This window comes from Juglans microcarpa x Juglans regia, chromosome 5D (genome assembly GCF_004785595.1).
Source record: "Juglans microcarpa x Juglans regia isolate MS1-56 chromosome 5D, Jm3101_v1.0, whole genome shotgun sequence".
Classification (NCBI taxonomy): Eukaryota; Viridiplantae; Streptophyta; class Magnoliopsida; order Fagales; family Juglandaceae; genus Juglans; species Juglans microcarpa x Juglans regia.
In genome coordinates, this window is record NC_054602.1 from 15,100,458 (window position 1) to 15,215,165 (window position 114,708).

Here is a 114,708-nt window from a genome sequence, read left to right on the forward strand (position 1 = left end):
TCCTTAATGGTTATGTATTTAATTTTTTTTATTTTTTACTTTTTACTTAATGATTAGGAAATCATTTTTAATATTTTAGTGTATTTTTTATTTTTTTAAAAATATTTAAATATGTTAAAAAGATATAAAAAGAAAAATAAAAAAATAAAAACACACATTTAACCTAGCGGTTAAATTAAACGGGCTACTCTGAGCATTTAACCGGGCTACTCTGAGCCGTAGAGTAGCCTGACTCATTATGGAAACCTCCATTGCTCTCTTTTAAGATTGAGTTTGAATAGATAGTTCAAATAAGATAAGATGAGATGTTTTGAATAGTAATTGAATAAAATATTATTAGATATAATTTTTTAGTATTATTATTTTTTTTTTATTTGAAAAAATTGAATTATTTTTTATATTTTTTATAAGAATTTGAAAAAATTGTAATAATGAGATAAGGAGATTTGTGTATCCAAACTCAACCAATATATTTATCATCTATTTTTTATCATTCTTGAGTATGCTATTAGATAATAAATTTATAAATAAAATATAATAAATTATTTTTAATTATTTAATATCATATTATAAGATAATGAAATAAAATAATAAAAAAATAATGATAAAAAATTAAAATGATAAATATCATTAATCCTCTCTATCACATCCATAATATAACAGTAATAAAAAAAACCAAAACTTTGAATTGATTTGTATAAAGAATGCCGACTGTTACAACAGTTACGTTTAGAATTCAATAAAAGTACAAACTTTCTGCCAGCTTCTTGGCACTTTTGTAGAAGCACAGGACAAAAGCAAAGATGAAATGAACTTTTCCAATCTGTTTCCAATAAACAACTGTTTTCGTTTCTCTGGGTTTCTCTTATCAGAGATAACCACATCTCACAAGCATCTTCTTTTACTGGATACGTTTCCTGGGTTTTAATCAATCTCACTAGTGAGTTAAATTTGTTGTCTTTGAATCGATTGCATTCCATTGCTACCTTTGTTCTGCCCTCCGAGTCTTGTTCTTTTACTGGTCAGATCTACATGTTAGTAAGATATGTTCTGGAGATTGTTTGATTCAATAAAGACTTGGACATGGGTTTTCTAAATCATTCTTTGTTCAGAGTTCCCACGGTAATGAACGAGGAAATGCAAATACCCAGATGGGTTTGATGAAGGTAACTTGATTTTCTGCTGCACTCTCGAGACACCTAGTTGTTCTATGCATTTTCTTATGCATCCTAGTTGGATTTCAAGGATATGAAGTAGTTATTGTGATTTGGGAACCGCAGTTTTATTCTCTTTGTGTAGATTGTATGTCCTTGAACCTCGGGTGATTGTAGTTATTCCATTAGAATCTTTCCCTCTACCCTGAAAAGAGTATAATATTTTTTAGGAAGAACGGTAATGGAGGTCCGAGTCTTGGGTCTAATGTCTCTGGTAATAATCTGTGTCTTTTTTGCGACTGGAGAAGCTCAATCCAAGTCTGTTCTGATAAATTGTGGCACGAATTCTAGCGTTAATATGGATGGCAGGAGATGGGTTGGTGATTTGGTCCCTGATAGCAACCTCACCCTCAGTTCTCCAGGCATTCCTGCATCCACCGGCAGTTCAACTTTTGGACCACTGTATAGAACTGCTCGGTTTTTCACTGATGGTTTAAATTATACATTTGAAGGAATTCGTGGCAACTATTTTGTTAGGCTCCATTTCTGTCCCTTCTTCTCTGAGACTTATAATGTGAATGAGTCTTCGTTCAGTATCGTGGCAAATGGATTGAAATTGGTGTCAGAATTCAATGTTCCTGGGGAGATATCACACAAGAATTCGTACTTGCAGAGTTCTGGAAGTAATTCAAGTTCGTTCTTTTTTATTAAAGAGTACATATTAGCTATCAATATGGATGTTCTCGTAATAGAGTTCGTTCCAACCAAAGGATCATTCGGGTTCATAAATGCCATTGAGATTGTCCCTGTGGTGAATAAGCTTTTTCCAGACCCAGTCAGTAAAGTGGGTGGAAATGGTGCTAGTCTGAATTTGACTGGAAGGGGCATCCAAACTATGTATAGGTTGAATGTTGGAGGTCCTGAGATTAAATCCAATCAAGACTCAGATCTTTGGAGAACATGGGAAGTGGATTCCAGCTACATGATTACAGCAGATGCTGGTTCAGAGATAGAAAACAGTTCAAGTATCACCTATGCTTCACGGAATGATTCCTCAGTGGCTCCTTTTCTTCTTTATGAAACAGCAAGAATAATGTCCAACACTGAAGTCTTGGAGAAAAGGTTCAATATGTCATGGAAATTTGAAGTCGATCCCGATTTCGATTATTTGATCAGATTTCATTTCTGTGAGCTGATTTATGATTCAGCAAACCAGCGGATGTTCAGAATCTACATAAATAACAGGACTGCGGCAGACAATTTCGATGTTTTTGTGCGAGCAGGAGGGAAGAATAGAGCATATCATCATGATTACATTGATGCTGTGTCATCCAGAACTTATACACTTTGGATTCAACTCGGTCCTGACACAGCAGCTAGTGCTGCAGGAACTGATGCTCTCTTGAACGGGCTGGAGATTTTCAAGCTGAGCCAAAATGAAAATCTTGCTTATGTAGAGTCGTATGATTCTGCTGGGAAGTCAGTGCACAATTCAAAAAATAGAATTCTTTGGGTGGGAATCGGAGCAGGTGGAGCTTCTGTTGTTATTCCTGCAGTGTTAATTGCTTTTGTCTATTATTTCTGCAGAAGCCAGAGAAACAAAATGGCCGATGCCAAAAGCAACTCTCCTGGTTGGCGGCCACTTCATTTGTCTATTTTAAACAGCATTGCTAATGGCAGGGGTTCGGCTGGAAGCCAAAACCCATACGGGTCTATGGCACCTACTAGGGTTGGCAAGAGGTTTACATTAGCAGAGATTCGTGCAGCTACAGATAACTTCGATGAAAATTTAGTAATTGGAGTTGGAGGATTTGGTAAGGTGTACAAAGGAGAGATTGAAGATGGCACCCTTGCAGCAATTAAGCGAGCAAACCCACAATCTGAGCAAGGGCTTGCTGAATTCGAAACGGAGATTGAGATGCTTTCAAAGCTCAGGCATAGGCATTTAGTCTCCATGATTGGGTTTTGTGAAGAACAAAATGAGATGATTTTGGTTTACGAGTATATGTCGAATGGGACACTCAGAAGTCACCTCTTTGGGAGTGACCTCCCAACACTGAGTTGGAAGCAGCGATTAGAAGCATGCATCGGTGCTGCACGGGGACTTCATTACCTTCATACAGGAGCAGAGCGTGGAATAATCCATAGGGATGTTAAGACAACCAACATACTTTTAGATGAAAACTTTGTAGCCAAAATGTCAGATTTCGGGCTGTCAAAAAATGGTCCTGCTTTGGACCACACCCATGTTAGTACTGCAGTCAAAGGAAGCTTTGGATATTTGGACCCTGAGTACTTCAGACGACAGCATTTGACTGAGAAATCGGATGTTTACTCATTTGGAGTAGTATTGTTTGAAGTTGTTTGTGCCCGGGCTGTTATAAATCCAAGCTTGCCTAAAGATCAGATCAATCTCGCTGAGTGGGCAATGAGGTGGCAACGACAGAGATCACTAGAAACCATTATTGACCCACAACTGAATGGAAATTGTTGTCCAGATTCCATGAAGAAGCTTGGGGAGATAGCAGAAAAATGTCTTGCCGATGAGGGAAAGAACCGGCCAACAATGGGGGAAGTTTTATGGCACTTGGAGTACGTCTTGCAACTCCACCAAGCTTGGTTGTCCACCAATAGGGGAGAAAATTCCAGTTCCTTTTCAACTGGTCAGGCTTTGGGGGGTTTAGAAGAGGGAGAAGGAGAAAAGAGGCAAGAACCACCTAGCTCAGATGAAGAAATTGATCTAGACAGCAAAAGGTGAACAAGGAAAAATCTGCAACAAGAGGAATTCTTCCACGACTGGATGTCATAGGGTCTTACAGCCTAAATGATCAGTGAGGACTACATATTTTATTCAATTACATGCTTCATAAGTTCGTTCATATCTATTCCCTTAAATTCAATATGATCTTTATTTCTTCCTGTTATTCATATGTTAGCCTACTAGTGAGGGAGTAAATAAGGAGGGGATCTTCAGTGTTTCAAAAATTGTACACATCTATGCTGCCATGTTGGATTCGGTTTTTTGGTTCATATTTTTGGTATCCTAATTACTTACTTACCCATAAGCAAAACTCTCACTAACATCCTTAGTTGTATTCTCTCAAATCTTAATGATGTTTGTGTTGTGTGCAATTGCTTTGAAAATTTACCATTGAGGGTTGTTCTGTTTTTTTTTTTTTTTTTTTTTATTCTCCTAATATCTGGCTAAGTTGGCTGGTTTCATTGTTTACCCAAAATCATGATTGCATTTATCATGGCAGACGGCATCTCAGATCAGAAAAATTGAGGTGAACATTTTCGTTCATTCTATAACAGAATACTCCAAAATCCAAAATGGCTCTCCCCAACTTGTAGAAAAAAGTATGCATCAGCATTATCATTATGCTATACACAGTTGAGGCACCAAGCTTGTTTAAAAATCATGCAGTCAGTCACGATTAATCCTCGTATAGCTGCACCAAGTTTGTAAATTTACTTTTGTAAGATCTCTTTGTAGACCAAACATTTCTCCGGTTGTGATCTCTCCTAGCTACGCCGAGTTGCTTTGCTTTGTTTGTACATATCTGATTAATCTTGGACAACAGAGACACAAAGCCAGTGATTAAAACAGTGGTTGATTATTGTTCATATTGTCAAACATAATTGCTTATTTTTGAAAAGTCGACGAGATCATTATGTGGTAATCAAAGCATAGATAATAAATTCAAAGCAAGCTTTTTTAATTACAAGAAGCGTGGCCCCCGAGCATCTCCTGGCCAACCTACCTTTGTGACCTACTCGCTAGAAAGAAGAATATGTCATTGCAAGCATTTCTTCTTAAACAATGTGTCCCAGTTCTATATACTCGAACTAATTATTCCTTGGCCTAACCGTTCTATACTAAAAAGTGCCATTGCAAATAACATCTTAAGATTTCGTAGGGATTTTCTTCCCCAAGATTTAGGGTGTAGAGCGGGAGAACATTAGGTACATCGATTACGTTTTATAGCATTTATTATTATTTGCGTGAATTCTTCTCATAATATTACATGAAAAATTTTCTCATCAACTACTATTCACTATGTCACATCTCACACATATAAAAAATACATCCGCACCCTATGAAAAAAAAAAGTTATAGGTGTGGAGTGTAAAAATGAATAATGACTGATACATAAAATTCATCAATATTACGTACTTAAAAAAATGTTGTTACCACTTTATGTCCTCTATCTTTTATTTCAAAATAAAAAATTCGACCAAAACTCAAGAGAATTGGCGTTGGATTGGCTATTCCATTAGTTAGTGGTGGAACCAACAATTTTTCCTGAGGGGAGCCAACTTTTCTATCATGTGATACATTTATATAAAATAAAAAAGAGATTAAAAATTCAGAAAACATAACTATATATAAAACTAGATCTCGATAATTTGATACAAACGCATAAAAATAAAATTCTAAAAATACAACTTAATATACGTTTCAAGTTTATGATTATAATATTTCATAGAATAATATTCATCCATTATTATTTTTGTAATGAAATATTTAGAATTTATTTTTTTCATAAAATCTATCAAGTGATCTTTTAGAAGGCAATCCTTCATTCTAGTGTGTAATCTAGTTTATATTAAGTTTAATCTAGATACTTTCGTGTCACATTAAACATACAATAATATAATTGGGACCTTAAATAAATTTTTTCTTACACAATGAAGTCTAGAGGATGAAACCTCTCAACTATTTTTCATATAGATCATCAATCTCAAATGATTTTTCTTGTATTTTTCCTTTGGATTCCATATTAATGAGTCAAATATTGTATAACAAAAAACTTTGGGATCCATATTAATAGAGAGGCATTACTAGGTATATTGAAATTTTCGAAAATTCTAGAGAATATATGGGGATTATAAATTTGTTGGGGGATCATTCTCTATATTTATAGAATTATAAATGAAATGTAGGGAGATCTTGAAATTTTAAAAAATTTTGAGGGGTCCGCCATGGCCATTAGTCATATTTTGTCTAATATCACACATTTTACTTTTGTTTATTCCACTCAAAACCTAATCTCAAATTGGATTATCTATCTAAACTCTATATAATAATAAAATATTATTCATTTGATATTTTTTTATTTGTTTAATTATTTTTTATATAATTTATTTTTTGTAAATAATGATTTATTTTTTATATAATTTATTTTTTCCAAGAGCAATTAATAGAATAATTGTAGATAGTTGTGAAAATGCCACTTGTGTATTCATTAACAATATGCACTTAACAATTCGTAACGAGTATTTCAAATAAGAATGCACTCAAATTAAAGAGATGAGATGAAAGTTAAAAGTTAAATAAAATATTTTTATAATATAATTTTTATTTTAGAATTTGAAAAAATTAAATTGATTATTGTATTCTATATGAGAGATTGAAAAAATTGTAAAGATTAGATAAAATAAAATGAGATGAGATGAGATGAGATGAGATGAGATGTATAACCAAATGAGATCTAATAAAATAATTTCATTATACATTCACCTTTACTGTTCAAAAGGGCCTCCTTAAGTTTGGAATCCATGGATTCACTTCTTCCACACCCGTCATTCACAACATTGCATCAGTTTTGGATTGACTCAGTTGATGAACCTACGTAGTTACTATTTGAAGAATGAGTTGAGATGAGATAAGTTGAAATAAAAGTTAAAAATTAAATAAAATATTATTATTGTTTTAAAATTCAAAAAAGTTGAATTGTTTATTATATTTTATGTGGAAACTTGATAAAGTTGTAATAATAAGATGAAATGAAATGAAACACTTCTTCTATTCAAAACAGCCTAATGAAAGTAATTAACTTTGGAAAATGATTTACACAACATTTTTTACAACACTTTACACAACTATGTTTTAAATAAGGGTATTTTTGTTAAACATCTTATAAAAGTAACATAATTTTATAAAAATACCCTCATTTTATAATATTATTGTACAATGTATTGTGTGTATATCATTACTCATTAACTTTTTGGCCAAAAAAGGAAAAAAAATCCTAATGTTAATCTTACGGACGAAAGCATCCTGTTGCAAATTCTCTAATGATACACATATAGTATAGTTCCACATGTTGGGTAAATTTGTATTTATTATAACACGTGCAGGTTTGACTGTATTTATGTGTATTTTTAAAGCCACTAAAATTCGATCACATCCATATTTTCATGGTCACAATCCACAATATAATCACAAATAAAACCACAATATAAACACAAATGAAACATGTCCATGACTCCTTCTAGCACAAACAACACAATATTCCAGTAATTAATCAACCATATTCCCGTCCTTCGAGCACTATACAATACAACCCATAACATATTCTAGCATAAACATCTTGTAGCATTTTAAAAAAGAGAAGTATTATAGCCACAAAGAGATCCTGTAAAAATAAACTCACAAACTAACATGATTTCATATGATACATTATATTTATTTACATTAAAAGTAATTTTACAATCTAACGTACCACATTAAATTATACAAATTTGTGAATTTATTATTGTAAGATCTCTTTTGGGTAAAGTATTTCTCTTTCAAAAAATCATATCAACAAACATGCTAGTTCCACAAAACACAGTATTCCACATTTGAAAAACCATATTCCAACCCATAACAAATTCCAACACAATACAATACAGCCCATAACAGATTCCACCACAATACAACATCTCCCAACACTTCGTGACAGTCTCAAAAAAATAAAAATACTGTTTAACAGCCCACGCATCAATTTAGGCCCAACTTTACAGCCCAAAAAAGCAAAAAAACCACAACAAAATGTGAGCAATAGTTGTTGCCCGACCCAAAATATGTCACAATACAACCTAATATTTGTCACATACTTGCTGCCTAACCATATGTATTTCCAGTGGTTGGGTAGCTACTAAAATAAAATTAAAAAAATGTTTTAAATCTATATTAATTTTAATAACAAAAATCTAAAAAAGTGTTAACAAACAACTATACACCTCTAAAAGATTGAGATAGAGATGCAAATGTAGATATAAATGAAGACATATTCTTTGAAGTCTTGAAAATTTCCTTCTAAAGATTTTGAAAATACTCTTGTTGTATTGTATTCATGCTAGCTAAATCTAATTTTATAATCTTCATATCAATCTTCTTTTTCTTAAGTGCAAGTAATTCGCTTCTTTCGTTCTCTGTCTTGCTATTTGCTTGTCTTCTCTCCATCATGCACATGGTTCTGTCACCGGTCATGCGAGTTTAAGGCGTCATTAAATTCAGTCTCTGAGGTTTCTCTGTCTTTCCTCTTTCTCAACCTTCTTGCTTAGAGATCTCTCAACAATGACCTCGACGTTGTCATCCATATTGTTGTCTCCTAGTAGAGTTGAGTCCTCAATAGCTTAACGTTTTCTAGGAGGTTTTCTCCTCGTTTACAACGTCAATATATGTTACTGCCATTTTGATTAGTGTCTCGATAGACACCGGCAATGCTTCATGGTATAGTTGGCCTTCTCGATCTCTTTGTACATGATTTTGGCATTCACAATCTAAAAAGGTCAAGTAAGAATGTAAATATATAAATGATCAGCCCAAACAATTAAAAAATTAAAGAACAAACAAAATTTATACATTGTCTTGCTCCATAGCACCATTTGAATGCAATGATTCTACTTAGACTACAGCAATACAAAACTAATTATTACATTTTTATATTCATTATAATATTAAAAAATTCTCACACATTTGTGTAGATTTTTTATCAGTCTCTCGTATAACATCAATATTAATGTTGACCTAAACATATAAAAGGAGATTGTCCACCTTTATAGTGAAAAACACCACATCAGAATTTCTTAGTGGGTGACCTTTTTTACCTTTGAGCTGTTATGCTTGGAGCACAACATTATCATGTATGTTATCAATTGGAGTTTTGTTAATACATTGTCCACCACTTTGTAAAAGAGGAGTGAAGAATAGATTTTCATCAAATGGTGTGTCCATCCTTGAAGAAAGTATACTTTTAAGGAATCAAACAACTTGAATACCGACCTAACATTACAGCAAAATAGCCATGCAACTTGACAAACAACTTAAATGTACAGACAATCTATTAAATATACAAACAACCAATTAGCATGCACAAACAACCATAACCACAAAGCATTCATATACATATATTAAAAAATTCAGTTACATGCACAACTCAAACTGTCCAGCAAGATATAAAACGTCAAAGATTTAAGGATTCTAGATCAATGTAAAACTATATTATGTTTGAGAAATTGTGACAGATTGTAATATTTTGTTATTATTCTTTGATATTCCATTGGTTGATATAGTTGAAGTGCTTGTAGAAGTTTGCATTCTTATTTTGACTATTTGCCTCCCTTTTTTTTATTTGTATTGTTTCTATTTATGTTTCTAATAAAAGGTATCAAGCATTGTCACCTTCAGCTCTTCAAAAAAATCATGTACTTGTTTGATTTTTAAAGGCATTTGGAAGGTATTGTGTATATTTGTTTGTCCTTATTTTCCTGTCCTTTTTTAAAGTAGGAGGGGGGAATTGAATGTCAAATTTCTTCTATAGGTGCTTTTAGAGACTTGCAAAGACGTGTTTGTGTTATGTCCATGCTATGCAACACTTTCGATTTTTCTTTTTTATGAAGCAAAAGAAAAAACAAATTGTAATGGCGTGCCAAATGGCACACTGTGTAAATAAAGACTTGCAATGTAGATATCAATAATTACTTGTGTGTCACTATAAGTTTATATAACTGGATTCTTTCTAGTATTCATTTGTTCCTTTGGGTTGTAAAACTGGTAGAAGTATAGTTATCCATTGTCAAAGGTGAATCCATCTTGTATTGTTGCTAGCTTCTAGTGCCCAATATACACTTGGATCTAGAGTCAAAGAAAGAAACAGAGGAAGATTTAAGCTTTTGCGGCCTTTTTAGAACTTTGGGTTTGCAAGTAATAGAGTTCATTATGGCCATCCGTGTAGATATTTTCTAGGAATTTTCAACATCTATTTTATTTTATTCTTGGAACTTAACATTTTTAATGAATTCTTTATATTTAAACTTAGCATGGTTTACCATAATAAATACATAATGTCAATTTTCTTATAGTTTAAGTTCTTTTGTAATTTTCTAATTTTTTACATTTGTTGTCATAGACGAGAAAATTGTGGTGACTTCATTCTTATAATGTAACTTGATATAAGAAAAATGAGAAAAGCTTGGGGCCGGATGAGTTTAAAAGAGGTTTTCGCACCAACCAATGGTAATGTGCCACGTAGGCACGCCAAAAAAACACATGTTGAACCCATGTCCACCCGATCTCACGCTTTTCCTCCGAATCTCTCTCCCTCCCCCATCCCCATCATCTGCACGCAAGCTTCTCATTTCTGAAAAAACCCTCTTTCTCTCCACTCGATTATACCCACTGATCAATATCAATTCTTCTGTAAATGGATCGATCAGAGAAACCCAAAACACTAATCATTCTCTTTGTTTATTTATTAGAACTACTGTGGCTTACACCAAACATCCCCATATGGTAGTCAATTCTAAAACAACTAAAGAACAAACAGACAAAACTAAAGCAAATACTAACAATACAAAAAAAAAAAAAAAATACAATCTTGACAACAACTCAATTCGCTTTCAGGATTTGGTCGTCTTTTCCTTGAGAATCTTCTTCTTGTTTTTATTATTCACTTTGTTCCTTCCATTTTCATCTACATACGTGTGTTCTCGAGGTGAACATACAATGTGATGGATGTAAGCAGAAAGTGAAGAAACTCCTTCAAAGAATTGAAGGTGCTACTTTGTTTTCATCTTCTCAGTTTTTTATTACATGTACTTCTCTTCCTCTTAATGTTTACTCAGTGTGTACTGCATTGCCTACTCAATGCACATATATTTTCCTTTTGTGTACAATTCTAGTTTGGTTGTCCAAAAATGATGGACGATAAATTATAAAATTGAATATCATGGGTCTTGAAGCCTTGAAGAATCAGCAGAAATTTCCTGCTTTCAACTCTAAAGAAGATGATGACTATTCTGATGAAGAGGAAGGGGATGATGAAGAGGATGAACTACGCTTTATTAGGGAGAAAGCTAATGAACTTGGTCTTCTCGGGCAACAGGTAATTGATGTAAATAATGCAAAGAAATGTGTTGGAGTTATTGAGGTTGCTTCCAACAATGGGAAAATTGACAATGTTGTAAATGGGATGCTGGAAATGAGAAGCTTGGCTGCAGATGATGAGGGTGGGGGAGGGAGAGAGATTCGGAAGAAAAGAGGGGATCGTGTGGATGCGGGTTCAGGGTATGTTTTCTTAGAGTGCCTACATGGTACATTACCATTGGCTGGTGCAAAAACCTCTTTTAAACCCATCCGGCCCTAAACATTTCTAAAAATGTATATATATATATATATATATATATATATATATATATATATATATATAGGGAAAAAACTAAAGGTCGTGAGCTAGCACTTTGTTTAGAGAGACACTCACAACCACAATCACAAACCACAATAAAAACCACAAACCACATTCTCACAATCACAAACCACAATATAACTACAAAACCGAATTAAACACATCTTAAAGAAACACATTTCAAATTTTATAGAACTAAGCACATCTTGAAGAAACCCTAAAATTCAAAATACCTTGTGATGCCCCCAACCGCCTCTTGGGATGGAACAAAGACTTAGAATGTCAAAATATGTAACACAATGTTACATACCCCTGTTCATGAAAGTTAATATACAATGCATGCTATAAATACATCTAGCATTATACAATAACTGCAGCGAAATAAGGTGACTATATAAAACTTATGCCCGCATAAACTAAAACATCTCACTTTCATTCATAACCATCATTACTTCAAATCATAAGGTAGCATAATCTTAGTACAATATTCTTGTTAAGAAGTTTCCATGGCTAACTCAACTACTTCATGCGTTCTAAAGCATGAAGTGTTAGGGTTATAAACATCAAGATGAGGTCCAATATTTTGTCGAGGTTGGGCTCATCTTCAATCAATCGAATCCACTGGTCCATCTTCATCAAGTCTTGACACAACTTCTATCATTCCGAGTGGAATGATAGTAGGTTCACAAAGGGTAAGATTTACTTGAAATCTCAGTAAGTTAGACAACCAACGTGCACAAGAATAAATTATTTATGATAAATGATAAATATGAAATACATGTGATGAAGAAAAAGAATCAGTATATGTCTTCCATCCAAATTTTTCAATATTTTCATAAAACTGAGATACACATTTTCTTACAAAGAACACTTCAACTGTCAAAAACATAATTTTATCATAACGTTTTATCATTATTAGCAATTTTCATTTAATCATAACATTAATATCATAACGTATGGTATCATCACAGTTCTCCATATACACTGTGAGTATGCGCTGGTGACTATAGTATAACTCATGTTAAAACTACGTTATCTGCAGACTCATTCCCAATGCATTGGTAACATAATATAACATCATAACATGAACAACCACCAGCCTTAAGTGTCATAACATTTGATTTCACTCCAGCGTTCTTTAAAAAAATCCATTCAAAACTCATTGACTGTTCTTCATCAACTCAGGGGTTACCACTCTATTTTTACTCAATCCAGAGTGGATATAGGAGTTTTGCTAGGATAATTCATCATCCTAGCCTTTGGAATCGTGACAAGAATAATTTTTATGCTATGCTTGAAACATATAGTTCATGACATGTGCATATGTAGCAATTTTTCATATAAAAATGACATTTATATGCAATATGCTAAAAATAGTGAAAGTGTCACATGTCATGTAGGCAAATATTTAAGTACTCAATATATCATATAACATGATGTTTCATACTTAAAATGATAATTATAATATGAAAGTGACATTGATAATTATAATATGAAAGTGACATTTATCAATAAATCATAAAAACTTATTAAGGTGTAAGTTAGAGGCTAATTTACAAGCTGCTTGAGTTTGAAAAAATCGTAGCAACTGTAATCAAAGTTGTACTAAGTTAAGATTTGGACTACTACAGAAGATGTTCATAATCAAAATGTTTCAAAAATAGATATTCGCAAAAATACTCCTAAACTTCCAAAAATTATCACTAAGGCCTTAATTTTTCATTATTTGCAAATGAATTCCAAATTTAACCAAACTTCATAGACCTCATATCTTCCATATTCTAAAACCATCTATGCTTTTGGAATTCTAAAAATCAAAGTCAAACTAGTCCAAATATACTCAACCCAAGGCATGCACTCTAGTTGATGCTCTCAACACAAGAACTCTTAACAATCTTCACAAGAACACTCAGTTTCCACTCATTTGCACTCTAAGGGGAGAAGAGCTCTCAAGAATTCAAGATAAGTTTGAAGAAGATGTATGGAGGAAATGAGAGAGTAGAGGCGGTTTTTATAGTGCTCAAGAGGGGAGGGGACGCCAACCATGGTTCATGGTGATTGGGTGGAGTGGGCGGTGGTGAAGGAGTTTGAATTTTCCAACTTGGTTGCATCATCTTGTGCAAGTGAATAGCGATCCAAATCAAATGATGCTCTTCATTTTCAGGTGCTGCCATGCAAGGAAAGGATTCAAGTGCCATCATGGTGCATCATTCGAAGAACAAAAATGAAAAAAAGTTTATGACCTCAAGCATAGTAACCATCGGGTTCAAGGCTAGAATCCTTGGACAATGTTTCATTTTTTTCTTGCATCATCTTTGTTTTATCTCTGTGGCTAATTTGTGTAAGTACCATGACACTTATTGAAGACTTTTTCAGGTGTTAGAAGGTAGATGGTTGGCTGCCATATGATGATGAAGTGGCAGCTCAAAGAAGAGGGTGAAATTGAGGTGGTTGACGAGTAGTGTTTTCCATAAAAAACCAATCGGTTTTGGCTCTATTTGGAGTGGCTTTGAGTCAAAGTTCACCATGATGACTGGAGGGGCTCTTAGGGATTTGAGGAGAAGGGAGGTGGCGTCTGGTGGTGGCTCAGCCATGAGTAGAAGTGCAACCAAAACACAAGTCATATGGTTTCCATCCAACTAGCATTTAGGTGCATTCAGTTTGGGGTTTTTGGTTTGGTTCTTGGAACCAATTTTTTCCACCACTAGGTTTGCCTTGAGAATGGTATTTTAAGGGGTTGAAATACAATAATGCCCTTGAGAAAAAAGGTACAAAAAAGTTTGGGTTAGGGGCTATTTAGTACATTGCACACAGGGGCACATATATGTGCCGATTGGTGTGGATTTAGGGTTTTGACATGTCGTTTCCCTTAATGACATGTGTGGAGATTTATCTAGAGTTCTAATATGATCTAAGAATGATAAAATGAAATAATAAAACAAGAAAATTTCAGACAAAAAAGGTGAGAAATAATTAAAAAGAAAATTAAACTTAAAATATGGTTTAAAGATTACTAATCATGGATAAGTTGATCAATGCTCTTTACCCAAGTTCAAAACTTAATTTTGGGTCCAAAGAATTCCTTTAGGGGCGTGGGGCACAATGTGGGCTTAAGGAAACCAATGGTATGGTGTATGTGGGCTTCAATTAGAAGTGTGAAAATGCAAAACAAGACTTTGGGCCTTGTTGGACTTAAAAATGCCATGAGAGTGAGTTGCATGGTTCATGGGCTTTGGGTGTGGGTTAATGGGAGGTTTTGGGTCCAAATTTTTAAGAGGTCATGAGAAGCCTCAAGATCCACAACAAAAGGGCTTAAAAGGCTTGCCTTAATGTAAATGAGTTTTGGGTCAAAGCTAACACCAAGTTAGGCCCAAAAAACTTTATGTCTTCCTCACACTTGGGCCAAGTTTTTCTAAATCTAACCCACCAAGACTTAAACTTTTGTAAGGCTTCCAAGTCTTGGACCATAACATTCTAAAGGCTTAAGGGCCCTAAGTGAAGCACTAATGAGCTTGCTTACTGAATCGCTCAAGCTTAACTACTAATGACACTAGTGCCATAGTTTAATGGGTAAAATAAACCTAAATAACTATAAAAAAAAAAAGAATAATAATAAAATTATAATAATAATTCTCATGCTAAAAAATATATATAAAGCCTAAAAATATAGTATAGTATTATAAGTTTATTCTAAGAGAGATCAAGGGTTAATCCTAATGGGTAATTAGGTAGGGTGTTGCATCCCTATAATAAACCTACTAATCAAACACTATAATCACTATAGTTTATCAAAATCATCACCAACCACAAGTAAAAACAATTCGCAATAAAAAGAAAATCGGTCCTAGAATTTACCCTTAATTTGTATCCAACAAGAAGTGCAACAATGAGGGTGGTGGCTTGCCATATGAAATAAAAAATTGGTGCAATTGAGGAAACAAAGATAGAGGAAACATAGAGGAAATTGTGTGAAGGAAACGATAGGAACCAAGGGGAGATGGAAAGAAAATTTCACTAGGGGGGAACAGAGAGAAAAAAATCGAGGGAAGAGAAAAAGCCAAGAAACTGAGGGAAAGCCAATATATTGGTGGGAAACAAAGAGAAAATCGAGAGAAGAGAGGCAAAGGGTGTTTGGACAAAAGAGAAAATAATAAACAATATGTTTGGATAATAACTCGCCAAATATGACCCCAGACCCTGAGTTACTATAGTTCAAAGCCAATCTTATGTTAAGTTACCTAATCCAATCATCTACATTTTATGTAATATAAGGAATTTGTAAGTTTTCCTGGTAGTGCTCTAAATTCTCTCAAAATAAATAAAACACCAAACTAGACCATCTCTGTCCAATAATCTTCCTACTTTGCACTTTCTCAAATGCAATACTTACTCCTTTTTAGACTCACAATAATAACTAGACTTCTTCTTTCAAATGATCTCACATATATCATAATGCTGCTTTTAACTATTTGACATAAAGTTGTTAAGACAATTCTCCTCTCATCAACAAGTCAATCATTTAGCAAATTACAATTGAGAGAGGTACATTTCCTATCTCATGATATTTTATTAGATTCAATGTTTCGAATAATAGATTAGCAAATATCATTTTTCAAAATGCAAAGCTTCATATCAAAATATCTTACAAGTAGTTCTGAGAGTTACTTCTTGAAATTCATGGAAGGTCAAGCCCCTACTAAGAAAATGTATCAAAACATCAACATGTTTAACTTCTGAGAGTGCTATTGTCACAAATAGATCATCCAAAAGTAATCCTACAAATTGATGTTGCTTCATCTGATGCGTTAAATCTACTTTAAAATAAAAGTAATTTTATAATCTTATGAATCACAGCGTTAATTTGGGAGATTAGTTTTTTGTAATCCCTTTATGGCAAGAAATATATGTTACAAGCTAATATAAGAGCACTAGTAGTGGACTCAACAAAGTTAAAATTTGACATAAAATTTAACTAGATTGCATAAAAAGAGTTTGTAGTAGACTTAACAAAACTACAGTAATTTTAGCTTTCATCAATTTCACTGGCCAAATCTATTGAGCTCCAGCTGCAGGCCAAAATATTATTTTGGCATAAAAAAATTCCCTCCCCGCATGCTGTTTGTTTCGTGTGTTCCAATCTAAAGCACGATTTCATTTATTCTCAAAAGCAAAAGCACAATTTCATCTTCTTCATAAGCAAAATCATGATTTCATAAACCAATTACATCACACCAAAAATCGTGAAGAACATGAGAGATTGATTTCCAGAAGCACGATTCCATTTTCGCAGAAGCATCACCACCAGCCAAAATCCCAAAAACCCACGCTATCGTCTCAGATCTCATCTTCTGGTAAGCATCTATGCATGTATTTGCTTTTTCCTGCAAATTAATAAAATATAGAGAAGAAAAACAAAAACCCGACCAAATGAACGATAAAACGAAGCAAAAACTTTGAGTGGGAACTGTGTTTGGAAAGGGATTTCTTTAATTGGCATGAGCCGAATCGAGGAATTGTCAATATGCTTGCATGAGATTTGTATTGTCGAAGTGAGGAATGCACAAGATGTTGGTTTCGTAAAAGCTTTCAAAATGGGTGTGGCCTAAAATGGAGAACTTTATGTGAGTTTTTGTGTAATTTGATATTAGGTGTATGTGATCTACTGACAAGTTGATATAGGAAACTGCAAATTGTAAGATGTGAAAATGATGAATTTGTTGATGGTTTGAGTTTGCGTGACTACGAAAATCATTTAAAAAAGAGAACATGTTTTTGAATTAATTTTTAAAAATAAATAAAAAGATCAAAATCAATATTTTATAAGAATAGTGATAGATTTGTTGAATCTATTATTTGGTGTTATTGAAAAGTAGCTAGTTAAAATTGTAAAAGTGAATTTCTTAGTTAAATTTTGGCCAAACTTTTTTGAGTCCATTACTAGTGCTCTAAGCGATCCTTTTTAGGTCCTTGTTAGTACTAACAATAGGCATGCACCTAATGGGTTTTAAGCCACAATTTCAAAGGAAAGAAAAGGGGAAAAACATATATTTTCACCACAATTAGTGATTAGTAAGTTATTTGGGATTCTCTTTTCTTCTAAACCAAAACATAACTTTACAATAACATCAATCATTTTCTCAAAATTCTGGCTATTTTTCTTCGTTAAACACTTCTAAACTAACGAAGGCTTTGTGTGCTAGACAATTTTTTTATTGCCAACTTTGTTAAGTCATTAGCCTTTGGTGTTCTTATTGTTTCTATTAGAAATTCTATATCAGAGTACAATGAAAGCATTTATCCTGAGTGACAAATTATGGATCGAGTACGATTGTTTCACAGACTTTTTAACGAGTGTTGTTTATCCAAAAGCATCCTCCTCGATCGTGGGGTGTGCTACGTGGTAAACTAGAACAACATTCACATATATCATAACCTAAATGCCAGAACTAGAGAAAACCAACACATTTGAGAGAGAGATTCTATTTGTGCCAAAGTCCATAGGATTAGAGAGAACCAACACTTTATGGGGGGAGGGGGATATATAAATAGCTCATTTAAATGTAACTCCTAGCTGACTTTAAAGATTGATGAAATATAAAGTCCTTATAATTACTAGGGCTAAGTGGAGTGAAAAGGGTTTTCTATGATATGGGAAATGAAAATGATTAGCCCTACACTAAATAGGATGTATTGAACTCATAGTTCATTAGATACTTTTTATGAATGTCAACTAAATACCGTAAGTAAATTGCTCATGCTTTTCATTTGATAACCAGAGTCATTCTTTGATAAATGATCACTATGAGTCAAACTCAATAGAATTTGATCAATCATTTATTTTGTCGTTAAAGTGGAGAATTGAACCAAGAATTCTTTCTTTATCATCAGTCAAATCAATGTTCGAGACCCAAGATTCTATTTTATCAGCAATCCAATTACCGTTCAGGTTTTTTCTTTTTTCAATGAATAGATATCTTTACTTGTGTGACTTAGATGTCTCGTATTTTTCAAAAAAGTGATTTGATTGATGGGATTGGGTATGATACTTATGAGATCAATAAGATTGATATTCAAATATTTCTTCTCTATTTGATTTGTTCTCTTTGATTTATCTTCGAAATAGAAGAACCATTTTTTATGTTATGTAATCAGGGTAATGATTCATCAAACTACTAGTTCTTTTTATGAGACACAAACAAAAGAATTTATCCAAGAAGTGAAAGAACTGATAAAGCTACGCGAAACCATTACAAGAGTTTATGTACAAAGAATGGGCAAAACTTTAGGAGTTGTATCTGAAGACATGGAAAGAGGAAGCCCAAGCTCATGGAATTGTTGATCTTGTAGCTTTAGAATAAAAAATAACAGGGGTTTCACCAAATAAAAAATGCAATTCAAAGTTTTATCTTCTTACCTACTGGGGTTTGATATAGTATTATATTAATTAATCTATTAATATATAATTATCTAGTTATATGGCAATATTCTCTCTTCACTTAGAGACTGAAAGAGAACATTTGTAATATATATTCCACTAAAAGTATTAAATTCATATAGTAGAAATCTTAACCGTTTTAGCATCAATTTTAATGGTTGGAGGCCTTATATAAGGTGCGAGATGGTCTACGAAAATTGTCCAAGTTGCTATCATCGGTCCACCCTAATTTATACTTTAAGGCTATGTTTGGGCATTTAGATGATGATCTCATCTTATTTCAAAATTTTTTATAATTTCTTTTTATAATATAAAATATTTTTAAATTTTAAATCTTTAACTTTTTTTTATCTAATACTTAATCATTACAATTTTTTTAAATTTTCAAACAAAACATAAAAAGTAATACAATTTTTTCAAATTTTAAAATAAAAATTATATTAAAAAATTATATTCGAATAATATTTTAAATTTATAATACTTTTATTCAACTTTTTCTATATACTTTTTCAAAATTAGATTATATGGAGTATAAATTAAAGTTTTTGAGAGTTTAGACTGTGAAGTAAAAAAAAGCGATAATTTTTGGGGGAAAAATGCAATTCCAATAAAATAATCGACCAAATAAAAGGTATTGCAAAAAAAAAAAAAAAAAAAAAAAAGAGAGAGAGAATGGAATACGATAGGGTTTAGAGCTAGCCATGCGTTCGGCTGACGCGAGGACTTGACTAGGGTTAGAGTACAAGTGCTGCAGGCATACTCAGGCACCACCTCGCCCGCTGTCGCTTACTACAAAATCCTAGAAATCTCCATTTTTCTCTCTGTGAAACAATGCCGCCCAAAGCTTCGAAGTCTAAGGAAGCACCAGTAGAGAGGCCCATCCTTGGCCGATTCTCATCTCACCTCAAGATTGGAATTGTAAGCTTCTTCTTCTTTTTTTCACGTCTTCTTTCCATTTCGAAATTAATTGTTTAGTTCTCTCTGTTTGGTCTCCTTGAAAACACTGAAAAGGGAGAAAAACAGAAGAAATGAATCTCTTGATTTTAGACTTTCATCCGTACCCTGTTAACTTTCATCCTTGGTCTTTTTAGAACTGGAATTCAGTTGCATTCCACTTCTGCTGGTCTTTGAGCCCTTCATCACATGTTTCTTCGTGTATATCTGCCCCTTCTGGTTTCATATCCGATCATAGTATGCTGAAATGTCCCTGCAAGTTCGCGTTTTTATTGAATTATAGATTTTGTTGGAATGTAAATCATTGCAACTCTGAGTAATCTACAACTTAGAATTTGTTGATGGGGCCTTGAAATTTTGTTTTCTTTTTAGGTTGGATTACCTAATGTTGGAAAATCGACCCTGTTCAACACACTTACAAAGCTCTCAATACCTGCGGAAAACTTCCCTTTCTGTACTATTGAGCCAAATGAGGCGCGGGTATACATCCCGGATGAGCGTTTTGAATGGCTTTGCCAATTGTATAAGCCGAAAAGCGAGGTTTGTGACTTAGCCTCTTGCTCATACTTTATGGAGATGCTCATATGCAACTGTGGGAGACGTCTTTGGTATTTTTTTTATTCCTAATAAAAGCTACAGATACTGCCAGCTCTTTTCATGTAAATAGCAACTGTGGGAGGTGTGTTTTGGTATATTTTTTTTGTTCCTATTGAAAGCTGTATGTACTGCCAGATTTTTCTCCTGGCATAGGAACATCTAGCTTATGCTGTCACGAGTGGCTTTGTGAGGCGTTTTTGCCAAAATCTATTATCTACAACTCCATGAAATTTTTTTAGTATTATGCATCATGTTTAATATATCTGCCTCGAGTTATATTGAGCTTAGCCCCAGTATTTATATATCTGTGTTGGTCTTGTTGATGCTGCATGCTCTTTATTTGAGATTTAAACTCCTATTTCTTGTGACTGTCCTAAATGATGACGATGGTGACAAGAACAGTCCAGAATAAAGAAGCAGTTCTCTTTGCTTTCTCTGAACCCAGGATATATAGATTTCTAATTTGGTGTTTCTCTTTTATATATGCTGTGTACTTAGGCTTGGCGTTTTGCATTCTTCAGTAAATTTTTTTATTAATTATCACAAAAGTAAATACTGCATAGAATGTATTGATGGGAAGAGTACTACAATTACTTAGTGAAGGAACTGAAAACCGTTAGTGAAGAATGTTTGCTGATTTTTTCGATTCCTTGTATGCTATGTAATTCGGTAGTGTGACAAAGGATAGGATGATTTGGAATCCTGGTGGGAGTAATAGGTTTTCGGTGTGATCCTATTACAAGGCTCTCTTGGGATTCTCTAATGATCATTGTTTCCCTTTGAAGGCTATTTGGAAGTGTAAGGTCCCTCCAAAGTTTGCTTTCTTTGTATGGACTGCTTCTCTTGGGAGATTGCTCACTACTCTGATAATTTGAGGAAACGTGGTCTCATCATTATGGATTGGGGTTTCTTGTGTAAGGAAAATGGGGAATCTGTGGATCATCTTTTGTTACATTGGGAGGTGGCTCGGTTCTTGTGGAATGATATATTTAACCGGACTGGTGTGGCTTGGGTTATGCCTAGGAGAGTTAAGGATGTTCTTAGGTGCTGGGAAGGAATTAGGGGAAATGCTCACATTGTTGCTGTGTGGAAAATGATTCCCCTCTGCATTATGTGGTGTTTGTGGATGGAGACAAATAAGAGGTGTTTTGAAGATCAGGAACGTTCCTTGGATGAGCTGAAGAGTTTCTTTTATAATACTTTATTTTCTTGGGCTTCGGTCATTAGTTGTAATCAGGACAGTTTTCATTATCTGTTTATATCGCTCACTAGTGCTGAATGGTACTTAGGCATTTTCTGTGTATACTTCCTGTGTTATCAAGCTATGCCTATTTCTATCAATAAAATTTTACTTTTACTTACAAAAGAAAAAAAGAAACCTGATTCTGGACTATATATATATATATATATATAGATATATATATACTTTTTCGTGCAGTTTTGTCCACAAAAATGGAGCTTGTACTTCTTACGTCTTATTCAAGTTATTTTCATGTTCAGGTTTCAGCATTTTTAGAAATCCACGATATAGCTGGATTGGTGAGAGGTGCTCATGAAGGACAAGGGTTGGGCAATAGTTTCTTATCTCATATACGTGCAGTTGATGGAATCTTCCATGTTTTACGTAAGAAGCTTATATTTTTAGTGGTACATATATGAATGCTGACTCTATTTGTGTGGGCGTGGGTGAGTGTGTGATGAAGTAATTCACTAGCTCAAATGAGAGAAGAAGAACAAGATAATGAATACTATAGATAAGAAATATTCATGGGTTGCAAGCATAGAAATGTGTTTTTACTTGGTATTTAACTTGGCATATAGTTCAGCCTATAGTCTTGCGTGTAGTGTAGTTACCTGATTAGAGCAATTTTCTTTATTGTTCGTACTCCTTTGTGAGATCTATGGTGACAAAAGGGCTTTGCTCAACTAACAAGATTGAGCTCAACAAGTCTAATCCATGCTTGAGTTCAAGCCCAGTCCTGGCACAATTATATAAATATAAATATAAATATTAGAGAAAATCTTTGTTATAATAAAATGATTGCTATTTATATTAAAGCATAGTTAAATAAGTATAAATAGGTTTGTGAGTCTACAAGAAAGCTTATCTAACATTGAGCTTGGCTCGATTAGTAAATGAGTTGAGTTAGTAGTATGGTTGAGGTCAAGAGGTTTGATACATTTTTGTTCTTGGTGAACCTGTATGTTCTGGCCTCATCAGATGGTAAGCGGAGCAAAGTGTAGTCAATAAGTTTTCCTATCTATATTGAGTGGTACCATTGATTTTTTATTTGCATGTTGTTGCAATAATACTGGAATTTAGTTGGAATATCAATTTTGCGAATATGTGTATTTTTTAGCTTTTATATTTTGATTTTCATGTAGCTAGTAACTTATAATTTTTTTTTTTTTTAATTTTTTGATAAGTTAGTAACTTGTAAAAAATATTTCTTGTATATAGTGTAATTGAACAATCAATATTACCTTATCACTTTTTTCTTTTCCCCTAGGTGCCTTTGAAGATCCTGATATTATCCACGTAGATGACTCTATAGATCCTGTGAGGGATCTAGAGGTTATTAGTGCAGAATTGCGGCTAAAGGTATGCTAATATTTTTTGAGGTTTTGACACGTTCTATTAACTTGAGTTTGGTATCTATAGGTGCCACCTCCATAATTCTTGTTAAATGTTTTTGATAAGTGATTGTTGTCAAATGCTTGTAAAGATGTTTCGATTATGGAGGGTTGATTAGAGTCTTATTAATTGTTGCAGCCCATAGCTGATCGTTTTATTATTTGGTCAGCTTTATTATGGTATTATGTAGATATGGCTAATCCCTCCATTGATTGAATTTTCATGATTTGTGTTGCAATGAAAATATGAAAAAAATTCATGGAAGGCTAAAGTTGGTGTCCTCAAGACATTTATATGGTGAGAGAAGGAGAAAGAGACATGGGATGGAAAGGATATGAGTGGGTGATTGGTGTCCTATGAATGCTTAAACAATGGCGTGTTTGAGAGAGAGATGAGACAAAGGGAGAGAGGAACACATTCCAAATCCACTAAATGATTTCCTTTTGTTTCATGCAATTATTTGTTAAAAGAAAATGTCAGAAACTACCCGATTATTCCATATCCCACCGTTATCCCATTCTACTGATGTGATAGTCTCTAGAAGTCCTTCTATTAAGATTGTTAAAAAAAACTATTAAAAATCCAGAGGTTTCTAAACATTGCCATGTTAACAGAGTGAGATTTTCTCTTGCATACTTCCCATATACTTGGGCTATGCCTATTTACCCGATTCAATAAAAATTCTTATTACTTATAAAAAAAATGAATTACACAAGATTAACTATAATATGTGCTTGGTAGATTAACGATAATGGTCATGGGGCAATGGAACAGCATTAGATGGAGCCAGTGACCACACAGACTCCGTCGCCAGGAACAGACGATCTGGTGGGTGGGCCTCTAGTCGACGGCTTGCTGGAGATGACGCCGCCGAAGGAGGTAGAAGCCGAGAATGCTCATTTTGGCTGTGAGAGGGGGTCTCGGGATGAGGAAGAAGACTAGAATGAGCTGGCAACCTTGTCTATCGGAATGGGAAGTCCCATTGTTGATCTATTTGCACGGGAACCTCAAATGGAAAAGGAGACACAGATGAAGGGCAGTTTTGAGACTTGGGGAGCTCAGGACACCCAAACAGAGGAGGGCACCTTGGTAATATTCACACCCAGAGTTTCTGACCATGGTAATAAGGGGGTGGAGGTAGTAGATGGTATCGATATTGAAGTGGAAGATCACTGGGATGAGCCCATCCCCTTGAATTCAATGCTCCCGCTGAAAGACCGGACTCTAGCCTCAGATTGGGTTCTACTTAAAGCCAAGGAGATTCAACGGTGTGTAGGACCACCATGTACTGGTTTTGAAGATCAATTTCTGGCCCTACTTGCTGTGTTGAAACTGGACAGTCAACTCCAGCCATGAAATGCCACTCAGCCAAGAAAAGGGAAAGGGAATTAGAGCGACTTACCTGCTCGGTAAACTACAAAGGAAGTGCAAGTCATGGCGGGACAAAGGGTAGGGCAAAGTCGGTGGTTTTATGAAACTCAAAATAGTCTTGTGGAATGTTAGGGGGCTGAACGAGCTAGAGAAGCGTACCAAAATAAAAAATCAGCTTCGTGGTTGGAAAGTGGATGTATATGTTTACAAGAGACAAAAATGGAACTCATCTCGCTCGCTATAATACGGAGCTTGTGGAATTGTTGTCATGTGGGATGGTCGTATTTGCCATCTAAGGGGGCTTTTAGAGGTATATTGGTGGTGTGGGATAAACGGGTGGTGGAAAAGACAGATGAGTGTGTGGGGGAATATACAGTGGCTATTTCTTTCAAGAATGTGGAAGATAACTTTCAATGGTCTTTTGCCGGTGTTTATGGTCTTAACTCTAATATTGCAAGAAGAGGCTTGTGGGATGAATTGGCAGCTCTTTGTAGCTTATGGAGCCTTCCTTGGTGCATTGGGGGAGATTTTAACGTTACATGCTTCCCAAGCGAATGAGTAGGAGGTCCTAGCTGTAGTTCAATAATGACATATTTTTCTGATTTTATTTACTAGCAAGATCTTCTGGACATCCCTTTAGTTGGTGGAACCTTCACATGGTCCAGTAATAGAGAACATCCAGCTTGGTCAAGACTTGGTAGATTCCTCATTTCGCCCGACTAGGAAGCACACTTTCCGGATCTCATTCAGAAAAAACTTCCAAGGTTATGCTCGGACCACTTTCCCATTCTCATTGACCCTGGAGGTATCCAGGGAGGTAAAAAATATTAAGTTTGAGAACATGTGGTTGAAATCTGAAGGATTTGTTGAGAGAGTTAGACAATGGTGGTCATCCTATCATATACAGGGCAATCCTAGTTACGTGCTGGCATATAAGCTCAAGGCTCTCAAGGAGGACTTGAAGAAGTGGAATGAGCAGATTTTTGGGATTGTGGAACACCGAAAAAGAGCCTCCTCGATGAATTACAGGGTTTGGAGGATGTGGAGGAGGAGAGGGGTCTCTAAGAAGAAGAAAAGACTCACAAAAAGCAAGTGACCTCGAATATTGAAAGCATGGCATTAATGGGAGAGATTTCTTGGAGATAGAAATCGAGGGCTCTCTTGCTAAAAGAAGGGGATAAATGTACCAAGTTCTTCCATCGCATGGCTAATTCACATAGAAGACACAATGACATTGAGTCATTATTAGTAGATGGGTGGATTACTTCGAACTCGTATGAGATTACGGACCATGTTACTAACTTCTATGAACAATTACTATCAGAGTAGATTTCTTGGAGACCATGTCTAGATGGCCTCGTTTTTTAGTCGATTGATCATCAAGAAGCAAGTTAGCTAGAAAGGCCATTTGAGGAGGTGGAGATTTGCAAGGTAGTGCGAAGTATGGCAAGTGATAAAGCTCCAGGCCCGGATGGGTTCACTATGGCTTTTTTTAAGGCATGTTGGGAAGTAGTTAAAGATGACCTCATGAGCTTCTTCCATGAGTTCCATGAACAAGGTAGTTTTGAAAAATGCCTCAATGCTACTTTCATTGCTCTTTTTCCAAATAACTCGAGAGTGGTGGAGCTTAAGGATTTTCGTCCGATAAGCTTGGTGAGCGGATTGTACAAAATCCTTTCGAAAGTATTGGCTAATCGATTAAGTACGGTATTGGAGAAGATCATTTCCAAGCCCCAAAATGCCTTCATACGAGGTCTACAAATTCTTGACTCTGTTCTCATTGTCAATGAATGTTTGGATAGTCGCCTTAAGTCAAGAGCTTCAGGGTACTATGCAAACTTGACATGGAGAAGGCTTATGATCGAGTAAATTGGAATTTTTTGCTACATATGCTTGATAGGTGTGGCCTCGGAGCGAGATGGTGCTCTTGGATCAAATTTTGTATATCCACTGTACGGTTCTCCATTTTGGTGAATGGTACTTCAATGGGCTTTTTCGGTAGCTCAAGGGGACTGAGGCAAGGTGTTCCCCTATCTCTATTATTGTTTGTTTTCATTATGGAAGCTTTTACTAAAATGATCGCAGGTCTCGTAGAAGGTGGATACTTATCTGGCTTTGTAGTAGGGGATGCAAGCTTCGGCACATTGGAGATGACCCACCTCTTATTTGCATATGATACTCTTATATTCTGTGGTGATAATCACAATCATATTCAAGCTTTGTGAGCTTTACTATTTTGCTTTGAAACGGCATCGAGATTGAAAGTGAATCTTGCCAAGTCAGAATTAGTTCCAATTGGTAATGTTCCCAGAGTTTTGAGCTATGCCAATATTATGGGGTGCAAAGTCTCCACCTTGCCAATGAAGTATCTTAGTCCTTCCCTTGGGCGCTTCCTTTAAGTCGCAATCTATCTGGGACGGGGTGTTGGAAAAAATGGAGTGAAAACTGGCAAGTTGGAAGTGGATTTATTTGTCCAAAGGTGGTAGAGTTACGATGATAAAAAGTACTCTTTCCAACTTGCCTACTTATTTTTTATCTCTATTTCCAATACCATGCAAGGTGGCTCATCAGCTAGAGAAGTTGCAACGAGATTTCCTATGGGGGGAATAGATGAGGAATTCAAGTTTCACTTGGTGAATTGGGATACGATTTGTACCCCAATACGTGAAGGCGGGCTGGGAATTCAAAACTTGTTGGTTTTCAATAAAGCTTTATTGGGTAAATGGTTGTGGAGATACCACAATGAAAGAGGAGTGTTGTGGAGAGACATCATTGATTTAAAATATGGTCGATCATGGGGAGGATGGTGCTTGAATGAGGTGACTGAATCACATGGGGTGGGGCTTTGGAAAAACATAAGAAGAGGTTGGACCAACTTTCATCGATATACACGATTTGCAATTGGGGATGGTTCCAAAATTAAATTTTGGAATGACCTTTGGTGTGGAGACCGAAATCTTAAGGAAGCCTACCCAATACGGCATTGCACGACAACAGGAGGCTTCAGTCTTAGAACTCATGGATCTATCTAGTGGTTATCCTCAATGGAATATATCACTTTCATTAGAGCTGCCCAAGATTGGGAAATTGACACATTTACAGATTTCTTCAATCTTGTGTATAACTATAAAGTAAATGGAGGCGTTGATACGATGTTGTGGTCACCGTCCAAGAAGGGGAGATTTACTATTCGAGCATACTATTAAGTCCCTAAGGACACAATCTACAAGAGTATTCCCATGGAAGAACACATGGAAGACTAAGCCTCCTCTAAAAGCTTCTTTTTTTGTATGGACAGCTTCACTAGTGAAGATTCTCACCTGGGATAATCTAAGGAAACTCCGACTCATTGTATTGGATTGATGTTGTATGTGCAAGAAAAGTGGGGAGTCTGTGGATCACTTATTATTGCATTGTGACGTGGCTAGGAATTTGTGGAATGATATCTTTGCTAGAGCAGGGCTCCATTGGGTGATGTCACGAAGGGTTGTTGAATTTTTGGCCAGTTGGCAAGGCCTCTGGGGCACCTCTCAAATTGCAGCTATGTGAAAGATGATACCAATATGTCTATGGTGTTGCATCTGGATAGAGGAATGGTCGCAGCATTGAGGATCATGAAAGGACAATGGACGAGCTTAGAACTTTTTTTCTTCAAACTTTATTCCATTGGTCGATTGTAATAGACTTTAATGGCATGAACATACATGATTTCCTTGTATCTTTAGACACCCATGCATAGGTGTTGCTCTTGTATATGTCCCATATACTTGGCTTCACCTTTTTCAATAAAATTCATATTTACCGATAAAAAAAAATTATTTCAATTATCACACTTACAGGGGACAAGATAACTTAGTCTATGCTTCTCTTGCTAGCTATTTTTTAATCTTTGGGCCCTATCTGATGCATACAAATATAATGGTAATGGTTGGCCATGTTGACTTCTAATTTTTCTGGAGCAGTGGTGGTCTAGGACCTAGGGTACAATCAGATGACTTTTAAATTTTCAATAAGTTTTGCTCTATGTTACTGAATGGTTATAATTTATATCATCGTCAATGATTCTTATACATTTGGACTTATGGGAGGCATTATGACTTTGTTATTTGTAGAATTTAAAAGGTTTATGCAGTCCAAAATCCCTAACTGATTTTTTTTGTTCGTATGGTTAGCACTACAAAATTTATGAATTTTAAGAAAGAATTGCACTCTTAGACGGTGTGTAAGGTACTCAATGGAATCTTTTTTATGGCTGTATGAGTAGAAGGTTCTTACTAGCATATATACCTATAAAAAAGTTCGTTGCTAACATGTACCACATCATGCACAGGTTCAAATATATAAAATCCCTTCTCATCTCTGTACCACTTCAACCAAATTCAAAAGCTATTGTTAGCAACCATCCATACATAAAGGGATTTGTTATAGAGGCTTTTAATTCTATCACCTTCTTCTCGCAGTCTTGAAAATTGTGAGCATTGCTTTCCCACCAGATACACAAGGTTAAGCACAAGAAGGCCATCCTCTAGATTGCTAAATTGCCATGACTTTCCAATGGACTTCTGCAACACTATTCCGTTTGTATGACATGCCTTTCTCTAGGTATCCAAAGTTGAAATCTTCTCCAAGGCTATCAACCATACAAAAATGCTATCCTTGAAAGTATATTAGATCTCCTTATATGCTTCAAAGGAAAAAGAAGGGCCAATGGGGGTGAAACATGTGATATATAGATCTGACCTCGAAAGTCCATCTTTTGGAGAGGATCCAACAAATTTTATCATTGCCACCTTCTTCAGCCCATGGGAATACAATAGAGTAAGGAACAAAGGTGACATTGATTTAGTAAAGCTGACATTCTGCTGTGAAGTGTTATCGGAGGGTTGTAAATGATATGCACACCGAAGCCTCCTTAAGACAAGATATACTAAAATAATTTTTTTTTATAAGTAACAAGATACGCAAAACAACTAGTCAAGAGATACAGCTTTGGGAATGTTGTCTTCAAAGGTTGATCCCACATCATACATCATGCCAAAATTTGATGTTGGACCCATCACCCACCCTGAATCCGACAAAAGGAGAGAAATCCTCCCACTCCTCCTAAAATTTTTCTTATTCATAAAAAAAAATATTTCCGCACCCAAATCTGGACACCCCTTAACGCCATTAGAACACGACCCTGTCCGCATGCTACTATATTTGGCATACACAACCAATCACCACAAGTCCTCCCCCCCTCTCCGTGGCATTACGCCCTAATCATTTCCCAAGAAGATTCTCTTAACATAAGCAAGTTTCTGACAACCAAACATCTTGAAGTCATCAGAATGCAGATCTTGAACTGTTAACCAGATAGAATTTAAATATGATCCCTGCAATTTGCGCTTTATGTTTAATTTCTTATTATGTCAGTGTTCTTGCTCCTAATTATGATTTTTATGTTCAATGGATATCTTTTCTCAATATCCTCGTAGTGTTGCTGTCAGTCTCTTTCTGAATTGTCTGCCATGTTTCTTGATTTGGAATAAAATGTATACATTGAGAGAAATGTCTGAACCTTGCTTCTTTTTCCTGAATTAACCATAGGATCTTGAGTTTATGGAAAAGAGGATAGAAGATCTTGAAAAGAGCATGAAGAGGAGCAATGACAAGCAGTTAAAAATAGAGCATGAGCTCTGTGACAAGGTTTGTGTTTTGATAGATTAAAATAGGTATCAATACTTGAATGTGCAACCTTTCTGTTTGTGTATTAGCAAGTGGTATATCTTGTATGCAAATGTTGAAGTAGCTGAAAAGGTTTCGATAGCACTCAGTCTTGCTTTTAACTCTTATTGGTCAGTGTCATCCACTGCTGTTGATGGTTTCTTTGCAGATTGAGTTCAAATAAATTTTCATGAGTAAGATAAAGGATGGTACCCATAAAGATAAAAGAGGATGATACCCCAGTACACAAGATGTATACATGAATCCAACTTAGATAATTAATTTTGTGTTTATTTATTTTACAGCTAGATGTATTCACTTGTAACCATTTACATTTACACATTTATCTCTCTTTGTAATCATCTATATATAAAATGTGATTGCATTACTTTCCAAAAAAGGTCATGGTTCAACTATGTTGACATGAATGGATAGCATTCTGAAAAGTAAAAAAAAGTGGGTGTGGTCATTTGGAGACTCTCAAGTGCTTGATCACTTGAGACCAAGGGAATTAGAACATTAAATGAACCACTAGTATCTGAGAGGATGCTAATTAAGCTTTCTGTTAAAGCATGAAATTTGATTTCTACGAGCATCTTTTTTTGGAGTAATTATTAGATACTCCCAGATTACAAACACGTGGTACTTCTTCCCTATCATAGGATGCCATGTCAATTAAAATTGATGCTTATATAAAAAAATTTAATTGCATGGCATTTGATGGGATGGGAGTACCACATCATCTCTACCCCTGAAGTACCTAATAATTTCCCCCCTTTTTTAACATTTTTTTGTATTATACTCTTAAGATTTTCTAGAGGCTTTAATTTCTGTAGTAATCAAGCATGCCTGTATTCTCCAAGTTTATTTGCACATAGTTGGTGTTATAGAATCTTGAATTCGTTCTATATGGTGTATGTCACAAAACGGTGGCGTTCATTTCTACAGGTCAAGGCATGGCTCGAGGACGGAAAAGATGTCCGTCTTGGGGACTGGAAAGCTGCTGATATTGAGATTTTAAATACTTTTCAATTGCTTACTGCGAAGCCTGTTGTTTACTTGGTGAGTTGTGATCTTCATAATAATAGGATAATCTTTGATGGTCCTGGGTTAAGTAGCTGTGTTGGTTTCTTAATGTCTCAAAATTTTTTTATTTTTTTGCACCTAGGCCTTGGCTCAGTAAACTTAGGTTCAAGTCTTAGGCCCTCACCCTGCTCTAAAAAAAATCTAGCTGATTTTCCAATGGCTCTTTTGATAATCAGTTTTGCTTAGTTTTGGCTTTGAGGGAAAAATATGACTAGAAAATCATGGACTAGTCATGCGAATAGAAGCCTAAATGATCTCCCTACCCACCATAAACAAGGCATTGAGGGTGAGGCCATGGATTCGATTCCGTTCAGTTGTATGAATTGTATGTATCCATAGAAAAATGTTTAGAGATAAAAAAAATCTTATCCATAGAAAAACAGTTGATATTATTTGAAGTTCTTACATTATTTTTTGGAATAAAGGAAAGCTAGGTGAATATGTGGCATACTTCTTCCCTAGCAGCAGATGAAATAACTCTTTTTTTTAGAAGTAAAAGATGAAATAACTGACGTTCTTGTGCATTTTTTTGTTGTTGGGGGGGGGGGGTTGCCAGGTTCTTGATTCCTTGTACCATCCTCTACACCAATGGCATAAAGCTGCTAGAAACTTAAAATTCTTACTTACTAAAAATTTACTAGAAACTAGAGGCGATACACACCTCAACCCAAATAAAGTAACCTTGGTCCACCACAAGTCTGTCTTTGTGTGCCTATAAAGTTTGTCTAGTAAGTTGATTTTCTTTATATGTTCGAGTCTCTACTTTCAACACAATCTGGGCTCCAGATTCCCTATAATTTTTTTGTGGCTGCAAATTGCTTATATATATATATATATATATATATATATATATATATAGTAATTTCAAACTATGTTCGCTAGCCATCAATTATGTGTTTTTTACAAGGGGCACAGGTGGAACTTAGTCTATTTGCACATTTGTTGTTGAATATGATGGATTGTCTATTCATTAATGATGATCCATATTTGGGAAGGATTTTACAACTTTAAGGAGGCACGTGGTGGGAAAATTCATGTGGTTAATTTCAAATAAAAAGTAAAAGCTTGGATTGAGTGCTAATGAATATCAGGATATAGAAGTAAATTCAATAAGAGATCTTACTGATAAAAAAAAAAAAAATCATTAAGAAATCTCACACCAACTAGATAATTTCTTTTTCAAGTAAAAATATCGCAAATCAATGTTTCATGAATAGAACAGTGGCATTGTTTGCTTTTTAAAACTAAATTAGTAATTTCTCTCTAAATAAGGTTTTCCAAGGTGAAAAGATAGTTGCCTTGTAGCATCTCTTTTATCAGGCCAGCATTTACAATAGAAAAGCACTCTGTATTTTCTTAAGATTTAAAACATAGTAGAGAGATATTGTTGTGTATTATTTGTTGGGAATGAACTGAGCCATATTTAGTTTAGAAAATGAAAATCTTGTGTGATCATAATTATATCCTATTTTCTCTACAGGTTAACATGAATGAGAAAGATTACCAAAGAAAAAAGAACAAATTCTTGCCAAAGATTCATGCTTGGTATGTCCTGTGTTTTTATTAAGTTATATCTTGACTTTTTTAAGCTGATCTTTTTTATGGTCCCCCCCCCCCCCCCCCCCCCCCCCCCCCCCCCCCCCAGAGAGGACCACCTGGTTGTGCACATCTCTTTGTTACCCTTAAGATTTCTCACCAATAACTAGGCAATGTGTTCTCCTTTGTGTTTGTGCATGCACTTGTGGGGGTGTTTTTGCCTGTGTGCTTCTATCTGATACTCTCAAGATGTCTCATCATAACTTAACTTAGGTATTATGTTCTCTTCAAAAGATAAAAGTATGGTGTTTGTCTACTCTAATACTGCTATTTGGTGACATAAGTAACCCATTCAAAACATGGTTGGAATTAACCCAGCAAAATTGGTTAAGATATTCTGAATTAAAAAAATGTTGTAAATGTTGTCCATGGTTCTAATGGAGTTTTCAGCTTTCTTGCCCGCGAGGCATGGTCCTAATGGAGTCTTAAGCTTTAGCTTGCCCATGAAACCCATGTAATGAATGCCTTTTACCTTTTTATGTTCGTTTTCTTCAAGATTTGCTTTTTGTTGCAAGAAATGAGAGTAATAATTGCATTTATTATCAGGGTGCAGGAACACGGAGGTGAACCGATTATTCCTTTCAGCTGTGTGTTAGAGAGAAATCTTGCTGACTTGCCAGCAGATGAAGCAGCAAAATATTGTGAGGAGAACAACCTACAAAGGTTAGTCCAAACCTAGTAAGATGTATATCGATGAGGTACAGATGACTGCTAACATTTGATGTAAATGTTGGGAACAAAAATATGTGGTCTGTGTTTTCAAACTTAACATGAATTTGAGCCAGGTCATGTGCTGACTGACCATTGTAAACCTATTAGCATTTGATTACTTCTGCTATTATGCTGCTTATGTTTTAAAGGGACCCTGTACTTTTCTGCTAACTTCCCCATAAATTATTCAATTCTTTCTATTCCCTCATAACAAAGTTGAAGTAGGGCTATGCCTATTTTTTTCGTACTTAAGTGCATTCTCTTGTATACTTCATGTATACTTGGGCTTTGCTTATTTTCGTATTAATCAAATTTCTTTTACTTAAAAATAAATAATAAATAAATATTTTTTGAATTTGGTACCCGCACTACAACTTTGATTGCAGACTGTAAAGTCGAGTACCAAAGACAAGTCTTACTTTTGTAGTATTTTTTTATTAGTTTTTTTTTTTTTCCTATGAGAAATATAGGGGAGACTTGAGTATGAGAATGAAATTGGGCTCCAATATTAATGATGGTTATTTACAAGTGGAAGAGAAGGGACTCATTATGGTTACGTATTTTGAACTGATGCTTTTGATCTTAGTTTATAAAATCTTGAATTGGAAGTCTTCTCGTTTCCTGAGGTCAGTATCTAATATGCTTCACTGCCCTAAAGAAATCTCGGAATGGGTTTGAAATTATTGCAAGCGGCTGGAGTTTCAAAAATTTTCTCAGTTGTCTAAAACATTCTTGCCATATCAGGTTTTTCCTTCCAATTATTTGCTCATCATGTTTTGTCTTCAACTTTCCTGAAATAGTATTACTGGTCATGCAGCAGAGATAAATAGTAAATGCGTAGTCAACTGTGACAACTATGTTTTACTTTGCTACAGTGCCCTTCCAAAGATCATAAAGACGGGTTTTTCTGCAATCAATCTGATATACTTCTTCACAGCAGGAGCTGATGAGGTAATGTAACTTCCTTAATAAAAACAAAGTAGTTTTATTATCCTTTTCTTTTGTTTGCTGCTGTCTCTCTCCGTCCTCTAACAGTGACTTTATTTGTTGGAGTGTTTATTTCTCATCTGTCTTACTTTCAGTATCTGAAGTTATTGAACCAAAGAGTCTCCACCATCATCACCCATATTTATTGATTTGCACTTATTTGTTGTACTTTGTTTCTCATCATTGCTTCGAAGCATTAATGGTTGAATGTCCAAATAATGACATTTTGTAGGTGAAATGCTGGCAAATTAGACGACAGACAAAGGCTCCTCAAGCTGCAGGGACCATCCATACTGACTTTGAGAGAGGATTCATTTGTGCCGAGGTTGCCCCTTGGTCATATGTATTTATGTTGTCTTTATTTAATTATTGTTGGTTCTTTTCATTCTCTTCCAACAAGCTTCGAAAGTTGCTTTGGCATATTGACCATTGTTAACGCAGCCATGGACACTCTCTTCATTACTTTTCTGCCCCACCATTTGAGCCATCGTAGCTGAATACGATTACCTTGACCTCTTCCTATACTACCACTTTCATACCTCTTTCCGTGCTAAAATCAACATAAGATGTTACCCGACTTTTAGTATAATGTTGATGTTGAAATTTCATCAATCATGGTTTACTTTTACCATGCTATTAATTGCAAAAGGCATTACATGGGTTTCCTAGTTGTCAAAATACCTCTAAAAGCATAACTGGGAACAAAAACTTCTTATCGCTGTCCAAACATTTCCCGTTTTGATACATACTTTATTTTATTGTTCTATTTGTTGTTGATGTGTCTACTAGACCCTTAATATTTACTTGCATATAATGTGATAATATTTAGGTAATGAAATTTGATGATCTAAAGGAGCTTGGTAGCGAGTCAGCTGTGAAGGTATACACTTTAATCTTCAGATGTCAACATATATGGTTACGAATGTTTACATCCGCCTTGCCATTGCTACCCAATTCTACCACGTGGCATCATCGAGGGTGCTACGTGTGAGGTTCATCACTGAATTGCTTTGATCGTTTCGAGTTGGGAAACTAATGCGTACTGCAATTTTTTTATTATTCTTGCAGGCGGCCGGGAAATATAGACAGGAGGGAAAAACTTATGTGGTTCAGGATGCAGACGTAATATTTTTCAAATTCAATGTTTCCGGAGGTGGGAAAAAGTGAAATGATATATTTTTAGTTGGCCGTTAAATTACTCTGGTGAGTTGGATATTTTCTTGAGTTTATATTTATAAACTTTCTATCACCAAGAGGTGATAAAAAGAAGTAGAACTACTACTTGTATTCCTTGTTGCAGCTTGTGGAAGCACGTGTTTGTTAAACTAAAATCTAATGATCTCAATGATCTCAGTCCATAGAGAAATTTTTTCGATATTTATTTGAACCAAGTCGAATGTGTTTGATAATGGTTTTAGAGATATCTAAGGATTTGCATAAACAGATTTTGAGCATACTCTAATTATTAAGTATTTTATTTAAATCTTTGGTGATCTTCATTGCCGGATGCTTTGAACAAATGCTATAGCTGAACTTGAATTGAAGTGCGAGGTCTTCAAATATGAAAAATTAAAGAGTTAATTGCAAAACTAGTCCTTTGAGTTGTTCAATTTTTCTAACTTGTGACCTCAAATTTTCAACTTTTGCGAAATTAATACTCGAGTCTTCATGTTTTTGTAATTCAAGGCCTCCATCAATCTTCTATTTGAAAATTAATGATAAGGTTGCCATATGGTATTGGCATGTTACGTGTTAGTTTTGATATCAATATTTCGTGTTGATTTCGAATCGAAGTACTGATTTTGCAATTAACTAAAAAAAAAATCTCTTTACAAATCTCAAAATGCTTATAAAAATCAATTAATCGATTTATGTTAAAGTTATTCTTGAAATTGGCAGGGGCAGGATAAAGTCTCGTTTGTTTTCAGGAAACATTTTATCTCATATCATATTACCTCATCATTATAATTTTTTTAAATCTTCACTCAAAATAAAATCAACAATTCAATTTTTTTAAATTCTAAAACAAAAATAATATTAAAAAATATATTCTAATAATATTTTATTTAATTTTTTAATTTTAATTTTAACTTATCTCATTTTGAAAACAAACAAACCCTAATTTTTAGAGCCAGCCATGTCTGGCCCTCGACTCATAACACTGAAGAAGTATATAACTGTGTTTGGCATTTGTGATGATCAAAATTCATCTGCGCTCATCATGATGCCTTCCACAAAGTTTCCCTTGTACCATCTTTTCAGAATGAGTGCAGCTAGGCTGCCGCCCGTAGGGACAATTTTCCTTTTTAATTTTTTTAATTTTTTTTATTCATATTTTTTTAGTATTTTTAAATATTTTTTAAAAATATAAAAAAAAATTAATATACTAATAGTCACTTTCTTAATCACTAAATAAAAAAAATATAAAAAAAAATTTAATATATAAACAGTTAAAATGAGACGGCATAGTAGTATTATTATTTCAGAATAGTGATATTAGGGTGCTTAGTCAAAATTTTCCTTTTTAATTTTTTCCATTTTTATTTTTCATAATTTTCATATTCTTATCAGTGTGAATAGTTAAAAGTTACCGCATAATATCAGTACCACCCGTCAAGTTATATATATGTATATCAAAAATATATATATATATATATATATATATATCGATTATATTTTCATATTTATTTTTCATATAATATATAAAAACTATTTAATGGCTATATTATTGACGGCCAAAAATGGATTCCTAGCTACGCCACTTGGACGAATTAACTAGTCTAGAAAATAAATTACGTAGAACAACATCAAAATTTATGCATTCTGTTCATGTGGCTGTCCGTTATGCTCTACCTTAATTTCATAGTCAAGGATATAGAACTGGTTGACTTAATAATCAATTAGTCAATATTATTTTACGTACGTGAAGTATTTGTTAAAAGATATTCAAGATTAAAAAATAAATAAAAATAATTATCAATATATTTGTAATGCCCAGTTGAAAGTCTAAGTCACATGACTTATATACTCTAAAATGATTAGTCAATTATATAATTGGAGGCCTATTAGAGTATTATAAAAAATAATAACTTCTCATTCCTAAGTAATCTACCTATCTTTTATCACTTATAGAAATAGGATATCATAATCTACCTCTCTTATGTTTCTGATGTCCTCATCGGACAAGTTCGTTATAGGTGGCATGACTCAAGTCTCAAGAATGATTGTCTTTCCCTTCCACATTTGTTTGTTGGAAAGAGAAAATTCAAAAATAATATATATATATATATATATATATTGATAGATAGAGACTCAAAGATATATGTAGAAAATTCATGCGTTTATGAGTTATTTACACACACATAATACAAGGGCGCATGTGAATATGTTGGCTTTTAAATCTGGTCAAAGTTTTGAGCTTTAAAAATATTTCTTCTTCTAAGATTTGGAATGAACAATGTTTTAGGAAAATTGTATGACCAGCTTTCTTGTACAGCAAATCCTCGGACCTTACTTCTCTCTCCAGACTCCAGAGAATCGCATATATAGCCAGCCAGCTATAAATCATGGCTACACACATCAAATGTTGATTTATTGATGGGATTAATTATATAGTTCAAAACTCTCTCCCACGCTCTCAAAACTGTGATCACTTGCTCTCTTCCTCCTCTCTCCCAACTACCATCACCGCCACTCGCACTGCCAGCCCATCCAACCACCGCATTTACCACTTTGAGCCATTTAACAACTCATGGTTTTGAATGCTACAATTTCGTTGGCTTGGAGTCGTGCTTAAAACTTATCTCGATGTATGATGACGTGCGTCTTGGTGTGGTCATTTGCACCTAATGGCTGGTCTGAGCATTTAGGGCATAAGTTTTGGCATTTAGTTCGGGTTAGATTTATCTTTTCTTCCTTGTTTTTTCCCTCTCTCTACCTTACCTCCCTATGGTTTTTTAATCTAAGAGTGTGGAGGCGAGAACCTCTGCTAGTATCATGGAAATGCAAAGTACTTGGCCCCATGCGAGCACAATAGAGAGTACTAAATGTGCTCACCACCGAAGTGAGTATGCGTGAGAGAAAAAATGATTGTCAACTCGGCAAGTAACGAGAAAGAGTATGATACTCGACAAGCTTTGTGAAAAGACAAAATGCTTGTCATTCGAGTAAGCACTACATAGAACAAAAGTGCTCGCAAATAAGCAAACACCCTAAGATCAAAAGTGCTTGTCATCTAGGCGAGAACCTCGAAACACGTAAGTGCTAGCCAACATCCAAGCACCACAGAGAGCAGAAGGACTTTCCTAAGCTAACTATTGAAGGAAAAAAACACAAGTTGTCATTGCACGTACAAGCATAATGGATAGCAAAAGTGCTCGCTACCTGAGCGAGCATTGCAAAATGCAAGAGAGCTCACCTTTAAGGGAGCATTGCAAGCACAAGGGCTTTCCTAAACTAACTATTGAAGGAAAACCTACAAGAAAATACAAGTTATCAACGGAAACTGTCTGGACTTTGGTGAGCAACCTAGATGAAGCACAATATTCTTTATCTTGATGAATATTGTCAAGTGCTCATGTCTTGAGAAAACACCACGGAAAATAAAAGTGCTCGCATCCAGACAAGTACCAAGCAAGCAAAAGTGAAGTGAAAATTCTCGTCCCACACGAGCACCAAGGCGAGCAAAAGAGCTCACCCCTAGGTGAGCACCACGGAGAACGCGCGACTGAGCACCAAGGAAAGCAAAAATTATTGTCCTCAAAACAAGCATCCATGCAAGAAAAAGTAGTTAGTACGTATGTAAGTCCGTCCATGGCTTCCTTGTTAGTTATCTTCCAATACGTATGTACATCTGTCCATGGCTGCAATTTTTCACATGCGATTTTTAGAGTTTTTTAATTTTTTGGGTTTCAAATTCGTTAGTTGATTTCTTTGTATGTAAAATGTAATGGAGAATTTTAAGGAAAGGAAAAGAGCTGTTCTTTGTTATAATTTTTGTGAAAAGTGTTTTGTTTCTTCAGCTCCTGCTGTTGTGGCTTTTGTTGGGAGATCATGTTGTAAGATGCTAAAATTTTTGTTTGTGAATGTGTGAATACTATTTCAATGCAGTACAAGATGAGATGCTATTTTCTTTTCTGCTCTTTTTTTTTTTTTTTTTTTTTTTTTGCTTTTCTTCTTTCCTTCAACCTCGATCGGAGTTCCGACCTTCACTTTGATTCCGTGTCAAAGTCGAAATTCAACTTGGCCTCTTACTTTTGGTCGAAGTCAAAAATTGGAGTTAAACTTTTTAACACTATCGGAGAATCCAACCTTAATTTAAAAGGGTCAAAGGAAATGAAGATTTGTATAATTTCTGGGAATGATGCAAGGGAGATTTTACAAGGCTTTGAGAAGAAGTTTTTAAAAATTTACTTTTATAAGATGTTTATAGATTAATGAATATGGTATGTACTTCTAGGCCTATAATTTTCTCTCTCCCTACCAAATGTGTTGCGGTTCTCGTGGACTTTGGTGGTAATATAATGGTGTGTAGAAGTGGTGATTATGAATTTATGATAACCATTTGACAAAAGTAAAAAGAGAAAACAAAATGTCAAAAAGTGATTGATCATGAAGTAGAAAGGAAAACCTAAAAACTTTCTTTAGGATAACTCGTACATGATCACGAGCCCTAAACAGAAATCTACAACGCATGTTGGGGCACCCTCCCTTTTACTATGCAGCATTTTCTCCTCCAAAACTTCGTAGCCCACCAAGGTATGGACTGCAAACTGTGGGATACTAGCACACGTGTCATAAAATAACAGGTTGTTCCCAAATGGGCACCTTACTCCCACATACTATCATTATGCCTCCACCAACTTCACCTCTGTGTATCAGTATCTTATTGGGACTTGGGGGAGAAATGAAATGAAGAGCCCTAGTCAAGGGGGCATATGGGGACCCATGTCCTACTTGTCACTGATCATCACACTTTTCCCCACGCCCTAATACAATTTTTTATTTTTTATTTTTCACTTCTAGAAAAGCGCAAATCTTAAAAGCGGATTTGATAAATCCTTTGACGTCCACAAGGAAAGTGAGAGGGAGATTCTCTCTAATTTTTTATTTATTTATTTGGCGGGTAAATCCCACGCGACCAAAAAGACTTAAAGATTTTCCCGCTTATGTTGTCACTAGCTGACACTTCCAGATCTCTCAAAAAATGAACCAGCATCAGGGTTTTTAGTGGGTTAGTTTTTTTTATCTAATTTTTTATTATTATTTAATATTTTATTATGATATTTTTATTACTTTTTTAACTATTATTTACACAATATCTCCAATCATCTCACCTTAATCATTCTTCTTTTCCCATATTCACACAATGCAAACAAACTAAAATGGGGTTGGTTTGTTTTTGGGGCCCTCACAGTTTCACATGCCTCCTCAACAGAGAATAGTGAAAAGGGACAAAGGCATTTTTTCTTTAAGGGTGGTTTGTTTGTCATCTCCATTAAAGAAAGATTAGGGCTTTGGACTGTTTTAGAGCTTAAAGTACTTTCCAGTAGAACTTTTATGGCCAAAAAATATCTGGGTCCCTTGTCTTTAATGCAGTCTCTTTGTAAATCTACTGGAGACGCATTTCTTGTTTATTCATGGGTTTGGTTTTTGTAGCTGTAATCCATGTGTAAATTGATAGCTTCGTCAGAATGTTCCAAGCTCTGAGCCCTGCAAGGAAGTGTTTTTGTTGCTTCAAATATTGAATCTTTGGAAGAGTTACTTAAGCTACATTGTTCATCAAGCGGGGATATTGGTAAGAAAATCCTGCATTTGCTTTTGTTAGATCTCTGAAAGTGTCTCAGTTTGCGTAGTGCGTTTCAGTCATTCAATGCTTTGGTTGTGCCCTTAAAAATTGTTCTTTGCTAAATCAGTATTGTATTTCTGACCTCCAGGAAAGGATCAATCTTTTGAGGCTATGGTCTCCAAATGTTTACTTGTTTGTGAGCTAAAAGTATACGGTTGGTGAATACGTTTAGGGATTTTTATTCCAATGTTTATCCTAAGTTCTTGGTTTTGCTTACCTAAGTGGAGATTACTCATGCTTCTGAAGAAAGGTTGTTGCATGTCTATTGTCTTTTCCGCAGCTTAGTCGGTTTTTTTTTTTTTTTTTTAACTTGATTCTTTAAGAGCTTAAAAGAGCCATTTTCTTTACTTTCTGTAGGCTGTTTCTCATAATATTGAAGAAAGAGCTGCTGTGTCGTGGGTTCAGTTTTCTTTTTTCAGTAAGTGGTCTGGAAATCAATTGGGTCTGTTTGAAATATGTGAGTTAGTAGCTGAAAAGCTTTCTTATGTTCTTGAGCTTCTCTCCGTACCTAGGTGGAGCCATTGATAGGATTGGCATGAAGCTCATCAAGCTTTTAGTTGCATCCCTGTTTTTTCTCTCTGCCATGGGGCAGCTTCCTTCACAGGACATTTTGGCGCTGCTCGAATTCAAGAAAGGAATCAAGCATGATCCCACTGGTTATGTTCTGAATTCATGGAATGAGGAGTCTATTGATTTTGATGGCTGCCCTACTTCTTGGAACGGAATTGCTTGTAATGGTGGAAATGTTGCTGGGGTTGTTCTTAATAACTTGGGTCTCTCAGCTGATGCGGACTTGAGTGTATTTTCAAATCTCACGAAGCTTGTGAGACTCTCCATGTCAAACAATTCCATGACGGGCATGATTCCGAACAATATTGCAGACTTGAAAAGCCTTGAGTTTCTAGACATATCTAATAATCTGTTTTCCTTGTCTTTGCCAACGGGGATTGGCAGGTTAGCAAGCCTAAGGAACCTCTCATTGGCTGGGAACAACTTCTCTGGCTCAATTCCGGATTCTATATCTGGTCTTACCTCAATCCAGTCTATGGACTTGAGCCGTAATTCCTTTTCTGGTTCACTGCCATCAGCATTTACAAAATTAAATAACCTTGTATCTCTAAATCTATCTTTGAATGGCTTTAACAAGAGAATACCTAAAGGTTTTGAGCTAATTAATAGTCTTGAGCTGCTTGACTTGCATGGAAACATGCTCAATGGTCAGCTGGATGTGGAATTCTTGCTTCTATCAAGTGCAACCCACGTTGATTTCAGTGGTAACATGCTAGTTAGTTCTAGTTCACAGCAGCAAAAATTTTTACCACAAATTTCTGAGACTATCAAGTATTTGAATCTTAGCCACAATCAGCTCAAGGGATCACTGGTGAGTGGAGGTGAGCCACAGGTCTTTGAAAACTTGAAGGTGCTGGATCTGAGCTACAATCAGCTCTCTGGAGAATTGCCTGGATTTAATTTTGTCTATGAACTCCAAGTCCTGAAGCTCAGCAACAACGGATTCTCAGGGTTCATTCCTAATGGTCTGTTGAAAGGAGATTCTTTGGTGTTAACTGAACTGGATTTGAGTGCCAATAATTTGTCAGGTACTTATAACAGCTAATTTGGTTTTCCCAGACTGAAATTCATAATACATTTTATGTTCACTTGAATGGTTCTTGTTGCTACTATGTGATATAAATTATTGAGTCTCTCACAGTCATGTTCATCTTTCAGGGCCGATAAGTATGATCACGTCGACAACCCTGCACTTTCTTAATCTCTCCTCAAATGGGCTCACAGGCGAGCTTCCTTTGCTGACTGGAAGTTGTGCGGTACTTGATCTATCCAATAACAAATTTGAAGGAAATTTAACCAGAATGGTAAAATGGGGGAACATTGAATTCCTTGATCTCAGTCAGAACCAATTAACAGGGCCGATCCCTGAGTTTGCCCCTCAGTTTTTGCGTTTAAATTATCTCAACCTTTCCCATAATTCTCTTGTTAGCTCTCTTCCTACTGTTATCACACATTATCCGAAGCTTAGAGTTCTTGATCTCAGTTCCAACCAGCTAAATGGTCATCTTCTAGCTGATCTGTTGACAATGCCCACTCTGCAGGAGATTCATCTTGAAAATAATTTACTGAGTGGTGATATTAAGTTTTCTCCTCCTTCCCCTGGAGAAAGCAATCTTCAGATTCTTGATCTTTCTCGTAACCAGTTTAGTGGCTATTTTCCCGATCAATTTGGGGCATTGACTGGACTTCAAGTACTCAATATTGCTGGAAATAACTTTTCTGGTTCTCTGCCAACTTCCATGGCTGACATGAGCTCAATAAGCTCATTGGATATATCACAGAACCACTTTACAGGTTCTTTACCAAACAACTTGCCTAACAGCCTCGTAAGCTTTAATGCTTCATATAATGATCTTTCAGGGTTTGTCCCTGAAAACCTGAGAAAGTTCCCAAGTTCTTCTTTCTACCCTGGAAATAATAAGTTAAGTTTTCCTAGAGGTTCTTCTGGAGGAACCAATTATCCAGATGAAAATCACAAGAGGAGATCAATGAACACTATTGTCAAAGTGATAATTATAGTTGCATGTGTGGTTGCTGTTTTCATTCTTATCCTTCTTGTTATCTTCATACGTTACATTCGTATATCAAGGAGACCTCCACCAGAACACAAAATAGATAAAGACATTCGCCGGCGAGCTCAACCAAACCCCTCCGCACTTACTGGAGCAGAGAGTGGTGGTGTTTTGGTAGTTTCAGCTGAGGATCTTGTGGCTTCACGGAAAGGATCGACATCTGGGATAATCAGTCCCGATGAGAAAATGGCTGCTGTAACTGGCTTCTCCCCATCAAAGGCTAGCCACTTCTCTTGGTCACCAGAATCTGGGGATTCGTTCATTGCTGAGCACTTTGCAAGGTTAGATGTGAGGTCACCAGATCGATTGGTTGGTGAGCTTCATTTTCTCGATGATACCATCACACTGACACCTGAGGAGCTGTCTAGGGCCCCGGCAGAAGTATTGGGGAGAAGCAGCCATGGGACTTCTTATAGGGCAACTCTGGATAATGGGGTGTTCTTGACAGTTAAGTGGTTGAGAGAAGGGGTAGCAAAACAGAGAAAGGAGTTTGCTAAGGAGGCTAAAAAATTTGCAAACATCAGGCATCCGAATGTGGTGGGTTTGAGAGGGTACTATTGGGGGCCCACACAACATGAAAAGCTCATTCTTTCAGATTATGTCTCGCCTGGAAGTCTTGCAAGCTTTCTTTATGGTAACATTCTTCTCTTAGTCTGTTTACCGATCAAAAGAAAAACATTTTCTCCTTTACCTTGCTTTGATTCTACTGTTGTCGTGGGATGTATTTAGTCATGGACATTATAATCTGTAAAAGGTGGAGCTATCTTTGCCATGGTTACTATGAGGGGTGTGCACAGAGCCTATGATCTCCTTTTAATCTATATATCTAAACATAGCTTTTGGTACACACATCGGATCACTTTGTAGTGGACCTTGTCTGAGTCCTAAAAATAATCTTGCACATGGTTTCTTGATCTGGTGAAAGAAATAAAGATGAAGTAATTACAAAAATATCAAGTTTGTTAAGTTAGTAAGTATAGATTGAAGCTAGAGATCATGTCCAAAAGCACTTTGTCTGTATCCTTTCTCATCCAAGAATTTTTGGTGGGGTTTTTAAGTATTTAAGGAGATCTGCCTCGAGTGCAGAAGTCTTTTTTACCCTTTTGCAATTACACATCATTATTAAATTAGTGTCAGTAAACTTACACCTAAAACACCTCAAAAGGGAAAACTATGTTAGTCCTGTGCATATGCCTTGGTTTTCTTCTGGGTGGGAAACTTAACTTTACCTGTTGATACAATCTGTACGAGCTCAGTAATATTGCTTGTTTCAAGTGAGATGCGTTCTTAGTTGACTGGCACACTAGCATGATTTCAGCATGGTGCTAAATTTGATTCGTGGTGTGTCATATAGTAGTGTGGCACAACAATTGGCTGGGTATTCTTAAAAGATTGACTAGACTCATCCCATGATTTGTTTCTTACTAATTATGTTCACTGATTTAGCTAATTAATTGTATGTCCTATTGGGCCGAAATAGTTGTTGTTTTCCACTACTTAAAAGACATTCTTAGTGTGGCTGAATGGTATGAATGCTCCTATAAGACCCAAAGCTCGTTAAATTCTTGTATAACCATTGTCCAAAACCATTATATTAGAACATCAGCATTGTTGGTCAATCGATTGCACCTTATAGGTTGTAGCTAAGGTCATATGGCTTGTTCATCAAACTTTCAGGATTCAAGCAATTTTGGCTTTTCACGCATTTTATTTTTCATGCTTATTTAGGTTTTTTTTAAAGATTTCTGATGTATCTTATTTTCAGATCGGCCAGGAAGAAAAGGTCCACCATTAACCTGGGTCCAAAGGCTCAAAATAGCAGTTGATGTTGCACGAGGCCTAAACTATCTCCATTTTGATCGTGCTGTACCACATGGCAACATTAAAGCAACAAACATTCTGTTAGATGGGCCTGATCTGAATGCACGCATTGCTGATTACTGCCTCCACCGCCTAATGACCCAAGCTGGTACCATTGAACAGATTCTTGATGCTGGTGTATTGGGTTATCGTGCACCAGAGTTGGCTGCGTCCAAGAAACCACTGCCCTCCTTCAAGTCTGATGTTTATGCCTTTGGAGTGATACTGTTGGAACTTTTAACAGGAAGGTGTGCTGGTGATGTTATCTCTGGTGAAGAGGGAGGGGTTGATTTGACAGATTGGGTGCAGTTAAGTGTAGCAGAAGGTCGTGGCTCAGATTGTTTTGACCCTGCAATGACTCCAGAAATGGGGAATCCGGCAGCTGAGAAGGGAATGAAGGAGGTTCTTGGAATAGCTTTACGATGTATACGATCAGTTTCGGACAGGCCAGGTATCAAGAACATATATGAAGATCTTTCATCTATTTAGTATGGTGTGGATCCAATGTCTCTGCTCTCTGAGTTTTCCTGGGTATTTAATATCTCATTGGCCTCCCTTTCTGAATCCTTGGTGGTGGCATTTTTGCTTGCTCAGCAAATTGTATTAACCATTGTTGTAAAATTGGAGCATACTTGAATGAATGGGTACAAAATTTTAAAGTTGCCACCATGAGGAGCTATGACCTTTACTTTGTCATATAACTTCCATTCACACTGACAAATCCAGTTGGGAGTAACCCAGAAATATTCTAGAGGAAAATGATCATTGAATGGCTAGCCTATTTCCAATCTCTGCCTTGCATGATTAATGTCTTAACATGTGGAAACCATCTCCGGATAACAAGGATGCCGTTTTAGCTGCTGACAATTCTTGTAGGGGGTTCAGAAGTACTAAGAAACATGTACTGCAAATTTAGGATCTCTTTCTCAACTCTTTGCCAGAGATTACAAACAATAGATATATTTAGATGCCAATGGACATAACGTGCTTTCTCATAAACAGAATAGTCAAAAGGATCCAAAGCTATGTCATCTTCAATCCCTTTACATAAGTCTTCTTTAATTCGAGACTTTAAGCAACTTAAAATGCTCCAATCTGTGTTCTGCTGGGGAAGGGATATCTTTGCCGCTTAATGCTGAAGGAGGAAGATAAACGATTCAATCCAATAAAGCTAAAGAAAAAACAAAACTGCTACGTAAAGTTGTCCTATGTAAGCGGCAAACGGCTTTAAAAAATAATAATAATAATAAATATAAAAGAAAAAAAAAGATCAAAATAAAAATAGAAGAGAAACGCAGAGAGTGAGAAGAAAGGCATCAGCTCTTCGTGTGGATCTTGGCCGTCGTTTGGATCTCTCAAATCTCTCAGAGTTCGTCTCGTCTGAGTCTTCTTGTAGATAAAAAAGGCAGCTCGTATGGGTCTTCTTTGTGCCTGTGCAGGATGAAAAAGACAGATTGTCTCATCTGAGTATGGTAAAGTTATTTTGACTAAGGGGAGATGGAAATTAGAATCCAAGGAGATGGAGAGAGAGAGAGAGAGAGAGAGAGAGAGAGAGAGAAAGCGAGAGAGAGAGAGAGAGAGAGAGTTCTCTGTTTCTCTTGCACACTTCTCATTTGTCTTTATCATACTTTATCTTCTTATTTTCAATGATGAAATAGTGTGAAGTTGCAGAGTATAATGTTAGAACTAATTGCGAAATGGAGAGGGAGAAAGGATCTTAGAGTTACGAAAATGAAATGAAGAGAGATTTCATGAAACACACCGTTTTATTCTTCAAAAAAACACAAATGAAGCACAGTCATTTTATTAAATGACATGGCCACCATGTCAGCATTTGCACGCCAGTTGTGCTTTGGCCGCTTGCATCCAGCGTTTTTCAAGAAAAAAACATTGAGATGTTGCAAAAACGTCATCCCATATACGATATAACTATTATGGCGAAAGTTTCCCAACAGAACATTTGTTGTGAGTTTAATGTAGAGGTGAAGAACAATTTAAGCTCATGGATCATATGATTCCTGTCAGCTACGACCATTTCGTGGTCGTCCTGTGCCTGGTGGGTGGCCCTTTATAATATATATATATATATATATATCTAAAATTAAATTTTTTTTATTTGAGATTTTTAAAAAGTTTTTATTTTCTATTTTTAGCATTTAATTTTAAGTTAAATATATATTTTTGAAAAAAATTATGTTATTATGTTTCTGTTTTGTTTTTAATTTTTTAAGTCAATTTTACACAATTTCTTAAGTCAGGTTGTTGTTATATATTGAATGAATAAAAAATATAAGAAAATTATTCTGTTTAAGGGATCCTAATTCTGGTTTGAATTTCAAGCATATATAAAAGCATTTCTAATGGTTTATCTATATTTTTTTTACTTTTAATTTTAATTTTAATTTCTAAAAGAATGGCCTCGCATACTCTCTTTTTTAAAAAAATGAGTTCTATTAAATAATTTTTTATGTGAATTTTAGATTTATTTATTTTTTCAAAGAGAGTACGTGACTTGCATACCTTAAGATTATAAATATAACTTGTTATCTCTTTAAAAATTAAACAAATGAAAAAAAAAGGTAGAGAGAAAAATAACAAAACAAAAGAAAAAAGATGAAAAGGGGGAGAGAAAGAAACAATTAACAAAAAATTATAAAACAGTTAACAGAAAAAAGAAAGAGAGATGGAGGAAGAGAGAGAAATATATAAAGCTACGTTTAGATTGATATTTAACAAAAAAATTATATTTTACATTTTATTTAGATAATCAATTAGAAGATTTTTTTGAAGATTTTTTTAATTATTTTACTTATAAATGAAAAATGCAAGGGGAATGCTCTGAGGGATATTTGGAAACAGTTTTAATCTTATTTCATCTTATGTAATTTGTTTCTCAAATATGATTCAAATATAAATATTTTCAAACTAATTATTACAATTTTCATAAACTTTTAAATAAAGAACAAAAATAATTCAATATTTTTAAATCTCAAAATAAAAATTATATTCTAATAATATTTTAATTTTATAATATTTTTTATTCAACTTTTTCTCTCTTATTTATCAAAATTCAATAAATACTTAATTCAAATTATCTCACTATTATTCACAAAATATCTTATTAATATTTACAAAATTTTAACACATCTCAAACATAAATGAGTATGATTATATGTACTTATAAGATTCATTTTATTAATTTTTTTTTAAAATTTAAATTTTTAATTTCATAATTTTTAACCTATCAAAATGTCAAAAAATAAATTTTTTGTAAGTGTTTTTTTTAAATACATTTAATATTTTACAACATAAATTGGTACCTTCAAAACTCCGACAGACAATGTGCATTATGCCGTGAAATGGATTGGGTGGATATTCCACTCCCCGAAACAAAAGAAGACAACAGAGTTGGCAGCAAAATAACGAAGAAAACAAATCCTATAATTTTTGTCGTTTTGTTCTCTCCCCTTAACGTGTACCGACAGTCCAATGATCGTGATTAGCTGTTTTCATCGGAACGTACTGAAAGAGATAACCATGGCGATGTGCAGGGCGAGAGCGCTTTTTTCTTTCTCCAAGTGCAAGCCTAAACTCTTCTCCCCTCTCTTTCATTTCTCTCCGATACGCCGTTTTTCCTCATCTCAGTTTGAGGTGAGCTTTTCCTCTTTTTCTTATTGGCCTTTTAACAGCTTTTATATGCTCGTTTCCTTAAAGCCAATAGTTCTGGGTCCTTTAGGCTCCTGGATTCAAATGATCAATTACTTCACTTGTCCTGATTCTCGATTGGTTATGTGAGAAAATTGATGGGCAAATGTTTGTTTTGATGGTTTTTCGTCTGGATATATTTGTGGCGCCTATAGAAAACATGACAATTACTTGTAAAAAAAAAATTAAAACATGACAATTACTTATTAAAAAAAAAAACATGACAATTAAAGCGGGAGAATAAACATGTTCAGTTAGTATATATACATACATAGATACCTACACGTCTACCTAAATACATATGTGTATTCTTTATTCTTGTGAACTAAAAGCTACAGAATCCAGCTGCTTTTTCGCAGTTTCATGTAGTCTTGAGACTTTTTCCCCTTTTCATCTCTTTGGTGGGATTTACTTCTAAGAGTAAAAACAAGCTCCTGGGGCATACTATTATTTAGTATACGTGAATGAAAAGCCAGCTTCTTTGTTGCGAGTGAAACAGTTTTTGTGTTTGAACATGAACTTTGTTACTTCACGGGCTTTGATAATTCAAACTTAGAATGGGATACATGTTTTAAAGGAACAAACCAGGCTCTGAAACTGTTAAGCGTGATTTGGTTTTCCAATTCTGTGTTACTTTGCAATTATTTGCAGATATATGGAGACCCCCTTTGGGGGGTGGGGGAGGGAGGTGGGTTCTATATTGGACTTTAATTAAGTTTAGTGATGCCTCTCAATTGGGCATTTGAAATTGTATGGGCTACCTGATTATTCTTGCTTTTCTAGTATCCAGTTAGCATTGACCACTGTAGATGTTTTTAGCTCTACCCAGCTGAAAATCTGGTGTTTTCCTTTCGGGTTTTTAGATTGTTATGCATTTTGCGGAGTTACTTCAAATTTCTCAAACCATTGATGTATTACAGAGTGTTGGGTTCATAGGGCTGGGAAATATGGGCTCCAGAATGGTGCATAATCTAATAAAGGCAGGATACAAAGTGGCCGTTCATGACATGTAATGTATTTGGTTCTTTTCTTTTATGACTTCTTCATGACTTTTGCCAGGGAAAAAAAAAATTAGTCAGACTTAAATTAATTATTTCATTTGTTTTACATTTCGAAACGAGATGATTCACTCGGTGCAAATTCAAATTCAAATGATTCTGTATGTGTGGAGGCCAATGAACTTGTAGTTCATAGCATTAAAGCCCTTTCAAGTGTGATACTAGTTAACTTGGGATTTTTTATTGTTTTCAGAAACTGTAATGTCTTAAAGAAGTTCTCTGACATGGGAGTCTCTACAAAAGAAACACCTTTTGAAGTTGCAGAAGCAAGTGATGTCGTAATTACAATGTTGCCTTCTTCTTCTCATGTGAGTTTTAATTTATAAATCCATCTCTCTCTCTCTCTCTCTAAAAAATCTATTTCATTGCTTGTTGCTGTGAATATTAGAATGACCATTTTTTTCGAGTTTAATGACTGAATGAAAATACTGAAAATTTATGTAGGTATTTGATGTGTTCACTGGACCAAATGGTTTGCTTCAAGGTGGAAATCTCCTAAGACCATTGTTATTAATAGATTCGTCAACTATTGATCCACAAACATCAAGAAAGCTTTCTGTGACTGTATCTAAATGTATTTTAAAGGAAAAGAAAGGTAAAACTAGTAAATTAAAGTACTAAGCAGACTGTTTTAACTTGACTTGACAGCTAGTCGTTCCGCATTCTTACTTGTCCATTATATATGTTCGTTTATCCTTTTGCCTATCATAATTTACTTTTCTCGTCTATGTGTGCAGATGGCCGTTGGCATAATAGTGCTATAAAGTAGTGTATCCACAGAGTAGGGATGTGGAGCACTCATTAGTTTTTTAATGTCTTCTCCTCTCTCTCTCTCTCTCTCAACTTCGTTCAAGATCGATATGGAAGAACGAAAATAGAAGGAATGATAAACTAATTACATAACGGAAGAGTTACATATGTAACAAGTTAGGAAACACTCTTGGACAACACCAATTTCATAAACTAGAATACAATCCTGTTAAGGGTGCTAGGTCTGAGAATCCATGACTCTTGGGTACTGAGTTCACAACAAAAATTCCTAATCTGAGTTACTTGCTCAAGTGGTAAGCTAATATGATTTATCTAATTCATGAACCATTCAAAATAAATATTACAAGTACCACGCTTATCTATGAGGAAGGCAAGAGATATAAACAAGTATCTGTCAAGTATAGAAATTACGAAACTACAGGGTGGAATGAAAGAGTGCCGCATCCACTGAATAATCTATTATTCATTCATTAGAGCTTTCACGACATGTACCATAAATCTAGACATACTCATCTTAAAAATTAGAATTGTCTTCAAACTACATTTTCATCTTGCTTTGAGTAGTGGATACTTTCCATGAAACTTGCCATGTATTAAATTTGAATCAGAGATCAGTGTGTTTATTTATTTATTTTTTTACATTCTTTATATTGGGGGGAGAGGCTAGAATTTTGATAAATAATGTAATTTTTATCTTTAACCATGTTTAATTGTATGTCTCATTTTTTTTCTATATTTAAAGACTGGCAGATTGTATTATTTGTAGATCATTGGGCGAACCCTGTCATGTTGGATGCTCCTGTGTCTGGAGGTGTTCTTGCTGCAGAAGCTGGGACACTTTCTTTCATGGTATAATTGCACTTTTGACCTTTGATGTCCAGATGTTTAATTCATTCTGATTTAGTTAAAGATCGAAAAATAACGCATCTCCATTGTGGAAACACTTTGGACTTTTTCCCTCAGTGATGTATATATTTCGGGCACCGAAGTTTTGTGTCCTGGTAATAATCAATAGCTTAACAAAGACTAACATTTGTCCAGGTTGGTGGGTCTGAGGAAGCTTACCTGGCTGCAAAACCCTTATTACTTTCAATGGGGAAAAACACAATATATTGTGGGAAAGCAGGAAATGGCTCAGTAAGTTTTCTTCTTTACTGGAAGTCACCACATTCTGGTGTTGTTTCTTTTTTAGTTTTGTTCATATTGAGTATATGTATGTGTCAATAATGATAGAGGAAATTATTTAAGACTCGGTATACACTTTTAAATCAGTTTGTTGTATTTCCCTTCTGAGGCTGATCTTACTTTGCTTTTGCTTGTTTCTGATTAACTTGGACTAATGGAGAATAATATATGTCATTGCACATTGTTGGTATGAGACATTAGGAAACAATATGATATTAGAGAATGAAGATCTCATATTGAAACCATGTGGTTTTTTATTTATTTAACAAAAAATAAATCAATTGTAGGCATTGCCTGTTTCCATTCCTTGAATTCTCATCTTTCTAGGCGGAATTGAATGTTGAATTGAAGCCACTTTAAATGCAGTCACGTAAGAGATGAAATCTAACTTCAACATTGCTCGGGAGTGTCAAAATCACACCCATATACCACGGTAGGTTCCACCAACTGGTTAGACTCAACAACTCATGGCAAATTAGTTGTCTATCATGATCAATATTAGAACCATAAACACCCGCAAAAGCCCATTCAAAGTTGTCATCAACATTTTAAAAACCACATGCTACAGTATTTTCTGCCACACAAACATCAATTTTTCCCACTGCCATTCCATTCCACATGAGCAATATTCCTCCTCATGACCCTCTCGCACCCACATAACACCAATTCATATGTTGACAGCCCCACTAGTTTTACTGTTTATACAGTAGCCCTAGACAATCTCCAATTTAGTCCTTCCAGTTCCCAAGTTATTAATCCTCAATAGTTTGTTCTCTCATTCAGCCCTCATACTTTCCAAGACAATATCTTAGGCTTCATTCTCGAAAAGATGTTTCCCTCTCCATTCTTCTACCTCTACTATAGTTATCGCACTTTTTTATCATAATTAATAGAATGCATCAACCTCTTTAATTGTCAATTTCTTCTATTCAAAGATCTAGAAGAAAACATAGGGATTCTGATTAGACTTTAATGGCAGTAACAAAGCCATCAACTCTTCCTCAAACCCTCACAAGCCATCAACCTTTTACCTTATGCAAAACTCACTCTGATGACTCCTATGACTGTGAAACAACCTCCTCAATGATATCCAGGGGCAGCAATTCAATTAAGTTTTGTTTGGATTCTGGCGCACGATAGCTTCCATTCCTCCAGCTTTTTAGAATTTGTAATGTGTCCATATATAGCCCAAGGATTCACATCCTAGAAAACCAGTGGAGGTGCCCCCAAGCTTATATGCACACGTACCATTTGACTCCTAACCAATGTGGGACCATAACATACCCCCACCCTTCAAGACCAACGCCCACGTTGGTCGAGCACTATGGGAGGCTTTCACCAGGCTAGGGCAACATGGCCTGTCCCACTGGATCCACAGCCGGCCACTCTGCAAGCCCAGCCCGTTAGGCGAGGCAGCATGGGAGCCCACAACCGGCTTTGATACCATTTGTTATGTGTCCATATATGGCCTAAGGATTCACATCCTAGAAAACCGGCTTGCTAGGTGGAGGTGCCCCCAAGCTTATATGCACACATACCATTTGACTCCTAACCAATGTGGGACCATAACATATGCTAGGTGGAGGTGCCCCCAAGCTTATATGCACACATACCATTTGACTCCTAGCCAATGTGGGACAATAACAGAATTCATTGAACTGCGTTCTTTTTTTTTTCATTCCCCGAGTTGGTTGTATCCTATTGTATACCTCTTGTATATTTGGGTTCCACCCCTCTGTGCTTTGAATAAGATTACATTATTTATCAAAAAAGTTAATACAAGCGAGTGAAGCAAATTTTTAATGCATACCAAAGAGCTATTTTAGGTCCTATCAAGCATCTTTTAGTATCAGAACCATTGATGAAGGAAGCCTTATTGCTGTGGCATAAGAATAAATGATTAAGATAATCTCAAGATGTCCGATGGAGAGCTAAAGACTATCACTTGGTAGACTCCAAGAATCAATTAGATTGTTCAGTTGGTTTGTTGCATTAGTATTTTACAGTCTGATTCATGTGGTAATGGAGATTTTGATCACTTGAATTTACTTGGTTCTCTATGCAGTGATTCTGTGGCATAATTTAACATATTCTACCTCTTATTTTCTCATCTGCAATACGACACTGACTGTATATGTATTTTGACACTGAAAGTATTTCTAGCATGCCCACATATACATGTTTGTTTGGATAGGAAGGTATCTGTCATATTATTGTAATGCAGACATGGACATGAGCACAAATAATTCAATCAAATGGATCCAACCCTGGTCAACTCAAGTTTGAATTAAAAACAAATACCTTGATCGTGCTTAAGTTTTCATGTTGCTTGTGTGGTATTTCACCATTCATGAGTGAGATATGGCAAATGTTGTATGCTGAGAAAGGTGGAAACTTTTAAGGTAGGATCAAGTTATATCTGTCTGGGCATTCTCATCAGGTTTCCTTCCCTTGCCCTTATTCGTCACAAGCACACACTTCCCTGCTGCCTGTATAACAGTCAATCAACTGAAGGAAATATGGTTCTCAGCTTGTTCCTGAACTTGTGCTTAATTCTTATGCTATCAGATTTTGCTGCGAGTATTTTATGCTTTGAGCATCGTTGTTGTTTAGGCAGCAAAGATCTGCAATAATTTGGCAATGGCTGTTAGCATGCTTGGTATCTCAGAAGCCCTTGCTCTTGGTCAGTCTCTTGGAATTGCTGCCAGCACTCTGACAAGAGTATTCAACTCTTCAAGTGCTCGCTGTTGGAGTAGGTATTTAATACTTGTCCACTACTCACCTGTTGGTGAGATTCGATACTCTTAAAGTGCTTGCTGTTGGAGTAGGTATTCAATATTTGTCTATGTGAGAGTGAGAGTATCACTACTTTCACTTTGAGCAAGACCACATTGGAAGCACCAGCACTCTAAATCAATGCTGGAGCTTGTGCAAAACGACAATTTTAATGTGACTAGATGCTAAAGGACACGGTGGCACTTCCTTAAAGTACAATTGGTTTGGTAGCACTTCCAAAAAATTAAAGAGAAGGAAAGAAAAAAAAAGGTTCCTTGCAGACACATAACATAGTTTCCCACACTCGTCCTTTTCTTCTTTTCACTTACCTTTGTGGTTTTTTTTAGGATCTGCAACCATTTTCAATCCCAAAAGTTTTCTAAGAAGGCCAAAAATGTATATCACACATCATCAAACAAATAAAAACTCATCAGAAATAGTAGCTTCAGTAAAGCATGAGATGTCGTAGATCAATAGTTGTCTTGAAAGATTTTGTTGATAAGAAGTCTTTAGAGATGTAGAAGATAAGTATAATTGAGTTTCTCTCCCAAATGAGATTTTCCTAGTGGAAGATAAAAAACTATGCAAGCCCAGAGCAGCCTCATTCCTGTATAATAACTATAAAGAAATTGGTGGATGTAGGAACCCATGGTCAACCATATCCTTCAAGTGCATGTTGCTTTATACCACATCAAATGTTAATGTGGCTATTTTAAGAAAATTTAAATCTTATCTAGGTAATTAATATTTAAGACTTTTTAGTACTTACAGAATTTGAATGGCAGTGACAGTTACAATCCAGTTCCTGGAGTGATGGAAGCAGCACCCTCTTCGAGAAATTATGATGGTGGGTTTGCATCTAAGCTAATGGTAAGTGAGTTAACACTATTGCTTTTGAGATTATAATTGTATTAATATTAGTGTACAAGACATGGCCATGTGCTCAAAGATGTCTTGAGCCTTCACCCTCAGTTTCATTTGGTTGCTCAATCATTGGGAGGTGGGCACTTTATCCAGTGTGCCATAACTTAGATGGGATGTGAAAACCCATGCTGTGTTCTGCAAGAAGATATATCTCTTAATTTATTTAATCAAGATCTAAGCTCAGTCAAGCGGTATAGTCTATGCATATTTGACTAGATTGACTTTATAGATATTTCATCTATATTCCTCATTCATAATGTGACACCAGTACTTGCATCACACCTGATTGTATAGAAATGGACACCATTCATATAGTCACGAGAAGTGCATATGTTTGATCTCTAATTTTCCAATGTCCTAAATCTAATGCATATGATGTTAGCTCCTCCCATTAGGGCAAGGGAAGAAAATGGCAAGGACATACTAATATCTAAAGAAACAAGCCAAGCTTCAATCAAAATGACGAAAGAAATAAAGAGAAAAGAAAGGCATGCGTGCACGCACACACGCATGTAGACTAGTTGTAACTTTGAGATCAAATATGGAAAACTCTTCTCTTACATCAATGTGCTCGCACACTATAATCAATGTCTAAATTCATTGTCCTCATCTAGATGTCGTGTAGATGTTAGTTAACCTTCTCTAATTTTGGAAAATTACACTTTACTATCTTAAATTACCGCTCCATTGTTAAATATACCAGCAAATTTTTTTTTTTTATCGGTAATCAAAGTATTTTATTCATAAAAGTAGGCAAAACCTAAGTATACAGGGAGCATACATGAGAAATACCTAACTAGAGTTTACAAACGATAGTAAAAAGTCATGGACACTTAGTCCGTTACAAACAATGGCCCCCCCGCCCATGAAAACAATGTTTTAAAGAAAAAGACTTTCAGCTCCTCCGTTGTCTTCACGCAGTTTTCAAAACTTCTATCGTTTCGTTCCCTCCATATACACCAACATATGCAAATAGGGACCATTTTCCAGATTGTTGCGACTTGTGAATTCCATTGGAGACCTCTCCAACTAGCTAGAAAATCCACCAATCTAAAAGGCATGACCCACGATACACCAAGTCCTGTAAAAAAATAGTCCCACAAGGTCTTTGCCACCTCGCAATGTAGAAATAGATGGTCTACTGATTCACCCTCTTTCTTACACATGTAACACCAGTCCAACAACATTAATTGACGTTTCCTTAAATTAGCGATGGTGAGAATTTTGCCCAATGCTATAACTAGTTTCGTTCCCTCCAGATACCAGCAAACTATAACTAGTCACATTCCACCCTCTAAATCCAAGTTTATATGTTTGCCCTCTATTAGACTTGGGCATGGTTTGGTTTTAGAAACATCTCATCTCATCTCAACATCCAAACACCATTCAAACACAAACATTTTTCAATTTCAAATTTTCAACATTTCAACTTTTTCATCTTATCATTTCAACTTTCCCAAACTTCCAAACAAAAAATAATAATACTAATAATTCAACCTTTTCAAATTCTAAAACAAAAATAATATTTTAACCCTCTTTTAACTATATAATTTTTTTATTCAACATTTTCTCTCTCTTTTCACAAAATCCCATAAAAATCTTAACTCAAATCATTTCACTGCTATTCACAAATTATCTCACTACTATTCACATATTTCTCATCTCAGCTGTATAACCAAACGAGACCTAGTCATTATCTTGAATGGAAAGACATGTGGTGAGAAATGAGCCTAATATGCAAAACTAAAACCAAAACAAAACGGGAATATAGTCACATTCTAGTTATTTCATTTTTTTTCTAGCTAAAATAACAGAAATTTGGATTTGGAGATGACTTGTAATTTTGTAAGTAGTTATAGTTTGGTGGTGTGTTCAAAAATGAGGTGGTACTTTAGAGTTGTAAAGTTTAATTTTCGTTGAAGGTTCTAGTTCTTTGTTGTAACATTAACTTTAAATGTGTTTTCTGGTTCGTTTTAGATGGTCAATTCATGTGCTAGCTTTCGTTAATCATGCATTCTTATCAATTGCTCCTTCATGCCATGGAAGATCATTTGAGACATGCCGGAAAATGGTCTTTAATTTCTCCTCCAATAATCTTTGGATGATTGTACACAGCATGAGTAGTTGAGCATGTATGCTTATGTTCTTCTATGTGATGCAGGCTAAAGACCTAAACCTTGCTGCAGCATCGGCCATTGATGTTGGTCGAAAATGCCCATTGACGTCCCAAGCTCTAGAGATGTAAGTGCTTTTGCCTTTATATACCAACTCCTGATCCTAATAAATATAACCTCAAATGTAATACAATTTCTATTTTCCTGTAAATAATTTGTGTAACATTTTGCCTTTTAATCCTAAACTATTTGTTCAGTTGTATTCTACCCTAAAGTTTCAATTTGAGCAATCAACAACCCCTTGAACGATGAGATCGGTTGCAATATTGCTCCATCATTAAGGTTCTCAAATTTGCAGTATAATTAACCTTAAAGTCATGTGCTTATCACTCCATCACATAAATGGGTATATTCCTTTTAGAGTTACGATAGATACATTACTAGAATATGCAAGTCATGTGCACTACTTCCTTTGAAAAAAGTGAGACTCACTAAGAAAAAATTAGTTTTTTCACGTGAATCTCAGATTTTTTCTACTTTTCAAATTGATTGCATGAGGCTTGTACATTCCGGGACTATATAAATTATTTTCCATTCTTTTTATCTTTTCTTCTATCACATGTTAAGCATATGAAATTAATAAAAAAATATGACTGGAAACCGAGAAAACTTTAATATTTGCTACAGATATACAGAAGTCTGCCAGGATGGCCATGAGGCCAGGGACTTCTCCTGTGTTTTCCGTCATTATTACTCAGGCATGGATGAGTTTTAGTTCAAGCAATAAAGTTTTCTGGAAGAAGAAGCTCAAACTTTGGAAAAGCTCATCCTCTCCTTTTTGTGTCATCATGCTGCCACTTCACGGGCTTCGTGTTTAACTCTACTCCTATTTGATACAGTTGTTCGTTTCTTTACTAATCGAATTCGGTGCTGCTGTCGTTTGTCTAATTGACATAAAGGATGGTTGGAGAAAGCACTAGAAAACCTCTCTCTCTCTCTCTCTCTCTCTCTCTATATATATATATATATATATATATTAACGGTATGGAAAAAGCTTCAATAAATCCTTTTTGGAGCTGATTCCATTGACATCTCCTTGAGGATGTAAATTTTTATGAAATTTCACATCAACTTATTTTTAGGTTATTTTATCTCATTTTTATATCATTATATAAAATATGATACTTTTTTATTATTTTTGGATCAACCTTCATTGTTTTAAAGAAAAACTCTAAAGTTGATAGACAATACGGCCTTATTCTAGTAGGATAGGGCCTAGGGGTGTGATATGTAAAATTACTCTATTTACAACAATTTAAAAAGAGAAATGATATTTGTAAATGTAAGTGCTCTTTTTTAAAAAAGTGAATAAATTTGAGACTCACATGTAATTTTTCTCAAAATGATTACATGGCACTTGTGTATTCTACGACTGTACGTAGTATTATTCATTTAGAAATGTGGTAAATATAGCAAAATAAAATAAGAAAATAGACTTTGAATTAAATGTAATAATCAAATTCATAGGGTGTTTTATCTTTTTTCCTTCATGTATTGCTGCACGAAATACCTTCTAGTGCACATACCATTTTGCAAAATTTATAAGCAAGCCTTTCTTTTACATTTATTTTTTGGCAAGAATAAACACAAAACTTTATCTGAAAATGCTCATGATTTTTTGAGGGGCTTAGGTATGGCTTGTTTGGACACTTAGGGGATGTTTGGGGAATGCTATGATATGAAAATTCTTTGAATAATAATAAAATAGTTTGTGTTAAGATGTTTTATTTGATTTTAAGAAAGAGCATGAAAAAATTGAATAAACATATTATAAATTTAAAATATTATTATAATACAATTTCTTAATATTATTTTTATTTTGAAATTTAAATAAATTGTATTTTTTATATTGTTTTTAGAAATTTGAGAAAGTTATAAATTGTAATGATTAGGTAATACTTAAATAAAAAAGTTGAATATTTAAAATTGAAAAGTATTTATATTTAAGTGATGTTTGGAAAGGAAATTATAAAAAATATTGAGATGAGATGAGATGGTTTGTGTTTCTAAACAAGCGATTTAATTGGATTTTGAAAAATGAGAGAGAAAATATTGAATAAAAATATTATAAAATTAAAATATTATTTTTGTTTGGAAATTTGAAAAAAAATTGTATTTGCTTAAAAATTTGTAAAAGTTGTAATGATTAGATAAAAAATTTGAATATTTGAAATTAAAAAATATTTTGTATTTGAGCAATGTTTAGGAGTAAAATATTTCACAATATTTGAGAATTGAGAATTCCTTATTACACAAAAAAGACATTAGCCTTTGAGCCATCTTGATGGCCAGAAAAATGCAAAGAGTACAAGAATAAAAGGAGCATTTCAAAAAAAAAAAGACTTCATTTCCTCAATTTTGTTTTTTTTTTTTTTGTTGAAAAATGATACAAATTCAATAATTTTTTTTTTATAATTCTTTACACAATTCTGTTTTAAATATTGAGTATTTTTATAAAATAATTTATAAAAATATTATTGTTTTAAAATTTTAAATATAATTATATAAAAAGGATTCTACGTCTTACTCTTTTCTTGATAATCATGTGAACCTTAGCGGCGATGTTTGTGTTGGAAATCAAAGCATTGGCTAAAAGCATTTCCATCACATTGGGTTTGCACTTTGCCCCTCCCTACAATCACGCAAGAATAATGCTACTATCAACTTTATTTTGCTTTCTTATTTTGACCGATCACGCATTTAATTTTTTTATTTATTAATTAAGAAAATAATTATTAATATATTGATATTTTTTATAATAAAAAATTAAAAAAATAAATTTTAACTAGGTGGCACACTCCGTCATTGTTGGGCGGCACCGTGAGAGTACTCATCGTGCAATACATATTACACACACCGTGTGGTATAAAGTGGCTTTTGTTTTCACTTTTCTATTTTTTCAATTATTTTTAATTAAGATTCTGAAAAAAAAAAATTCATCGAAACTCTAGTTGCAAAATTCTAATTTATTTTATAATTGAAGAAACATACAAGCCCCTCAAACTACTGTTAAACTTTTAATTACGCCAAACTTTATATTAAGAAATTGTGACATACCCAATTTAATAATTATTTTTAATAATCATTTTCAAATTAGAAATATAAATCATTAGTAAATCATTATAAAAGAAAAAATTAAAAAAAAAATATAACATGATCTTTTTACAAAATCCATCACCATATTTTTGTTTCATTTTTATTTTATGTTTGTTATTTTTCTCGTGAACAAAAATTGTATTTATTTTTTAAAATATTATTAAGTAATTATTTTTTTATTTTCTTTTATTGATTTTTCTCTAAAAAATTATTTTTTATTTTTGTTTTCTTCAAGTTTTACCTTTTTAATTTTTTAGAATTCGAGAATATTTATATCAAATGTTTTATGAAGAGGTAGTTTATAAATTTTTGGTAGTTTGAAAAAGTGATTGCTATAGTTGATAATTTGGGAGGGTTTGCTTTTTATTTTTATAATCTCTTTGTTTACTCATCAATTATAATATTTCTTTTACTAAAAAAAGTTAGATTTTATTATAAATTCTGGCATTCTAATGACAATGAGCTTTGTTACTAATCATCCCCACACACTACATTTGTTATTCTTTTTTTTTTAATTTGTTTCCTTCTTAAATTTATTGAAGTCTTTAACTTATTATTCATATTCCACATATTTGATAAAAAAAAAAAAAAAAAGTGTGATGTGTGATGTGTAGAAATGATGAATTTCATTAAAAAGTATGAGCAGTCAAGATGACAATTTAAGAGATTTGGATGAAGAGTATAAGCATTATTTTATTGAGGAAACATTAACAGGAAAATACTATATACTACATTTTTGCCCAATTTTCTGTCTCACTATGTTAATGTGCCATCATCCACCAATACTTGAATTTATTATTGAAGCATCTTCCTTTATTACTTAAAAAATTAAAGTTGATATAATACTTGAAGGATAATGCCATATCAACATAGTGTAATGATAGTGAGATATGACATAAGTTATAACATAACATTAATTAGTATAATATTTAATTAGCATAATATGCTATCTCACCATAAGGGACTATTCATTAATTCTTAAATTTGCTATTGTAAAAACAAGAGTTAATCAAATTATTAGCAAAACATATTAGGTCAACATAGAGGTATAATCGGTCCAGTTTGATTAGTTTTTTATCAGGATGATTCTGGACTAGACTGATTCTTTTGGTCCAAAAGATCGGACTGTTAAGGCCTTTGGATTGGACTGGACTGTTATGGTTGGGTTTAGTTGGTCTTATTGGGGTGTTTCGGTCCGGATAACTTTTTCTCTATTTTTTAAAGTTTTCGAGTAAAATACTCGTATAAAATGATTAAAAAAAAGTAATTAAGTGTGATTTTATCTAAATTTTCTAACCAAGTATATGCTTAAATAATTGAGTATTTTAATTAAGTGTAATAAATTAATAATATTAATGGTATATGTATTATTAATAATTAATAGTTAATACACTATCTTAAAATTCTTAATCTTTAATATTTTATAGAATCTAAGCATTAATAATTAGGTTAGCATAAAATTACATAACTACTTATAATTAGTTACAAGAAATTACATGATTACTTGCTTTCAATTTATATAACTACCTAAATAAAGATTATAAAATGCCATATAAAAATCATTTAAAATTTTATATAGTAAATCCGGTCTCTAGTTCGGGGTGAGGATACCCCATTTCAAGACTGAACTGAAAACTTATGCCTCGTTTGTTTTCACAACTCCTCTCAACTTATCTAATTATTATAACTTTTTAAAATTTTCACACAAAATAAAATAAAGAATTTAACTTTTTTAAATCCTAAAATAAAAATAATATTAAAAAATTATATTATAACAATATTTTATTCAACTTTTAATTTTAATCTCAACTTATCTCATTTCATTTCTTAATTTTTTGAATCGAGGCCATTCAATTCCTTAGTCTGACCAATTGATTTTTTTTTATCTAGACCGAAATTCTTACACCCCTAAGTAAACATAATATAGGAGATCTTAAAAAAAAAAAAACGTAATATAGGAGATAAGTAAAGGGTGCCATATAACATAAGCAAAGGATTTATAAAGAGAAGTAAAGAGGAGGATAAAAAGGTTTATGCATGAGTGGCCAATCGAAGGAAAACCCTGAAAAATCCGACTTAAATAGCACGGCTTGCCGGCTTGGCATGCAGAACTTGCTTCCAAAGTTTTGACTATCTATTCTCTGATTGGCAGACCTTTCCCTCCTTTCCCTTAAAAAGACCGTTTGATATTCCAAAATTGCTTTTCCCATAACCCCCACCAAACCCTCCGGCTCCCAAGCTTGAAGCACACACACAACACTAAAAACCCAGAAGCTCAAGAGCCTCTCCCTCTTCCTCTCTATCTGGAACCCATTGCCCATGTATAGGTACACTTTATTCTATGCAATTTACTGTCTTTTTTACTTAGAATGTCGGTTGAATGAAACCCCATCAAGTCTGTCTTTGCTTTTCCCCCTTTTTTCAGCCTACTCTTGTTCCAATTGCTTTAGTACATTGCTTGGTTCCCGAACCCATTAGCCAAATTTATGTTTTCTTTTTTATTCCTGAAATCTTTTTTTTTTTTCGCTTTTTCTTATAAGATCGCCCTGTAAGTTTCTTGGCGACCTTTGAGGCTTATTTCCTTCTGTCAACTCGAAATTGCAAAGAAAATCGAAGCACCGAAAATCACAGCAGATAAAGTTTGGGTTTTTTTTTTTGCTTTTGTTTTTTTGTCTACTTCCTATTGAATTTTATTAACTGTAACGTCTTTGCCTTATTACTCGGTGAATATCTTTTTTAGTGTTTTTATTTTCCCTCTTTTGTATAATCATCATGTAAAATGTTAGCATTGGAATTGGCTATTGCAAGTTCAGTACATTAATTTTCACTCTTTTGTCTATATATTTGATAGGTTTCATTTCTCAATTTGTTTGGGAACATGGGACTTGGGGTGTTAACGCATTGTAATTTTTTTTATGCTGTGTAAGAGGTTTTATTTTGTATTCAAGTCCAAAATTGAATGATCAGAGCCGTATGTAGAATATTAGTTTGAGTTGGGTAACCATGTTTTATGTTTTTTTTTATTTGGGTAATGATTTAATTTCCATATCTTCAGTTTGCTTCTAAATTTGGATTTTCTGAAATGCATTCTTGGATTTTTGTTGCTCTAAGAGTGGGAACTACATTGGACAAGGATTTAAATATAATCTCTTTATTACATCCCTTTCATGTAGATGCAGAACTATGGTAGTAGATTGTCTCAATTGCTACCTTTTTCTTTTCTATGTTGGAATTGGATGTTCAGGATATTGGATTTTGTGATCATATTTGTAATGAGCCTAAAATATGTTAGGGAATTTCACTCACTTATAGGAACAAAGCTCAATGTGATTGATTTTGCATTATTATTGGTTAATATAAGAAATAATCTTATATTAATTACTGCAATCCATGTTACTTATATTTACCTTTGGTGAGATACTTTATACTCCGTACTAACTAGGAGTTCAGATTATATGTAAGTCCCCCTTAATGAGATCTAACTAACCGTCCTTGAGATATTCATTTATGCACGAGATATATGGCATTTTGTGCTAACAGTTTATACATTTAAACCCAGATGATGGAAACTGGAGGATCCTCAGCTGTTGCAGCGAAGAAGGCAACCCTTACACCTAAAGCTATTATATACCAAACGTTTGGTGGCGAGGCTAGCTACAACGTAGAGGAAGTACAAGAACGTGCTGAATATGGATGCCCAGGATTGGCCATCCCACATAAGGGGCCCTCTCTTTACCGATGCAGCTTGCAGCTACCAGGGATTTCTGTTGTCTCAGGAACCTTTAAGAAAAAGAAGGATGCTGAGCAATCTGCTGCTGAGATGGCTATCGAGAAGGTTTTTATTTCTCTTTCCCTACTTTACCACCATTCTTTTTCTTGTTTCATTGGCTGCCAACTGTAGCTTCAGAATCCCTTAACTGTGTGATGTTTGTAAGTACAACAATGGAACTTTTGTTTGAACTAGAGGAATATCCATTATATTCTATTTTCCCTTTCAGCTAAGTTCTAAGGTTTATATCTGTTGCTTAGATGTGACCTGCCTTTCTTTCCATAAACTGTTATAATTATTCAATTACCTTTATATATATATATATATATATATATATATATATATCAAGAATATTCTTGATATTTTTATATGTTAATTCATCAAAAAAATATTCTTGATATTTTTTTTACTTATCAAAAAAAAAAAAAAAAAGAAAAGAAAGAAGTTTCTATTGTTTGCTCCCTATCTTAGAGCCAAAGTCTCTCGGTTAACTTAAGAAGAAAATATGCACTTTATAATGTAGCATGGTGGTGGAACCTATTGTATTTGACTAATATGTCACTCTTCATGATTTGTTTACTAATATATCTATCTCTTTATCCAAGGTTCTTTCTTATATATTTAAATTTGGAACGGCTTTTCACCAGTGAGCTTATAAGCCTCAATTTGATTCTACTGTGATTGAGCGAGCTTACATAGTTGAGAGTGCTATAAATATGAATATACTTTGATATCTATCAAAGCCTATATTTTTGGGAGAAACTAAGGAAACACCTCTTTCAGATGCTGAAAAAAGAAAAACTGGAAATTCTCATCATGTCTAACAAGCCAAATGAGGATGTTTATTGATGGTAATAGGAATGCCGTATTGCTATTATTTCATAATCTTCTATTTATAAGAAGAAAAAACTGTAACATGCATATAAAACTAATAAAAAGGCTCAAAGGCTCTTCAGTGACATTAAATAAACCAGATGGCAGCAGTGCCATGTGAACTGTATTTTCTTTTTCCTGCCTCCAAAATTTTTTTCCAGAATCTCTAAAGCAGGCTACTGCTCGTTATACTTGCCCATGAAACTTTTTGTATTCTGATTTATTGAGCCTGCTCTATTAAGTTGGGCTTTTTTATTCTCTGTGAATGACAAATCATACCCTACTCTTTTTTTGCCTATATTTTCTTATTCTCCCCTTTGTAAAAAGCAGGTATACCAGTTCATTTAATTTAATTTTATTTCCATTTCATGTGTTTGGAAGTCTTGCTTTGTCCTCTAATTGCAATAACTTTAACTTATAGTTGCTTGGTTCTCTAGTCTTTTTATTTTTATTTGTTTTTTTGGGATAAGGATTCTTGTGTGTTTTGTTATTCTTTTGATAGTCAAATACAATTAATGCACCCGGGAGCAGGGGTTTAGTCACTGTTTTTCTGTGCTCTCTCTCTCTCTCTCTCTCTCTCTGTTTTTTTTTATGAGTAAGATGAATTAATTAAAGATAAAAAGAGTAACTATTAGCACACAAGGAGTATACATCAGATACACCTGACTAGAGAAAGAAAAAAGGTCAAAGTGGTTTGGGTGATGGGGGATGTCAAAGTGGTATTCTGTTGGTCATGAGGTGAGGGTTTTTTTGTGTTTTTGTTTTTATTCTTTTGCTTCCTCCTTGCTTTTGACTATAGTAATGTCCACTTGAGAGAAAAAGGAGAGGATTTTCATACGTACAGATCTGTAGGTTTTTTAATCAACAAAAAAGCTACAAAATTGCTTGAAAAGATGGAAATTCCTGTAATGTGTCGAGATATTTTATGATGATGGGTTGATACTTTTTTTTTTTTTTTTTTTTTATGATGGGGGAACTACCCCACGGCAGAGCCCTTGGGACTTACCCATGGAACCTACACCCCCGGGGAGACTAGTACAACAACCCACCGCCATGGCCTCCCACTTAAATCGTAGTTTGATCCTAGGGGGAATCGAACCTGTGACATGTGGCTCATGCACACAAGTTTGCCCTTACCACTTGGGCTACCCACGGGTGGGTGATGATGGGTTGATACTTAGGATATGTTTGATAGATATACACTTTTTCCATTGCATATCTAATAGCAAAAAAACTTTTCTGGCCTACACGATTCAGTATAGAAGACATTTTTCTCTGTTTTGAGTTATACCTCATATTTTTTCCTTGGAAAGTGGTTTTGCTTCGTGATTCCTTGTGTATTAAAACTTCTGTGTCTATAGTAAATCTTTTGCTGCTCCTGTTATTACTCTAGTTTTCTTTACCACTGTCAACTTCATTGTCTGCCTTGTTATCCAGCTTAATTATGCACCAAGTCATTTAGGACTCTAATTAAATCCATCTAATTTGAAACCTGTAACATAAAATAAATCCCATTAGAACAGAAAAGTTGGTCCACTCCTAAGGTTAGCATGAAATGTGAAAGTGGTCCCTGCAATGGAGTGTCAATTATATATTCATGTTACCTATAATCGTATACCACGTGTCCCCTTTTTGGTGGCATGGATCATAGGGGTTTTGGTTTTCATTTGAATGTACATTATGTAATAGAAGACATGCTTCTCTAACATGCATATTAGATTATGAACATTTTCTTATTGTATTCTTCGATGCTATTTTGGTGTTTACTTATAGTCTTTATCTGCTTTTTCATGTGCAAGATTCAATTAATTTGTAATAGTCCATGACTTTCTTGTAACAGTTTCTAGTTCTTAATTTGGTATACTCATATGTATACCCCCGGTGTACATGGGTTATGCCTATCTTTATCAATACAATTACTTCTTACTTATAAAAAAAAAATAAAAAATTAATTTGTAATAGATTGTGATTAGGGGTGACAATATGTGATACGACCCGTTAACCCAACACGAACATGATACGATAAAAGCGGGTTAGGGTTTAGCCTTAATGGGTTCGGGTCAAAACGGGTTGACCCATTAAGACACAATTGCTTAACGGGTTGATAATGGGTCAACCCGTTTTGACCCGTTATAATCCGTTATGACTTTTTAAGAAAGTTAAAATTACAATTATACCCTTATACCTAAAAAATAAAATTGTTGGGATTTTAATTTCGATATTTTTATTGTTTAGATTGTAATTTTGGACTTGCAGTTAGTTTAATATTTTTTATAGATATTGTGATTTTAACATTTATATAAAAATATGCTAAACTTAACTAGATCAAACGGGTTAATTTTGGGTCTGTTTAATCCATTTACATAAACGGGTTAAAACGGGTTGACACGACACGACCCGTTATGTTAAAGGGTTGTGTTAGGGTTTGAGATTTTGACACGATAAGTTTAACGGGTCGGGTTAGGGTTGACCTATATAGTATAATATGCACGTCTTGACACGACACGAACACGACCCGTTAACACGATTTGACACCCCTAATTGTGATATCTACTTTGGTTGGAACCACTTATAAAAAAAATTGTACTTTTGTTGGAACTATGTTGGGTAATAACAATTTTGGTTGTTTCTTTTTTGGTTAAATTCCTTCCACTGCAGCTAGGCATCCAAATTTCCACAAATAGTCTTACTCAGCAGGAAGCCTGGGATAAACTGGTCGCTCGTGTCAAGTATTTATTTTCAAACGAGGTTGGTAGTTTGTATTGATATGAACTATGAAAAGCTTTTTTTTTTTGGTTCTTTCTTTCCTTTTTCTACTACGAGGATATGTAGACTTTATTGATGCTTGGAGGTTGTATAGTATAGAGCATCTAACTTTATTACTGTAGGAATTAGTTTCATATACTTGCTTGGAACCGTATCATTATTCTGTCCTGATGTGTCAGTGTTTGTGCTATTCCATCGCAATTTGTTTTGGCGATCTGAATCTCTGAACTGTGTACAATGCTTTTTTATCTGATTTTAATATGCCTGTGGATTCCATATTTGTTTCAATCAGGGAATCACATTTATATTATTTCTAAACGAAAGCTTATTTTGACCTGATCTTTCTAGTATATCCCTCTTATTAATTTTCTGCAACTCCTCAAAGCCAATGAGTTTAAATTTACATATATGATGACTCAACTCATTGTCGTTTCTGGCTATGGACACAGACCTATGTGTGGATCCTTTGCTTTGTTACTCAATTACTGATGCAGTCATAATTGCCCGTGCATACGACTCAATCATATTTTCCCCCCTTAGCCTTTGTGGAGATAATATGTTAACATTTATCATCTGACTGTGTACTTGGGCTATGCCTAATGATGTGGTTTCAATAAATTTCATACTTATAAAAAAAAAAAAAATTTATCATCTGATATTCAACATGGAGCCCTAGAACTTTCAACTGCCAAAGAATAGCGGACAATTAACTACTACAACACAGTCTTATACTAACAAGTTTTAGATCTAATAAGCACATTCTTCTTATGGTTGAAATCTGAGCATTGAAACTTGGGTCAACATGCTTTTTTTTCCGCTATCATTATCTTTTACATACATACATATGTGCATATGAACTCAGTGCGCCCTTGTATATGTACAGACACATGTATGTATTTTATGATAGCTTTATGCCTTTTGTGGCTGTTGTTATAGCTCATTTATATCCCATGATATGTCACTTTGGAACTGCAATTCAGAGAGAGGATGACTTCTACAGTCTCATTATGTTTTCTATAGAACTTTCATTTTTGTTGTAATAAAAGCACATCCTACGGAGAATTCAACAAAATATTGAAACTTTCAGTTGAAAGTACACTCATTCTATATTATCTTGGGTACATTTATTTGAGTCTGACCTTTTCCATGTTTCTTTTGTGTCATCGGTAAAGTTCCTCTCAATTCTTCATCCCCTGAGTGGTCACCTTAGAGCAGCTTTGCAGAGAGAAGGTGATCTTAATGGTTTGGTTCCTGTTTCTGTTATGGCTTTATACGATTCTAAGCTTAGCAATCTTTGTAAATCCATTAATCCAAAAGTGGAGTCAAATCCATTCTTGGTTATACCATTAATTATGAGGGTGGCAACAAGATTATCTGGCATTCTTGCTACTTCTGAGGGGCAGCTTTGGATTCGGAGGCAAAGCCCATACCCTCCTGAGATAATGGACTCTTCAATTAGCCAACCATCTGGCTCCCCACAAAGCACTTTGATTGAAGCTGTATGTATTCCATGTTCATCGGAGAAGGCTGTTGAAACTGTGACTCTTGATGTTTCCTCCACTGGGTATTACCTGGATGCTATTTCCAAAAAACTCGGTTTAACTGATGCTGCTAATGTTCTGGTCTCCAGGTAGGTGGAAACTATGTATCGGCAGGGTCTAGGAAGATGGAAGTTTCATTATTATGTCACTTTTATGTACGAGTCTGAGTCCCACTGTTGGTACTAATTTGCACTGGTTTCTACCAGGACTGTTGGTAAAACTTCTTCTGAGACAAGATTGTACTTTGTTGCCCATCACTCGTACATGTTGGACCTGTCATCCGATCCTCTAACAGCACAAGTAGCTCTTCATTTTGAAAGACCATTAAATGCAAGGGCAAGTTATTTCTCTGGTCATGATATATATGGTGATGCAATTTTGGCATCCATTGGATACACCTGGAAGTCCAAAGACCTTTACTATGAAGATGTATCTGTGAAATCATATTACAGGTCTGTGTATTTCACTGAGTTGGTTGTCTTACCATATTCAACTTTTTAGGGTCTTCTCCACACTGATACTTGATATTTTTGTTTGAGATACAAACTGATGCGAAATCATAAAGAATCTGCATATGTTTAGTGTTCTTGTGCTACTGCAGAGGTTCAGTAAGTACTGCAAATGATAATTCGAAGATAGTTGGTGCATTGGCTGTATAAAGCTTATGAATTCTTTGTCACTCCCCCATATCAAGCCAAAAAATAATGACAGGTCATGCACTACAAACCATTTGTCTGACGTGTTTGATGTTTCTAATGCTAGTTTGTTTATATCTTACCTCTTTATTAAGTTATTAGCTCTTTCTTTTTGGAGTCACCATTATGTTAATTTTTCTTTGGGTTAGGTATCTAATTTAGCATTATGATAATCCTGATTAATCATTAATTGCTCTTGTTTTTTGTAAATGATTAAAAAGAAGGACAATTTCAAAATTGTAGGTCAGATCATCATTTTCTTGAAACCTTCCTTGTGGTTGGAGTTGTTTTTTAATACTCTATTTTTTTAATTTGCTAATTTTTTATGTTATTGGGTCTTGTCAGAGAGTATGGTGGCAAGTAAGTTTGCATATGCAACTATTGTTCTGCTGTTCAGTATTAGGTAACTGTGCACCGTTGCATAAATTGGTTTTATTTACATTGCCTTCAGGATGCTCATAAGTAAGATACCATGTGGACTTTACAAGTTGTCCAGAGAGGCAGTACTAATGGCAGAGCTGCCTTCGGCTTTCACTACAAGAACAAATTGGAGAGGTTCTTTCCCAAGAGATATCCTGTGTACTTTCTGTCGCCAGCATAGGCTATCTGAGCCTGTCTTCTCTACTGTAACTACTCCTATAAAAGCGTTGTCTGAGTCACCAGCATGTGGCAAGAAGTTGAAGGTTACAGATTCAACTGAAGAAGAGATAGAGCATGAAAAGGGATGTGCTAGAGATACTGTTGCCAGGGAATCTGCGGAATCAGCTGTCACCTATCAATGTGAAGTAAAACTGTTTTCCAAGTGTCAAGATTTGATTGCAGAGTGTTTCCCCAAAGATTCTTTTAAGAAGCAGAATGATTCTGTCCAGAACACTTCCTTGAAAGTTCTCTCATGGTTGAATGCGTATTTTAGGGACCTAGATATGACTCCAGAGAAGCTACACAGTACTGCCAATAGCCTTGAAATTCGATTCTGTGAGAGAAACTTTTTTAAGGAGTTTGCGTTGTGTAGATCAATTCATAATGTTTACCAAAGTGAGACTCAAGGTGCCAAATTTCTAGACGAAAACCATATTAGTATGCTAAATACTTTGCCTGGACAAGGAGTTTTCTCTTTAAACATTGATGGTCCAGATTCTGGTGTCTGCCCCTCCAATGGGTGCTTGTTATTTATTAGTTATTCGGTATCTTTGGTGACAGAAAGTGGAAATAGGAAAGAAGTTCTCGAAAGTAGTAATGGGTTTGAGTTTGAGATAGGGGCTGGTGCAGTAATTCCCCACCTTGAAGCAGTTGTGACCCAGATGTCCATTGATCAGTCTGCTTGTTTCAAAATGGACATGGCCCCTAAAGAGTTTGTTTTAGCTGCTGCTGTTGTTTCTGCTAGGAGTCTTTCATTGTTATCTTCAAGTGAGTTACCCTCTCCTTTCATGGCAATGTTATGAGGATGATTTCATGGAACAGCTTGTGACTACATAAATTTGAGTTTCATCATTATGAAATTGATGATTTTTCACCTCCAGATCTGGATTTCATATGGATGCTGAGTCAGTTTTCTGTAGAATGAAAGATTCACTATGTCCGAGGCATGCAATTGTTTGGTCGTAATCCATTGGTTGGCTGACATTATTAAAAGGGAAATCATTTCACTGAATGGTGAATGGCCAGTTCAAATCTTAAAAAAGTTTCTTGCTAAGAATTCTGTCTCATTACTCGTTATGGGTAGGAGAATGTGGCATATACTTCCCTGCATGATTAAATTTGGTGGAAACAACTTTTTTAGATTCTTTTATCCCCCCAAGTATGTTTGCACTTGGATGGATAATTGAATGCACAAAGAAATAACACTTTTGGTGCTATGTTGCAACTTATGACTCAACTTTTTTGATATATTTCATTCAAACCGATTCCGAATCTGTAACGGGGTCATCTTCATTTCTTTAGCTTAAAGAATTGATTATGAGATCTAACTAGCTGTGTGCTGTCTTCTTTGTTCTCTCTAATTTTCAGAATCCTGCTACTTGGAGTATTCTGTAACTTTGTTGCGTGTAACTGAACCTCTGGAGGACAGAATGGAGCAGGCCCTTTTCAGCCCGCCTCTTTCGAAGCAACGTGTTGAATATGCCGTGAAACACATCAGAGAATCTTGTGCTACTACTCTGGTATGTAAGCGTTTCTCATCTGCTATTTTTAGTGTTTATATGTTAAACTGAGTTGATCTCTGATTTATTTCAGGTTGACTTTGGATGTGGTTCTGGAAGTTTATTGGATTCTTTATTAAATTATCCAACCACTTTGGAAAAAATTGTCGGTATTGATATTTCACAGAAGAGTCTAAGCCGTGCAGCAAAGGTCTGAACCGCTTACAGCTGCTGAGTTTTGCATATAGGGCATGTTCTTGTTATATCCCAAAATTTTCTTTGAAGTCATGGTCACTCCTTGGTTAGATATTTGGCTAGTTACCATGTGGACAAGATAATGTAAGATCTTCTAAACAATTCGAATACGTTCGAGGCTAGTGGTTACATTTTTATAGGTATACCCATCATTGGGAGCCAGCAAAGAAAGTATGGCCCTTCGCTATATATGTAACGTTTAATCTATTTAATCACCTCTGGGAAGTAATGTGATATATAATAGGCCTACTGGTATGCATACAGATTTGTAGTTGTTGGTTCCTCGTTCCAGAATGATTTCCTTGGTGTAGCCCAAAACTATTGTCCTCGTGGTTTAGGAAATTTTATCTGTTCAGGTGTGTAACATCTTGTCATCCCAGTGATGTAAATGCCGTAGGGTCAACACACTTGGCTATTAAAATGGCCAGTTTAAAGGTTGCAAACTTTTAAAGGTTGATTTTGACTTGTAAATATTTTGTTGGTTTGAGTGCATTTCCTGCATGCATTCTGTATGTTAGCTACATCTGACAATGTATTTATTACATATTCTTTTTTCATCCTTATTAAAAGTGTGTGGATAAAGATTTCTGTATTTCTTACCGCTATGATGTTTCTATCCTTTGCTGTTAACCATTTGCTATATTTTAAGGATCCTGGTTAGTGTTAAATACTGCAGATACTTCATTCAAAACTAAGCAGGAATACCGATGGTAATGGGCCGATTACATGTGTCAAATCTGCAATTCTTTATGATGGTTCTGTCACAGATTTTGATTCTCGATCATGCGGATTTGATATTGGCACTTGTTTAGAGGTATACAATAACCCTTCTCGGCTCACTTGATTTTACCTACAATGCATAGTGTTCTGTGCTTTTTGGTTTGTTTTTTTCCCAGCTTGATTTGATTTTATTAATTCCATTATCTTTATTCATACTGTTTGTCATCTTTGACTTTTTAGGACTTGAACTTGGCAAGAAATTTATATTTATGTAGCCTTAGCACCAAAATTCTACATGTTGCCCGTGTTGTGTTACTGTGTATGTATGTTTGGGTGCATTTTGTACAGATGGCATATGCTGTTATCATGTACATCACTTGTGACTTTGGCAATTTTAGTATTGAGGCAAACAAAAATGAAAAAGAAGATTAAGAAAGGGAAAAGATTTAGGAGAAAGTTTTGAAAGTTTTGTTTTAATGCTTCTATGAAAGAAGTTCTTCAAAGTTCAGTTATTTGCTGCAAATGTACTCCCCTACTATTGAGATGTAATTGCATAAGAAATGGATCCGTGGAATGAATGTAACATTAGCACAGAGGTCTGGCGTAGACTCGATTAGCAATTATTGCATTGTATTATCTTGAACATTTCATGTTAATCAAACTAAACACTGCAGATTGAGTATTAAATCTTACCATATATGATGGATTCTTTAAAAAAAACATTTAGAATACATTTTCTGTCACTTAAATGGGTCAAAATTATGTGCATATTTTATCCCATTTACCCTTACATGCATGCAACTTTGATTCAAAAATAAAAAGCTTCATTCATCCGAGAAACAAATCTGTTTATATGGATTCATCTGCGTTGGATGTTTTGTTTGTCAAATTTGTGTTGGGTGCTTAGAATGGTGCTTCAAATATATGCTTTAATTTTGACATGCATGACAATGCTATTTATTTCCAATATGTGTTTAGTTTTGTCTAGAATTTTTCTGCTATATAACTAACTGTGATTGCATTGAGTTTGCCGCTATGGTTCCTTATATACCACTCTTTGTAGGTGTTAAAGAATATAATTTAAATAATTAAATTCACCATTTTCTATTAGTTTCAGCTTTTGGGATAATCGGTGATTTAACATATTATCATAACAGGCGTCTACATGCTGTCTAGTCCCGTGTACTTGGCTTTGCCTATTTTAATAAAATTTGTATTTACTGATAAAAGAAAGCGTTAGTGAATATAATTTAAATGATTAAATTCATCTTGCCCTACCAATTTAAGGTGATTTAACTGTACTATTTCTCCATTGCTAAAAGTATGTACTAGTGGCATTCGGGGACCTTATTTTCGATGTGAGAAGTAGCAAACAAATTCTGCCTCTTATATATCGTTACAGTAAATTGTTATATGTTCTGTAGGTTACAGTTTCCTAAATCAGTGAACCGTTTTCTTATGCGTGCCTGATTGACAGCTATGTTGTGGGAAATATTACAGGTTATTGAGCATATGGAGGAAGATCAGGCATTTCTGTTTGGAGATGTGGTGCTGAGTTCTTTTTGTCCAAAGATTCTTATTGTTTCAACCCCAAACTATGAGTACAATGTGATACTCCAGAAAGCTAATCTATCAAGCCAAGAAGAGGATCCAGATGAGAAAACCCACTTACAGTCTTGTAAATTTCGCAACCATGATCACAAATTTGAATGGACTAGAGAGCAGTTCAACCGCTGGGCAACTGATTTAGCGGCAAAGTACAATTACAGTGTCGAGTTCAGTGGGGTCGGCGGATCTGCTGACATGGAACCAGGTTTTGCTTCCCAGATTGCCGTCTTCCGAAGAACGTCCCCACCCGATGAAGATGAACATCTAAAAGATACAGATTCAGCACATCATCACAAAGTTATATGGGAGTGGAATAGGTCAACATATTCTAGCTAACAAATTACTGTCAATTGCATTGTCCTTTAGAATGTGTCAGATTGAGATTTTGGTTTCAATTATCTTAGTGGATTAGGACTCCTAGGTGGGGTATCCGGTTTTGATCGCAGAAAAAATTATGGTAATACATGTCACATGTGGTCACAAAGTTAATGCAATTTGTTGTCCCTTCCCAAATTATGTTGCTGTTGCCTTCAGATATTTATATAGACTTACTTGGTTTTGTAAATATACTTACAACATGGTGCTTGCTTTTTGGTAATCATGCTCAAGCTCCATTTACTCAGTAAAGATTGGTGGGTTCTTCCTTCCTTGCTTTTTATTTGCAAATGACAAACCACTGAAGATTTTGAAAAATCTATAATGGATTTATTATTATATCCCAAAATTTACACATTTGAAAAGTTTCTTTCTTCGTTTCCTTTTCGTTTAAAGGAAATTATAATTTTCACCAACAATTCACAGTATTTTAATTTTTTTACATTGGATTATAAAGAGTTTCATTTTCGAATATATTAAATTATCTATAAATTTCACTTTGCATCCTCCATTCAAATTTGACCACTAGGATATTGTGCCACCCAGCCAAATTTTGATTCATCTAAAGGTCATGTCTATATATATATAAGGGTATTGTTAAATACAATTTTAAAATGTGTAATTTCTGCTTACTTTTTGAAAAAAATGAGATATATTATTAAAACAAATAATTTCTATTTAAGTTTCAGATTTATCCTTTTTTTTTTTATATAAATAATATACTTGAATTTAACCTTCTAAAATTGCAAATATCATTTATAAAAATATATAGATATTTCAGGTATAAAACGAAGGGTAATGCTACTATGTTCTTTTAATTTGCCTACTGGGTGTGCCCCTAGGGCAAATTGTATTTTTTTTTTGTTTTGCTTTTTATTTCAAACATTTTTTTAAACATGTTTTAAACATTCTTTTAAAAAAAAAAACTAATATACTAATAGTTCATCCCTTAACCATTAATAAAAAAATTATTTCTTTTAAAAAAATTAAATATATAAACGATCAATGAAAAAAAAAAATAATAGCATTATTCATGAAACGAAACCTCAAAGTACAATCGGGACAAAGGATGCGGAGAAAGAAAATGAGATAAAGTTTTATGAATTTTTATGAAAGTTGCGGGTCTCGTCGTGGGCTTTATTTCTCAATAGTAGAGAACATATAATAGAAAAAAAGGATTTTTTTTTTTAAGAAAAAAAAAATTTAAGTATCAAATTTATCAAAATTGAAAAGTTAAGCTTGATATATAAAACGGATGAGCAGAACTACACGAGGGTGTAGCACGAGACGGGCCGAAATAATTTTTTATTTTATTTTTATTCCCTTAAATATTTAAAAAAAATTTACAATATATTAAAAAAATACTTCTTTAATTACTAAATAAAAAAAATTATTAAAATCCAATCAACACCCAACTGTCAGTAAGTAACATTTTTGAAAAGGAAAATAATGCAGAGGATGCATCATGATAAAAGCTATCGATTTTTTATTTATTTAATTATTAAGAAAATACTTTTAAATAAATTTATAATTTTTTTAAATGTTTAAAGTGATTTAAGAAATATTTAAAAAAAAAAAAACCATTTTTCACCTCTCCGTAGAGACTCTCGGAAACACCTCTTGGCTCCAACAGTCCCTTATATAAAACAGTTCTTCTGCTTGCAACCGCCGGCGCGGAACCGGTGCGAAACCAGCTGACACGTCAGCCGATAATTAAATAATTAAAAAAAAAAAAACTCAAACTCAAAACGAGTGAAATATTCGGGAGAAATGGAGGGAAAATAAAAACAATCTTTCGAAGAACCCCCGAAATGTTTACTCTGATTGTATCTTGGTCTGTGGTCGCCGCCGTCGCCTTCTTTACGGGTCCGAAAGCACACTGGTCACTGAGTGAGGAGGTGAGCTTCATTTTTGTGGATTTCTTCTCTCCTCCGGTTCCTATACTTCGCATTTCATTTTGGATTTGGCCACGATTTTGCTGCGATTTGGACTGAATATCGGGTCCAAATCTCATCCAACCTGATTTCGAACCCCTTGTATACTTGCTTGTTGTGATGGTGGAGCTTGTACCCGAGCTGTTGCATTTTACCTGTTTGATAAAATGCGTGAAAGAAATATTAGCAACAAACACTGAAGCAAGAGCAAATGGGAATGTGAAAATTGTAGAGATAACCCAACAAGCTTCTTGTATGAACAAATTAGAGAAGAATCTAAAGAATTGTTCACTTGTATAACTGTGCAAATCCTTCTTGACACGTTTGATATTAAAGCAATTGTTCACTATATAAGTTCTGGAAGTGCTAATGATTCATTATACCTTGGTGATGTTAGTATCCCAAATTATGTTGCTTTCACAGGATCATGGAAATGGAAGGTACAGATTGATGTTTACTTGGTTTGGTTTTACTACTCTGTTATGACTTTAGCCTTTTTTAAGACAACTTTTAACAGAAAGAAAGCTCTAAACTTCTATTTGAGTTCAGAAACTAGTGTATCAATTCACTATTTCCCTTTAGATTAGAAATTTAGAATAAGTAGTAATTGAACATGGAATCAAATCAGGTGGCCATAAGCTAAATGATTAAAATTCATCATAATTCTAATGTGAAGCACGTAGGTTTATGTAGTTAAATATTGGTACTAATTAAATTCATATTTATCCCCTATATGCACTGAAATGACTCTTGTGATGTGCTTAAGAGAATCACACCCACCAAGATGGATAAATTGAACCACAAAATTCTCCAAGAAAATCATATGTATTAATGCGGGGGTAATGTGTACAATGGTATCTCTCAATCACTCTAAATCTTTCACTCTACTACATCTACTAATCCCTAATCTGTTTACACTTACAGTTCTGTACCATTTGACCTACTTTTTTTTCACCCTACTCAAGGGCTCCTTTTTACATTTCCGTCACTCCATAGCCAAAATGCCCATTCCAACAATTCCTCCAAATGCTTGAAACAATTAAAAAAAATTCCACAAATCACACATTTCCGAGTTTAACATCCCCTGTGCCAAAAGAGATTTCATAAATTCAGCACATAACACAAAAATAAGAAGGAAATTTACTGGAGGCAATTAATTATAGCACGAGGTACACCTTTACTGCACAACCCAACATCCCCAAATGGGAAAGGTATTCAAAGAAGAAAGGCATTTTGATCCAGCTCTCCACTTGAGTCTACTCTTGGAAAGCCCTTTTAATTAGATGGCCTCAAGACTGTGCATTATCGGCATCCGAATCACTCCTAGAAGAACTCCCTGAATCCGGATTGTGGTCACAGAGATCATAAGTGTTCCTTGAGAATCACATATAGATTCACAACTTTACAATAACAAAAAGAGGCCAATGGCTTCATAACAACTAGCTTCTTGAACTAAGAACTCTGTTTTCAGCATCCTCCTCTAGGTAGTAACTCTTTAGTTGGAGTCAAAAGTTAAACATTTCTTAGTTAGAGTTTAAGGTTGGTTTTTTTTAACAATAAAAATCCGTTTTTTTTAACAATAAAAATCCTTAAGGTTTAGCTATACCTCTAAATTTAGCATCCTCCTCTAGGTGCAACTCTTTAGTTAGAGTCAAATGTTTTCAATTTCTTAGTTAGAGTTTAAGATTGGTTTTTTTTTTTTTTTTTTAACAATAAAACTCCTTATTATAGCTAAGCCTTTTCTATCCCTTCCTTTCCAAGGTGCTTGGTACGAGATAAAGTAGTTGCTTGCAGAGAGAAAGATTCAGAAATACAAGATTTGAAGGAAAAGATAGTGAAACTCAATAGCTACGGCAGGCAGTTGGAGAAGAAAAAAACAGAACTTATACAAAAGGTGAAGTCACAAGTAAGTGCATTTGGCCCCCATTTGGCAACCATATTTCCATTGCCACATGCTCATAAATGAAATAAATAGGAATCTCATTTATTTGAAATGAGATCCATTGTGATTAGAGTTATACAATATTGCTATTGACAATATGCATTTGTCTACCTCTCAGCATGGAAAAAGGAAAAGAACATTCATCTACCATAAGACCATCTACCTCAAATCCCCCATCTGTGGTATGTTATTATATGGTGCAATATATCAATAACATTAGATTCAAGATTAGTTGATTTTTATTTTCTAAACACATTAATAATTTATCCAATAACATTTCAGGACATACCATCAACTTCTCCAAACATCCCAATGCACGGTTACTATCGACCCTCATCCGCGGTATGTAATTTAATTTAATATATCAATAGATCTGATTTATGTTGATTTTTTTTATGGATATCATATCAATATTTGTTCTAATAACATTTCAGGATATACCATCAATTTCTCCAAACATCCCAATGCACGATTTCTATGGAGCAGTGCCTGTGTGGTCACCAGGTTTTCTCCCATTTCCCGCTGTCAACCAATATCCAAGCAATATACAGGTGGTTTTGTCATGTTCTCCCTTATATGTTAATTTGGTTGGTTTTTTTTGAATAGTTGAATTGCAGTTGGTTATTTTGAAGAGTTTAATTGCATTTTTTTCTTTTTAACAGAATGCTAGTTACCCATTTCAACATGGCTTGGAAAGCCAGTTGTCTCTCAGCAATACCTCCGTTACAAGCAGATTTCTGGGTACGGAGGATACTAGACCCTTAGTTGGGGAAACTCAATCGGCAGCTACATCTTCTAGAGTTGAAGAAATTCATCTTGATAGACGAGATGCACAAGAAATCGAGTGTGGTAGTGCCGAAACATCTCAGAAAGTGGAAATGGATGGTGATGATGAGCCCGTTTCGGGGATGTAATTTAATTCATTAGAAGATTTAATGAGTTATTATAAGGAATATGGCAAAAAATGCGGGTTTGGGGTGATGAAAAAAAGGAGTGAGAGGGGAGAGGATGAGACTGTGAGATATGTCACTCTTGCCTGTGCCTGTGGAGGGAAGGCCCGGAATAGGACTATAAATGTCGCCAACCCACGTCCGACAGGAAAGACGGAATGTAAGGTAAAAATTAATGCCTTAAAAGTTGCTGACGGAAAGTTTTGGCTGACTACAGTTCACAATCTCCACAACCACAGCCTCAGTCCAAAGAAATCTCGCTTCTTTTGATGTAATCGAGAAGTGAGTGAATCTGTTAAAAGGGTCCTAGATACAAATGATTTGGCCGGCATCCGAATGAATAAGAGTTTTGGGTCTCTTGTTGTTGGCGCAGGTGGTTTTGAGAACCTCCCGTTTTTGGAAAAGGATTGTCGTAACTACATCGACAAGGCACGACATCTACGATTGGGCGCAGGTGGTGCTGGAGCGCTTCGAGGCTACTTTCTACGAATGCAGTACAAAAATTCGGGGTTCTTTGCACTAATAGATTTGGATGATGAAGGGAGGTTAAAAAATATTTTTTGGACAGACCCCCATAGTAGAGCAGCCTACCAATATTTCGGGGATGTCGTAACCTTCGACACCACCTACTTGACGAACCGATATGGGATGCCCTTTGCGCCATTTGTTGGTGTAAACCATCATGGACAGTCAATTTTGTTGGGAGCTGGATTGATTTGCTCTGAGGATTCTGAGACCTTCGTTTGGTTATTCCAAACTTGGTTGCAGTGTATGGATGGTATAGCACCGAAGGCTATTATCACTGACCAAGACAGAGCCATGAAGAATGCAATTGCAATTGTTTTCCCAGAAAGCCGACATAGATTTTGCATGTGGCATATCCTTAAGAAAGTCCCTGAAAAGCTTGGCTGTTATGGTTCTTATAAAGGTAGAATGAAAACTACACTGATGAAATGTGTGTATGATACACAAACGCCCGAAGAGTTTGAAAAATGTTGGGATGAGATGATTAGTATGTACAGCTTGCATGATAATGTCTGGTCGTAGAGTTTATACACTGAGCGTGAGCATTGGATACCGGCCTTCTTGAAAAATGTATTTTGGGCTGGAATGAGTACAACACAGAGGAGCGAGAGCATGAATGCCTTCTTTGATGGTTATGTTCATGCTAAGACAAATTTAAAAGAGTTTGTCGATCAGTATGATAATGCCTTGAAAAAGAAGATTGAGAACGAAAATTGTGCGGACTTCCAGTCATTTAACGTCACAATTCCCTGCATCTCGAGATCTCCAATTGAAAAGAGATATCAACAGCTGTACACAAATGCTAAATTCAGGGAAGTTCAAATACAACTTACCGGCATTATTGACTTGGACCCAGTTTTACTTAAAGAGGACGGTACAGTGAATACCTATCTGGTAGAGGATGAAGTTCATCTCGAAGATTTCACTAAGCTGGTTACACATTCAGTGGATTTTAGTGATGACGATGCAGTCGCCAAGTGTTCTTGTGGTTTATTTGAAATGAGGGGGATAGTATGCAGGCACATCATCGCCATCTTCAAATGTAACGGGATTAAGACAATACCAGATAGGTACGTGCTGGATCGATGGAGGAAAGATATCAAAAGAAGATACACGTTGATCAACAGTAGATATGACGCAGGTGATCAACGAGAAGATGCTAATAGATATTCAAGTCTGTTGAATATCTGTTATAAGATGATTACTTGTGCGGCGAGTTCGAAAAAGCATACTGAGGATGCAACGACTAAGTTACATGCGATGATTGCAGAGTATGAAGCGAACCAAGAACCTCTATCGATGACTGAGAAGTGTGGAAATGTTGATGCCGCGACAAAGGACACATCGACATATGGTAGTTCAACAAAAGTACTCAGTCCACTTGTTGTGCGAGGAAAAGGCAGACCCCCATCTCTGAGGAGAGTATCCAGGATGGAGAGAGAACTGCGAAAAGTTAAGGAGAAGACGAAGAAAGCGCAGGGGAAGGGAAAACGCAAACATGTGCAGATTTGTTATATTATATTGTTTATTGCTAAATTTTCATACAAATACTGTCAAGAACCTCATTGGTTACTATTTTATTAGCGAGATGGGGAAGAGAATCCAGTAGCAGACACTTGCAGGAAGCTATTTGGCTCTTCCGATTTGGACGTCTCCAATGTTGGACACCTGCAGGTAATATAGTAAGTATATATTTATAATGGTTATGTACTGATTTATTGCTAACTTTTTTACAAGTATTTATCAGGAGGTTAATGCAGAAAGCATACCAGCTGTTGAGTTTAGTCAAACCCAGCCTCGAGAAACAGTACTTCAAAGTCAAGAAAGCGTAAGTGGATCCAAACTATAACTATATTGTAATGATATTAGTCGATAGCACATTAAATTGAGTTAATATTTTTTACAGATGCAATTTCGGTTTGATGAATCACAACCACAACAATTATATGATTATTGTGGGTATGTATATTTGACTATTATTCTTGATTATTATTTTTCCTTTATGTCAATCTATGTCGGTTTAGAAGCATCTAGGTAGTTTGAATATGAAATGTCTTTGGTAATGAGACTTTTGATCATTGATATATTCTTTCTTTCATTTTGTCATTTTCGGGTTCTGTTATGGTTTTTTTTAGTCATTTTGTCATTCACCTTTGACTAGAACACACCAACATATTAGCGTATGGAGTTGTTTGTTGTTTTTTTTCACTTGCCAACAAGCGGACACTTGCCAAGAATGATGGGTTTGTTCATGTGCAAGTAGCAGATACTTGCCATTGATTTTATGTTCATGCTTAATTGCCCAACACTTATTCTTAATGCAATTAATATTTCTATCTTCTTCATGTGCCCAAGACTCATTAATGCTTACATACTAAAACCTGAATGGAAAAAAGAAGAAGAAAATTTGAACCAAGTTGCCTATATTGATTTTATTGATGGCATATACTGTACCAATATTTATTAGTAGTTTGTTTGGTCTTTGACATTGATTTTATTCATTTCTATTGACAGAAGTCTAGGCCTGTAGAATGGAAGCAGTTTTGAGTACTTGATGAGCTAGATTGATTTAGTGTATATCGGAAACCATACATATGTATAAGCTGGTTGCTATTCCAGAGTTGGATTGATTTTAGTTCAATGTTTTGGTGGGTTCATGAGTTGTGCTGTATGCACGGGGCATTTAATGTGATTGTGTAATCTGCTCAATTTATTGTGTATTTTGCTTCTGGGCATTGAGGATGTAACAGGAGCTATTTTTGTCATTTTCGGCTTCATGCTATTATTAGGTGCAGATTGTGTCCTCCGTTAATTGAGCCTCCCGTTTTTGGACTAATGCGCAATATTTTTGTAAACTTGGCTTCATGCTATTATTAGGTGCAGCTTGTGTGATTGTGTCCAGATGATTATTTGAGCCTCCCGTTTTTGGACTAAGTAATGCGCAGTATAGTTCTCGTGCAGATTGGGTGCAGGTTGGACTAAATAGCTTTTTTCATATATATATATATATCTATTAGATCATAGCTGGTATAAATGTAGTAGCTGGTAAGAGTGAAAAGATAGTCAAGAGTTTGTGAAAAAACAAATTGTAAATGTGCATTAAAATGTCATCCTGAAGCCGCACTAACAAATATAAAATTGCAAATTGTCATCTTGAAGCCACACTAAAATGTGCATTAAAATACTATCAACCTTTTTATAAAGCAGTCAAGTGATAATAAAAACCGCTGTTGAGTATGTACTGGGCAGTCATAGGTATTCTCATGCATTCAAGTCATAAAACCAGTATGTGTTCCAATATCTCCACCAACATTCCCAATTAAGCAATAAAAGCAGTACACTAGTTTATTACAAAACATAAAAGCAACGTCCCATTTTTACACAAGTTTCAGGAATGATTTACAAAACAAGTTCCCAAGCGAAGTCTGATTTTTCACAATAAAGTGAAAGCGAAACAGGATAAAATTGCACAAAAGGACTTTTTACATAAAAATTATCCGAACCAAGCTAACAATATTACAAAGGCGACAATCCAATACAAACACAATAACTTTCGCTTTTCCTTTTTCAACTTCTTCGCCATCTCTCTCACTTTATCTTCCCTTTTGCGAACGGCATACTCGCGCTTTAATACATCATCCAACGTCTTCCGAGCCTTATTCTCTCTTGATAAAATGTTCTCCTCTATCAACTTAAATATATCCGCCCATACAAAGAATTCACACATTGCATCTCCCTGCACACAGTAAAAACTCCCAATTAACATGGATCCATGTACACCCCGCCACCAACAAATCGATATGCAAATCTAACAACTATAAAGTTTATTTACGGTATTATATTTTGGGCAGGTAAAGAATCTCCTTCCAGGATTTTTCTTAGTGTAGGACGTCTTTATTGGTATTTTCAAACCACACCAACAAGTTGGTGATTCTATGACATCATCATTAACTAAATCTGATGATTGAGATGATGCCATGTGTGATTCTGAAAAACCAAGCCATGGATCCCTTGGATTAGTCAAACTAGGGGTGTAATTTTAAACCGGAAAACCGGTTCGGACCGGACCGAACCGGTTTTACCAGTTTTGAACCGGTCCGGTCCGGGACAGGTTCCAAAAATCCTAAAACCGGTCGGTTCCGATCCGGTTCCGGTTTTAAGATTTTTGGAACCGGACCGGACCGGTTCATAAAAAAATATACAAAAAAAAATATTTTTATATATAAGTTATTAAGTTTTATACAATATATTATATATATATATATATTAATATATAAAATTATAAATTTATATGTGAAATTTTTATATATAATATATATAATTATATATATTCATATATGAAATAATTTCATATTATAATTTATAAATTATTACATTAAATGTTAATACTAATATATAAGTTTATAAATAATACTAATAGTCTAATATAGACTATATAGACTATAGTTATACTTATAATTAATACTAAAAGATTTTACTAAAAGTTTATAACTAATACTAATATTAAATATATAGTTTATAACTAATACTAATATATAACTTATAACTATACTAATAGTCTAATATTAATACTATTATATAGTCTAATATATTATTTAGCTTTACTAATATATAAGTCTATAACTATTTAATTAATAGTCTAATAATAATAGTTTAATATAGACTATAGTTATATTTATACTAATATAGTTATACTAAATCACTATAGACTATAGTGATACTAAATCACTATAGACTATAGTTATACTTATACTAATATAGTTATACTAAATCACTATAGACTATAGTTATACTTATACTAATATAGCTATACTAAATCACTAAAAGTTTATAACTAATACTAATATATAGTTTATAACCAACCAATACTAATATATAACTATACTAATAGGCTAATATTAATACTATTATATAGTCTAATATATTATATAGCTATACTATATACAAGTCTATAACTATTTAACTAATAGTCTAATACTAATAGTTTAATATAGACTATAATTATAATTATACTAATATAGTTATACTAAATTACTATAACTAATACTAATATATATAATATAACTATACTAATAGACTAATATTAATACTATTAATCTATTATATAGTCTAATATATTATATAGCTATACTAATATATAAGTTTATAACTATTTAACTAATATTAATAGTTTAATATAGACTATAATTATAGTTATACTAATATAGTTATACTAAATCACTATAACTAATACTAATATATAACTATACTAGTAGGCTAAATGTATATTACAAATATTTATATATAGTTACAAATATTTATATATATAACTATACTTACAAATATTTATATATATATAACTATACTAATATTAAATTTATTACAAATATTTATATATAGTTATATTAAATTCATAATATCATTTAAGAATAAAACACATAGTCACGCAAGCTTCAGCCGACCCTTCATTGAATCATTACTCATTAGTCATTGACTAATGACTCATTAGTGTGTAGTCATTACACTTCAAGTCTTCAACCCTAAAAAGTTAGAAACTAAAATCGCAGATCGCCGCTCCAGTGCTCCAAGCCTCCAGCCTCCAGCCTCTATCTCTCACGCACACGCAGCACGTCAGCACCGTTTTCAGCTCAAATCTTAATCTCTCCCGCTCTCAGTCTCAAATACTCTCTCTTCTCTCAGTCTCGTCTCTCCCGAGTCCAGTGTCTCACTCTCTCTAGTCTGTAGTCTTCTCTCAACTCTCTCGGAGTCTTGCCGTCTCTCTGCCGAATCTGCCCCTGGGTAAGTTTTTTTTTTTTTTTTTAAATTACATATTAAGATTTATGTGATTGGATTTTGTGATATTAAGATTTTTGTGATTAGGTTTTGTGATATTGAGATTTTTGTGAATATGTGATTGGGTTTTCAGTTTTGTGATATTAGGGTTTTTGTGATTGAATTTTGTAATATTAGGATTCAGTTGAGGATAATTTATTTTAATCGTATCTCACAGAATGGATGTAAAAGTTGAGGATAATTTATTTTGTTCAGTTCTTTCAGCTTTCTTGTGGCAGACAGTTTCAAATCAAAGCACATAAAAAGTAATACAAAAGACAATATACTAACGTTACCGTGTTTATAACTGTTGAGGAAATATTTTCCACACTTTGTAGAGTTGTGGATTTTCTTATTAATAGAGAAATACAAGTATACTAGTAGTAGGAAACATAACAAACAGATAAGAGGAATTTCAAAAATAGAATACAACTGGATGACTAAGTCTACTTCATTTGAAACGCTAGTTTCCTATGGCTTCTCCATACTTCATTTAGTAAAGCAATTTTTTGGAGTGAGTCGGATTTTTTAGTAAAACAGATTTTTTATAGTAAAACAGATTTTTTGTAGTAAAACAGATTTTTTATTGAAGTAATTTTTAGTAAAGTAGATTTTTTTATTTAAAGTTAAAACAGATTTTTTTGTAATAACCAGATTTTTTTAAATCAGTTTTTTTATTTTATAAACAAATTTTTTATGACAAACTATGAAATTTACATTTTTAAAAAATCGGAAAATCGGACCGGACCGGACCGGAAACCGGTAAAATCGAAAGTACCGGTTTAGGAGGGTAACCGGTGCGTAATCGGTTTTAGAAAATACAAAATCGGTACATACCGGTTCGGTCTTAGATTTTGTTCAAAACCGGACCGGACCGGACCGGTTACACCCCTAAGTCAAACCATGCATATTTAAAATTGGTAAGCTAAGTCAAGGAAAAAGAAGAAAGAAAATAAAGGTTCTCAACCAATAAGTAAGACACTCTAATATAATAAAGTGACCCAAACACTCTGATTTTGCAAAGAAATGTATACTACGATATTTGTGCGTAATGTTTTTCATTTCATATTTAATCCAACTAATTATATTAGTTGATATGAGATAGGTGTTATTAGAGATTATAGAAATGTAGGAGGAAGAAACAAGATTTTTCTTTTCAAAAACCAGAAAATAAAAAAAGATAATGAATTAGAGGAGAAAAACATTTTTCTCAATGCGCCAAGACCTTGGGATCCAAATTGGTCAGCACTAGGACATTGTAGTAGGTTCTTAAGGCAGTTAACATAAAAAAAAAAAATTGTTGGTGGGGCGCCGCATGGCCAACCCCATGGCCCCAAGGGTACCCCATGGCAAACTTTATCTCTAAATAATATGATTTCTATATATAGTACAGAAATAAGTATAATATAATTTGAACGAGAGTTCTATGATTGAATAATAATCTGTTAATGAAATAAATAAATACAAGATCTCCTATAAATAAATACAAGATCTCTAAATAATAATCTGTAAATATTACAATATCTCCTTAAAGCATCCTAATTAGCTTGGCCAAATGAGAAGGTTGGCTAAAATTTGCATAATTAATGTCAAAAACATCACATACTATTGTTATCCTTGAATTAATAAGAGATAAATTGAAGTGATTTTATAATTGTTGATACTAACCACAATGAATCAATACTATCCAAATCAAGCTGCTGAGATAAGCAATGGCAACTGCTGTGTAAAGCTTCATATATTCCCACCCTCACATTATTAACTTTCAGTATTAATAGAAAGCCCACTAATCAATACTTTATTAATGAGTTTGTTAAATTTTTCGTGCTATTACCCATTTAAGCCAACAAAATGCATGATCTCTAGCATATTTCTAAAATAGGCACATTGATATTATTGTTAAGCATGATTAACGATAATATCAGAAAATCAGTTCAATATAAAACTTGAACAGATTTCTAACATTGCACTCTGTCATGTAAAAAACATATTTGGAAGAAGAAGTAATTATCAATGCATGGAGAAGAAAGAGGAAGGGTTTATTCACATATTTGTCATTGCTCTTAGAATGGATATGAAACAAGCAAGCTCATAGATCCCCTTCAGAAACTTGGACAGACTATTATATATATAAAACTAATGAGAATTTTTTCTTGGATAATTGGAGATATTGGTCAATGTAAACTAATAAACTATAATGGAGAAAAGAATTAGAGATCTCAGCATCAGTGGAAAGAAAATTTGATTAAAAAAAAAAAAAAAGGTCACACCTCAGTACTTGGATATTGCAGATGGCATTCAATGATTTCCTCAAGTTTTTTCTAGTAATAAATAAAATCAAGAGTAATTAAATAAGTACTGCTATTGTAATCAAGTATGATTATTAGCCAATATGCTTTACAGCCAAAACAAATAAAATATCAGCCATAAGCATAATCGCAACACTTTGTATATATCATTAATCTTAACTCAAGGGACAAATCAATGATTTTTCAAATAATTCTAATTGTTTGACAAATACAAAGTTTGACAATATAAATTGATTTTTCTGTGAATTCTACAATTTCGATACACATTCCTCAGAATCCATTGCTCATCAAATAGAAATTCAGTCCACTAACATTTACAATTTTCTTATGATTCCATGCAAGGATTCAAAGCCAAGTTATTAATCGGAGCTCAACAATATATAAGAAAATATAATAATCAGAGAACTAACCTGATTTTCAAACTCGGTCCGATTTTGAATTAGGGAAAATTTTTGATGTTAGGGTTAGGGTTAGGGTTAGGGTTAAGGTTCGGGTTCGAGTTTTCGGGCTAGGGCTTCACATTTGACAGGGTTCCGTGGTTCGAACCAGCTCACCTCCGTGGTTCGGTGAAGACGAGAGGGCTTCGCCATTTGTGGTTCGCTGTAGAAGACCTCCGTGTTTCGATGAAGACGAGAAGACGAGAGGGCTCCTTGGTTCGTGCTTCGCCCCAGAAGACCAAGTGGTTCCGTGAAGACGACAGGGCTCCCCTGTTTCGTGGTTCATGGTGGTTCGTGGTTCGCAGCTTTCAGACCAGGAGGTGAGCTTCGTTCGATCGTCTTCCTGGTTGGGTGAAGACGATGGGAACAATGGATTGAAGCGGGAGGAAATGAAATTTTTGCTCCGAAAGAAATGAGGCAAATAAGCTGTATTTGCGCATCTTCATTTTAAATTGAGACGATGTTTCGAAACCGTGCCACGTAGGCCTCGGTTACGCGCCGGTTCCCGAACCGGTTGTAAATAACTTTTTTGTATATAAAAAGAATAATTCTACAGTATTTCATACACATCTCTTTTTCTTTTATTTTTTTGTCTTGTTTATAAATGTATAAATGATAAATAAAATAATTCAACAGGAATAAAATTAAAAAAATAAAAAAGTTTAAAGTATATATAATATATGATATGAGATGATGAATAAAATCCATATAAAAAATGTAAAAATTCGTGTAGTGATTTTATAATTAATAAAATAAAATAAAATAAAAAAGACAGAAAGAAGGGCACCATTTTCGCTGCTCTGTAGAGGGTAGGCACCGAGGCAGGAAACCATTTTCACCTCTCTGACCTAAGAGGCTAAGAGCCACCAGGTAACCAAAACCAAGCTCATACAGAAATCCCCAAATGTTTTTGGCTCTATATAATTGGTCCGGTTCTCTAAGAGCTCAAGTTTACTAGCTCTTTCTTCGGTAATCCTTATAATTGACTTTTTTTTTTTTTTTTTGCGTGTAATACTTCAGTGTCATACTGTCATAGTGTTGCATATTTGATTGATTGAAGGTGGTGATGGACAGCCAGCTTCTCTGCTCTAAACGGGACATCTCATTGCTTAAACCCTGCTCAATCTGTGCTCGGAAAACAATTCCAAGCCGGTTTTATCGTGTTCCGGCAGGTATAAAATTATCATTTTGCTTATTTTTTTTAATTTCTAAAATATGTAATTAGTTTATGGGTGCAATGCAGTCCTGAAAAAAAAAATGCTTGAAATCCCTTATTGACCTTCGTTCAGTGGGGTTGTATGCATGTCTATAAACTACCAAAAACTGTTTAGATTTTTTACTTCATGAATTTGGGGATTTGGTAATGGTGGAATCTTTTAAAGTGAACATGCATTTTCCTTCCTGGAGTTCTGGGTTTCGTTGTGAGTTAGGCTTCATTTTTTTTTTTAATTTATTGCCTTCTCTTTATAGATGGTGGGCAATGTGTCTTAATAATTTCAATTTTCCTCGATTGCTTCTGTTCATATGTTGCGTCAGGATTTTTTCATAAAGGGATTAAGTGCTCTATGAAGTCATACAGATTATCAGAACTTTCTCGGACTGAGGTTGAAAGCCTGAAGGCTCGTCCTCGTATAGATTTCTCTTCCATTTTCAGCACGGTAGGCTTTTGGGTTTTCCTTTAGCACTGAATTAAAGTTCTTCAATAACCTGAAAATTTATTTTTGGTTTTGGGTTCAATATGAGCTACTTGATGGATTGATCATATATGCATACTATCAGGTCCAGCCCATTGTTGATGATGTTCGCAAAAGAGGCGATTCTGCAGTTAAAGAGTTGGTGCTCTTTCTCTCCTTTTTGTTATTTTTATGTTTTTTTATTTTACACCATGTTTTCTGTATATCTCCCAAGGCTTTACTTCACCGTGAAGCCCCTTTAGTTACGAGGCAATATGATGTCTATATTGCTTCTGAAGCTATACTGTAAAGTTCGACAAAGTTGAACAGGAAAAGATTGTGGAAAAAGTCTACGAGCTCCCAGATCCAGTGGTATGTAGTTCACATTTTTTGGCCAAATGGAGGTTTTGTTGTTTTTTTCTTTTTGACACTTGTAGTCTGTGTAACTGCAGCTTGATCCAGTTGTCAAAGAAGCATTTGATGTGGCATATGACAATATATATGCATTTCATGTTGCTCAGAAATCTACCGAGAGAAGTATTGAGAACATGAAAGTCAGTCAATATTACTTCTTGGTTATCACAGTCACATCTTTCTAGTGATGTGATTCTTTAGTGTTCTGAATTTTCAGGGTGTCAAATGCAAACGAGTGGCCAGAAGCATCTCATCTGTAGGTCTGTATGTTCCTGGGGGACTGCAGTTTTACCTTCAACTGCTCTGATGCTTTCTGTTGTAAGTTGATCACATCTATTGTTTTTATTTTTATGGTTTCTCAACGTATAAATTTATGATTGTGATTATCATGACAATTAGATTAAGGCCTCATTTGGTTACGCAGTTCAGATGAGATGAGATAAGATGTTTTGTTAAAAGTTGAATAAAATATTGTTATAATATAATTTTTTAATATTATTTTTGTTTTGGGATTTGAAAAAGTTGAATTGTTTATTATATTTTGTGTGGAAGTTCGGGAAAATTGTAATGATTATATGAAATGAGATAAGATAGTTTGGTTTTGTGTAACCAAACCAGCCCTAAGTTGACATATACTTCATTTTTTTAATCCAGCCAGCACAGATTGCAGGGTGTAAAACTGTTGTTCTTGCAACTCCCCCTGGTCAGGATGGTAGCATATGCAAGGTATTTGTTCACTGTTGATGATAATTTCTTTGGAGGAGATACTAATTCTGATAATTTTCTTTATAGGAGGTACTATATTGTGCCAAGAAGGCTGGTGTGACTCATATCCTTAAAGCTGGAGGAGCTCAGGTTTGAAAGGACCTAAAAATATGCCCCTATGTGGTTGAGAGTATTGTGTTCTTGTGTAGGTTTATGTTTCTGCATTTATGTGTTTTAAATTCTAATGTTTAATAAGTCTAACATTTGTCTCTTTAAAGGCAATATCTGCCATGGCTTGGGGGACGGAATCTTGCCCTAAGGTACTATTTTCCTGTGAACTTATCCCTTAGCTACTCCTTTTTTTTTTTGATCAGTAAAAGTAAGGTTGTGTTTGGATGTTGAAGTGAATTGAGTTGAGTTGAGTTGAGTTGAGTTGAGATGATAAAATATTGTTAGAATATTATTTTTTTAATATTATTATTATTTTGGGATTTGAAAAAGTTGAATTGTTTATTATATTTTGTATTGGAATTTGAAAAAGTTATAATGATGAGTTGAGATAGGTTGATGATCCAAACGACGCCTAAGTTTCATTAATATGAATGAGAATAGGCATAGCCCATGTACACAGGGAGTATACAATAGAAGACACCTAAATACATTCTCAAAACGCTAAATTAGAGACAAGAACTCATGTACACTATTTCCATTAAGAACAATGGCTGAAAACCATAGGAGTAAAGTGTGTATGAAAAAATTATGAAGCTCCGCCATTGTGCGTTCCCTATCTTCAAAACACTATGCATTCCTTTCCATCCAAATGCATCACATAATGCACAACGGGATCATCTTCCAAGTTGCTGCTACCTGAGAACAACCTTGTAGACCCTTCCAACAAGCAAGCAGGTCAGCCACCTTTGCCGGCATAACCCACGCGACATCCACTCTACTAAATATCCCGTTCCACAGCCCTCTCGTCACCTCGCAATGCAATAATAGATGGTCCACTGATTCTCCATGTTTTTTGCACAAACAACACCAATACATCACGATGAGGCCCCTCTTTCTTAAATTATCCATGGTTAGAATTTTTCCAAGTGCCGCCGTCCACACAAAAAAAGCCACTTTGGAAGGTATGCGAGACCTCCATATGCTTTTCCATGGGAAATGTACATTACCTTGTGATGCCAGAATTTTATAATATGTCTTGACTGAGAACTTCTTGCTGCCCCTGCACCTCCATTGTAACCTATCAGCCTGAGCCGGTAGTCTTTCTGATGAGTATATCAAACTAAAAAATTCTAAAGTGGTAGACAATTCCCAATCATGGTAAGAGCCTTGGGCAAACACAAGTAGATCCGCCACCGAAGCCTCCCTATTAGCTGCAATGTTATAGAGAGCTGGGAAAGCCCTCTCCAGAGAATGCTCTCCACACCAGACATCATGCCAAAACCTGATGCGAGTACCCTGTCCAACCACAAATCGAATATTATTTTCAAAGCACCACCATGTCTAGAATATACGACTTCCTTCCACAAAGACTCCCCTTCCACATGGTACCTCCATACCCATTTCTCCAATAGCGCTTTATTGAAAGTCCTCAGATTGCTCACACCCAATCGTCCACTCGAAACTGGAGCGCATACTTTATTCCAATTAACAAGATGGAATTTAGTTTCCTCCCCCAGACCACCCCACAAGAAAGCCCGGAATAACTTCTCGAGCCGATGCGCCACCCCCGCAGGCAACGGGAAGAGAGATAGGAAATAGGTTGGGAGGTTAGATAAAGTGCTGGTGATTAGTGTAAGTCGCCCTCCCTTCGATAGATACAACCGTTTTCAGCCAGCCAACCGTTTCTCCACTCTCTCAATAACCCCTTCCAAGATACCTCTAGCTTTGAAAGTGGCCCCAAAGGAAGGCCCAAATATTTCATAGGCAAAGAAGACACTTCACACCCCAACATATCTGCTACTAGACTAATATGAGGCACCACACCCACCGCCACCATCTTAGATTTGCCCAAGTTTACCTTGAGTCCCGTCACGGCCTCAAAGCACAACAAAAGTGCTTGTATAGCTTGAATTTGATCCACCTCCGCTTCACAAAAGAGAAGTGTATCATCTGCAAATAAAAGATGTGAGATCATGATAGGACCATAAGTACCATTGCCCACCGAAAAACCGGCTATAAAGCCACCATCTACAACTGCCTTCACCATCCTGCCAAGTACCTCCATAACAATAATGAAAAGAAATGGAGACAGCGGGTCCCTTTGCCGCAAGCTACGAGAACTATTAAAGAAACCCGTTGGAGTACCATTAACTAACACTGAGAAACGCACAGTAGTTATGCAATATCAAATCCATGAAATCCACTTGTGTCCGAAACCACACCTCCTAAGTAAGTAAAGGAGAAAATCCCAATTCACATGATCATAAGCTTTCTCCATATCAAGCTTGCATAGTATGCCTGATTTCCCTCCTTCAGCCTCTGATCTAAGCACTCATTGGCAATAAGAACTGAATCAAGTATTTGCCTCTCCTGAACGAAGGCATTTTGAGGCTTCGAAATGATTTGCTCCATTGCCACACTTAAACCAATTAGCCAAAACCTTTGAAATAATTTTGTAAACCCTACTCACAAGGCTAATGGGTTGGAAATCATCAACTTCCAACACTCCCTATTTCTTTGGAACTAGGGCTATGAATGTCGCATTAAAGCACTTCTCAAACTTTTGGAAAGCATGGAATTCAATAAAGACCCGCATTACATCACTTTTCACAGTCTCTCAACAATGTTGGAAAAACCCCATCGAAAAACCATCCGACCCTGGTGCTTTGTCTTTGGCCATGCTACTAATGACCTTATGCACCTCCTCTTCTTCCAAAGGTCTTTCCAAACAGCTCGCACTCTACCTATCAATGGACTCAAAAGGCTAACCATTGAGCTTCAGCCTCCAACTGGTCGTCTTTGTGAGCAGGTTCTCATAATAGTTCACAATATGGTTCTCTAAATCAGGGGGGGAAGAGAGAACTTGATTACCTATCTTAAGAGTCTCAATAGTGTTGTTGCGCCTATGAGAATTGGCCACTCTATGGAAAAATTTTGTACATTTATCTCCTTTTAGCCAAAGAGCCTTGGATTTTTGGTGCCACTATGTTTCCTTCATCAACAAAACCCTCTCCAATTCAGTCACCACTACACTCTTCCTCAAGAACGCCTCTTCTGAGGAATTTCCCCTCAACGTTTGTTCCTCCAAGTCCTGAAGCTCCTCCAGTAAGGTTGTCTTCTGGTTGTCCCTTAGCTACTCTTATCCTATACTTTTTGATATTTGAACTAGTATTTATAGATAGCTTATTATTCTGACATGTGGTTCATTTTGAATAAACTGATGGAACAGGAGGGATTTTTGTTTTCTTCTTTTAGGTGTAAATGTCAGTTTGTGCATTAAGCTTGTCTTGTAAGCTATTTGTGTTTTATGCTTATCAAGCTGATGTTTGCGAAATACTATGAGGATCCTATGCAGAAGAAGTGTCTATGGATAGATTTTGACGTATCAACACATCCCATTAGGTCATGAAGTGATGAGGTCCACATTGAAATTGATTAAAAATATGATGTTTTGCATCCAGGAAAACAAGAAGTATTCAAGAGAAAATCCCCCTAAGTGGGGGAAAAGGAATATAAAATTTAAGGAGACTGCAAAAAGAAATGAGAGGTAGAATCCTCCATCCAAGCAAATAAAGTACTTGAAAAAGTGCCTTAGGCAGTTAAGTCTGAAAAAAGGATGTTACACTCTCTCCATTGACAAGTTGGTTGTCTCTAACTTAACAATCCATGTTATGTCTACTGTCAAATGACCTTTCCAACTTAATGTTTCTAGTGTGGATAGTCTGCTAGAATTATGGGGTGCAAGGTATCCTCTTTACCTATGAAATACCCTATGAAATACCTTGGCCTGGTGTGATTGAGAAGATTGAGCTCTGATTGGCTGGTTGGAAAAGGATGTATTTTTCTGAAGGAGTAGGATCCGGATCACCTTTATCAAATATTTCTTGCTTCTATTTTCCTTCCCTACTAGCGTAGCGTGGCTAATAGAATAGAGAAGTTACAGCAAGACTTCTTATGAAGCAGGCTAGTTGAAGAATTCAAATTCCACTTAGTAGACTTGCCAAGGTGTGCTCTCCTAATTCTAAGGGAGGTTTAGGAGTCTTTGAAATTTGTTTTTTTTTTTTTTCCCATTCATGCCATCCTAGGGAAGTGACTTTGGCATTACCAGCATGAGAAGAATGCTTTGTGGAAAGTTGCAGTGAAGAGGTACATGATCCACATATGATGAGGATATGGAAAAAGAGAAATGTTACAAGGAAGCCTTACACTACACACCTCCACCTAACCAACATGTGATTTGTCAATTTTGCCCTTCTAATTTAAACACATATTTAAGCATTAAGATAGAAGGGCAAAAATGACAAATCACATGTTAATTAGGTGGTGTCTTTTCTAGTCATATTAGACTTGAGGTGGATGATATCTCTAGGACTAAATTCTGGCATCACTTGTGGTGTTGTGACATGGCCCTCAAGAAAATTAGTTGATCTATAGAAAAGTACTCACAAAAACTTCAAAAATGTTTTATATCCTTCTATGATTTTGAATTTGAATTTTTAATTTTTCTTACATTTTTTTCCTTTTTTCTCGTAATTTGCAGGTTGAGAAGATTTTTGGCCCCGGAAATCAATATGTCACTGCTGCGAAAATGATTCTCCAAGTAGGCTTGCTTTTTGTTGATCTAGAACTTGTTCTCATGGCTGCTATTTTCTGTTATTATTATAACTAAGTATAAGTGAATTTCCCTGCTATATATTCACTTGTTTCTGAATGTTTTTTTCCTCTTTCTAATTTCCATTTCAGAACAGTGAAGCCATGATCTCAATTGACATGCCTGCAGGCCCTTCTGAAGTTTTGGTCATTGCTGATAGACATGCCAATCCTGTTCACATAGCTTCAGATTTGCTTTCCCAGGTGCATACTTGCATCAAAATGCTTCTTTTCTTTTTCTGATGGAGCATTTCCATAACGAAAAGATTGATGCTGCTGCTTTGTTTTTGTTTCTCAAATAATTAAACTTTGTGACTGAAAAAATCAATTGCTTGAAGACTGAAAAATCATCAAATCATCCTGTTTAATGAAGTACTACGTTATTACTAGTCTAACTTTTGTTAGAACTGAAAATCATCCTGCTTTATGAAGTACTATATTGTTGGTAGTCTAACTTTTGTTAGAAGCTAAGTTCAATCACATCAAGTTTTCTGTTTGCCTAACCAAACTAACTAACATCTTACTTTCCTGTACATTCAAACAAGCAGCAAAAACAATCTAAAGTCCTGTTGGATCACTTCTTACCTATAACTTCTCTTCTCTTCTCTTCTCTTCCCATATAACTTAAATTTCCAAACACTCTATGTTGTTGCCTTTTTATGTTCCTTATAGGTGTGGATGGTGGATTCTCTTTTAACTTCATGCTTTCTTCTTTTTGAGAGTTGAACTTTTTTTTTTGATAAGTAAGAGATAAACTTTATTGATGTGAATGAAATAGGCATGTACCAAGTACACAGAAAGTTTACAAAAGAACACCTAAATACATTCTAAGAGCGAACTTTTTGAGAGTTAACTTACCACACATGGATAACAAACTAGTTCTCCTTTAGTTTATTGAATGCTTGTACCTAACTGTGATGCCTTAAGTGACTTGCAATTTCAGGCTGAGCATGGTCCTGATAGTCAGGTTGTTCTTATCATCACTGGGGATGGTGTGGATTTAGAAGCTATAGAGAAGGAGATTAAGCAGCAGTGCCAAAGTCTTCCAAGGGGAGAGATTGCTTTGAAAGCATTGAGCCACAGTTACACAGTGTTGGCTCGTGATATGGTTGAGGTGAGTCCTATTATCATGACTAGATGTTTCTAAGCCTCTATCAACCCATTTTATGTGCATCTTTGGGGTATTTTTACAGTTGTGCCTAGCATTTCCATGCATGAAATGTTCTATCTTTAAAGTTTCCAAGAGTTGGAGAGTCCTGTTAATAAATGTGTTTGATGTGTGTATTAGTTTGGTTTTTGTCGCTTTGACAGGTCTGACTTCGTCGTTTTTTTTTAAATACATAAAATGTATGTTCGAGAAAGACTCCCAGAGCTGCAACCTGCAATCTCATCATTGCTTTCCTTTGTGTGGCCCAGTTGTAAATCTTGATTGTCTCCGTCACCTTAGATCATATATACTCTTAGATATCTATACATGTGAAAATGGAAGGCTGGAAGGCCCCGGGGTGGGGGGTTGGGGGGGGGGGGGGGGTGGTGAAGCCCTGGCAGCCCTACTAGCTTTGCATGAAGCCAACATTCTTGAGTTGACAAGAGGCATTTTTTAGGGAGATTCTTTCAGGGTAGGCCAAGCTATCCAAAGCAAGGAGTGCAATGAGCCACAAAGGCACAAAGTGCAAATTGTGCAGCACATAACTTGGCTAGATGGCGACTCACAAAGCCTTATGTGGACATATAACAATCACCAATTATCTGTAGACGTTTTTAATGCTGACAATCTATTGTACTCCCCTTGTTTTGCACCATTAGTAGAATATTTCCTTCTCAAGTACTTATAACAAAAATAAAATATTTCCTTCTCAAGTGGCTTAGGAAAAAAGAAAAGAAAAGGAAACTTGATGATATGAAATATGTAGATCCTTTGCAATTATTGCTCTCATATAATCATCGGTATGTGCACAAAAGCACATGCGTGTATACTTGAAAATGTTTTTGCTTATATGTGCTGTTTGTAATAACTTTTTTTTCTTTTTTTGGTCTTTTCAGGCAGTCTCTTTCTCAAACATGTATGCGCCTGAGCATCTGATTATTAACGTGAAGGATGCAGAAAAGTGGGAGAGTTTCATTGAGAACGCAGGTGAACTGTTGTAATTTTGGCATCATAATTATCTGCACTCAACTTTTTATTCTTTATGGATGTTGAAGTACCTTTGAAACTACTAAGGGTTATGCAGTATTAGTCCACACTTTTTTTCCCTGAGCAATGTCAGTCCACTTAAGGGATGTTTTTTTTTCTTATTGGCATTGGGTGTCTGGGAACAAAGTCCCAACTTAGGTGCACAGGCTCTCGGCAAGGAGTTTTCCACAAGTTCACCTAGAGTAATTCAAGGGAAAATTCTCCCTGTCCAATGGCCCCTATAAATTGTTTGCACCCAAGGGTTTGAACCTTAGATCTAGAGAGATCATACCGCCAAGCCCAGGGCTCTTACCACTTGAGCCAATCCATAGGGGTTACTTAAGGAAAGTTCTTGGATGGGTATTTGGATATGATCCCATCCTTTTGCCTTTATTGCATAAAATGGCTGCTCTTAGAACTGAGACATTGCCCTAGTACTTGGTAGCCTGAGATTTTAGCTTCACACCAGTCTATAGACCCTACATTTGATGCCACTAAATGTATCAGTGGGAACCACAGACCTTTTGAGTTTCTTCTGCCCCTGCTTGTTCAATTCATTGCAGTGGTTGAATACAATTTTCTTGTAGAATATCCCAATTATTATAGCAAAAGGACTGTCAAAGATCCTTCTGGAACAGAATGATATCTGGAAGACCCAATTGCGGTGGAGACTGTCGGATTGTCTTGTCAGAACTGTCTTCATATTATCTTCTCAAGTCTCAAAAGAATTATTTTGTGCTTGATTCCTTCTGCAGGCTCTGTATTTGTAGGGCAGTGGACGCCAGAGAGCGTGGGAGATTATGCAAGCGGGACGAACCATGTTCTTCCAACATATGGGTATGCAAGGATGTATGGCGGCGTGTCTTTGGACTCGTTCCTGAAGTACATGACGGTACAATCTTTGACTGAGGAAGGTCTGATAAAGCTTGGGCCATATGTGGCAGCAATGGCGGAAGTTGAGGGACTTGAAGCCCACAAAAGAGCTGTAACTCTTAGGCTTCAGGATATTGAAGCTAAGCAGGTTTCCGGTATGAGATGATGCTCCAATTGTGGACTATTGGCATTCACAAAACGTGACCATGATGGACTTTGCTCGCTACCAAATCCCTTGGCTACAAAGCTGCCCTCCCTAGGGTAACAATGTTTCTTAAACGAATCAGGTTGAGGACTTTGTGTAGTTCGATCGAATATCCACCGGATCTTTGTATTTCTGGTTGTCAGCTATTTTGATGAAATGTGAATGACCATAATTACGAGACATGGCCCTATATTTATTCATTGTCGGAATAAGGAAAGAAAACCTCTGGAAAACTAATTATTTTCGAATATATATTTTTTGGTTATATTTTGCTCAAGTTTACAGTGGGTATAACAGTCCTGCAAAAAATATGTGATCACAGATGATGTACTCTTTCCGCCAGGGCTCGTTTGGTTTCTTGACTGCACTCAGTTCAACTGAGTTCGATTTAGATTTAGACCTCTTCTAATATACATAGACCTAACTCTCAAATCACTAAATTCATTTCAAATCAAAACCTCTTTACACGTATGATTTACAATTTTTTTCAACTTAATATCTATTTATACGTGAAACTCATAATATTTTTCAACTTCCTATAAATACATTTATACTCATTTTAACATTCAAGCATATCTAAATTTATCTTAGGTGAACCTCACATAACTCATTTTTTATTATCTCAACTCACTACTATTCATAGAGAACTTAACTCAGCTTAACATCTAAATACAGCTTAAATTAAGAAAAAAATTAGCTCTCAGACTTTTTCTCACAGGAATAGAGAATTGAACTATTGTAATTTATTTTTATTTTTTTTATAAAGACTTGGTAAGGTAATCTTTTTACGAAATCTTGGTTTAGTAAAAGGTTTATTAAAAATTCAGTTTAGGAGATAATTGATTGACATATTATTGCCTAAAATCACTTTTGTAGGACTTTGTGTTGACGAAGTAATTCTCTCCCCATGCATATGGAAAATCTTACAAACTATCATTTTACTTTTATTCTATTATGATGCGTTGTTGATGATGGAAAGTGTCATTTAAGATTTGCTTGATTCGAACTTTACTCAAACTTTATACAATTTAATTGGACTACGTTTTGACACTAAATATGTCAACTGATACTCATTAACAGCTCTATCCATTTTCATTATTTGAACTGTGAAGAACTTGATCAAGTGGCGTTGCCAATGAAGCATGGAAGATGTCGTGGGAATCTGTAATTCAAAGGGGTATGATCATCTAACAGTATCCCCCTTGGAATGACGCTGGACATATACCCTTACGAGAGTGTCACCGTATTGCTAAATTTTCGTTCATATTTGCTCTACAAAATTTTACAGAATCAACCTTACAAATTACAAGCAAGAGTTCATGGAGGTGTTGTGAAAAGAAGTTCAAATAGTGATTTGAAGGGTTTATTTTTGCGAGTTGCAGAACACTTCGTGAGAAGTTTATGGGAAACAGCGTTCAAACCATATATGCAATGTGTTCATGATCTCTTGCGAGTTCCTAAAGCAATCAACAATAACTTGATAGTAATTGAAAAATTAAAAAAAGGGGTCTTTTGGAGCTTAGTACTTTGGAACATAAAGATTCTACATGAAAGGGAAAAAAGAAAATAGGGATAAAAAGGAAAATCCATAAGAACCTCAAAAGATGAAGAGATTTTTTCTTGTTGGCCAAAAGGAGGGCGGCACCTCCGGGACTTTATTAATAAAAGGGTACCTAAGTTTGACAACACTACTTGATCTTCACACCAAAAGTAAACAAGCTACATGTCGGTTAAACTTGAACAAGACCCACTTGTAAACTTGTACATATAGCAAATACAAACATTCAATTGATCACTCATATGACAATACTCCTGAATAGCAAAACAATGCACACAAACACATGCCACTGAGGCCATGACAAATTAACAATTCACACCCAGATACAATCACCAGGGGAAATTATCACGGCTTCTCTAGAACTTAGACTGGATAAACTTGACGACATTCTTATCCACCTGGAAAGCCTTTGCTAGAATGTCACTAGGAGTATCCGGATTCGACCCAAATACAGCGTTGGCAATGGTTATAACACCAGGGTTTTGACTGCTTAGAGCTGCAATGGCAATGGCCATTTCCTTACCAACATTTCTTTGGTAATGGATGAGGCCAATTGGGAATACATACACATCACCCTTCTTTAGCACCTTTGTGATTAGGCGGTTTTCGGGGTTTGAAGTGACAAACCCAACTTCAAGGCAACCATCCAAGACTGTCAAGATTTCGGAGGCACGAGGGTGGGTGTGGGGAGGATTGATACCCCATGGTGCGTAGTCAATACGAGCAAGAGAGATGCCAAGAGTGTTAAGTCCGGGAAGTTGGGCTACAGTTACTGCAGTCACCCTTGACCCAACTGCGTTTGATGTGTTGCCCGCCATCTGAAGCCCGCTGAAGGAAAAATCATTGGCTTGAACTGTCTTAGGATCCTTGCAGACTAAACCATTGACGAACACTGCCATGAAGTAGAACATATCGAAATAAGAAACACTTAAGCCACTTGAAGTAGCCAAATGGTCCAGCAAGTGAGTAAACTGACGATCCAATTAGAGTTTGAGTTTTGTTGGCATAATTCAGAAACAAAAAATGAACTTAAAGAAGAAAATGAATGAGGCGGGAACTTTGTATCAGAAGAGGAAAAGAAAAAAAAAAAAAAAACTCAGTAACGAAATATTGCAGCCCCAAAATCAAAAGTAGCATGCATGCCTAGTGTTAAACAGGTTGTAGTTGTAGTTCTAACTTCTAAAGCTTGTAGAGTGAAACTTGCAAATTTCAATAAAAGCTAACATGCATGTTTAAGGTTCATTTTCTACCTGCACTGTTTGCATCTGCAACACAGAAATCTTGAAGAGGGCTGCTATCAGACGCCAATGCAGCAGTGAAAATCAAAGCCAGAACTCCTGACAGGAGATTAATGCGTGAGGCCATTTGCAAATTGTACCAACAAGAAGCTTTAAACTTATGGAAGAATAAGCTCTATAGGGAGATTAGACCAATTGAGATTTGAGTTGTGAAAGACTTATGAACACGGCTTGCTATATATAGGAAGAGGAATGCTTGTATTGCAGCACTGCTTGCAAACAGGCAACTAGGTGGTCTCACTTAATAAGATGGCTAATGATCCAAACATTATTTGGAGGCCGGCTGTCATATGTGCTTGGACAGGGAAGAATTATACCTTATCCACCTAACCTCTGACCGCATAGGACCAAGTCTAAGTGGAAGGACGGTAGATATATGCCTCACTCTTAAGAAATATTTGTTACCATAAGAGAATGTATATTAGAGTACTTCGAATCAAACCCATAAGTTAATAACATTTTGATATGTTAAAGATCATGACTTGTTAACTGATATGTTCTATGACAACTAGAACAGTTTCTCATTGAGGAGTTCTCAAGATCTTGAGAATCTTATTATTTAGTTGATCTAATCTCTACCAAGAGGAATTGGGCCTATGGAAACAAATAACCTTTCGAAGTATTGTCTTTCTATGCATACCTGATTAGAAGAAACGATGTTCTTCGTCCTATTATATATCATCTTCAGTTACTTCAGATGATGTGTCATATTTTAAGTAACTTTTCATTGAAGTGATTGACATATAAAATCATTTGAAATTATATCGTACCAACCAGCGTAACTAAACATGATATAAACAAAGATGCGAAGAATTGTATTGTTCTTCATTATGATCTACAGTAAAAAGAACATTTCTTGACACATTTCTTAATTGATAGTTGTGCCAAGGAATTAAAAATCTGCATCTAATTAATTAGTTTATCTTGTCTCTATCAAGAAGAATATGGGCCAATGGAAATAAACAACTTTTGCAGCATTCATGTCTTTCTATATGTGAACCATTCCCATACCAATATATATATATATATATATATAAAATTTTCAATTCTGCGTGAAAACATGTATAGGTAGAGAGAGTTGTACTTCAAATGATTGGTTTGAAACATAAAAATTTAGAAATGTTAAAGACGAGCTGTCAATTAAATATGTTTTACGACAAATAGAAAATGGTGCCATTGACGCATTCTTAATTGATACAAACCCGGGCCTGAGGTATTAAAGAAATTACATCTAATTATTTGTTTATCTCATGATCTCTACCAAGGCATATACTTATGGAATCAAACAACTTTTGAGGTATTTTCTTTTTATGTGTACCGTTCATGTTCATGTTACATGAACATGTAATTTTTTGCTGGACTGCTAATGAGTTTTGCCTACAAAATAAGTAAACAAGGTTGCGTTTGGATGTTGAGCTAAGCCCAACCGAACTAAGTTCTTTATGAATAGTAGTGAGTTGAGTAATGCAGAAAGTTATGTGGGGCTCATCTAAACTGAGTTTAAAGTGTGTTTAGATGTTAAGATGAGTTTAGTACTTTTTATGAGAAGTTAAAAAAAATTATGAGTTCCACGTATGAAGATGTGTTAAGTTGAAAAAGGTTATAGATTCCAGTTGTAGGAGGTTTTGAGTTGAGATGATTTGACAGTTGGATATTTAGATATTAGACTCAGCTTAAAATTAGACTGAGCTTAATTGAATCTTGCAACTAAACGCAACTTATTGAAATCTCTTAGATCTCGGAGTATTCAAAACATTTTGATGATCAAGTAAATTCATTCTTTTCAATGAAATAAATTGAGTGGGTTTTCATAAATTCTGCGAGTGATCCATTCATCAATTAAAAGTACTACAATTATAAAAAGATGTCATAAAAATAAACTTACAAGCTGATATGATTTCATATGATATGTTAGATCTATTTATAATAAAATAATTTTATAATCTAATATATCCCATCAAATTATATCAATTTGTATAACCTCTTTATAGTTAAAACACTTCTCGATCAATTTCATCCCAATACTTCCAATTCTTTAAATAAAATATGAATGGAATTCTCAATTCTGTATAACCTAACATAGTCCGTGTGATTTGTACCGAAATCACAGTACTCCATGAGTTTTTAACTCTTTAACAACGATCTCCCTACTGTCAAAATCCGTTAGTAAATTGTTAAAAGTGTCACGTCAATACCACGTGTCTCAATCAACATTCAATGCCAGTTACTTAAATAAAAACAAAAATTTATAAATTTATATATAAAAAAAACCAATTAATTAAAATATTTAATTTTTGTAAAGAACCTCTCTATGCTGGGAGAGGTGGCCACGGCGAGCCACCTCAATGGCAGAGCCCCGCCCATAGGTGGCATGGGTGGGGGTCACGGTCCACCCTCCATCACCCCTCCCTGCACATGAAGGGGCCCTTTGTTTTTAAAGAATAATAATTTTTTAAAAATTTTTTTTGAGTTTTTTAAAATATCATTCAGTTTTTTATTTTTATTTTATTTATTTTAATTCAGCTTAGTGCAATATTAGTTTGGTTTCTGAGACAAAGTAACGAGTAGCTTTCAAGACCAAGTAGGCATTTCTTGTGCTTGGCAAAAGAAGATATCATTATCAACTTCTACAAATGAATTTCTTGTGCGACATAGTAGTTTCGAAATTTAACACACCTGACACACGTAATGACATGGAAAAAAAAAATCTGAAGCACGACTCAAACCCGACAAAAGCAAGCACCATTCTGCTCTCGTCTGAAGCACGACTCAAACCCGAATTTATTAAAAAAAGAAGAAGATCAGCCTCCATCTAAAACTAGGATTCTGCTCTCGTCTGAAGCACGACTCAAACCCGAATTTATTAAAAAAAAAGAAGATCAGCCTCCATCTAAAACTAGGAGTGATACCTGCATAGTATGAGCGGGGTACCTCCCCTGCACTCCGCCCCTCACTATACGGGGTTGGAGTTTTTCCCCCCGCCCCCTATCTGTCCTGTCCTGTCCTCTTGCTTAGGCCAACCTATTATGTTTTTAAAAAAAATTTTTAATTCAAAAAAATTTTTTTAGGCTAAAATTATAATATAATTAAAATAATAAATTAAAATTTATAAGTATAAAAAGAACTTAAACTCATTATAGTTAGATTTTGAATTATCTTGGCCTCCTAAGCCAACCTTTATATAGAAGGTCAAGACAATACAATAGTCATCTTTAAACAATATGGAACATAAATTTGAATACAATTTTAAGTCTTTAATAAATTATATATATCTATATACAATATATTTATTTATATATATAAATAATTATATATGTGGAGCGGAGCAGGGGATGGGGCCGAGCCCTGTTGGGTTCATCCCGCTCCCACTAGGCCCTCTCCATGCGGGGTAGCCCACCCGCCCATTGCTGCCCACCCCTATCTAAAACTCTAGATCCCGAAATATGATACTCTAAACCCTAAGCTCTAAATTTGAAAAACTCATTGATGAAGAATTGAGAAGGAAGAACAGATAACTGAGAAGCTATAACACATCATTACCATTTTCTTCTTCCCAAAGGTCCATTGGCACCTTGTCTGAATTTTTTTTTTACTCAACAGATTTGCATTTCAATTTAAAATGTTGCTCTTGCAAGAGAAATAGTCGTATTAGATTTTTTTTTTTTTTTTTTTTTTTTTGTGGGTAATGAACAATAACTCTATTCAAGGGAAAATCCATTTTTATTTTGTCTTATATGTCATGCATGCTTTTACTTTATTGCAAGAAAAATAGCATATTGATTCTAAATCCATGTGTGTGTGTGTATATATATATATATATATATATATATATATATATATATATATATCAAGGGGGAATAATGAACTTATTGGGTCATTTTTTTTTTATGGGTCTGATTCTAGGAGCTTATGCTCCTCAATAAGCAGAGCTTCCTATCTTTAGTTATGAGTATTAGCTTTTACCTGCTGCAAGGTTATTCATCAAATAAGAATCGAAGTTTGATTCTATTTTACTAATTGCAAACATCAAGCATCAAATTGTTAAAAATACTTGTACACATTTATAGTTGCTTCTTGTTCATGATAGGTTGATTGTCAATAGTGGTTGTAATTTATAATGTAGCTTGCTGTGGAGACATCAATTATCTTCGTGCAAATGTTGAAAATACACTATTTAGCTGCTCGCTAAGGAGGTATTATTGTTGATTGAGATGAAAATTATTTTACATAATTTTTTGTTGGTTCTCCGACTGTATGAAATAAATGATTGAGACTAGTGTATGTTGTTGTTTGGTCATATAGCTTGATGGACAAAGGGAAAGATAATAGATGTTATAATGACCCCTCAAAGATATCCTCGTCGGATTGGTCATCCTCTATGAAGGTGATGACTTGTATAGATCGTTTTGGTCAACCTTGTTCTTACTATTGTTGATGCATAATGAAACTAATGCTTTTGTTTTTTGTTTAGGTTTATTGTGATGCTAAGTCAACACAATTTGTAACTCTATTTGTTGGGACACTATCTCCATATGCTCCTCCAATCCTTAATGCCCATCTAAGTCCATTTACTCTGCCTCAAAGTCTTAATGCTCCTTCAACTTGTTACCAATATATATGGGATTGTCAGGTAAATATAATACATTTTTATTGTATTTATTACAATTTATTTGTCAAAAAAAAAAAGAAACTTTAGTACAAGTAAGATTATTAACTTCATTAATAATTTATCATATTAACTTATTAGAATCTAACACTTTGTAGGCACAAATTATCCCAGCATTTGGCTCATCTAGTACGAGTACATCAAGAATTTTTGAACAATTTGCAAAAAGTAGCCATGGTGAAGTTTCGAAATCAATGAATGAGAGTGTGACTGAGGAGTTCCTTAGAAGCAAAGAGGGTATATGTTTGAACTCAAACAAACATCATGTTGAGGAAGTTGTGGATTGCACTATCCAAAATGGTTTGTCAAATTCTCCCCTCTTTTAACACTTGGGTTTTTGTAAGTACCATATGTTTGATTGTCTAACTTCTTTAAATGACATAAGAATATTTTGAACTGGATGCTGAGAGGGATATTGGATTAGTAAATGGTAGTGCCACCAATGCTCCTATAGTGAAGCTTGCTAACCAAGAATGATTTTTAAGGATGATGGTGCACTAATTGCATATTACAAGCAATATGCAAAGTAAGAGAGATTTGGGAGAGACACAAATGACTAAATGAGAATCAGATGAGACAGTTAAATACATCATACTTGGTTGTTCAAGGGGTGGAAAGCATATAAGTACTAACAGTAATGTATCAAAACCATGTCCAACAATAAAGACAGAATGTGAGGCGAAAATAAATGTTCAATTGGTGAATGGTGAGTGGTGTTTGACTACAGTAGAACTCATCCACAATCATGGATTGAGCTCGCACAAATCTAGATATTTTAGATGTCACAGAAATATAGATTTACTTGTTAAATGGAAACTTGATTTGAATGATAGAGTTGAGATAAGGATTAATAAGAGTTTCAATTAATTGGTTGTTGAAGTCGGAGGCTTTGATAACCTTGAATTCACATAAAAAGATTTTCGGAACTACATTGAAAATGCAAGACACCTTCGCTTAGGTAAAGGAGGTGCTGAGGCACTCCTAGCTTATTTTGAGATGATGTGTGATATGGATGATGGTTTTTACATCTTTATGGATTTTGATGATGTCTTGAGAATGAAAAATGTATTGTGGACTTATGCACTGTGGCGCCCTCGACCCCACGTGTTATTTTTGTAGAGTTCGTGACACCGGTATGATGACCACACGGATCACGCACCCCAACGACCAATGCTCAGAGTGTGTACAACATGCAATAAGTGTACAAAATAATATTCGCAGCGGAGAAATAAAAAGGTCTTTCTTTATTAAGTACCAGAATTGTTCAAAAATAGTAAAATAACTTTACAAGAATTATATAGTCATCCGATAGATAAATTAAAGACAGGAATAACATAAGGGAAACAAATCTCATAACGCTGAACAATATCTCAGCAACTCAGACCTCCGACGAAGCTGATCCCTTGGGTTCAAACTCGAGCTCTACGTCAGAATCTACAGCACCATAAGACAGAACCGTAGGGTAAAACACTACAATGAGATTATGACATCTTAGCAAGTAATTAATCAAAACAATATCCAGGAGATTTAAAACATATTAATAAATTTACGCGTCCCCATACGAACAAATATGCAGAATAACAACCCACATTCATTTTTCCCAAAAATACACTTTTAATACTCACACCAAAAATCCCATTTATGGCCCCGATCATAATTATTACAAAATTACGCATGCACCACGGTCTCCCCTATGGACCGTCTGTACACCCTGGCTCTCATTGTCACATCACGGGTAACGTCCGTGCATGAGACTTCGTAACGAGCGATGTCCAGTTTCGCGCCCAACGTGTACATGGCCAAGCATCCTCTAACCTCGCCAGACAAAAGGTCAAGGAATCGGTACGAGAGCGTTACTGTCTCGTTCGTTCCCGTCGTCGCCCTACGACAACTCAGGGGACGTCACATCAGTCTGTTACGCTCCCGAGTGACTAAAAGAGCTCCACCGAGATAATGCCCCATCTCGACTTGGGGTCGTGATACACACGCACCCACATATTCAGTCACAATTCCAAATAGACAACGTGACATCACAACATAATTTATTAAAAACGATAATTATGCATTACAACAGTTTATTGGAATACATTTAAATATCTCATTTACAATTTCACAATAATTACAAAAATACAGTTTATAACCACATGCATAATCTCGTCCTCCAATCCTGCTCAAGGCCCAATTCCAACAACTCCAATTAACAATTACAACCCAACACTTCAACGGCTCAATGCCCAATTTCCAATCAAACCAACAGATCAAATAAACAACAGTTTATAATGTCAAATTAAATCACTTGAGTCGCGATGGAAATTACATACACATGAAGATAGAAATTTTTTTGAAAGATCAAGCGAAATGAAGTGTTGCCAAAGGTGACGGCACATCGGCGGCACAGTGGTAATTTTGATGGGTTTTTCACAAGAGAATTTCAATCTAAATTGATGGAAACAACTTTCGGCAAGCGCCAAAAATACCAAGAGATTAAGTGAAACTCACGACTGAAAGTATTACAAGAATTTCGGGACAACTACAAAACTTTGGAACCAAGATTTCGAGTTGAGAGAGAAAGAGAGAGAGAGAGAGAGATGAACAAATTTCGAATCCATGAGAAGAGAGGAATCTAGACCTATAAATAGGCCAAGCAAAGCAGTTTGCGAGGCATCCGTGTCGCACGGGTGGAAAAAGAACAAAAACGGCGGCAAGCCGTGGAAGCTCAAGGTGGAAGTGGCTGCCGCGTGGAGCGGCAGCTGGACAGCAGCTCTTCGAAAATTCCCAGCCGAACGACACCGAGTAGAACAATGGAAGGAGGAGGTGGCAGCTGGAGGATGAAGTGCACGACTAAGGTCCACACGGTGAGGGCAGCAGCTGCTGGAAGAAGAAGTTGCAGGAAGAAGATAGAAGGAGGAAGAAGGTCGTGCGGTGCATGAAGGAAATGATGGAACCCTGGGGTTCTAAGTGGAACGACGCCATTTAGCAACAATGAAGGGCTGGGTTTACACTTTGCACAGGCTGGGTTTTGTTTGCACAAGGGTTAGGCTTACTTCACTCGGGCTGGGTCAAACACAACACACACAGAGAGGTTGGTCTGGGTTGAAATCATACTGGTTGGACCTCTCATCACACACAACACAATTAAAAACACACACACAGCCCACCAAAAACAAGAACACTAAAAAACAAAGGCCCAATCTGAAAATACACCAATAAAAATTAAAATAACATAAATTAAATAACATAATTAAATAAAATAATAAGGAATTAAAAACACATAAAATTTATAGATCTTACATGCACAAAGTAGAGCATCGTACCTATACTTAGGAGATGTCGTAACATTTAATGCGACTTATTTGACTAATAAGTACGAGATGTCATTAGCACCATTTGTCAGTGTAAATCATTATAGACAATCCATACTTCTAGGCACAGGGTTGATATCAAGTGAAGATACACAGACGTTTGTATGGTTGTTTCGAACATGGTTGAAATATATGAATGGTCGAGTACCAACTGCAATTATAACTGATCACGATTGTGCAATGAAAAGTGCCATTGCAATTGTCTTTCCACACACTAGACATAGATACTATTTATGCAACATCATAAAGAGTGCCACCCGTTGTCTTTGAATCTCATCGTACTTATTTTATATATCATTTATCATCCTTATGTGTTTATCCTTGTTTTTCTAAACTTCTAGTTTTCTCTTCAAGAGTTTGTCCTTCATTTTCTGAACCTGAAACTCTTCCTTCAAGACTTCATCTTCCCTTTTCTAAACATGAAGTTCTCTCTCGAAAGCTTCTTTTATTTTGGTTGCAAGCTTAGCTTGTCCATCATTAGTATCATTTACCCACCTGAAAAAATTATATTTTGGAAATCCTTGTAAAGCAACAATATAGTTAACTGTAAGAACATCTTAACCTATTAGCATAAAAACACTATTCTCTATAAAATTTTGTAATTATCATATAATATTTCAAACAAGTAAAGAATTTTTACCCTAGATTTTATTTTGTATGCAATGCTAAGAGTGGTGCTCTCAAACCGCACCAATATAGGGGTGGGTACAATCAAAGCCCATCGATTATAGCAATTGATTGTGAAGATGCCATAATTAGCTAATCAACATCTAAAGTAACTAAATCAATTATAGATATGGATTAAATGAAAAAACAAATTCATGACATGAATATCATATTCTCTATGGATATGTCAAGCTATTATGTATGGTAATTACCGACTAAAATCAGGGGCCATGTAATTAAAATTGGAAGTTTCTTTTGAACTAATGTATTTTGATTTGTTCTACTATTTTTAGACTTTTAGAGACGATTGACTTGGAGAAATTTATGTGTTGTTCTATACATGACAACATGATAATGAGAGCATCTGGGCAATGTATAGTGCATGTACATAACTGACACCATCAAATTAAACTAGAGTCTGTGCCCAAAACTTTGATGTCAAACAATGCATGTACATAAGAAATGACTAAGTGAAGAAATTTTCATCACTTTGTATGTGCTAGAATTTCCACTATTTGGCTTAGCAACCATTCTTTTTGCCAGAACTTTTAGAGTTGATAATTGGGTTTTTGAACTCAACTTCATTGAGCAACAAGTAGATTTGCCACAACATAATAAATCAACAAAGCAGAAGATGGATCCAATGATCCAAAGAGGAATCTTTCCAGATTATTAAGGAAATTGTGAAAGAAGGCAATCAATCCATATTGGATGTTACAGACAAGTTGATTCTAAGGGATAGCTTGGCTGATTATGGAAACCTTGACCCGTGATCATAGGAGAATATTATGCAATGTATATTGTCCATAGTTCGTACTTTGTACAGCTTTATTTCTGTCCATATTTATATAGCTTTGATTCACACTATGTAATGTTGTACCACTTATCTATTTAATTATATAAAAGCTAAGTTTTAACATCTAACTTGGCATTTAGAATTTAGATCACATTAATCGGTAGTTCTCCTACTCCCAAACGTCAACCATAGTGAAAGTAGACCGCCAAAATCGTTTATTTGCACTTACAGATAAGCATTCCAACTGTACAACCGTCTATTGTTTCCGTCAAAAACTGTGTTGATTTCCTTGCAACGTTTCGGCAAAACCTTGAAGCATTGCAATGACATTTCGACCAAAACTCAAAGCATCGCAACGTTTCCTCCCTTGCAACTTTTCATGCTTTACTGATACAAAATGGATCCAATTTCTGGATTTTCAAACAACCCACGACAAAACTATCCGGAAGCCATACCGACAACACTGTGAAATCAAAACTAATAAAATATATAACTATCCAGAAACTCAAAAGGTATCGGAACAAAACCCACTCACGAAGGCCATTGACTCCCACCATCGCAACCACACGAAACGCCATTGACTTCCCATCGCAACCACACGGAACGCCATTGACTCCCATTTGCAGCCGCGAAACGCCATCGTCTCCCACAGTCGCCACCGTAAGCCACGTGAACTCAATTTTTCTTTCTCTGTTTATTTATTTATTTTTTTCTCTGGGATGCCAATAACTTGATTTCTAGATTCGTCTAGCCAAACGATTTATTGATTATAGGAGATTGCTATCTTCCCTAGCGATTGGCCTTCTAGGTTCTCTCAGTAAGAACACGCCGATTCCTCTCTCTTTTCTCCATCGTTCTTGAGCGCTACATAGAAGCCTTCACCGTGGTAGCCTCAGTCTAACCACCAATTTCGTCGCATTCTCTCCTTCCTCTTGGTGAGTCTGTCGCATGGCTTTTTGCTGAATTTTTTTTTACCTCTCGGTAAGATATGCAGATAAAAGCATCCCTCTTCTTCATGATATAAAAGCAAAAAGCATAAACACAACCCTCTGTAAAGCATAAAAGTAAGTCAGATTTGCTTTTACTTCTTTATGCTAAATTGCTTTCCAACCCTTTTTTTTGTT

General features: G+C 35.0%; 9 protein-coding genes and 1 long non-coding RNA gene across 19 annotated transcripts; 8 read left to right on the forward strand and 2 right to left on the reverse strand.

The window, feature by feature from the left end:
- Positions 1–759: 759 nt before the first annotated feature.
- LOC121264568 (probable receptor-like protein kinase At1g30570) lies at positions 760–4,286 on the forward strand. The gene has a single exon (XM_041167807.1). It carries the CDS (start codon positions 1,396–1,398, stop codon positions 3,910–3,912), a length of 2,517 nt encoding a protein of 838 aa, XP_041023741.1. The 5' UTR covers positions 760–1,395; the 3' UTR covers positions 3,913–4,286.
- Positions 4,287–19,672: 15,386 nt separating this feature from the next.
- On the forward strand, positions 19,673–36,080 carry LOC121265557 (obg-like ATPase 1). The gene is made up of 12 exons (XM_041169220.1): positions 19,673–19,964; positions 20,373–20,540; positions 22,098–22,221; positions 23,108–23,199; positions 30,193–30,291; positions 31,258–31,371; positions 32,876–32,940; positions 33,538–33,654; positions 34,578–34,653; positions 34,922–35,014; positions 35,519–35,569; positions 35,758–36,080. The coding sequence occupies exons 1-12, from the start codon at positions 19,878–19,880 to the stop codon at positions 35,854–35,856; spliced, it is 1,185 nt and encodes a 394-aa protein (XP_041025154.1). The 5' UTR covers positions 19,673–19,877; the 3' UTR covers positions 35,857–36,080.
- A 5,032-nt stretch (positions 36,081–41,112) lies between these two features.
- LOC121265013 (LRR receptor-like serine/threonine-protein kinase GHR1) lies at positions 41,113–46,814 on the forward strand. The gene is made up of 5 exons (XM_041168433.1): positions 41,113–41,485; positions 41,894–41,954; positions 42,049–43,134; positions 43,265–44,812; positions 45,944–46,814. Exons 3-5 carry the CDS (start codon positions 42,072–42,074, stop codon positions 46,525–46,527), a joined length of 3,195 nt encoding a protein of 1,064 aa, XP_041024367.1. The 5' UTR covers positions 41,113–41,485; positions 41,894–41,954; positions 42,049–42,071; the 3' UTR covers positions 46,528–46,814.
- A 2,643-nt stretch (positions 46,815–49,457) lies between these two features.
- Positions 49,458–59,760, forward strand: LOC121264954 (probable 3-hydroxyisobutyrate dehydrogenase, mitochondrial). Of its 4 annotated transcripts, none has more exons than XM_041168351.1 (10): positions 49,458–49,689; positions 50,664–50,752; positions 50,995–51,109; positions 51,246–51,396; positions 52,339–52,421; positions 52,614–52,709; positions 55,371–55,513; positions 56,318–56,402; positions 58,618–58,697; positions 58,828–59,234. In XM_041168351.1, the coding sequence occupies exons 1-10, from the start codon at positions 49,528–49,530 to the stop codon at positions 58,841–58,843; spliced, it is 1,020 nt and encodes a 339-aa protein (XP_041024285.1). In that variant the 5' UTR covers positions 49,458–49,527; the 3' UTR covers positions 58,844–59,234. The 4 variants fall into 4 exon arrangements, with proteins under 4 accessions (XP_041024285.1, XP_041024286.1, XP_041024284.1 ...); XM_041168350.1 differs by lacking the exon at positions 58,828–59,234 and adding an exon at positions 59,258–59,760 and having other exon boundaries at positions 49,462–49,689; positions 56,324–56,402; XM_041168349.1 differs by lacking the exon at positions 58,828–59,234 and adding an exon at positions 59,258–59,760 and having other exon boundaries at positions 49,466–49,689.
- Positions 59,761–63,769: 4,009 nt separating this feature from the next.
- Positions 63,770–76,734, forward strand: LOC121264548 (small RNA 2'-O-methyltransferase-like). Of its 4 annotated transcripts, none has more exons than XM_041167785.1 (10): positions 63,771–64,053; positions 65,286–65,561; positions 69,027–69,116; positions 70,307–70,764; positions 70,882–71,127; positions 71,822–72,777; positions 73,378–73,529; positions 73,603–73,719; positions 74,440–74,577; positions 75,984–76,734. In XM_041167785.1, exons 2-10 carry the CDS (start codon positions 65,286–65,288, stop codon positions 76,425–76,427), a joined length of 2,877 nt encoding a protein of 958 aa, XP_041023719.1. In that variant the 5' UTR covers positions 63,771–64,053; the 3' UTR covers positions 76,428–76,734. The 4 variants fall into 4 exon arrangements, with proteins under 4 accessions (XP_041023721.1, XP_041023719.1, XP_041023720.1 ...); XM_041167786.1 differs by lacking the exon at positions 63,771–64,053 and adding an exon at positions 64,165–64,365; XM_041167787.1 differs by lacking the exon at positions 73,603–73,719 and having other exon boundaries at positions 63,770–64,053.
- Positions 76,735–78,143: 1,409 nt separating this feature from the next.
- Positions 78,144–81,782, forward strand: LOC121264553. Of its 2 annotated transcripts, none has more exons than XM_041167795.1 (6): positions 78,144–78,364; positions 80,162–80,306; positions 80,461–80,524; positions 80,625–80,684; positions 80,777–80,893; positions 81,005–81,782. In XM_041167795.1, exons 3-6 carry the CDS (start codon positions 80,462–80,464, stop codon positions 81,254–81,256), a joined length of 492 nt encoding a protein of 163 aa, XP_041023729.1. In that variant the 5' UTR covers positions 78,144–78,364; positions 80,162–80,306; position 80,461; the 3' UTR covers positions 81,257–81,782. The 2 variants fall into 2 exon arrangements, with proteins under 2 accessions (XP_041023729.1, XP_041023730.1); XM_041167796.1 differs by having other exon boundaries at positions 80,162–80,294.
- Positions 79,194–79,745, reverse strand: LOC121264555. Its single transcript, XR_005940521.1, has 2 exons — positions 79,576–79,745; positions 79,194–79,484 (listed from the first exon to the last, which is right to left on the reverse strand). It is a non-coding gene; the product is annotated as an uncharacterized LOC121264555 (long non-coding RNA).
- Positions 81,783–82,294: 512 nt separating the features above from the next.
- LOC121264551 (protein FAR1-RELATED SEQUENCE 9-like) lies at positions 82,295–84,579 on the forward strand. Of its 3 annotated transcripts, none has more exons than XM_041167793.1 (5): positions 82,295–83,317; positions 83,402–83,491; positions 83,565–83,645; positions 83,724–83,776; positions 83,953–84,314. In XM_041167793.1, exons 1-5 carry the CDS (start codon positions 82,403–82,405, stop codon positions 83,972–83,974), a joined length of 1,161 nt encoding a protein of 386 aa, XP_041023727.1. In that variant the 5' UTR covers positions 82,295–82,402; the 3' UTR covers positions 83,975–84,314. The 3 variants fall into 3 exon arrangements, with proteins under 3 accessions (XP_041023727.1, XP_041023725.1, XP_041023726.1); XM_041167791.1 differs by lacking the exon at positions 83,953–84,314 and adding an exon at positions 84,326–84,579 and having other exon boundaries at positions 82,296–83,317; positions 83,724–83,782; XM_041167792.1 differs by lacking the exon at positions 83,953–84,314 and adding an exon at positions 84,326–84,579 and having other exon boundaries at positions 82,296–83,317; positions 83,568–83,645; positions 83,724–83,782.
- Positions 84,580–91,263: 6,684 nt separating this feature from the next.
- Positions 91,264–101,420, forward strand: LOC121264549 (histidinol dehydrogenase, chloroplastic). The gene is given in 16 exon segments (XM_041167789.1): positions 91,264–91,323; positions 91,435–91,546; positions 91,911–92,032; positions 92,154–92,206; positions 92,347–92,419; positions 92,500–92,601; positions 92,679–92,739; positions 92,742–92,779; positions 93,116–93,187; positions 93,254–93,316; positions 93,445–93,486; positions 97,878–97,937; positions 98,081–98,191; positions 98,931–99,101; positions 100,031–100,121; positions 100,916–101,420. Coding segments are annotated over 16 exon segments (1,500 nt in total). The 5' UTR covers positions 91,264–91,278; the 3' UTR covers positions 101,200–101,420.
- A 1,573-nt stretch (positions 101,421–102,993) lies between these two features.
- On the reverse strand, positions 102,994–104,273 carry LOC121264552 (putative germin-like protein 2-1). The gene is made up of 2 exons (XM_041167794.1): positions 104,047–104,273; positions 102,994–103,688 (listed from the first exon to the last, which is right to left on the reverse strand). Exons 1-2 carry the CDS (start codon positions 104,159–104,161, stop codon positions 103,153–103,155), a joined length of 651 nt encoding a protein of 216 aa, XP_041023728.1. The 5' UTR covers positions 104,162–104,273; the 3' UTR covers positions 102,994–103,152.
- Positions 104,274–114,708: the final 10,435 nt, after the last annotated feature.

Excerpts from the sequence above, each read along its gene's own strand:
- LOC121264568 (XM_041167807.1), top strand. The coding sequence starts at position 1,396 with ATGGAGGTCCGAGTCTTGGGTCTAATGTCTCTGGTAATAATCTGTGTC.
- LOC121265557 (XM_041169220.1), top strand. The coding sequence starts at position 19,878 with ATGCCGCCCAAAGCTTCGAAGTCTAAGGAAGCACCAGTAGAGAGGCCC. Across the intron at positions 22,222-23,107 it reads TGGAATCTTCCATGTTTTAC|GTGCCTTTGAAGATCCTGAT; the intron begins GTAAGAAGCTTA and ends CTTTTCCCCTAG. Across the intron at positions 32,941-33,537 it reads TTGCCAAAGATTCATGCTTG|GGTGCAGGAACACGGAGGTG; the intron begins GTATGTCCTGTG and ends ATTTATTATCAG.
- LOC121265013 (XM_041168433.1), top strand. The coding sequence starts at position 42,072 with ATGAAGCTCATCAAGCTTTTAGTTGCATCCCTGTTTTTTCTCTCTGCC. Across the intron at positions 43,135-43,264 it reads GAGTGCCAATAATTTGTCAG|GGCCGATAAGTATGATCACG; the intron begins GTACTTATAACA and ends TTCATCTTTCAG. Across the intron at positions 44,813-45,943 it reads TCTTGCAAGCTTTCTTTATG|ATCGGCCAGGAAGAAAAGGT; the intron begins GTAACATTCTTC and ends TCTTATTTTCAG.
- LOC121264954 (XM_041168349.1), top strand. The coding sequence starts at position 49,528 with ATGATCGTGATTAGCTGTTTTCATCGGAACGTACTGAAAGAGATAACC. Across the intron at positions 51,397-52,338 it reads TATTTTAAAGGAAAAGAAAG|ATCATTGGGCGAACCCTGTC; the intron begins GTAAAACTAGTA and ends TATTATTTGTAG. Across the intron at positions 58,698-59,257 it reads ACGTCCCAAGCTCTAGAGAT|ATATACAGAAGTCTGCCAGG; the intron begins GTAAGTGCTTTT and ends TATTTGCTACAG.
- LOC121264548 (XM_041167785.1), top strand. The coding sequence starts at position 65,286 with ATGATGGAAACTGGAGGATCCTCAGCTGTTGCAGCGAAGAAGGCAACC. Across the intron at positions 65,562-69,026 it reads CTGAGATGGCTATCGAGAAG|CTAGGCATCCAAATTTCCAC; the intron begins GTTTTTATTTCT and ends CTTCCACTGCAG. Across the intron at positions 69,117-70,306 it reads AGTATTTATTTTCAAACGAG|TTCCTCTCAATTCTTCATCC; the intron begins GTTGGTAGTTTG and ends TCATCGGTAAAG.
- LOC121264553 (XM_041167795.1), top strand. The coding sequence starts at position 80,462 with ATGGAAAAAGGAAAAGAACATTCATCTACCATAAGACCATCTACCTCA. Across the intron at positions 80,525-80,624 it reads CCTCAAATCCCCCATCTGTG|GACATACCATCAACTTCTCC; the intron begins GTATGTTATTAT and ends ATAACATTTCAG. Across the intron at positions 80,685-80,776 it reads ACTATCGACCCTCATCCGCG|GATATACCATCAATTTCTCC; the intron begins GTATGTAATTTA and ends ATAACATTTCAG.
- LOC121264551 (XM_041167791.1), top strand. The coding sequence starts at position 82,403 with ATGAGTACAACACAGAGGAGCGAGAGCATGAATGCCTTCTTTGATGGT. Across the intron at positions 83,492-83,564 it reads CCAATGTTGGACACCTGCAG|GAGGTTAATGCAGAAAGCAT; the intron begins GTAATATAGTAA and ends AGTATTTATCAG. Across the intron at positions 83,783-84,325 it reads TATGATTATTGTGGGTATGT|TGACAGAAGTCTAGGCCTGT; the intron begins ATATTTGACTAT and ends ATTCATTTCTAT.
- LOC121264552 (XM_041167794.1), bottom strand. The coding sequence starts at position 104,161 with ATGGCCTCACGCATTAATCTCCTGTCAGGAGTTCTGGCTTTGATTTTC. Across the intron at positions 103,689-104,046 it reads TGCAGATGCAAACAGTGCAG|TGTTCGTCAATGGTTTAGTC; the intron begins GTAGAAAATGAA and ends ACTTCATGGCAG.